Here is a 144179-nt window from a genome sequence, read left to right as displayed (position 1 = left end):
AGTTCAGTTGATAATTTGCCTGACAAGTTTTTCTCAAAGGAGAAATTAGAGTTTTTCTGCCGAGTCATCAAAAGAAGGCTAACTAGACCAACTAACTAACAAGCTAAACTAACTTTTTAGCTAGATAACAAACAATATAACATTCTTTTATTGTTGTTTTTTCACTTTTAAGCTTAATAGCAAATAATGTAACATTTTGTTTACTTTTTACCAAGCAAGCAAAACAAAGCAACTTTTTGTTAAATTTCTGGAAAGCCAGCAAAAAATATAACTTTTTTTTTTTAGCTGGCTAACAAAGTATTTTGGCTACGTAAGTGTCTCCATATTGATGGAACTCTATTTCATTTTGCTTTAAATTACCAATCTCTCAGTGTCATTCTCTCTAAAATGTGCAGGAAATTGCATTGACTTATTGTCATTTCTGAGACACTAACTCTAATCTTCACTATAATTATTACATGTCTAAACCCAACTCTTACAAGTCTGAACCCTACAATTCAATGTTAAACTTTGAAGGAACCACAGTATTGTCTGCACACTGTGATTTATACAAATACTCACACATCCTGCAACTGACAATTCAACATCTGTGGGTCCTTTTGAAGTATCTTCAACAGCAATAATTCTGACTTATTGTGTGCCAAAGAAAATACACTGAGTTATAATTTGCATACAGACATTGTTTAATGCCATAACAATGTACAAATAGCATATATTCATAAGGAATATGCACTCATTATGAATTAAACAAATGAATTCTTCAAATGACAGAGATTCAGTAGTGGTATTCCCTGGACAATCTGTCTCCTTGAGGTAACTTGAACCATGACACCCCAGGGCACAGAGGGCAGCATAAACCATGCGATAGAAAGCAGATGTCCATGCACACACACACATACTAACACAAACACACACACATAAATCACGCACAGATGTTCATGATTACACCACGTCAAGCTCCTCATCTTTTTCTCATACAGATAAAAGCAGCAGATTTTTATGTATGTATGTTGGCAACAATTTTAATTACGGGTCTAATCTAACTTCTGGTGACATCTTGAGAAAATTTATTGTTTGAGCAGTGTTAAATTTGCTGTGTAAGATTAAAAAGGAAATCTTAAAAATAAACTGAAGGGTGTCATGGTTACCAAGTGGTCTGTGATGCACATAACTGCACCGTCTCCAGTTTAACACTGTTCCATGATCCATCTGTTGTACAGCAGTGTCAGTGTGGATGAAAAAACACTGCATTAATTCTAATAACAATTATAATTAATATTTGTCAGAGTTTTGTTTTATATTTCTTCTTCTTCAGTCTTAAAAATGGGTATTAGTCAAATGAACATATATTAGTTATTGGAATTAATGTGTTTCTCAACGTTGACCTTTTCCTTAGTTTATACCAACCTGTACCAAGCTTTGTGTGGTGTTGATTACAGAGGAAATGGCACCCTCCAGTGTTAGTGACAGGAAGTGTCGAGGGACAAATTGAGGCAGCAAATGGTGACTGAAATTATGAGAATAACAAGAAGTGGAAGAGGAAACGGACCAAAGAGTCAAATTAATGCAGGCTCAGCTCCTGTGGAATACTGAATGTTTCAATCTCTGAAATTAACATGTTAACCAATGTGAGCATCTGTATTTCTGTAATGTTGGACAATCACTGTTAGGTAACAATTAATAAACACACTTTAGTCTGGGTATCATAATCTAAAACATTTAGCCACAGAGATAGACATTTCCCTTGGGGATTGGAGATTAAAATGGAGCGAAAAGAGAGTAGATATTGGACTTTCATTCATGAGGTGGACAGAAACACAACTCAAAATGAATGCTGTAGTTGCTCTGCTGAATGTGTAAACTGTCATATCAGCTTAAAAAAGTCACTATCAATTTTATAACTTTCCACTCTGCCAAAGTAGCCCCAAAAGATTACTGCAGATTTAAAGCGCTCAGCTTGACTGATCTGATGATGAGGATCATGTGATCTAATTGAAAGCCCCAGAACAACTAAATGGACCTTAATGTGAGATTGTTTTGTTAACCGCTGTTTCTCAGGCCAAACTCAAACCCACAAACCTGTGGGGTGTACAGTCAGTGTCACTCACCAAAACACAATGTTTATATTTCTGAGGTCTAATGTGTTAAATGCATTTACTTTATCATAACACATTTGCTGATGGGATTTTTTTAAATTTCAAATTCAGCATGATTGAACTCCATGTGTGAGTATCTGGAGACGTGGTTTTCAAGGATCAAGTTTAAGCATGCCCTTCCTGTACAATATCTCATGAGCTGCTTGAGGAAGTGCCAGCTCTCAAACAGGAAACCACCCGAAGGCAACTTCTCCTCAGGGAAATGTAATTGTTGTGAAAAGATGATGACTCATTAACAAGAAATCATATCCAATTGATAACTGAACATTAAACGAGATTTTAACTGGGTATGAAACAGGCTCAATTTAATACTGATGCCTCTACAGTATATCACCTATTTAAGTTAACAAGACCATCAGTGAAAAGATTGGCTATTCCTATACAGTTGCTCACCCCAAAATCAAAAATACATATTTGATTCCTGGCCCGCTGTGTTATTTGACCATCTAGATTTTTTTTTGGTATGAGTTGCTGAGTTTTAGAGGTATCGACTGGATATGTCTGCCTTTTCTCCAATATAATGGGTCTAAATGGCATAAATGGCAGAAACATACATTTGAAAAAAACCAGTGTCTTTCTACAAACTGTGACCCAGTTTACTCAAGATAATCCACTTTTTGTGAGCAGTATCATGTAGGGGCTGCTTTCTTTCTGCAGTAGACTCTACTGGAACTACTTGGGAATCTACTAGAAAGTACGTCCTACATGAAACTGCTCATAATAAGGTCTGTGAATTATCATGAGTGATCAGGTCATGATCTTTAGAAAGAGACACAGGTTTTAAATTTTTATTTTTTAAATTTTGGGGTAAAGTGCCCCTTTAATGCCTGCTACTGGGAAAGACTCTATTCGAAATCAGATAAAACAAGCCTGTGTTTACATTTTACTAAGTTACAGTGTAATAATGGATGGCAATAATGAGTTGACATGTGATAACATGGACACTTTCATGTCTATATTTTTGTTGATTTTTTTGTATTTTCTATTATTTCCTTTAAAGGTAAAACATGCTGTATTTATTATTTACTGTTTGTAAACACACCAGAAAGATAATTGTTCACCGAGTCTCATTCCCAGGTTGTCAAATACTGACACTTTGGGTTGGTAAAGCATCCTGAATGCAGCACAATAATGATAAAATATGGAAATGCAGGCAGAGGGCAGCATTTCTAAAGATACAGACCAAACACTTCTAGTGGGTCACAAGTAATGATTGAAAAAGATTATAGAACCTATATGTCATTTTTTAGGAAAATCCTGCTTTTTATGCCTTTAATTTCCAGGCATTTCTGCACAGATGCTGATTAAAACCGTAATCAGTTGGGATTACCTCTTCTTTTACACACCATCAATAGTTCTGACCAAAAAAAAAGCAAAACTTATCATTCATAGTTATTTGTCTTGTATACTTAATTTGAGGGTGTATCTTTCCTGTGCTATAAATCTGGAAATTGCAATCACTTGAAATAGATATTTACTACAGGTGAAATTTGATCTACTGTATTTCTAGTCATTATGGAGCATTTGGATGATGCAGCACCGCCTAAAGTTTTAATGCAGCATTTAGCTTTTCTTTCTTGTTTCCTTTCCTCCATTTGTCCTCAGTAAAATGGACATTTCTGTCTATATATATACCCATCCATCCAATTTCTATCCTGTGCAGACTTACAGTAGAAGTTTGGAGCCTGTCTAGCATATTGGGTGCTGGTATAGGAAATGTTATGCTTAATAAATTATATAAACACTGTACTGATGTGTAGAGAGTATAATGCCGTTATGTTTCAGTGAAAGGTGTTATTCTGAAGCAGAGGGATCAGAGCCAGCAGAGGATGGAGCGAGGCCTTTTCCATTTCCTTCTTCTGTTTATGACCAAACCAGACGCAGACTGAGTAGAACAGAGTGTGTGTTTAGGATGGAGCTCTAACTCATGTTTCCAGAAACTCTCACTCAACCAGTTAGAAAGACATGACACTGTTTGCCAGGAAATGAGACACAATGTGACAGACTGAAAATTGCATTGTTTTCTTTTTGTTTGTAGCAATGCCAGTGGCATGGCCACATTGAATTACCTCTTTGAACTTTAATATTTTTGATAACCTTTGGACTGACTACAATTAAATTTTGTATAGACATGGTCACTATGAATACTGATGACGTTGGTGGAGTTGACTTTTCAGATTTTTTGGATTTCAGAAGCTGTTATTTTTTGGGGGAGGATTCCTAAGGGATCTCCATGTGATGGGAGTCACTGTTCTTCATGGGGATGGGACAGGACAGGGAAAAAAAGTCAGCAGGAATCATAATAGTAATATTACATTTTTTTTTCCTAAAAAGACACATGTGGATTGATTGAAGTTGGATAGGAGTCTGGGACTGGGAAAGGACAGGTCTTTTTGTTCATACTGTCACAGGACTGGGATGGGATGGGAGTATTTTTGTGGAATTGGGATGGACCAGGAGTGAAAATCCGCTCGCACGTCATCCTCTATTGAATGTATTCCCGTGAAATTTCGTTAGATATCCATTGTTCCTTGACAATGAGTCTGACTGACTTTTGTGATCCCCTGAATTTTCTTTGTGAACCACCGTGAGATTTTAAGTAAAATATATCAGTGGACGCATTGCCATCAAATTTGGTAGAGTCATTCATGTTCCACAAACCGAATTGCTTGCCTACAACTTCTGTGATCTCTTAAAGTGGCAATGTCGGACTTTTATATTTAAATGAATGATTTTTTTTTATTCAAACCCTTGCCAAACAAGTATACCAACAGTATGCCAGTGAGTACGAGTTTTTAAATCTGATGTCTGTGGCAACATTCCTGCACTGGTGCAGTGATGCCTGTCTGGTGTTAAAAGGCATAAATGTTTATTTTCTCCAACACTTTTCTCCAAAACTAAATAACATGACATTCTCATCCACTTCAGCTCTAGAATGTGTTAAGTGCAAATTAGCAAATGTCAGCATAGTAACATGCTGAAACAAGATGCTGTGAAAGATTATATCTGCTTAGCATCAGCATGTTAGCTCTGTCCTTGTGACCATGTTACCATGCTGACATTAGCATCCATCTCCAAGCACTGCTGTGTCCTAGTCTTGTTTTTTGGTGTAAGTGAAAGAATTAATTTCTTTCATGACACAACAGACATGAACCATCACAATTCATCAGCAACATGTAGTTAGTGTCACTGGCACATGTACACTGCACACACAGATATCCCTTTGTACTGCTCTCTGATTACTTACACATTCATCAACTGTATGTAAAAATAACACTAAACTGCTGCAGTACCACACACAGTGTGCTATTTACAGTAAAAAACATGTTTTTTTCAGGGTTTATGGTTAAAGGAAAATGCTTCATCACCCCCAACCTGCCCAAACAGACACTCATTATGTCACAAATTTATGTCACTCCATCGTGGGAATTGTTATTCATTGCGTTTTTCCTAGAGGGCGATCTTTTTATGCTCTGATCAGGAACTACCATCCCTACTTTTCCCTCTTGCTCTCCACCTTGCCTCTTTTCTCACTGCACACCCCTCATATTTGGGGGTGGGTGGGATTCCAGAATCTGGAATCGTTTTTCTCTCTTCTGCTCTACTCAGATGCTTGCGCACACACACACACACACACGCACACACACACACACACACACACACACACACAGATGGACACAGATGCACACACACAGGCACACACAAGGATACACACTTATGCACACAGAATGGTCTGTTTGGCTCCCCAGGTACTTTGTGGCTTCAGTGCCTCCAGGCAGAACACAGACTGTAGACCTAATATCTCTCTCTCTCTCACACACACACACACACACCAACACACACGTATTTTCACACACGTAATCTTGAATGGTGATCAAAATTATCTCATATTCTCTGTGAGCTCTGCAGTATCAGAATCCAAACTGATTAGCCCTCATTTGAATCTTCTTCACTCCCTCTTTGTTAAGTCTTTGTCAGTCCTTTTGTGTATTTTTGTCTGTCTCCATGGCACAAGCAAACATGTTTCCACCAAATGTTGTGGGTTCATCTGTTACCGAGGGCTGAGCTGAGAGAAAGGAGAGGGAAGAAGTGTGTGAGGGAAGATTATGGAGGAGGTTTGGGGTCTGGGATGTGGGCAGCATCTGAAGAAAAGGAATGTAGCAGACAGTGGGTAAACACCGCTGGTAGCCTGAAAACACACATGCAGACACATTAACACACACACACACATGCACACACATACACACACTTCCCTAGAGCTCCCGAGGGTCTCATTGGGAATTTAAGAAAACCTGTCGCCGCTCTGTAGCGCCTGAGCAAACAGGTAAGTGTCAGTCTGTTGTTGATTTCTCGTCTGCTTCCATTTCCTTTCTCTGCAAGGCAGGTAAAACTTGAAATTTGCATTGTGTGTCTGTTTAATTACTGTTAGTTTGATGAGGAATGATTGCACAATGGAACTAATGTTTTGGCAACTTTTAGAGCATGTGCTGTAGGCGAGAAAGACAAAATGCAACATTGCAAACATGCTGATTTAGTCAAACTTCCTGATGATGCAAACCTTTCTTACCCACTGCTGTGTCATTCAGTAACCGAGAGTCTGTGTGTGCGTTTGTACATGATTTGTGGGAATTACCGTAACCATCTACAGCTGTGCATGCAGGGAAAAAAAAAAATGCATTCTTCCTTTTCATAGTCAGAAGTTTGAATGAAAAGAAGCACGTATGAAAATGCTGCTGCTGCATTTCAAAGAGTTCACTGTATGTTACATTCATTTAATTTTTTATTTATGAATACATGAAATAGCAAGTCTGCCATAAAGACAGTGACCTTTTTCACCTCACACTGAAACCATTTTTATCTTGATTTTCAAAGCTTCAGATAGATAACAGTTTTTCACTTTCATATTCAATATTTGTTACAGTTGCAAAGGGTTGCATCAGTTCTTAAAGGTATGCTACTTGGAAGTGTCTCACTTCCATTAAGCTTGGGGACTTGTGAGGCAGATTTAAACAAGATTAAGAGTCTACAAGCATGATAGCAGCTCTGTGAGGTCAGACCAATGGTTCTCAAACTAGAACTGTAGGTGGGGCAAGGATGACCAGGGAAAAAATATAAAGTGAAACTAAGTTGAATGAATACATATCTGTTACATGATTTATGATGTGAAATGAACAATTGCTGATGCTATCATGCTGACCTTCATTTAGCAAAAATGAAACTTGCATCCTTATTTACTTATTTATTAGCTGCTTCCTGTGTTGTTGTTAGTGATTGATTAATAATTGTAGGGTGGGGGGCGGCAGCAGTGCTTTGAACTACATGCTAATGCAAGTGAGGCAATGCTAGCATGTTGATGATCAGCAGGTAATCTTCACCTTATTCATCTGCTTTATAACATGCTAATATTTATCTAATGTAGCAACACCTGCAAGCTTATTCAGACAGTCAACACAAGCTGCACTGCAATAGATATATAGGGGACATGCCTCATCCTCCATAGTAATATACCAAACACACCCTTCTAATCTGGTGTTTTAGCATATTTAAACTGCAAAAAATTCAATATTCTTCCTCTGCCTATCAATGCCACTGCTGCATCAATATCGCTGCCTGTTCTTTCAGTCTCACCACCACCAGTGCACCGACCTCAGGCTCTGATGGTGGGCTTTAAGATTTCTGCTTCTCACTCTTCAATCTTCAACATTTTAAATGTGAGTTGTATGACTTAATTATTAAATGCACTGTATGTAACGTTTGCTGCTAGTGGTCTCTCATTCAAAACACTAACAAAATATATTGTGAAGTAGCTTTTATGATGTGAAAAAAACGGTGGAATCATGGGAGTTGTTGTCTTCATTGTTAAACAGAATGCACAGTAAATGGCAATGAATAACTGCGCTTGTTCACATTTAGGAAATATAAACAATAGCAAAAAATAGCATCAGCATGGCTAGCTAGCTAGTTCACCAACTTCCGTCCTCACTCTTTTGTGTATCATCTATTATTTCCTGTGTTTCCCCTGAGGTTATAGCAGCTAAAGGGGAAAGGGGGATATGATGCCAGAGACAGGCCAAATGCCATGTACCACTACTGACTAAGATTGACTAAGATTATGGTTTTCCCTGGATTTGAACATTTTTGGAGATATTTGGGATAGTCTAAGTACACAAAAGAACAAATATTACATCAGTGTAGTCACTTTTAGACATTTTAATGCGGATGTGTTACTTTGAACATAGCCTGCTTTTAAGCAGGAATTACACCTGAGGAAATGTCATTAGTTTTGCAGGTATTTGCCCAAAAACCAAAGCCATTTGGATGCACACTCAGTGAAATATGCCTGTGCAAATGTTCATGGCAATCCATCCAGTAGTTTTTGAGATACTTAAGTCCGGACCAAAGAGGTTGATCAATCATCTGATGACATTCCATCCCTTAGAGCCATGCCTCTCTAAAAATCAGTGGATGCTGTAGAAGCAGTATGGGTCAAGCTCCAAAAACTACAAGCTGAATGCCTTGGAGGCTTGTTTCTCCTGCCTAAGCCAAAACACCCATTTGATATTACTTAGTCATTTTCACTTACAGAGCCACAGAAGATATTATACAATGTCAAAGGCTTATAATATTGCTCATTATGACTAGTGAACTGACTTTGACGGTTTATTTAACACCTTTGTCTTTGCAGGATTGCATGTTTCACCAGCTGTCTCCATGGCTCTCCTGTGCTGTGTTGTGTCGGTGCTACTGTGTGTCTTTGACTCTGCCTCAGCCACTGTGATAGGGGACATGGACTATGGCGGTGTTCCTCTGTGGATTAATCGCCTGCTTGATGAGCCCAGTGTGCTGAGTCTGCAGGGACGGATAGACTCAGCCTGGTTCAGAGCCAACAACCCCCAGGCCTGCCCCCTACAGTGTGACTGCCCCATCCAGTGGCCCACGGCGCTTTACTGTGACCACAGAGGCCTGGCAGACATCCCTGACAGCCTGCCAGACAGAACTCAATACCTGTTTCTACAGGTAGGAAAAACACTAACATGGACACTGGGCCTGTGTTGTCTTTATGATGATCTGCCACCAGCCCACACAGGGGTTTCATTTCCTGTTCCCATTGTACGCTTACCACAGTAACTGACCTCACCTGCACTAAACTGTATCTGTTTTATTGTAACTGTAAAGTGTGAAATGTGAAAATCAATCAGGCATTTTTTTCTTTTGTTCTCAGGGCAACAACATCTCGTCCCTGTCCTCCTTTTTTCTGGCCAATATTACTGATCTCCGCTGGCTCATTCTGGACCACAACCAGCTGCAGAGCGACAAGCTGGACCAGGCAGCCCTGCAGAACCAGAGCCAGCTGTGCTACTTGTTTGCCAATCACAACCTCCTGAAATCAGTGCCCAGTGCTCTACCAGCTGGACTCAAGCAGCTGCGACTGGCCCACAACCAAATCAGCAGCATCAGCCCCGGAGCTTTCCAGAACCTGCACAACCTGACATTACTACTGCTGCAGGGAAACAGACTGCAAACCATTACGGAGGGAGATCTCAAAGGTAATGTAATGTGTCATTTCCTTTCTTTATATACATGCGGGATCCACAGTGGCATGAAAAGTCATAGAGTACAGCTTTGTGCGTTTTCACATCATGCAAAAACCACTGTGGACAAACAGGATTTCCCTTATCTGGAACAGTGGTACTTTTAGGTATTTTTCCTTTTGTTGTTGGCTGCAAGTGTCCATTTTACACAGGTACCTATTAGGGTGGTTGGAGTCAAGGGGTTGTTTAATTCATCATGTCTTTTAATTAGCAAATATAATGCATCATAATATGTAATGCATCAGAAATCTCACATTCTGTCTATAATTCAATTTGATAATTACAAAATGTGAAACAGCTCTACAAATGAAAGAAAATAAAACAACATTCAAACACTTGTAAAGAATGACTTTTCTTTAAGGCAAAGCTTAACCATGGGTCAGTATGGACGAAAGTCAACACCAATATTTCAGTAAAAATAGTGATGGATAGTTTGCTTTCCAACTTTAAATTGGAAAAAAGACACTGCCTGGCAGCAACCGGCAAACCTTCGGCCTAAACAAACCAGATATTATTCACACTTGAGAAGCTGAATTTTTTTTCTTTCAAATGATTACTTAATTATCAAAATAGATATGGATATTTAATGGTTGACAGCTAATTTAAGTTTAATTGACTAATTGCTGCATGTCTACTGTACATGTGATAAATAAACTAATTTTATCTGTCAATTTGTCAATTTGCCAATTTGTTAATTTTATTTTTTGTATATGTGTATGTGATTTCCCCTCATGTTACAGGTCTGTTCAGTCTGAACCTGCTGGATCTCGGGGGGAATTGGTTTCTGTCCATCCCCCGGCATTTACCACCATCTGTCCAGCAGCTCTATCTGTCCAATAACACTCTCTCTGGTCTGGATGAGGACAGTTTTGTGGGATTTCTAAACCTTAAGTACCTTCGTCTGAGTCACTGTGGTCTGCAGAGCCACAGTGTCCACCCGCAGGCCTTCAACTTCTCCAGCTTGGTGGAACTGGACCTTTCTTATAACAAACTTACAACCGTTCCCACAGTCCCCACCACCCTGCAGTACCTCTACCTGGAGGCCAATAAAATACAAGGTGAGGTACATACATACTCAAGGCAAACATGCACATATACAGACACAAATGCAGTCACCTTTCACACTATGAATGACAAGGTGTCACTGACTTTATGTCTTTGACATGCTAATTGCCCACATGTGCACCAGTCATGCACTTTACAGTTCAACAATGCACTTCTTGTGACAGCAAAGTGCAATCATAGTGAGTTATGTGGCTGCGCACATGACAAAGTCTGACACCCAAACCCTGCTGTGAAGGAGAAGAAGAAATGTGGAAAATGTGAGAAGAACTGTAAATAAACCCGCCCAGCCACAGCCTCCTCGAACGCACAGCCGTCCTTCATCATCACTGAATACGGACACATAAGGGGCTGGCGTTCATCAGCTAGCAGGCGAGGCAAGCCAGAGATGGAAGAAGATGGTGAATAAAGGGAGGGGAGGGATTTAGAGACATGGAAAAATGAAGAAGTGAGAAGAGGGTGGAGAAGTGAAGAGGGGAGAGACTATTGGGTGGTTGGTTGGAGGGAAAGGTAGCAAAGACGAGAGGAGAGTGGTATGAAAACATCTGTGATGGATTCGGGGGAAGGAGTGCCAGATGAGCCAGAAGCACATGCTGTTCCCCTCCTCATGGTCTTCTCCTTCCTCTCTCTCTCTCTCTCTCTCTTGCTGTCTGCTCCCCGTCACTGTGGCGTTTTTATTTACAGATAAGATTCGTGTCACAATGCTGCAGCCAGGAGCCACATTTTGACTCATATGACCATCTGGCAGCAATGACCAGCAGTTTTGGCTCACGTGCTCTGGCAAAGTGAAAGTCCACTCTTGTTTCTCAATCTGTGATGCAGCAGACAGCGGGACTGTGTACCAACGAGACAGACAGACGGCAAAACACTTCCACAGAAACACACACCTCATCGTCTAGCTAGCAGCCTGTCAGCTACCGCGGTTCCTGTCTGCCAAAGTCTACAGTCTGGGCTGACAGAGGCACTACTACTAAGATGAACTGAGAAAGCAAAAGAGGGCATTGTGGTTTCCTCATCCTCCATTTGCACCACAGCACCTGCAAGGGATCAAATGGGAAATACAGACTCTTTGAGAAGAAGAGTGGCATGTACAGTATGACACAAAAGTGAGTACACCCGTCATGTTTCAGCAGCCAATTTGGCACACTTTGGGCACAATTTGGACATGTATAATAATAATAATGTCAATAATGTAATTTTCAGTGGATAGAAAATCTATACGGCTATACAAGCTGTACACTAACTACTCTAAATTATATCCAAGTTTCATTTCTAAAGTATTGTCCCTTGAGAAGATATAATAAAATGGTTGCTGAAACGTGAGGGGTGTACTCACTTTTGTGAAATACTGTACATACTGCATAGAGCAAGATTAATTTAATCAAAGATTAGGTCTAATCAGAATTTAGCAAAACTTGGTTTAAAATGAGTAAATCCGAATTTAAAATTAAACAGAGCTCTGTTGCACAATAAAAATCTCAGTTTCAAAAAAGTTGTGTGGATCATAAATAAAAACCATGCAATGATTTGCAAAACCTTTTTGACATATATTAAACTGAATACAAATACAAATGCAAGATAATTAATGTTCAAACTGATAAACTTCATTATTTTTTGTAAATATATCCTCATTCTCAATTTGATGCCTGCAACATGCTCCACTAAAGTTTTGACAAGGTCATGTTTATCACTGTGTGAAACAATACTTCTTTGTGAACTAAATTGTTGGAGTTATGTTGAAGTTTTAAAATGAAATTCTTGCATCCTATTCTTGCTCAGTATACACCGATCAGGCATAACATTCCACCTGTCTAATATTGTGTTGGTCCCCTTTTGCTGCCAAAACAGTCCTGACCCATCGAGGCATGAACTCCACTAGACCCCTGAAGGTGTGCTGTGGTATCTGGCACCAAGATGTTAGCAGCAGATCCTTTAAGTCCTGTAAGTTGTGAGGTGGGGCCTCCATGGATCAGACTTGTTTGTCCAGCACATCCCACGGATGCTCGATTGGATTGAGATCTGGGGAATTTGGAGGCCAAGTCAACACCTCAAACTCATTGTTGTGCTCCTCAAACCATTCCTGAACCATTTTTGCTGCATCACACTGCCCCCTGGTGCCATGTGTTCCCCAGGTAAGTGATGCACACGCACCCAGCCATCTACCTGATGCAAAAGAAAATGTGATTCATCCAACTAGGCCACCTTCTTCCATTGGTCCAGTTCTGATGCTCAGGTGCCCATTGTTGGTGCTTTCAGTGGTGCACAGGGGTCAGCATGGGCATCCTGACTGGTCTGCGGCTCTGCAGCCCCATACTCAACAAACTGCGATGCACTGTGTATTCTGTATCCTATTTTCAATAGGAGACAGGTCTGGACTGCAGGCAGGACAGTCTAGTACCTAAACTCTTTTACTATGAAGCTACACTATTGTAAGACCTGCAGAATGTGTCTTGGCATTGTCTTGCTGAAACAAGCAGGGACGTACCTGAAAAAGATGTTGTCTGGATGGCAGCATGTTGTTCTAAAACTTATATGTAACTGTCAGCATTAATGATGCCTTCCCATGCCACAGGGACTGACGCACAGCCACACCACCACAGATGCTGTCTTTTGAAGTTAGCTCTGGATGGTCCTTTTCCTCTTTATCCTGCAGGACACAACATCCATGATTTCCAAAAATGTGGACTCATCACCACAACAAACTTCTCCACTTTGCGTCAGTTCGTCTCAGATGAGCTTGAGCCCAGAGAAGTCTGTTTCTTGATCATTGCTTAACTTGACTTGACTTGGCCTACCTTGCATTTGTATATGCACCAGTAACAGTTCCTGAGCCCATGAAATATTCTTTATTCAATTATGTGTTTTTTTTAATGCTGTTTTTAATTCAGTGCTGCCTGAGGGGTCAAAGGTCACAGGCATTCAATCATCATTTTTGGATTTGCTCTTTACGTACGTGCAGTAGGTCTTGTCCTGATTCTCTGAAACTTTTAATGATACTATGGGCCGAAGATAATGAAAATTCAGAATGAGTATATATTGAAAAAAAACAAGTTTATCAGTTTGAATGTTAAATATCTTGTCCTTGTACTGTATTAAACTGAATACAAGTCTAAAAGTATTTACAAATCAATGCATTTCATCAATATGTTTTACACAGTGTTCCAACTTTTTTGAAATTGGGGTTAAAAGTTTTTTTAATGTAAACTGAAATTAAACAGAGTTTAATTAGTATGGAGTTGCATTTGCATACTGTTGGTACATTGCAAATATAAAAGAGGGGGGAAAACAGTATTATAAAAATGTAACAAAATGTTATATAATTTGCTAGCTAGCTGTTTTAACAGATCAACTGGAGTGAAAGAAAGAAAACACTCTATCAGATCGAGTCTGTCCCTTAACTTTCTTTGAAAAAACTTGATTACTTTACTCAATCAGTCTCAAAAAGTTAGATATGTTAAAAGTATATTGTCCTCAAATGTAAGTTTAGAGTTGCTGCTGGATGCTGGATCACAGTTTAAACAGAGTCAAATGAATTAATCTTGGTTTAGAGTAAAAACGAAACTAAGATTTTAAAAGAGAGGTTGAATGTAATCTTTCTAAATTTTAAGTTAGTTTTGAGGTTAAATGCAACATAATATAAAGTTACACCTTGATTTAATCGGGTTTGCAACAATGCCATAATGTAATTGAAGCTCTTCATGTTAATAATTTACATATGATACATGATGTAGAATCAAAGCTCTCTAGACTAGTTTAGTATCTACAATGTTTTGACAAGACAGATGGCTGTCATTATTCATGTTAATAATGTGTTTCTAATAATGAAATATGGTCTGTCTTTGTTTAAAAACTCCTTTCTGTTCTCTGTCTATTCACCACAGAGTTCAACATGACAAGTTTCTGCAGAGAGGTGGGTCCTCTGTCCTACTCCAGGATGAAGGTATTACGACTGGATGGAAACAAGATGTCTTACCAACAACTGCCTCCTGACTGGATCTTCTGTTTGCGAGTGCTTGAAAGAATTTACATCTGAGTCCTTCCTTCTGAGCATGCATCAAAAAATAGATTGCTGTATGTGAGTAGACATTCTCATCTCGTGATACAAAATAAAAAATATGACTCAACCTAAGATCTTTGGTTTGTAAGCCAACATGTCATTTGTGAACTTAAAGAACTCATGCCTTACAGCTAAAATCCCGAGAAAAGACTCTATTTCATTATGTCTTCAATATGTAGATACACTGCCAGGCACCGAAGGGAAAACTTACCCTCAAAAAATGCAAAGGCTTCAACTCGTACAATAAACCAGTGTTATTTTATCATAATGCCAAAAGTCCTGATCAAAACATTTCTCATACCAGCAATGCATTCCCATGAGTTTCTGTCTCTCATTCCATCTTTTTCTGAGTTCGGCCTCAGCAGGGTTTGTACATCTGTGTGTTATTACTGAATAGGAACTGTGACAAACCCCTTTCTTCTCTGACTGTACAGAATAATATGCTCTGGTTAAACTGAGCTGTCTTAGGGCAAGGGAAACATGTATAAATGGCAAAATTCAGTAGCTGTCCCATGAGAGAATCTGACTCAGTTAGCTGGACAGTGTTTAACAGCTACACCATTGATGCAACTATTGAAAACCTTTTTACCATTTATTGCATTTAATTTGGAAAAAAAACTAAGTTCCATAACTGTAAAAGAAGAAGAAAGAAAAAAATCAAATGGACAGTAATCTGTTATGTTACTATGTCAAATTTAACAACATTAATCACAGAACTAAAAATGCTACATGTAGGAATTAAAGCATTCAAAGAATGACCAAAATTATCAATAAACTGTGAAGAAATAACAGTTTTGACATTGTGTCAAAGACGTTGATTGTGCTGCAGAAACCTACAGAAGTTAGCAGCTAGCCCACTTTTTAGTAGCAATACTCTTTAGGTGACGCCTGACTTCCCTCTGGCTCCAGTCCTGCTTTATGTCTCTCCTGTCCCTGCCTACAGTGTCTTTGTCCTCCCTGGTGTCAGAGTGCTGGTTGGAGCAGCTGTAAACCACCTCGGTGCTGTATTCCCTGCCATCAAACATCATCGACTCCTGAAACATCTTTGGGGAGACTTGAAATAGATATTTCCACTGTATTGCCATACAGTAAGTACCAGTGGATTCGGCAAAGTTCAAGGAACAATATGTGTATGTAAAACATTAATGAATGAACAACAAACCAGTGGCTCAATATAGTTAGACGGGATTTGTGTAAATGTTCATATTACAATTACTTTATGTCTGTGCACACATCTGTATACAGTATGTAGCTTGATTATGTACTGTAAATAAGTGGGTATCTAATATGTGTAGTGTAAGAAGAAGTCATTACACACAGCTGAATATGGTCAGATTTAAATACAAATAATTGTTAGGAGTAAATACATTAAAGACCTATGTAGCAGCAGAGTTCATTGAGATTTCACCCTTCACTGTGTTTTGTTACTTTGACATTTGGCCTTTAATGGTTCATTAAAGGACTGGCACCTTGGTTGACTTTCACTTGTGCATAACATTTCTGCACTCAAGGCCTGCGTTTTGTCATGATGTCATCTCACAGTTTATTCTGCTTGAAGAAGCGTCCAAACAGACTGAGGAGAATGGGTGGAGCGCTGGACTCTTTCAGCTTTCAGTGACAAAAAAAAAAGAAAAAAGATTCCTACAAACAGAATCTCATTCACTTTTTATCTGATTCTGTTACCGACAGTGTTCAGTTCTGACGTGTGCGGGAGTTGGAACCTTTAAAGATAAACAAAAAGAAATTGAATGAATGTGATTATGATTTTCATATCTCATAATTATGGTTTCCATATCTCGTCATTTACTCAGCTTTTCATTACACTTGCCTTAGTGTTTAACCTGTTGGAGCAACTGCAACTGAAGATGTGTGTGTTTCTCTACAAAACCTCAGTGAATAATAAAATACCAGCGCAACATACTATTAATAATCAAAATTTCCTCTAAATACCACAAGCCAAGAAGGAAGTACCAGTGAAATAAGTTGCCATCATTGTGGTTCGGTTTACTGAAGTGGAAGACTCTTATAACCATGTGTGGCATTTCTCATAATGACAATCCTTCTTAATGATAATGAGGTAAGAACCTCATAATTGTAATGCCATTTTCCAGTCAATACAAGATAAAGATCATATACTCTGAGACAGTTTCCTCATAATTACGGAATGCAAAGTCAGAATTATAAGACATGCATTTACAGGAAAATGTATGGGAATGTTCAACTTTTCAGTGAACAAAAAAAACAGGTTCTTATTATTTGTTTTGTTGTTTATGGTGCAAAAAATCAAAGTATTAAAAATTATTATTATTATTATTAGTAGTAGTAGTAGTAGTAATATTGTTGTTATCATTATTATTATTGTTATTATTATTATTATTATTATTATTAGTCACTTTCTGGTAACAGAAAGTGAAACTCTCCTTTTAAGTTAGGACTTTTGGTGTGCTGATTGTTTCCTAAAACAGTGGTTCTTCACCTTTTTGGCTTGTGTGCCATTAAAAAAAAGCCTACGTAAGACCACTCATCATAGATTTAATACTTGTCAAATTAGGGATATTTAGTACTCAAACAATTGATTGATTTTAGATTATCCTTAGAGACGTGAAGAAGAAAAATTATCACATATTTCATACTAAATAGTATGATTAATTGATTGTTCAGCACATCAATCTGGAGGTTAGATGAAGGCACTGCATGTCGTAAATAAATGAATCATCTTTAACGAGTAAAAATATAAGTTTCTTAAAACTGACTTTACCTCAAAAATTACTTAATACTTGAGTACAGTCACTCATCTACTTACCAATAATAATTACTAATGGTTTGTATGTCTGCATGTGTGTGTGTTCAGTGTACCATTACCGAAGCCACTGCCATATTTTCCAGGTGACACCATGTCTTTGAATGCTGTGAGTGTGTTTGATGGTCTGATCAGACTTTGTGCTATGTCTGGACCCATATTTACTCACACAGTGTTTCTTTGAGGGACGAGTATTAACCATAAAAGTCTGTGTAAACTTGTTCCAGTGACGACCAGCCGGCAGTCTACTGGGTACGTATGAAGTCATGATGGAAACTTCCCTGGTTCCTTGTTGCTGCTGAGAAGCTGTAAACACAAAACAAGCAGGCCGTCTGTTATGTCACACTATCTAAATTAATGCCTCAACATTGTGGGAAATATGGTTAAAGTTGAAATATGTAACACACTAGCATTCAAAAATGGGTACTACAGTCCAAATCGAAATACTGGAGCGAGTTGTTTCCCCAGTATCCTCCTTCCCAGTTGATCAGATATTTATATGTATGTAAAGCTAAGCGCATCATCTCAAACAAAACCCAAAACTCTGAAAATACACACTCTGTAGTTGGACTACCTGCTTTACTACTTTCCAGACTCTGTTAGCATATTGCTCAGTTTAATTGTTAAACATCTACTCCTTCTAAAAGATTATTAATGATTCCATATAGCTGATAAACAGACACTTAGTCGAACATTTACCAGAACATTGTATTACTTCTAGCTCCATGTAAAGTGATTCAACATGAAATGGACAGTGTGGACAAAACAGAAACAAGCCACACTGGAACTCCAGTAGAATGTAAATTTCAAAGGAAACAGCGCTGGCTGTAACGTTGTTGTCAGAGAAGAAAGTATTTCAACTTAGCAGGATTCCATAATGTCTTATAACATATGATGGTCATTGCATAATGTAGTAAAGTAAATATTATAACATATTTTTCCTTTAAATTCACTTTTTTGCTGAGCATTAGATGACCATAGATACTTTATATGTCCTTTAAATATGAAGCTGGAGCCAGGATATGGTTAGCTTAGCTAGCTTAGGGGAGACTGCTAGTATGGTTCTGTCTTGCAAAAACCTCATCCTCCTAATAAAACCATGACCACTTGTTTTTTCACACGTTTATTAGTGAGCTTTAAAGCAGCTGGTTATGTTAGACAGTTCTGTCAACCTTTGGACAGAGCCAGGCTAACTGCGTCATCCTGTGTCCCATCTTTATGCTAAGCTAAGCTAACTAGCTGTTAGCTGTAGCTTCACAACAAACACTCAGAAGAGCTGCATCAATCTTCTCATCTATGTCTCAGCATGGAAGTGAATAAGTGTTCTTCCTAAAATGTTGAACTATTCTTTTAACCGTGTTTAACTCGTCTGTGACCTCTATAGAAGCCAACGCTGCAGAAGAAGGTTATCCTCAGCTTCTTTGACACCTGTCTTGATACTGTCACCTGCATGCCCTGTGAAATTAGCTGTACTACTGACCACAAACTCTATTTTTCTATAAATTTTTCTTTGTTTTACTGGACTCTCTTAGTCCTATAAATCAGACGTCCTCACACATTTAAACCAGACCACTGCAGCATTCCTCATTTTCAGTGCCATGAAGCACGGTGATCAAATATGGAGTACAGATTTATTTGCAGTAACAATACCGGTATTTTAAAAGAAAACAGATTTCAAATACAGTACAGAATCTGTATTATTGAGTACTTGCGAGTGTCTCCCAACCAAACTGAAAGGAAACAGATCTTCAGATTTGCAGGAATTGCCAGCTGGCAGGAGGATGCACGGTGGAGCCAGATGGCACAGAGAGTACCTGAAACGCTGCCGGGCACGTCATAGTGGTATGAACCACTAACTGAAGGTGCTTTTGTTGGATTAACTGAAAGGCACTGAGGTAGTTATTGTCCTGCAGATAGCTAATGCAATTTTTTCCATCACTATTTCCAGACTCACTGATTTGCTAAGCTAAAAGGATCTAGATGAAGTGGAAAAATGCAAAATGGTCATGGAAAATTAAAAATAAATGAATGTTTCAACTGGTAGACATTAAATTCATGCCAAAAACAGCTCCAGTTTGATTATTATAGTCCTTCTTTACTGGATCTCAAACTCCCCCGATATCAGCTCTTTTTCATGACGTTTGGATTGTAAGAAAGACAATAATTCATTTTTTTTAAGTTTATGAGTTATTTCTAATAAAGAATTAGTCAGGGGGATTGTATTTTCAGCCATTTAAAAACAGAACAAAACTCTGACTGGTGGAATCATTAAAGTCATTCCTGTCCTCTGAACTAAACTCTGTGTTGGAAACCACCAGTCAAAACAATCTGCAATGAAGCTCCCTGTGGTGTCATAACAGCAATATAGAGAGCTGAGGAGCTCAGGACCCTCAACACATCACATCCCTCTGCCCACAGACTCAACATTATTATAACATTAAACTACGCAGATGGGATATGAACACTCTTTTAAGATCTTTTGAATCTCTAATTTTACCCACAGCTGTCAATGGTGTGCATTACAGTAGCATTGGTGATATTTCCAGATGTTTTGTTGTTGTTGTTGTTGTTGCTTCTTGATTTGTTCTGCATTTCTCTCTAAAACTGTAAATACTCAACTTGAAGTGCTGAAAAAATAGTTATGCGGGCAGAGATTCAGAAGTCTGGGAACTAGGTTAGGGGAGACTTGCTGTATGTATATTAACTTTGTCTGCTTTTTAAAGATGATCTAAACAAACTTTCATTTCTAAATGAATAATTTCTAAGGGTCAGGAACAAGACCATGCCACTCTCTCTCACAAACCTAATTGCCTGTGGCTTGCTAATTCAACAACCTGTGCCTCTAATTCAATCATGTGTGCATACCTATAGAAGTGTGTCTAACCCCCTCTCCCATTTGTCTCCCATTTTTTTTCTCTCTCTCTCCCCTCTGCATGGGCAGCACGGCAGCTCAGTGGTCAGCACTGTGGCCCCACAGTAAGAAAGTCCCAGTTCAGTCACACCTGTCCTTGGTTCCTTCCTCCCCATGTCTGCTGAAAAGACACTTAAGATGGCATTTCACCACGTTTTCTCCACTGGAAAGGCACTGTTAACAGCATGTTATGACATTTTATCCATTGGAAGGGCACTTTAGACATCACTTTATCATGTTTAGTCCACTGGGAGGGTAACCTAGAGGGCACTTTATCACTTTTTGTCCATTTTCGAGGGCACTTTTATACTTCCATCTATGTAAGTCCTCTTTTCTTTTATTGTAAGAACCACTGGGGGATGATGAAGCACCAAAGCTCATCAAGACATGCCCTCACCCCAAGTCTCAACCTCCAGGTTCCTCACCACTTAAGCAAAACCACAAATTTAGCCAGCTCCAGTCATCCCCATGCAATCGACCCCCTTCATCTTTCTCCTTGACCTCTATCATCACCACGACCCTCATCCCATCTTGTTGCCAATTCGAATAAATTCCTTTTCTACTGCACATATGGCATGGTCTTTGTTAGTGAGTCTTAATATTAACTCTCACCATTCCCCATTTACAGCTGCACAACACCATTTACAGCTGCAGCAGGCAGCTGTTTTAAGTGACGATGCTCCAATAAAAACATTTGCAGCCTACACTAAATGCCCAGCACCAAACATCAGACATACACAGTTAGCACTTCGCAGGTGAACATAGTGGAGTATTTAGCAGCTAAAGATCCAGATTTTTCTTCTCAGGAGTTAGTGGAGACCAGTTAAGTGCTAAACAAGCGTGATTATGGTTTATATTCATCAGGTGTCAGAAACAAGACTCCAAATACATGCTAACGTTGTCCTAGTACTGCTTGATGTGTAAGCTGGCTGACTGTGGACACTAAAACAAAAACAACAAATTACATTCAGTAAATGTTACTAGATTCTGTATTCTAGTGGTTATCTGTTGAAATATACTACTGTGAAATTAAATAAGCTGGCATTGTTTGTACTATAATTTAGTTATAAAATAAATTCTATTACACAGTCCCTGACACAGTTTTGAAGCTCATAGTGTGGTGGCTGTGGTTGTTGCCATCTTGGCAGTCTGACTCAGTTAACTCTCAGCTAATCCAAAAATGGGCAAAGAGGTGGAACATGAACGGAACCGAGTTTTGAGTGATACTGCATTTCATGCATTTATTTTTACTCCACAGGTGAGTAGTATAGCCATATTTTCAAATGTGTACTGGCTGAACTGCCAACTGCATTATATAAACCACGCTCGGCTTCACCACCACAAACTGTGTTTTGTAGCTGCTGCAGTAGTCTGCCAATCACACATCACTCTAAATCAAAGAACACTTGAGGTGATTGGTTGCAGGTGAAAACCATTTTTCCGCCTAGATCTCAGCAGGAAAGGGATCAAATGCAGGTATTGTTTGACTGGGGAAGTTTCGATACTTCTTGGTACTGGGTTTGTGAGCACTGATACTCAGCCTTAATGTGAGTACACATCTCAACAAAATATATGACATAGGTATAGCATTTTTAGACATTTTAATGTAAATATAATATAATATAATGTAAATGTAATGTATTATAGCTTTAAAAGTAAAATACAAACAAACAAACAAACAAACAGACAAATAAACAAAAAACTCCAAAAAAGAGTAAATGTAATTTGTTGCTTCCACCTCAGCTGGCTGGTCAAGTGCTCCTGCAGTTGCAGGACACTGAAAAAAACAGAAATAGTGTGATGTTTTTGGATTAGTTTAGAGGAGTCAGAGATGCAAGATGTGTCAGTGCCCTCGTTTTTCCATAAATTCAGTTTTCTTAGTGTCCATGTTCAACAAATTTCCCTGAAACAAATCTACTGGAAGGGCTGATGGACAAACTGACTCTACAAGATGAATAATATACATTGAGGTTTGGACCTCCCAGCTGTGTGAAGGGACTGTTTGTTGCTGGGTGGAGGAATCATCTCCAAATCCAACGCAGACTTGTACGGTGCTTGTGGTTTTGGCTGGATGACTGAGGAAGCCGTTAGTTTCATTTACAGGCCTGTTTACAAGCAAGACTAAGACCCCCAACCCTCTCATTAGACACACACACACACACATAAACACACAGACAGACGCTGATTCTGCTGTCTTGTGTTTCCTTTCAGGTCTGAAGAGAGTTACTTTCATTTTACAAAGTCATCAATTTACAGTGCAGTAAAGACTGTCAGAGAGAATCTAGGCTCATGTTTCCTAACACGTTTCCTGAAACACATAATTTTCACAAAATCTAATGTTCTTAAGCTTCAGCCAAGGAAATGACCAACAGACAAATTTTTGAAACAAAAGCATGATTTCTGACATTGGAGAGATACTGAGGATTAATCTGCGTGTAATCCTCATGATTCTAACTCTCCAGAGTTTGTCATGTGATGAAAAAGACTGTTTACAACACCATTTCCTGACGTTTTCCCACAGTCCCTGTAATGTGCACCACTGAATGATTTTCTCAGGACCACGTGTAAGCAGCTGATAACGTAATATAAGTATAGAGCAGAACGAGTAGCTGTGGTTTTCCTACTCTCCTTACCCAGATGACACTTTCATTTACTTGCTGACTAAACATGTAGAGAGGTGGGGGTGCAGTAAGGGTGTAGGTGGTTGTGTCAGAGCGGTTGAAGGTGGGAAATATGGAGTCCAGACTGAACATTGGGGTTAGGTTTTTGTGAACTATGAGTGTTGCGTGTGAGAGGACTGTTCGACTACTTATGGAGCCTGTATCACACATTCCATATTTAACTGAGTACTGACACATGTGTGACACATGCAGCCTCCCCAACACAATATGGACACATGCATACACACACACACACAAACACACACACACGCTTACAGGCTGCTGTACTACCCCACTACCATTTATCATACCACAGAGCATATGGACATGGTAAGCTTGTGCTTCCTTTAATCTATGAGAAAGAACCCATCTGTGTAAACATCTTCTCTCTTTCCTGTCTATAAATTAGTATGCAGAGAAAAACAATAAATTATAGCTATATGGAACTGTCATGGCCACAGCCGTGTCCCTGTATTGTATTTCAACTCAACATGTGTTAATGATACAATAAAAAAGGGTAATACAAATTAATTCACTCTGATTATCGGATCACCCTACAACAATGACAGCCGTACTCAGTCTAGCGTACTATAGCTTTTATGATTCACCTGTGTTGCCTTCACATGATAAGAAATTTGCTCTTGGCTCACCAGAGGTTGGGTGCAGAGACATGCAGATCCAAAGCATAGCGCTATATGTCATGTCTGCCCTGGCGTACATAAACAGCAAGTTGACTTTAGCATTGATTTAGCTAAGGTCGTAAAATTCACAAATCTAGAAGCCCAATCTAACTGCTGACATTTCGTCATGCATTACTTTTCCTGGTGAGATTGTGGTATGTTTTTCAAGTGTTTGAGTTCAGGGAACTCTGAAACACTTTTCCTCTGTCACTCTGTCCGTCCCTTGCTTGTGCTGCTTTTGGCTATGTCGTCACGTACAGCTGTCTTTGTGCTTTGAAAGTTCAGCAGCAACCAAGGTGAAAGACGAAAGACGTTGTTTCGAAGAAAAGATTCTTTCAGGTCCAAGATCTTTGGCTGGTTCTAGATGTGCTTTATTTACTGTGCAGCGGAGACAGACTCACAACACGGTGACATGGTGCTGTCTGCTGGAGTCAGGTTCTTTGCCAGGTTATATACAGGTTTACAGGAAATCACAGGAGGTTTAGAATGCAAATTTCATCAGAAGGTTCGGGAAACAAGCTTCCTGAACCCAAATGTGAGTTAGGCGCTAAACCAGTAGGAGTGTGTCTGAGAAACCCAAAGTGAAAGCCTGTAATTACAACAGCAGTGGGTTCTTGTTTTAAAGAAGGACACAGATTAAAAGGGGAGGGCAGTTGGGGGTAAGTAAGGTGTGATGTCAGGGGACAACTGGGCTCTCCTCACAATACAACAAAGGGTTTATTTATAGAAGTATGCTAATAAATGTAAAAGGCTGACTCTCAGCAGACTCTCAAATTCACTCAACAGAACCATACAAAATAAGAATAAAATAGAAAGAAATAAAATATCTTCTTCCACAATTGTCCTGTAGTTGATGTCTTTGCAAAATAAAAAGCTGCAAGACAGACACCCAGCTGACCTTTTTGCTGTTGGACTAGTAAGTAATATTTGCTGCTTGCTATGTCTTGTGTTGTTGCACGTGCTTGAGGCTTGGTTGTGTTAGCCAAGTTGTCAACTCTGACTCTCTATATTTTGATCATAAGTAATGTAAACAACTACATGTGTGCAGCTTTCTGTACTTATGATATGGTGTCTAAGTCACTTGCACTTTGAAACTGGTGGCACCTAATGTTAGTACTTGGCTTTATACTTCACTACAGAATGAAGCTATTTTCAAGTTCTTATTCACTGAGAATTTAGAAACTGCTGTAATGAATTACAAAACGCTAATTCTTTACAGATATAATACTGAAAATGATGTGGGGAGGAAGCAAAAAGTAAAACAAACTGTGCAAGATGCCTGAACCACATGCAAACCAGTACAGACACGTGTTGGGTGTTTTTATTTAAAGGGATGGAAAACTTAAATATTTCCTTCAGATTAAACAAACCAGCATTTCATCAGATGAGTTGGCTTCATGAAGGTTTCTGACATGACAGTACAAACAACGCCAGCATCTATAAGATGGATTCAGTCAAGCATTCACAGTCATATGATGGCAGCCAGCTGTGGATAAGACCTGATCACTAACTTAGATTAATGCACTTCAAAGAGAAAAAAAGAGAATTAACATTTGAATTCATTTTTAACTGTTTTTTGATTGAGTGTTCGAAGTCTGATTCTTGGAATAAGTGAATCATTCCAAGAATTGTGTAAATGTCAGTGTTGCCTCAGCTGACCAGTTGTAACTGAAGCTCATCAGAGTGTGTGTAAACAGTGTGTGAGCTGAGAGCTTGTGTGTGTGGCCTGCATAATGTTTGATTTAATGCATGATGGATGAGCTTTGATTTGGAAATGTCCAGCATCCAGGTGGCTTCCTCTCAGTGACTTGCTAAACACAGAATGTGTAGTATGATTTCATGCATGACGTAACGCTTCTCAGCTTCCGCAGCTGCCTGTGAGATCTGCAGTTACTGGTGGTGTTTAGAGTTGGTTATAACACTTTCATTTTATTGACGTAATAATCTGCACAAAACAAAATAAGTGTAATAATTATTAGATAAGTGAGATAATTTATATATTTTTTACGATACAACAATATTGATTTGTCAAACAATTTTGCCAGTGTTATCATGACATAAAATACTTTTCATTGACTTCATAGATAAACAGAAAGCCTTCCTGTCTGCTCTGATGTGCACAGTGTCCTGTTCTTAGGCAGGCTCTGAGTGGTGTAGCTGACTGCAAAAGCCTGAGAATTAAACATAAGCTCTGTGAACTTTAACTTTAGTGGATAAAATAAGACATGAACAGAGGCTCAAGATCAGTGTGCCAAGTTTGTTGAAGCTGCTGAATACTGTTTTGATTCATAGGTCGTCTGTGCAAGCAGCTGATCACGACCCATTTTTACGTTTATTATAAGGTTGTGATCCCTAGTGGCCATAGTAATTATGACATAGCAATTATGACAGGTGCAGTATTGAGTGTTAACACCAATATTGCAGTTTAGTCAGTAACACAGCCAGCCAGGTGTAGTGATTCTAGAGGTACTGGGATTTAAACAACCAAACAAATTACATGGTCAATATTGTGACTTAAAATGTCTCAGCCACAGAAAGGTTCAGGCAAATGTGTGGAAGCTGCTAAAACTCACAGAAGGACTTGGTCAACAGGAAAGGACTCAATATTTTGAGAAACTAGGGTTAAGTAGTATAGATCCTTCCTCATAGTGAACTACCTCACTTTGTCATGAAGTCCGCGCACAGCTGAAGAACTGAAATGTTACAAAGGCTCGTAAGCCTACAACTAGATGATGCATGGATGGTGACAGAGGCTCACTATCAGCTCATCAATGACGTACTGTGAAAACAAAGGCAGGTACTGATATTTTTATTTTGGACATTTAAATATCTAAGTCTGCTAACTTATTGTATGAAAATGCCAATCTGTCATGAACATATAAAGAATTAAAATGTCCCTCTTCAACCAATTTATTAACAAAGTCAATTGATGAGAAACAAGCTCGTTATTTTTAAAAGATTATCTCTGGTTGATCAAAATTGACCATTTAGAGCCACAAAACTGCTGCATTCAAATGGAAAACATGTACAAGACTCATGAACTCTGAGCTTTTAGAAACTTTTACCTTTTACAAGGTCATAAATACCACAAGAAGGGGCATTCGTATTAATTCTTCTTTAAACATGGCCATGTTTATAAGCAGCAAATGATCAGGAACAGTTGTAAGATCGGATGTGTTGATACATTCAGTATCTCCAAAGTTGTGGACCTCCAGATTGACGACATGTCTTGAAAACATTCAACAATGCGCAAGAAAGTCCATGTATGGAGGAAGTGTGGTGGATGGATGGGTCAAATAAACACACTTTAAACTCAAAAGACAGGGGTTTGTGAAATCAGAAGTCATAATTGCCTTATTTAAAGTTTTAAGTTACATAATGTTACATATATGAAATGCATCATGTAATATATTATGTGCTGGTCATATAAACAATTTTGGGAATCATCTGTCTATTCTGTCATTTATGGGGACGTGTTTTTTTTTTTTTTTATGATTATTGCAATAATAATGTAATTGGTGAAATCATAAAATGATTTATGGGACCATAAATATGTATTTCTTAGAAACTTGTGATGGGCAAACACAATTTGTGAAAGACTGCTAACATTTGCCAGGGTGGGAGTCCAAAGTTGTGGATTTTGACTTTTCTTTGGAAAGGAGTAACTGGGTGCGGCCTGCAGAACTTACAGTACTGTAGTAGTATGTACACACAGCGTGTAGACGATGCTGTATCATCTTGTTGCAGTGGTTAAACACATCAGAAAGCTGACTGTAAATGTTGGGGGAGAATATTAGTATTCCTCTGGCTCTTTTACCTCTGGGAACATTTCTGGCTGAAGCTCATGCGCATTTAAATCAAACAGTTCAATCATCCAAATCAGTCTGTAGATGACAGAACAGGCCGTTCTTGGAAAGTTCTCAGATTATTATACAAACCAAGTCATTTTGGGCTGGAGCCTGAGCCTGCCCCTCTCTCCATCTGTTTGGAAAACAGCTGCTGCAGTTTTTAATAGCAATGAGAAGTGCTGCTTAAAGATTTCCTGCAGTAAAAGCAGGTCCTCTGCCCCTTAAATATATCTCCTTTTGAATCAACAAGTTGAATTCAGCCCTGAAAAACAGAGCACTGACAATCCAACTATCTCTATCCAGACTCTGTCTGTGTCTGAATGCTGCAGACCAAACAGTTACATTCCACAGAACATGTGACTCTGCTTTCACATGCAAAAACAGGCCACACAGTTTTGTCCTCAAAGGTTAGATACTTACAGCTCTAATAAATACAATATGAAAACACAATGCATTCCTGGGATGGTGGATGCATGTACAGCACAGGCAGTATCATGGTTGGATTTTGAGTTGATGGGCAGAGACTGTGTAAACGTCTGACAGAAGAAAACGAGATGATAAACACTCTTTTAAAAGGTGTCACCGTGGCTTGTTTCATGCTACAACTTGAAAATGAATGTTTTTTTTTCAGGCTACAAAATTATATAGTACAACTGAAAGATTTTTAAGAGGTAAGAAACGAAAAACAGGTGATGCTCATGAAACAAACACGCGAGTCAAAGCTGAAGGTAAGAAACTAAGACTCACTGTCAATGTAGAGAATACTGTGTCTTACTGTTTAAAAACTCAGATACTTTAACTTAATGTAATGATAATATTTATTATGTAAAATAGGTTTCTATGTGGGCTGGGTGATGTGACAGAAAAGGGTAGAAAAATGTTAACCAGTGGTTCCTATTTCTTCTTTGTGTCAGATAAACTTTTTCTCTGTTCATTTATATAAGTCAAATCTCAATAACAATCACTTTACGCATAGCTCTGTATTTTTAGGCTCCTCTGCCTGTGCCCAGTAGTCCCTCCAGTCATTGTTCGACAGCAACTAATTTCTCTCTTCTCTACTGGATTGATTAATACAAAACATATTGCAGGTCAATCCATGCACAGGTTTGTCAGTTATGATCATGATGTTGAAAATTCTGGTAAGTAATTTGTTGAACCATGTCAAAAAAGGCTCTTGTAGTGGATAAAAATCTACAGCTGTATTTAAAAAGGTGGTAACTTAAATTAAAAACAAATGTGCGCCTGCTGCTTGAGAAGAATTTACAACTTCCAAAAAAAAAAAAAAAAAAAGCTCAGCTCCTATCATCTTAGATACCAAAATGAAGACTTTATTTTGCCATAATCTGCCATTCTGCTCTTACCATGTGTCCACCATCTGTTGGTCTGGATAATGGAGTAGATTTCCATTATCATTTCCTAATAATACTAAGTTTCAAGTTTCATTTATGAAAGTTTGACAGGGAAGGACGCATCAGACTGGTAACAATCAACATCTTGAGCAAAAACTCAAAAATTAAGAGCATAAGTAGGTCATTTATAAAACAATTAAAGAGCACAAAGACTAAAGAAGAGTTTTTGTCTTCTACTTTTGGGCACCTGCACCAACAAACCAAGTAAGTGGATGTTGAGGCTGCAGGCAGGAAATCGTGCAGCGGGGAAGCACTGTCTTAAAGTATGTTGGTGAGGGATTGCAGGGTGGCGTCATCAAACCTTTCACTCAGAGATGCAGGAGAAAAGGACAGTGTGCCAGTGATCCTGTAGCATTGCTTTTGTGCCCTCTCCAGCTCCTCAGAGAGACCCTTTGTAAGACTGGGCTGGCATACTCAAGGACTGGACAAATGAAGGTCAGGTAAATTTGTTTTAGAACATCACTTGGGAGACCAGCTCATTTGGAAAACTTGACCGTGCCTTTGAGAGCATATACTTGATGTGGGCATCCCATGACAAATCAGATGATATCAGAGCTCCGAGACACTGATTATCACATCCACAGTTTTAGCTCCACCCATTGCCAGTGAAAACTCCTGTTCCCTATTCAAACACAGAATCCAAGGCCTTCTGATGCTGGGGACACACAGGAGGCAGACACGCAGCAGAGTGCTGTGACATGTCAATTCTGCAGCGAGCAGTAGTGCACTAGCTAATTTCCCTGTGTTGGTCAGCAATCGATTCTTCTCCTCTGCTCTTTTCTAATCACATGTAGAGCTGATCTTTGAAATAAACTCTTAAATTATGAAGTTAAAAGGACCATCACTTTGCTGGCGATGATCTGTGAGGAGAACCTTCTCTTCTGCCTGTCTGTGTCTCTGCTTTTGCCATCTGCTTAGACACAACTGACAATATGTGGAATAAATATGTAATTAAAAAAAAAAAACAACACAACCACCAACACCACTGATACTATTTCTAATACATATTGGAAGAAATCAGGACAGTTGAAACTCCAGGCAAACAGGAGGAAGAGAGGCAGAGAAATGAAGAGTTGGAAAGCATGGGATGTATATTTCATCATTTATCAGAATCAGGTATAATAGATAATCATATATAATAAATAATTTATACAGTTCATAGTAGATTATTAGTTGTTGGGTTTTTTGGTTTTTTTTTTTTTGCCAAATTTGTTTGTGGAGCATGGGAAAAAATAGGAACTACCCAAACTATCCCTGCACAACGTGAGCCGGCCTTGAAGTTCAGGCCATTTGGTTAACATGGGTGCTGAAAATAAGCCAGCAGTACTTTGCAGCACTTCCACTTCCTCTGAGCAACATCACAACTCCCCGAAAACCACCATTGCCCCTATGTTAGGATAAAAAACATGCCTCCTGGATGCCTCTGTGGTAGCTAAAACATGATAAAGTGCCCTCTACAATGGACCAATGTGCAACTAGGGTGTCCTTCCAGTGGAGAAAACATGATGCAGTGCAATATATAGGCTTCCTCACATGCTAGAAAAGGGTTTGGATGCATTTCACCATGATAACATCATGACTCTCTGTGTGTTGGTGCCCTTTTCCTTTTTTATCACCCATGTCCCTCAAGCAGCCACCACTGGGCACACACTGTGTCTGATTGAGCCCCTGATTTGTTGCTCATTTTCCTTGCATTAAATTGCTTGTTAGCCACTTTTGTAGAGCAAGCACTGCAGCCACAGACCAGGCCTGTCACATTTAGCATCAGCACAGTGCCAGACAGTAGCTGGATACCAACAATTTGTGGCAGACCACTTCATTTAGAGAATCACCTTTGCTACTGTTCTAAATTTGTTTCTGATGATATTACATTATGGACATGATACATGAGACAGTATGAGACATTGCTGTTAATGAGCAACTATTTCCAATGATGTCAATCCCGGTAGGCAGCACAAAATAAAAACTTCTAGGCAGAAATGAGGTCACTATGGTTGATCAGGGAAATCATTAAATAGCATTCTTGGATCCTTTCTTAAATGGTAGCAGAGAAGATGAGAAAGAAAAAGCCGCCACCCAAAAACTGACGTATTTGTTGCATATGCCTATTTCTCTCCGTGTCCTAGTTGTTCTTCTTGCTGGGACCAGTCTAGACCAGATGTTTGCTCCAGCAGAGCTCAGTATCCCAAACTTGGTAGCTGAGTGAAAGGGAGACAGGAGGAGAGCAGTTGGGAGAATTCATGAAAAAGAAAAAGTGGGGGAAAGGAGGCACATGTGTGTACATGAAGCTGTTCCCCACATATGTTCGCCTCATTATCCTTCGGCTGCAGCTCACTCTACAGGAATGCAGGGCAGCAAACACATGTCCAACTCCTAACCCCTAGTGACAGATAAACACTCACACACACATACAGAGAAGCTCTACACTTCGTTAAATGACAGTGCCACACAGCCCTACTTCCTGAAAAACGCCTCCATGTCTCAGCCGGATCTCACTGATCAGACTGAGTTTACTGATGGTGAAGCAGATAGGTTTTTATATAGAAGGTGTAGTGCATTTTATGAGTAAAACATGAAACACTCCTTATAGAGCTGTACACACGGCATTGGAGCAAACAGGATCCCGTTGGCCACAGCCTTCTTGGAAGGTGGCAGATGTGATCAGGGGACAAGAGTTCCATGCAACGGTGAACATGTTCTTTGATCCGACTCTCTCCTTATACCATGGCCAGAAATTAAGCCTAGAGCACAAGAGCGACCACCAACCCACAGCCTCAGTTGAGGACGACAGCATGGATGGGGCAAAAGGTGACATCAGACTTTTCTCTGAGGATATACCCCACCAACTAATCTTTCTTCAGCCCGACGAGGTTTCTGAATGTTGAACCATCATTCTCCTGCTCAGTCATATAGTGTTCTTAGCTTCCTTAAAGAAACTGGAAACTATGTTTCCTTAATCAACCTTTTGAGGTATGCCACTTCGTCAGATTCCCATACTGACATCAGATTACTACTTGCTTTTTTTTGGTTGGTCTGCGAGGTAGCTTTCTGGGTGTTTTATTTGCCTGCACATGAGATACAGCCTCCTTGGCTGCAGCCAGATGGAGGCTGCACTAGCTGTGACCATAGGTGTCCACAGTACTCTCAGCAACAATATAATCTTCACGGTCATCACACTTTCGCGTCTTTAATGAGGGCTGAGAAGAGATATCCTTAGCCTATACTGATATAAGTCTCCTGGCATCTTCGAAGGGGTCACATTTTTTGCAGCAAACCCTCTCCCAACCAAGTCTTCCACATCACTGCCATGAAAGTTCGATTGATGTACTGTGGTGAGACTGAATGCCTTCAATGTTCAGAATCACTGTTCAACTTACACCCAGTGCACACCATACTCCACGCTCCCCACATCATCAGGTTCCAGTCAGTGAGAGTTTTTCTCAAATCTGTTGCTCAGACTCCCTCTCTGGAATAGAACTCTCATTTTCCTTTCTCTGTGGTCACCATGTGAGGCACAGAAAGTACCAGTGAAAGCTGATAGGGCAAACATTTGAATCAGATGTTACTGCCATGAGGGCCAGTGATCAGCTCAAGGTTATCTAGAATCACCAAAGAGTAATCAAAGCAGCTGGGGCACCCCGTGCCCAAGCAGCACTCCTTGTGGGTTTTGGGTCTGATAAATGCTCATTGGTATGTTATTGGCACTAGAACTGCCAACCCAAGTAATGTTAGAGAGATCAAAGGAACCAAACTGACTTAATGGGCCGTTTATGTGTACTTAGCCTTGCATTGCTTAATCTTTGAGACAACGATATGCTACTGGCAGGATGACCTTTGTGCAGTCACCTGCCCAACTGTCCGTAGGGGTGTGCAGGCAAAGCAAGGCACTATGGAGCCCCCTGCAGTGAGGGACTTGTAGAGTTTGAGAAACATCATGCAAAACATCATGCATGCTATGTGTCCTGGGGGAAAGTGCAACAGGCTCTGTGGTTGTACAACTGAGGTGGATGGGGCATCTTTATCTCTCTACCAACCAGCTGGCTCAGGAGGAATGAGGCAGAAGAGGCTCCCTCACGCCTCCTCTGTACACACCCTCCCAGCCATAGAGGCAAACCTGCTGGCACTAGGCTGGTTGGCAGGGGCCCTCCAATGGCAGGTTATGGATGCCAAATGATCAAATCTTACTAATGTAGCTGTCAGTTAGAGTAGAAGCACTTAGGCTGCTTGATTTCTCAGATGTGCTATGGACAGTCTGGGAATTTTACTTACAAACACCTGGTACTAGCCCTAACCTGGAGTGTGTCAAAGACGGAAAACGTGACTGGTTTTCAAGAGCAGATAAAAAACTAGGCGGTGGGTTAGCTTACCGATTAGCAGGCTAGCAGGTTAGGTTAGCAGGTCCCTTAGACCAAGCTTTACCAGCACTGGTCCCAGCTCTTGTGAGCTGCAAACTGTGTCTTGTTTCTTCAGTGCAGTTTATGTTGATGTTGGAAGAATCCCAAAATATCCTTTACAGTGATATCATTTCCACAACACACAGGTTAACCACACCTCACTATTATTTCTCACTGAAAACCAGTCCAAAGCATTTGGGGGAAAGGAAATGAAAAAGAAAAAAAAGAACTATAACCCTTCCACCCACCTACCCCCATCACTCCTAACCAATGAGGTCTACAAATGACAGCCATGTAATTTCATATAACATACTTCTGAAGTTGTTAAAAAGCACGCTAGCTTCTGAGAAGCATGTCTGCTAATGTGTTAGCTTGCCGCATAATTACAGTAATTCTGTCTTCTACATTCTTGCTAATGTAGCTGTCAGTCAGTTGCCTGGGTTCAGATCTTTGAATGTGCACACTCCATGAAGTAGCCTGAATGAAACTGAGTGGAAAGTGTGACAATTCAGTTTGTTATCAGGCATGTCAGGTAGAGTACAAGCCCTTGATTTCTCAAATGAGATCCAATAATGACAGTCACGTAATTCCATATAACTCACGGCATACAGGAGTTGTTGAAGTTGTTCCTGTGGAGCTCTAAGCAAAATTATGTTACAGAGCCATGGCTGATGCAGTTGGCAGCAAATAAGCATCTTTATTAGAACAAAAATGTAATTTTGGCAAAGACATCCATGATTATAATGCAGAGCAATAGGGCAAAAACTGAAAAAATGCAATGCTGGGGACAATGACCTCTCAAGGTCATCAGAGATCAGGTAATTGCCTCCACCTCTGAAATAAAACCTTGGGATATGTAGTTTATATGCTGAAACTATTGGTTGGTTTGGTTTAGTCATAAAATGCACAACTGGTTTTTCTATCTGCCCTACTATGATGCTAGAGATTTAAAAAAAAATCCTCCTTGTCATTTGACCGACACAGAAAAGATGCCATGGAGTCAGCGGAGAGATGCTGCTAATGAAAAGCACATGACTGGATATGAGTGCAGTCATCTAAACAATAGTGGGGTGGGAGGGAGACAGAGGGTAGATGCAATTACAGCTGGGCTTTCCCTAACAGAGGTCCAGTGTTCACAGCATTTTCTCAAAGCCTTCTGATATAGAAACACAAGCCTGTGCATACACACAAATATGCAAACATGCGCCCCTCTTCTTTCTTTCTGTCCATTTGAAACAAACATTCTCATGCTGTGCTGCAAGACAACAAAATAATAACAAACTGTGATACAGTTCAGACACATGAAAGAGTCAGCGGTCTTCCAGAAGGAATTAAGATTAAACCTCACTGGCCGTGAGCCGAGCAGAGGGGGAGAAAGAACCACTGTGACCTTCAGAGGGAAAAAAGCCAGGGAACAAACCCAACAGGCAGGCTTGTCCACCAAAGGAGAGAGAGAGACGGAGAGAGGAGGGGAGGGTTTGGGACGGAGAGAAACAGAGGAAGAGAGAGAGAGAGAGGGAGGGGAAGGAAAAGAGTGAGAGAGGCAAAGAAGAGAAAAGACACAAAACTTGCGAGTTGACAAAAGAGGGCAGGTACCAGAGGCAGGTAAGAAACTTTATTTGTTGTTTCCAGGAGGGGCTGTTTTAAATGGGACATTATCAATAAGATACAGGCAGGAGTGTGTTTGTGTGTGATCCAGAGAGAGGCTTAAAGAGCAGTGTGTGTGTGTGAGTATGTGTGTATGGACTGACGGGGAATCCTGGCACAGGCACGGCTGGGCCATGCTGCTGTGTTTCTATAGAAACGCTGTGCCATACAGAGTGGTACTCTGTCCTCCAGCAAGGGAGCTGCTGCAAACTTCAGCTCCACTGCTTTTCTTCATTCCTGTGTGCTCACCTTGGTTTGATTTCAGCTTTTTCCATCAACAGCTACTGCAGTGCAGTTAAAATATGAAGAGTGAAGCTTTAGTCAAGCTCATGAAAATTCTCTGCTGCTTACTCTGGCTGGTGGAGAGACATCTTCATTTTTGCATCTCATCAGGTGGATACTCAAGTACACTAACACAAGATGGTTTTTTTGCATAGATTAAACCTACTACAAGGACTTTTTAATGGGTTATGAAACAGTTTCAGTTTAATACTGATGCCTCTATATGACCTATATGAGCAAACAAAATCATCAGTGAGAAGATTGGCTATGTCTATAAAGTTGTTCTTTCTCCTTGAAATCAGATTAAAGTCAGTCAAAGTTAGAGTGTGTAGTGTGTTAGCCAGTTAAAAAGAAGCAGGATGAGAATTTTATTTATATAATTGTATTTTTTGACATTATATTCTGTGATTATTACAGTGGAAACACCACCGCCTTTGTCCAGAAATACTTTTGTAGTAGCTTTAAACAATTTTGTAATTCCAAATTCTGATGGGTCATATGCCTGAATTAGTGGTAACCAAAGGCCAAAATAAAACTGAGGAGGAATATTCTGAAAATGTGGGGGAAACAATTGAATTGGTCATCCCATGTTTGTTCTAAATCACAGGCTGTAGTGAATCATGCATAGTAAAAGGGTTGAACTTTAAAAAATGCCTCTGTGACGTGTGTGAAGAATGTAATAGGAAAACAATGATCAGGAGAAAGAAGCAGTGGAAACAGGGCAGCAGACTGCTTGAAGTGTTTGAAGTGTTTCTCTATTCTCATTTTACTACAAATTAAAAGCATTTTATTTTAGTGTACTGATAACATTATCATCTGTTTTAGTCAGTTTGCTTCCTAACTCCCTCATTGCACATCCAGATTGATGTACTATAGATGTACTATAGATGTACTATAGATCCCATCTGTGCACAACCACTGCAGGACTGCCCCACCCACATGAGGAAATGTTTTGGCAATCATGTAATACTATTGCAGAGTGTCTGCTAGTGATGAGTCTCTCAGTAATTCTGTAACCATGACATTTTCAGTGCATGCTAGAGCATTAAGTACATCTTGAAGTTAAGGCGGACTTAACTGCACATAACCATGTTATAGATACATAGAGATGAGTCATAACAGTCAGTACATGCAATCTGCATGATTGCACTTATATCATCATATGTGTTATTGGAGATATTTTTGTAATTGTGTTGATTAGTTACAGGTTTTTTTTTTCAGATATTTGGGTCAGATCTCTGCTGTGCATGACGTGGTTCTTATTCATTGTTTTTTTTAGTGGTCTTACAAAACTGTGGTGATTATTTTCAGTTAAAGGAATCACAGTGCCAGTTCTGCCAAACAAAGAGAAAATTGCATCGGAAAGAACTCTTTGTCAAGGATTTTGTGGTAACAGAGAGGTTTGTTTGAAAGCCGCTCGTAAATGAGAATTATCTTTTATGGTTTTTTTAATTGTTCTGATATACATGGACATAAACAACAGTCTGGATGCAAAGATGTTGACTAAGGATATTAGTAACTCCTATGGAGATCTCTCAGGAGAACTTTTACCTTGTAATACCACACAACAAAAATGCACAGATTTCAAAACCATTTTTTTCATTTTCAAAAACAGCTGAAACTCAAAACATCTAAACATCTTTACTCATGGGAAAGTAAATATTTTTTTAATGCTTTAATGTCAAGTTTGAGTTATGGCTAGTCTTAATGTAACTGGACATGTTTGGAATTTTAGATATGGATGATTGGATTGAACTTGAGGTTCTATATACATTTGTTGATCTTGGAAACAGCAGCTGAGAAAACATTTCCACCAGTGATAGAAAGTAACTAAGTATATTTAGTCAAGTACTTTACTCAGACTGTACTTGTATTTGTACTATTTCTATTCTGTTATTTTATACTTCTACTCCACAGCATTTTAGACACCTATACTAACTGTACTAGCTACTTATTATATGCTTCTATGATATGATATATATGACATAATACAGTACAAAAATACTAATCTACCCATTAATATACAAAATATCTCAAACTGACTCTACATGGATGCCTTACAGCATTAAAATGCTATTACTGTACATGTATTCTTCAGTGATAAAATCAGGTATTGTATTATAATATTACACTGTGAGAGCAGCCATTCTTCACAACAACAGCTTTTACATGGATACTTTAAGTACATTTTCCTTTCTCAAGTGACATTTTGAATTCTTGTAATGGAGTACTTTTTGACCATGGTACTTATACTTTTCCTTTAGTTAAGTGCTTCTTCCACCACTGTTTCCCAAAATACGTCCATTTAGTGGCTATTGCAGTGCTTTCAATCATACAACATGAGCTTCATCAGCAGATGGAGTTTGCCAGTGTGCCGCTTCGTGATTTCCATGACAACTGGGAAAACTACATCTGCTATACAGCTCAAAATCAAAAGCTCCAGGACACCTACTAAATGGACCTTGTGTAGTGTCTTTAAAGGGAAGACTAAATTACATGGCACAATAATTGTTGGTTTTATAGTCATCTATAATGTGAACGTTGTCAGTGTATGATGAGTACAACAGAGTCTCTGACACTCTGCAATAAATGGAACTCTCATACTGATCAGATTTGCTGATCGAAGTCACAAATAACAAACCAATGAGTCAGCCTTCTCTGACTTTGAGTCGTCAGTTGTTTGCCAGACCGCAGGTTATGACAGCAGCAGTGCGATGGGAAGGAGAGCTGGTTCTGCTTTTGAACAAGGGGCTGGGAGGCTCTGGGTGGCTGAGAGGAAAAAGGAAGGGCAGTGCCAGGGAACGCTGTCAGAGAAAGGTTCAGATTTGTTTTTCCAAGCAGAACAGATTCTGGCTGTTAGCCCCATTCCTGCCCTGTGATTCATGTGTGATGTTTATCAAATTGGCCAGAGGCTTGTTGAGACTGAGCTGAAGCAAACTAATGGTGCATTTGTATGGTGATTATTTACAGCAGACTTCTGCTGATGAGGTACAATGCACAGTGCAAAAGCACAAACACACACAAACAGACAATCTGAGAAGAAGTAGATAAAGTGTGTTAGTCTCATTCTGAAGGCATGGAGGTCATTACAGTGTATACATACACAAGGCCAAAGCCTTCTTGTAGACATATTTTAAAGCGTCACAAGTGATCATTCTGGAAAGGTAACCCTAACATTAATTTTACAAAACAGAACTTACAATTTTGACTTCCAGGAAAGATCAGTAAACTTCCTCAAATATTCAGCTAACCTTCCAAAAACTTTTTAAAGATTTAACAATAACATTGAGTTTTTATAATCAGAAAAGCATGTTTTACGTAGTTTTATGTAAGATTACAATTTTAGCTTCCAGAATATGTTAAAGGCAAATGTTTAAGTAACCTTCCAGAAACCTTCAACCAACCTTTCCAGAATTTTCAATCAACATTCTCAGAACCAAAACATTTTTGGAACATTTTGCTAGCTGGTTAAGTTAGGTCCAAAAATGTAACGTAACAATAACATTGGTTTTACGTCAGAAAAACCTGCCATTTTAACATCTAGAAAATGTTAAGGGGGAACAGTCGACTGTCCTTCCAAACACAGATGTTCCCAGCACAATTTTGGAAGTGCCACCCTAACAATGACTAACTTTTCCAGAACGTTCTGGAAACGTATCAATATCATTAGTTTTATGTGAGGAAAAGGATTTTAATTTCCAGGGAACATTAAGGAGAAAAATTCAAAGTAACTTTCATGGAACATTCAGCTAACTTTCACAGAATATTCTAAAAGTGTGACGATAATGTTGATTTTTATGTCAAAAAAAAACTTGCCATTCGAGGGAAGGAACCTTACTGGAACATCCAACTACGCTTCTCGTAATGTTCTAGGAAGGTAAACCTGCCATTTAACTTTCCTAGAACCAAGAGCAAACATTACCAGAATATTTTGAGAACCAAATTTTGCTAGCTGGGAAAGTTCTACACATCTTTTCTTTGTTTTCTTTTCTTTCTTTCTTTTTTCTTTTTTCTTTTTTTTATTCTTTTACATATTTTATGTGTCATTTTTTTGTGTCATCAGTTAGGGTACACACCTTACCTCCCCTCACACCAGCTTCAAACCTAACAACATACTCATGGATGTACCTCTGCTTGCAACATTTCTATTTACCACGTGGTTTAAAAAGATACATATTGCCTCCATCAGAGTCTCGTTGGGATTTAGCTCAGTTTCCTTTGAGCCTCTCCCAGGTCAAAGAGCCTTAACCTTCCAGACCTGAACTTTATTCCCATTTCAACTCTCCCTCTGGACCAGAGCTGACAACAGAGCCTTTATCCCATAACCTTGCCTCTGCTCTCCCTCATAAGTACTAATTTCCTGTATCAGTATCCCCCTCCTCCTCCTCCTTCTGTATTTAATCAAATTAAACAAAACACCACCTACTTTTTTTGGTCACTCTCTTTCACTTCAGTTACCAAGCCACAGAGCTCCATCTCCTTTGTTTGAACTGAAAACAACATAAATTAATGTCTATTTTTACTTAATGACAAGAACTAAACACTTCATAGTATTCACAGTGACATGCTTTTGTCATCACTCACAGTTATAGAAACTCTGAAATATGCTGGAAAGCTTATATAAAGGCTCTAGATGAATATACTGCTGCTGCTACATATTTTATTTATTTTCACCTCAACGGGACACTAAAGTCATGAAGAGCAAAATTTCAACTTATATAACAGCAGCATTAGGCAGCAATATTTAATGTTGATATAGAAGTGCAGTAAAAGTTCAGGCAGCCAACTGTTAAATATATTGGTTTACAGTTTTACAGTCTCAGTATTTTCATGGTTAAGATCCAAAAGAAACCTGTTTTATGTTTGCCCATAAATTACTATATTGGCCAGTTCAAGCCTGACAGCTTCTCTCATATCAGAAACAATCAAAAGACAAATACACACTGCCACTAAATTCCTGCCAATCAAGGCAGCAGGGTTTGTACACACTTGAGAGTGTCACAGAGATCTCACACAAAGCAAGAAACACCACAAGGACCACTGTTCATGCATTTCTGTTACTAAACTTTCTGTGTGGGTAGGATGAGTTGAGCATATTGGCTGACCAACAGAGGCAAACATGGACATCTCTCCCTTAAAGGTGCTGGGAGCAACATTTACTTCCTCTAGAGGTGGAGGTAGACAACCAGAATCTTAGACCGACACAAATGACAGTAAAGTTGGGGGGGAAGCGTCATCTAAACACTCATTGCTAGAAAAAACTCAGATCATATTTTAGTGTGCTGTTCAGCTGCAATACAAGAAATATTCCAACCATGCAGCTGCCATTTTGGCTCTGGTTTCCAATGGAGACTACCAAAAATCCAACTGTGCAGTGTTGATCAAAGAAGGATTAAAGTCATATTACTAAAGTGCCTCTTTCTCATCTAAAATGTTTCCAGAGACATATTTTAGTGTGCTGTTTAGCTGAAATACAAGAAATATTGTAACAATGCAGTCGTCATTTTGGGTCTGGTTTCCAAAGGAGACAAATGACTCTGGTTCCCAGTGGAGATAAATATGGATCAATCACTGCATGGTCTATTACTCGTCTAAAATATTTTCAGGGACATATTTTCTGTTTATGTTTACCTGCAATATGAGAAAGTTAGTCACCAGGCTGCCATGTTAAAAATGGATACAGGCAAGACAGAGAACATGCACACATAGCTGTCCTGCTGGATAAACAGAGAAGCTTGGAAAACAACGTACACACAGGGAGTGTGACGTATTACTTTGGTCAGGATGACATTATTCCACTAAATCTTAACATAATAAATAGGTGTTTGCTGATACTTTGGGAAGCTGCATGTTGCGTATTGCTCATTTAACTGTACATAAGGTGGAATCTATGGATCAGCTGCCTCTGTTTATTGCTTTGCCATAGGACCATGAAGGCCGGCGCGGGACTCTTCTCTGCATTGGCTCTGTTCCTCCTGATGGGGGCAGTGTTCACCCAGAGAACTCGGTCAAAACAGCCCACCAGGCGCCCAGGCACCACCAGGAAGCCTTCTGTCCCCCAACCTGCTAGACCACCACAGCCAGAGCCCCAGGAACCTACAGACTTCCCCCCACCCATCCTGGGTCCACCTTCCATATACCCTGACTGCCCCCGAGAGTGCTTCTGCTCCCCGAGCTATCCAAATTCTCTCAACTGTGAGAACCGGAACATCCGTGCGATCCCTCTCATCCCATTTAGAACCCACTACTTGTACCTGCAGAACAACTACATCTCAGAGGTGACGGCAGAGCCGTTCGTCAATGCCACTGAGGTCCGCTGGATAAACTTGGCTAATAACCGCATTCATCGAATAAACAAGCAGGTCAGGAAGCGTCCATGATTGATATCAATAATTTGAAAATACCTTGAAACCATCCAAAAATGATTATTTATTCTTCTTTTATGTTTATCTTGTGCAGGTATTTGAGAAGATCCCAGCACTGCTGTACCTCTATGCACAGGGGAACCAGCTCAGAGAGGTCCCTTCAGGTCTCCCAGCAAGCCTAGAACAGCTCCGCCTTGCTAGGAATCGTATTTCTAAGATCCCTGCTGGTGCCTTCAACAAGATGACAAACCTGACTATGCTTGACCTATACTACAACCAGGTAACCCTCTCTTTAAAGGTACCTTTGTTAACATCTTAATACACTGTGCTGTTTAGTTATGCATAATGTAAACCAGGCTTGGCAGGTATCTACTTTTTCATACCTTCATACCTTCCTAACATTGCACTAGTGTATATGGTATTATGAGAGTATTTGTGCAAAAGCACTCAGTTCAACTGTGGTCGCTTTAAATTGGCTTTACTTCAGTCAGTATCCCCTCAACGTAGACGGAGCTGATCGTCATAGTGATGCTTTTCCCGAATCTGGGAAACAACACACAGGAGGCTTGCTTTGGTCTTGAGAAGCTGCAGGCTTTATTCACTGATAAACTTAAACAACTGGCACCGCTCACATTTTTCTCTGCTCAACGCACATTCACTGTCACTCTCTGCCTCTCTCTCTCCTGCTCTCACTCAACAAAAGTTACACATTCACTACAATACTACTCTGTCCAATCAGTAGTCTGCAGTGTTCGTTGGCTGACCTTGATCATCAGGACTAAAATCAAAATACTCCCAAACATGAACAGGGACAGTTTCCTCTTTTACTTGTCCTGTAATTTTATCCCCCAGTTATCATCTTTCTCAGCTCAGCTGTGTTGCCTTGACCACCAGTAAAAAGACTGAAATCTGGTGGCACATGCTGTGTACTACAATACATCACCTCAGCACAGCATCTTTGTATCAAGGAGAGCCACCTGTATTTTGACGGTGCTGAAAATTGTATCATCAGGATTTCTTACTATCCTGGTAAACCGTAATAACTTGATACAGGCCAAGCCTAGTGACAACCACTTATATGTGCATCTGGAGCAAACATGATTGTCTGCTGACTTCTCTTCCAGCTGAGTGACAGTGGCCTAGGAAGAAACACATTTAAGGGCCTGACAGGTCTTATGCAGCTCAATCTGGCTCGCAACGTCCTGAAAAAGATGCCTGCAGGTGTACCTAGTGGCATCATACAGCTTTTCCTGGACAGAAACAATATAGATGACATCCCAAAGTAAGTGCACGCGTTATCACAGCCGATGACCACATATGTATACACACACTGCATGCTTTTAACACAGGGAGGATATACATTTTTACAGTTGTTCTTCTCATCAATTGTTCTCTTGTTCAGAGACTACTTCAAAGACTTCACTCACCTGGCGTTTGTGAGGCTGAACCGCAACCAGCTGAGTGATAAAGGAGTTCCCAAGGCTGTGTTCAACATATCCACCCTGCTGGACCTGCAACTATCCCACAACCAACTCGCATCTGTTCCTCTGTTCAACGGTCACCTGGAGCACCTGCACCTCAACCACAACAGCATCGAGAGTAAGTTACCTCATCAGCAATCAATACCAGCTCATGGATTGGTGAGAGTTACCCGAGGTCACTGAAAAAGGTTGCAAGTTGCAACAAAGCTGACAGGACAGTGTGAGAGATGCTAATCAAACACAGTATGTAGATGCCTATACAGTCCTGAGAAAAAGTCAGATCAGGTAGATGCAGTGAAGATATCATCTGTGTGGGTGGAGTATGTGGGGGCTTTAAAACAAGGGCCTATGTGAAAGACAAATCAAGCTCTGATTGATATCTGTTCACTAATAAGCAAATAATCTTACATCTGGAGTTGTTTATAATAAGTCAGTTGACTTAACTGTCCCATTAAATTCATTAAACAAGTTTGTTTATGTGACCTTATCTAATGTTAATCTTTAGTCACTTCATTTCAGTAATCAATATTTGTAACATGAATAGGGATGAAAGCTCAGAGAGAATTATCACCCAACTCTGCCACTCTAAAAAGCTTTCTGGCTTCTTTCATCTTGGCAAATGTGTTGTTTGGTTTGGAGTCACTACTCAAAACAATCATCTCAAGTGCAAAAAATTTATTTAAGACCCACTACACCAGTGGGGTGGGGGGGTTTGGGGGTGGAATCATTTTTATCAGTTGCTTTCCATATTGTTCTTCATAAGTGATATTAATTGGGGGGTAGGAGGGGGTGAACTTTTTCCGCTTCTGAGTTTGGATGCCAGAATAAGTTTGGAAACCACTGCACCACACAATAGCTACCCTACACCAAGGACTGATGAAGTCAGTGTCCATGAGATTGAACATCTAGCAATCTAAAGCCCAAGGTATTTCCCCCAAGAATCAGTGACTAAAATACAACTAAAAGTAGAGTGAGTATTACAGTTACATCTCTCAGGTGACTGGTAAAAAATACCCTAAAAAGAATTATAATGTCACTCAGTGCCTGATAATTGTGTAAATAGGCAGGTGTTTCCGGTTAAACTAGCTATTAAAGCTATTAAACTCCTCAAAGATCTTTTGCTCCCCTGTGGCCAAAAATGTAAATGCAGTTTTAACTCTGTGCCCCATCTGAATTTTCTTATTCTATAAACATAGCTTTAACTCTCAGTTGATAGTACTCTGAGCTGCTGTGCTTAACAATTATATTATTGACACACAATTTGTTGAACAAGCAACAACATGGCTTATTCTGTTGAAACATGATGAAATTTACAATAATGATGACCTGATACACTGTTGTATGCTGTTTCCCCAAATTGTTTAGGGAAGACACCTAAAATAAATCTTCTAACATAAAATGAACACATAATGATAAAATTCCATGTATCTCAGATGTAAAGTAAGTGATCTGAAGAATCGTTTGAGAGCTAGCCATGCTATCTTGTAGTACATGGACACTAGCACCAATACTACTTTATATAAATACCTCTGACTGTGAGACTTGCATAGACTGGTTCATGTTTATATTCCTATTTGGTCCAGCAAACTGCTTTTCAGGCAGCTCCGTTATTATTTCTGTGTCAAGACTAAAGCTGAACAAGTCTTTGCTGACAGTCAATAACATGCTTTAAATCACCCTTCAGAAATGAATTCTAATGTGAGCTATTTCATGATAATTATCTTTTATTAATTTCTGTCTTGTTGTCTTGTCTGTGATTTATTTACCCTCATTTGTTTTATTGCTTTTATACTGCTTGACCCCATTTTGCTCAACAGATTCAAGTCTTTCTTTTAATCTCTCTGTTGTTTCAAAGCAAAGTGCTATATACATCGCAGATATTAGAGATTTACACATTAAATTTTCTGCATTAAAATGTCAAAAGATACTAGACCTATGTTATATATTTTGTTTAGTTGTGCGCTTACATTATCCCAAATGTTTCCAACAATGTTCAAACACAGAGAAATCCTGAATTTATTCAAGGTAACAGTGCAGTTCCTACTAGCCGCTAGTCTTCCAGGGAAACACGAGACACTTCAGATTCATCAGTGTGAACAAGGAATGAAGTTGGTGAATGTGACTTAAAACAAGGCAAGATGATTTTATTTCTGGGTTTGGCTCCTGGCTGAGTCAGAGCTGACCCAAGTTAGAGATTAGCTAACTTACTTTAGCAACAAGTAAAGCTATCTATCCATTAGGAAACTCTCAGAGGCTGTGTTCATCCCACTGGGTTCACTGGGTGGCTGCTGAGCCTGGCTCTGTTACCTGCTTATGACAGCTAACCGTTATGGTTAGCTGTCATAAGCAGGTAAGTAAGCTGAAGCTATGTGTCCATCAAGAGACGCTGTAATTAAATAACTGAGAGAGAAGCTGAGCAGCTGGAAGACATCAGAGGGGAAACCAGAACATATATGCTCTACAACATATGATCCAGTTTCCACCAGAATCAGTAAATAAAGTTATAAAGTTGTGTTTTTGTTCTTTGAGGCCTGTGAGAAGGGGTTTCATTGGACGTTTTCCAGACTCTGAAATATCATACCCAGATACTGACATACTGGCATATAGGTGACATATAACACAATACATATGTGATTAAAAACACGCAACATCGGTTTTGACTTTATGAGAACTTTAACAATGAAAAAGAAAAAACATCTCCCATGATCCCACATCATTACACTATGTCTTCTGTTAGTTTTAATGTGAGAGAGACCCCTAGTGGCATAACGTACATATTGTGCCTTTAAATGACGAAATAAAATAATCCCATTCAGTTGTCAGCTTTTTAACTTTTTGCTCGTTTGAAGGAAAACAACATTTGAGCACTGGACGTTCATGACTGTGTGTTTTCCTGACAGGTATCAACGGCACCCAGCTCTGCCCATTCAGCCTGCAGGCCGACTTGAGTGACGACAGCCTGGTGCCCAGGCTAAGGTACGTCACCTGACATCACATCTCGGCACTCAGCAACACAAACAGGCAGGCCAACAATGGCACCCTCTGGCAGGAAGTATATAGGAACAAAAAAATGATGTCATTATGTCAGTGTGATGGCGTTAAGTTAACTACCTGCTCTGTTGCATCAGGTACCTGCGTTTGGATGGAAATCACCTCAACCCCCCAATCCCGCTGGATGTCATCCTGTGCTTCAGACACCTCCGCTCTATTGTGTTGTAGGAGAACCATGCCTAGAGGCCCTCAGGGCACACACAAACACACACTCCCACACACACACACACACACACACACACACACACATACACATACATACAAATCACAAACAACACATGTATACACACAGTACAAACTGTGCTTAGTGAAGCACAAGGTATATCCAAACGTACTTACTGTGGAACTCCAAATAAATGGAAAAACTGTAAAGCTTTAATAGATCGAGCTTTTTCAGTTTAAGTTTCATCGTTGCCAGATTCAAGAACATGAAGAGTGGATATACACACACTTAGGGTTAGGTTTTTTGTTACAGTTTATCAGTCCTTTTGTTGTTTATTAAATTACAATGTAAAAAAATGAGTATAGCCTGGAAATACAGGTACATTGACAGACTTGCTACAGATATATGGAGGGTAGTTATGTTCACTAGCCACCAAAGACAACAAACAGACCTGCAGTGGATGTCAGAAGATCCAGTTCAAAACATAACTACCATGTAGTTGAAACTGTCCCACATGTGCCTGTGATTTTCAAGGTACTCAATGTAAAAATGTCATTTTATTCTTTTCATTCTCTTAGTCTTCTGTATATTATTCTTCTGTATAAAGAAGCTTTGTACAAATAATAAAAAATAAAACATTTTCTTTGGCCATTTGAGCATGCTTCATTTTTAATTTAATTTAAAATACATATTAGATTTTTGAGATTTTTTGTAGATTAGGCACGGATCCTGGGGGGACAGAGGGGATGAGAGGGGATTCAAAGTCCCCTTTGAATTGTCATTCAAAATATATATTTAAGCTGAGTCCACTTTTGAAATAATTCACACATACGTCACTTTCTTTTTGTGGGGTGAAATGTGGGGGGTCAATACCTGTATGTCTGTGACAAAAAAGGGCTGATCACAGATTAGTTAGTGATGTTACTGAGTAAATGTGTGCCAGCTGTGCCCATAGGTCAAAGTGAAACAGAACAGGGTCTTAGTGATGATGTAACTAATGTTTTTACTGTGAAAAATGTTGCCCTACCACAAAAAAAGCTTTTAGAATAGAGTTTGATTTAATACTCTCTCAGTAAAAAGACCCCCAGGAGTAGAGGGTATTTTAACCTTAATAATTTACATGAATTGAACTGACCTACCTTCAAAGAATCAACCTTGTAAACAGCATAAATTAACATAGATAGAAGAGATGAAAACTGATTTGTTTTCTACTTCTCTCAACTCGTTGTAAACAGTAATGTAATAAACACAAACCAGGTGTGTTCATGAGATAACAACACTATTTGTTATAAAAGACATTTCATTTATTTGAAATTATGATCAAAACAAGGTAAGTGTAAGAATAATTTCAGAAATAAATTAACCTTTTGACATTACTGTCTTTCAGAGGCTGCAACAGGCTCATTTTAAATCTAGACTGATGATACTGGTATTATATAAAACTACAAGACCTAAGGAATCAAGCAAGCACATGGTGCAAACTCTATTCTATATGAACAAGAATAGGGATCATGAAACTCCACATCCACAAACTAAAGACCTGGGCCATTCAGAGGATGTATGGCTTTCCTATAGAGGTAAATTAACAATAAGGTGGTTTCTGAGAAATACCCAAAACAGAAGTAATCAACATCCAATTCCTAAAAAAAAAAATATTTCTTACAGAAACATCAAATGCCAAATGTCAATTTTTTTTCATAGCATGAATTTTTCTGTGATGTTTGGTCTTGGTGTGTTAATGTGGCATTTTGGAGGGATTTTTGATCATTTTTATCAATTCTTAAGTGGTCAGAGATGATTAAATTGTACACCAAATCTGTGCAACAAATGGAATCAGTTCAAATATTGCTGCAACAACAAGACACGATCGAGCACGAGAACAGCCACCATATACTTAAATCATAATGTTCTAAACCCTCAAAGTCTAAACTTTCAAAATGTGAATAGGCACCCAAAGAAAACACAATATTTATTACATTGATTATGACTAGAAAAAAGTTGATACAGTGTTGAGCTGCATTTCAAATTAATCCTCAGCTTCCAGCTTTCAGATAATGTGTACCACTTCTGTGTGGGATACTGCTGACCTGCTCTCTCTCTCTAAAGATAAAAGTGAGGAAATGTCAGAAAACTATACAATTCAATAAAAACCTCTCTATGAACTCATTCTTTTTAGATTTTGTTGCAACTGATACTGAACGCTGTCTGTCTGGCTTCATTAGTGATGACCTCTAGTGGTTAGAAACAAGCACTAGGCAGCATTCCAGAGCTGGGAAGCGCCGTCAGCTATTTTTACTGCAGACGCTGACGTGTAGGCCTACACCTCCCAGAGGGAAATGTGGAAATTCTGCACTTCCTTATTTAAAGTTATTGCAAATTGCTATGGATTCCATTATACCTGTTTCCATCGGACTTCCCTGCTCTCAGTTCTTTCCACTGCAAGTAAATTTTCTGCAGTCATCAGAAATTAACCTGGCCAAACAAGCAGGTGAGCAGGTCTGGTAGGTGTTTCCGATCAGGACTTGTCTGACTGGAGTGATGCCGTCACTGCCGGAGAAAGTGCTCCTCAAGGATAACGAGGAGGGTTATGTCTTACACTGTGCTGGAGGAGGTTTAATTTCCAGAGCTGAACAGCGAGAGCTGGTGTTCTCCAGCCCTCCCACTCCCACAAGAGATGCACATTAGACCACAGACCCTGTGTTTGTCTTAAGGAATCCCCCCGAGTGATGTGGTTTTAGGTTTGAGGATAACAAAGCCTTCATAGTCGGTCAATGATACTCATTGTGTGTTTCTTTTTTGTCACATTTTCCTGAAATTATGTTAGTTGAGTTTTTATTGGGTTTTTTTTGTTAAAGGTCCATTTTATTCAGTTTCTATGCAGTTTTACATGTGTACAATTTAAAAAATATGATAAGATTAGACATAGTCAAACTACGTAGAATCATTACAAATTCCAGTCAATCAAAACAGCCAACCCCATTTCTTGTTTTGTTCTTGTTGTCCCAACTTCCATAAAATGCAATTAAAGTTAAAACAGTCTATTCCTCCTTTTGCTGGAGACCCCCCTACAACCTACTCAAGGACCACTGAGAGCAGATACAGTTACGTCTGTGAAAACACAAAGATATTTGCTATCGCTGCAAAATACACACATCAAAACAGTGGGTCCAGGACCAACAAGGATGCTTGAGTAAGGTAAGGTAAACTTTATAGTCTCACAGAGAAATTTGTTCTGGACTCAAAGTTACTGCTTCACACAACATACTACAAACATATAAAGAGAAGAGCATACATACACTTCCATAGACGTGCTGAAAATTCAGTTTTGAGTGTGCGACACTCTCCTTAAAATAATAAAATTAATATTAAAAAGACTATATTCTCAAATCATAAAGCCAGGTAAAATCAAGCCAGTTTAAAAAACGATAAAACCACGTAAAAATCAACAGCTTTCAAATGATAAGGGTAAACAAGCTAGATAATAATCAGGTTGCAATATCCTAGTCCCCCTAGTCCCTAAATGAACGTCATGTAGTTTTACATGTTGCTTTTTGTTATTTTCAAGGAGGATGGGATGAATTAATTTTAGAACCAGTTTAATCTAAATTTTGCCATTCTGAGCCATCAGTTTGAAAAGAGCAGCTGAAATTGAAGTTCACAATGTGTGGTGGGTCATTAGTATCTTCTGTGTCTCTCTGTGTTCAGGTAGTGGGTTGTATTGGGTCCCCAGTTAAAGGAGGAATAGAACAATTTAACTTATATTACATTTTTATGCCTCAGCACCAGCATCAGCCGTGGCCGGAGGCATTATGTTTTCAGGTTGGCCATCTGTACATCCCATTCTCATTCATGTAAATAATATGTCACTGAATGCCTTGATGGAATTTCTCCAAATTTGGGTTCTTCTTAGAAAGCGTTTACCTTGCAAAACATGTTTTTGGCCATAAATCATGATCAGATGCTAATTATGACAAAATTTCAAAATGTCTAATAGGATAAAATGATGCGGTGATGACATTTTACATCCAAAATGTCAGAGACATCATGAAAATGTTTGGGCACCCCTGCTCTAAAATAATAGAGCAACACATTTTAAAAGATCATTAGCCAAATGATGTAATGAGTATTTTTAAATGAGGACACAGAGCTGAATGAATGAATGCTGCAGAGGAATGACGACACTCTGATCTGGTGAATGACTCATGAAATAATTACCCAGCACATCACTGGCAGCAAGAGTTTTTTTTCTTCACGCCGCACATCAGGAGGAAGAAATCTTTGATCGTTCCTTTTACCTTTCTTCTAATCTGGTACTGAGACACTTCCTCTAATTGCAACACACTTCCTTCTCCTGTAAACTAACGTGTGTGCATGTACATGTACATGTACATGTACAGGTGCATGTGTGTGTGTGTGTGTGTGTGTGTAGCTGTGCAATACCTGGTGAAAATCCCCCTCACTCCACTATAAAAGGAGACAGCATGGGGACACAAAGGCACATCATTCCCAGGACTCTTCCTCTGAGTGACACACACACACAGGTGAGTGCAGACACAGGTGGAGCTGGTTGAGGTCAGGGTGGTGGTGGGTAACAACAACTGAGATTTTGAAATATCATGAGAGAATCTATGCAAATATCATGACATTTTAACAATGTTTCATGTGCTCTGAATGCACACAGATGAATTTTTAGTATAATATTAGTTTAATAACAGAAAAGTATAATTATTATTTATTTTGTCATTTATTAAGCAAAATGCCAAACATTTGCTGGTTCTATTTTATCATTTTTGTAAATGATTGTTTACAAATCATTTACAATTTTTGTTAACTGTGGTTGGTTAACAAAATGTTTTTTTTTTAGCTTTTACACCAGATAATCACAGTGATGATGAAGATGCTGCTCGGCCGCTCACTCTGCCTGCTCCTCCTGCTCAGCTGTCTGAGTGAACTCATGGAGAGCCGGACTCTGCAGCTGAACAGCTGCTCTGTCAACGTTCACACACATGAACTGCGCAAATATTACTCCACCATACGACCAAATGCGGTGAGTTTAATACAGACACACTTTCCATACCACTAACTAAAGATAAATTATGGAAATCAACAAATGCAGCTGCCTCGTCCAGTGTAACATGCAGACACAGATGGTGACTTTTTCCCCCCAAAAAATTATTTTATTGACATTTTCTTTATAACATGTAATAACGGAAGAAGTCATTCTTCAAACGTGTAACAATAATGCAAAAGAAAAAAGCAGCCACAAGAAGGAAGGGAAAAACAAAAGGAAGAACAAAAAACCTCATCACCAGAATATCAGCAACAGTTGACAGCAAACACTGTTTATGACACTCTTAATAGAAGCTTATGAGTGATTGTCGTTTGTTGTTTGTGGTCTTTGCATTACAGATCGCAGGAGACAGTGAGGTCGGAGTAAAACTTCTGGACAAATCATTGATTAAGCAAGTTCAGGTGAGTCTTTGCATTACTTTTACTATGTAGTGCTTATAAGGTGACCAGATCACCCCCAAAAAAACCCAAACATGGAACAAAGAGTATATTTGTGTGGGACAATGTGGGACATATTACCAATGCTGAGAGGTACTCATAAATTTCATATTTAAAAAAGAAAAATTTCATATTAATTTCATATTAAAAATGTCATATTATAAAATATTCTGGCCATTGCTTGTAACATGTCTGGGCTTTGTTCTCTGGTAGATTCAGTAGCACACAATAGACAATAGATAAGTAGTTTCCCAGTTCTAACTGCATTTCCCTTTCTTTGTGATAGTTTTTATCATATTCTGCCTAAATCTGCATAGCTTGTGACTTCATGATGACTTGTAATTTTCCCTGCTGGGTGTAAGGTAGCAAAGATGGTAACAGGTTAACCTGCACTTGACCTACGTGTTTGCACAGGGATTAACACTAATACTTATGGCAATAAAACTCGGTGGTCCCAGGGGACCATCTACATGGAACATTTGGTTGCCACAGAATATTTTTGTGTTGCTATGGGCCAACAGGCCATAATGTCAAACCCTGGCGCAGTTAAACTCAGTGTGACATCAATCACAGTCAGACACCTGGTCATCCTACTGTAGATCTTTCTATCCAAAATTTCTGTCTATGATTTTGAATATTTCTCTACCCTAAGTCATACAAGGCCTAAGGCTTTATAAGCAGTGTGTATGAGAGCTGTTGTAATTTGACCTCTATGTATCTCGATCAGGATGGTCAGACATGCTGTTTCATACGTCTTGTGCTGCGTTTCTACGTTGAGAGAGTGTTCAGCAACTACGCCTCCTCTCAGCCACAGGACCAACGCTGCTCCAGCGCTCTGGCCAACTCTTTTGTCAGCATCAGGAAGGACATACATAAATGTGTAAGTTATCTGTTCAATAATAAATGAGTTCTAATTAAAAGCAGCAATGAACTGTATTAAAAATTGCGCTTTCCTCTTTTCAGCACTGTATCTGCGCAGAGGAAACACAGAGAACAGTCGACTCCCTGCATGCTGAGTTTATTAAGGTATGTCAACATGTCTTCATGTACCACGTTCTCACAGTGGACTGCAAAGGGTGCTGAAGTGATGAAATTCATGTTTTCAAATGACATCTTAGTTGTTAGAGTAGTGTTCATTACTACATTTGATCCAAATTCACAAATATTCTATTCTGAATATCTTATTATATTAAACATATCACATCACTATATCAGTAAGGTGTTACTCAGTGTTCCTGATTGTCCTACAATTTATTACACTTAGTTACATATCTATAAGAAATGTAGCACAGTGTACTCCTAAAACTAAATGAGGTTTTGAAAGTAAACAGTAATCTGGAGGTCATTAATGAAAAACATTTTTCCAAATAAATACAAAATGTATTTATTTTTTTGGCCGAGTATCCTGATAGGCAGAGGTGGAAGAAGTATTCAGATCCTTTACTCAAGTAAAAGTACCAGTACAGTAATGTAAGATACTCCATTACAATTAAAAGTGTTGTATTCAAACGCTCCTACTTGAGTGAAAGTACAGAAGTATTGTGTGTATGTTAGCAAAAAGCAATTAAAGTGATAAAAGTGAAAGTACTCATTCTTTCTTAATTATTTAAATTAAAATATCTGAACAGTTAACAGTTTAAATGTCTCTTTAGTGGAAGTGACAATAACTCAGAGATCTGAAACATGACAACAAGATACAGCCCTTCATTGTAAAAGAACATCTGGTTTAATTTTTAACAATGTGTTGAATTACAATAAACTTATCAAATATATGTGATTTTTATCATTTTAAAACAAAACAGTTTTGTTGTAGTAATTTAATCTTTAACTGAAAAGTATCTAAAGTAACTAAAGCTGTCGAATAAACTTTAGTACTGTAAAAACTACAATGTTTGTCTCCCAATTGTAGCTGAGTAGAAGTATAAAGTTGCAGAAAATGGAAATATTCAAGTAAAGTACAAGTATCTTAAAATTTTACCAGTGAGTTTACCATTTCAGTGACCTGATGTCTTCTTTGGACAATAACATTTACCGTTAAACTGTAAAATATCCTGCTTCCATTTACATATCTTATTCACAAGTGTTTGATCAACACATTTGAGGGATCAGTGCAATATTCACTGATATTTACATATCTGAATTTTTTTTTATCCCCTAATGTTCTTGAAATTTTCCACTTTTGGTCAGGCGCCAGAATTTACTTAACTAAATTTTAATGAGAGTTCATTAATCCAGCTAAATGGGTTTGAAAGATTACAGCTGCATCTTCTATTAAATAAACCCCACTTACTCAATAGAAACAGAGCAAACAGAAAATTGTTTATATGCTGTTCAGCTCATCATTAAATCGCCTGTTCTTTTCTTGCTCCATTTCTTCCTCCTTCACTCTGAGCAGCTGGAAATAAACCAGGCGGCACACAAGGCTGTGGCAGAACTGGACACGGTGCTGGAGTGGCTGGAGGATCTGGGCCAGAAAACGCAGTCATGATGTGACAAGTCCCCAAGCGAAGAATGTAATTCTTAACCTGACATTACTTGTAAGCAGAGTGAAGGTCAGGAACGTGTTCATGTCTGTGCCCTTGCACATTTCTTAGTGCATTTCCATTATTTTATTTTTCATTTCTTAATGCATTTCCTCTATTTTGTACTTGAATTGACTCAATGTGTATGTTATGTGACTTTTTGATGCAATATTTATAATTAAAATGACATGAATGTATTTATATTTTTCAAAAACAAAAAGTTGGTAAGGTATTATATGTGTGGTTCTACTGTCAGGTTATTATGCAGCCTAAAGAAACTGTTTAATTTATACATTGTCATTTTAACATTTTTTAATTTGAACATCAATAAAAAAAAACTTAACTTACTAATTTTGTTTCATTTCAACACAAAGACATGATCTCTGCTCTGTATTACCATCTAGTGGTGATCAGTGAAAACACAAATGTGAAAAATGCTTGAAGCCAACACAGGTCAGCATCATCATCATTTACAGCAGTAGCAGAAGGAGCGAGATGGTTGGTTACAACCTCCTAAAAAATCATTAATGGTCTTTTAGAAGAAATAGATTTTAGAACAGTTAAATTAAGCAATATGTTAATAGAGTTCATTAGTCTCACTAGTTTATCTAATATCATCATATCAAAAAAGCAAATACACAGAGAACAGAACAGAAAACAACGCACACTCACTTGATTCTCATTTTCTCTGGATTTTAAACTTAGAATCTTTCTTCCTCCTTTTCAAAGTTAAAATGTCAGCTTGCTTTTTTGTGGTGCTACAGTCTTGAAAAACAGGAAGTCACAGCTGTGTTCCAAATCACATACAAGATTAGTGATACCAGGCCAGTGCTACAGTTCAGTTCTCAAACAGTTTTACTGGGGGTCCAGGTTTAAAAAGTAGAAGTCCAGCATTCAGTGTCCTAAAATACATGTTATCAGCTAAATGTACGCAGTATAAATACTCGTTCTTCAGAAAAATGGCTCCTGTGATTGATATATTATGATATTTCTATATTGTTAATACTGATGCAACAATGTCTAAATTTTACTACTATTGTCTGGGTGACCAAGATGGAGTTAGTTCAGATACAGTTAAATAGTTTAGTTCAATGGTTCCCAACCTAGGGGTCAAGGCCTCTTGAAGCATCACAAGATAAATCAGGAAAGAATGACAAAACAAAAATGTGCTGCACAAATTTATACTATTTTTTCTTCATTTTCTCAACTCTTACTATAGCTGCCAGATAAATGTAGCTGAATAAAAAGTATGATATTTGTCTGTGAAACGTATAAAGTACGGATGCAGTATGAAGTCGCTTAAGATGGAAATACAAGTACTGCAAAATTGTAAGCAGTAGTGTTTCCACCACTGTACACCTACAAAATATAGCATTAAGAAAATGTTTTTGTTGATGATCTCATTTGCTGCTTGTAGGTCATATCATCATTAAACTGAAGTCAGTGTCGAACATGTGAATTATTGTTATTGTATGGCAGTAAGTGGTGCACATTATAAATATAAATAGAGAATAAATGATGGGTTGTAGTTGCTGTCAGGGGTGGATAAAGTCCAGGATGAGTCTACTGGATGAATAAAAAATAGTTAATTCTTTAAATGGTCATACTTTCATGAGCCTCCAGTCGTGTGCACAGCTGTCTAAGCACTTCAGTGATTGGAAGAAGTACTCTGACTGAGCTGCTTCATGAAAAACACAACTATATACACAGTAGCAGAATCAAAATCTTGCTGACACACATAAATAAACCCACAACTGAAATGTCAGCAATTTGGTGTCTAAAAAAGCAGACGTGTCTAAAATTCAACCACAACCATATGAAATCATGAAATCACATCACTAAATGCAGACAGCAGACATGCACTTATGCAAAAGCTCCTCAATGTCATCATCTACATTCATCTTTGACAATAAACATAGACAATCAGCCTTCAGTCATTTGACTCCTCTACGTCCATTAAGTCAGAGCCATCTTCACTCCTGAGGACCCACTCTTTGTATTTGTGGAGGGCTTTCCTGTCAGGTTAAAGAAGCTGCAAGAGGACTTTTCTCACTTCACAGACTATTATGTAAGTAATTTTCCCATATAGCACTTAATCAGTGCCTCCAAAGATGATGGCTGCTGACCTGCAGTGTTCATCAGTGATGGACTTACAAATAACATGCAACTAAATCAACAGTCTTTTCTATTTGATTTGATTTGACTTCTTTAATGTTCATGTGATGCACATAAAATGTTGGGTTTACAAGACACAAAAAATGTCATTGCAGTGTTCAGTTTCCTTTTTATTACAAAATTAAACTTTATTTTACAATTTAGTCTTTATCAGAGTATTTTGCCTTCTTTGTAGCACGAGTAAATAGGGCATGTGAGGGCTGTGGTTAGCTGATCTCATATCATCTCATCTTATTGGGATAACCAGATGCACTGTTTCCTTCCTGTTGTCCTGTGTTTCTATGCTGAGAGAGTATTCAGCAGCTACACCTCCTCTCAGCCACAGGATCAATGCTGCTCCAGCACCTTTCAGCATCAGGAAAGATACACATCGAAGCTGGATTACCACCTGGGCCAAATGGGCAGCTGCCCCAGAGCCAAGAGTACATAAAAATCCCCACAGTGGACTGCAGAGGGTGCTAAGAAGCAAGGGATAATTTACTTCACTAATATATTGATGATCTATTGGTTTTGAGCAGTTGTGAACATTGGGAATTTGTGTCAGAGGAGTTTGCTGAGGAATTTTATTGATATTATTGTTAGTCAGTTAATGACTGTTAAGGTTTAGTGTAAGATAAAAACCTTTTTTGCAAAACAAACAGCATATATAATGTCACAACAAGACATCATCAGTGTTGGGCACTAATACATTACTCAGTAATGTATTACTGTAATATTTCTACTTTACCCAGTGATGAGTAGTGTAAGGGATTACAGTTTCCAGTAGCAGTAATCCAAGTAACTCTGAGTTACCAGGTTCCTTTTTGATCTAGGTTTAACCTATCTTATGACTTGTACATGCAGCAGGTGAGGGCAGGTCATGTCAGCTGAACACTTTCAACAGGTGGAAGTATTGTCATTATTTTGAGTTTGTTTGGTTACCTCAAGAGAGAATATCCGGGGATCTAATTTGAGGGCTTCACTCAGAGAGGTCGATTTTGTTTCCACCACAGCCAACATGTGGGCAGGAAATGTCAAAATCTTTCTGGGCGTTAACAGCTCACTGGATCAGCAGTTCAACTTTGAAGTGCAGCAAAGGCGCCAACAAGGTACAAAAGTAATACATTAATATAACGAATAATGTTTTGATACCAAATAATAAGTAGGGTAATATTATTACTTTTTAAAGGAGTACTAAGTAAAAAGGAACTTATTAAACTTACTGACTAACTTGCCCAACACTGCATGTCATGCGCATACAACTGTCACAAATATTAAAAAATATCTGGTAGACGAACTTTTAAGTCCCCTAGAGAAATTGTAAGCACCAGTTTGTTTTGCAGTTAATCTGAGTAATGACAAGCATGGTGCTAGAAACCAGTCTTCCCCAGTCCAGAGCTGGTATTAAGGACTTTCTCTGATCTATTGTCGTTGTTCACTTTGAACTCAACTCAGGATGTTCAATATCTTGGCAAATTAAATATCAAGGCCTTACTAATAGAGACATATGCTGTTGCTCTCTAGATGTCAGTGTGACTGATTCACCCTTTTCATATAACTCACAGTCATGATTGTTATAACAGCAGCAAAATGAGCATACATGATATCTCCATGATGCAGTGTAGATAATGTAGTAGATTTGATGTTTTTTCTATTTTAAAAAGAGACACAAATTCTGTCTCTGTGACGGCCTCAATGTGAGTTTTGAAAGCAAATCTGCTATCTAATGTATGACATAATGATGTGATGATATAATGCTGAGTTTCCATTGAGAGTACAGATCAGGGTAGTAGTCAGCGCTGTGCTTTTTGCGAAATGCAAACATTTTGTGTTTTTGAAGTTTGCAGGCTTTAAAATGGTAAAAGAGGCCATCAAAAGCAGGCTGTCATTAGAGAAGGCCCAGTTTGCAGTGGAGCCAATGGCATACAAGTCAGTATTATCAGCGTAAAAATGTGCATTGACTGTACATAAAGATGAATGACAAGTCTCCACTTCCTCCCACTGTACAAAAATTAAGCCAAAATATCATGGATATAGTGACATCGTGTGGAGCAGTGATCGGGGTTGGAGGTCCTGTCGAGGTCTCATCCATACAGCTGACCAACTAAACAGCAAGCAGGGCTCCACAATCAGTGATGTGAAACTCCCTTTTTTATAGCATCAAATAACTAAGTAAAAACAAATTTCACACGTCAGTATGATAAGACTTACCTGAAATGACAGAAATCATCTTCAGGAAAAATGTATTTGACCTGTACTTAGATTTTTTTTTAGTTTAGCTCATATCTGATCTGCTAAAATGAAGGGGGTGGGATTTATGACCTATACTACAGCCCACAAACAGGGGGCGATCAAGACATTTTGGCTTCGCTTCTGGGGAGCTGTCATGTTGTCCAACTTGATATATGTCAGTGGTTGCAATGTTCAGTTGGATAATAAATAGTATTTATTATAGTCTAAATAGCAGGGGACCTAATATTGATCCTTGTGGGAACTTAATTTGAAATCCATCAGCACCAACAGTTTGAACTTCACCAGAAAGATGTAAATTTGAACCAAATGTAAGCAGAAGTATCAGTGAAAAACATTTAACAAAATGTTATATAAAAAGCCTCAAAAACATTGGACAGATCTTCAGAGTCCAACACAAGTCATGACATCAGCAGCAGCAGCAGCAAAAACATGACAAATTTGAATGAGGGTTATATCACATGTTTTAATCTTTGCTCACACCCTAAAGGATCTACATGGCTTCACATCAGCAGATCAAGAACCAAATTAATAGAGGTGGGGGAAATACTCGAGAATTCGTAGAAGCATGCTAGAGTTATCAGCAGTTTACAGGCAGATGTCCTCTACCTTCTCGTGCATGTTTTGATTTTGTTCAATTCATTGCATTTGCAAGACTAGCATGAAGTGTATTGTGAATGTGACAGATTATTATGTGACAAAACAAGTAATTAAGGGCAAGTAATTGTTATAACAGCAGCAAAATGGGCAAAAAGATAGGCTAACCTTTTCCAGTCTGGCCAGACAAATTGAAAGTGGGCTCAGCAAAGGCTACCCAGAGTCAGAGATTATTGATGCTGTTATACGTGCCATCACACCAGGCCTGCAGCTAAGGAGTTACCTTGAGGGGAAAGGAGAAATGACACTGCCGTGCCCTTCGTCACTACCAGGAAAGGGGTGCCACAGAGCTATATAAAAAACTCACATCTGAAGTGCAGGGAAGTAAAGAAACCCCACAGAATTTCAAGAAGAAGAAGCATATGAGATCACACGAGAAAATGCTCATAAGGCTGCCAGGAGAAGTAAAAGACATTATGACACTAAGGTGAAAAACTCAGTGTTACAACCTGGTGATCGTGTTTTAGTCAGGAACTTGACACCTCGTGACGGCCCAGGTAAACTGTGAAACTACTGGGAGGATACTGTCCACACAGTTGTGCGCCAAGTGAGTGAAGACATTCCTGTGTATGAACTCAGACCTGAGAAAGGGAAAGGGAGATCCAGGATTTTACATCGTAATCTTCTCCTCCCATATGACCACCTGCCACTAGAAACTTCAGTGGGCTTCAGTAAGCTGCGATATTAAAATTTGATATTCGCCATTTACACCATGTTTTTAGCCTAAATGTCAACTGTAGCCTCTCAGACCTAATCTGCATGCACACGCCTGAAGCAGGTACACAGGCTCTCGCCCAAGCGGCACGACATGAGATATACGAGATCTCGCAATACCTTCACACCTGAGTTTACATGCTACCTGGAAGCGACTCAGACAATAGAGAGAGATCTGCTCAGAAATAGTGACTTGTTACATGCAGAGTTGACTTCACAAACTTTCAACAAAGACGAAAACCACCCTTCAGGCCTGCCAGTACCTTGCAACTGCCTCCGGAGTGCCCCAAGATAACATATCCCAGAAGGCCTCCTTCTTCAGTCGGACAGCTTTCCTGACCACCGGTGTCCACCATGATGTTCGAGGGTTGCCGCCGCTTAAGGCACCTAAGACCCTAAGACCACAGCTCTCAGCTGCAGCCTGAGCAATGGACGTTTTGAACAGCGACCACTCTGGTTCAATGTTCCCAACCTCCACAGGGATGCCAGAGAAGTTCTGCCGGAGGTGGGAGTTGAACATCTCCCTGACAGAGGCCTCCTCCAAATGTTCCCAGCTCACCCACACTACACATTTGGGCTTACCAGGTCTGTCCAGAGCAGGGGTGGGCAATTATTTTTCCTAAGGGGCCACATGAGAAGCCTTGATTATTGCCGGGGGCCGCACAAACTTTTGTCACACTGTACCTCAATTTTATCGCTAAGATTAAATATAGAAAATATACTCTCAGCCAGGGGCTTATGAGTATCCCCACACCCACCTGACACCTCACACCCTGAGAAACTCCCGAGAAGAACAGAGTCCAACCCCTATCCAGGGGAATGGTTCCAGAGCCATGGCTGTGCGTCGAGGTAAGCCCCACCAGATCTAACTGATAGCGCTCCACCTCACATATCAGCTCCTGCTCCTTCCCCACCAGAGAGGTGACGTTCCATGTCCCCAGAGCCAGCCTCTGCCACCCGAGTCAGGTCCACCGGGACCCCCTGCCTTCACTGCCACCCATTTGGCAGCTCACCTGACCCCAGCGGTTCCTCCTGTAGATGGTGGACTCACGGGATGGAGGAGTGTCTTCCACGTAGCTTTCTCAGGCTGTGCCCAGCCAGGCTCTGTGTAGTGCCCAGCCAACAGGTACTAGCTGTCGGGCCCCTCTTCCAGGGCTAGCTCCAGACGGGGGCCTCAGACTTCCTCTGGGCAGGGTCACTCTGCTCTTTCCTCGCTTTTCCATGGAGTCTTTGGACCATTCTTAGTCTGGAAAAATTGCCATGGGAGACCCTACCAAGAGCACTAGGTTCCAGACAATACAGCTCCCAGGTTCATAGGGACACGCAAACCTCTTCACCACAATAAGGTGATGGTCCCCCAGAGAAGTTTCAAATTGATTCATTCATTAATTAAGGCAGTTAACTAATTGACAGTTAGGTTTCATTCATTGTAACAGACTGAAGATTTTGCCCCCTTTTCATTCAGTTAAGAATAGATTCTGAATCAAATTGGACAAAAAGATTCCCACCCTTGAATGTAACATATGCATCATGTTTACTTCTAAACTAGGCTACTTGAGTTTTGTTGAGGATGGCTGAGCAGCTGCAGATGGATACAGTCTGACTGGTACCCAATGGCTTAGAAGCTTAAAATTTTGACGCATCAAAAATTATTTCATCATCGAATCATGGACCTCAACCTCTGAATCAAGTTGAATCATGAAGTACCAAGAGATTCCCACCCCTAGAAACGAACAGAAATAAAAAAAGATATTGAAACTGTGATTCATCATTCAAATTGTATTGAGAAACTGTGTATTTTTTTTACTTTCACTAATTCAGCACTCAGATGTTTAAACACCATGGGAAAATATGAGCTGTCACATTGAACACTGCTTACATAAGTGCGGTTAACACCATCGCCGGCACATATGCGAACGTCCATATGCACGCATGTGCTTACGCACTTGCAGTGAAACACACATACAATAAAAACAGTATGGAAAATGAAATGTCACACTTTTGAAGGTATCGCACTGGTGTGTATCGATTTGCGGGGTTAATCTGGCAATGCGGATAATATCGAGGTCAGTCTGAACACTGTGTACAGAGAGAATTTCGGAGTTTCACCTCCTCCTGAAAAGATGCTTGCTCAGTAGAAGGACGAGGCTACTGCAGTTTCAGGTTACAGCGATATATTCATTTAATGTTGCTTGCTCAGTTCTGTAGAAATGATAAGGTTTCTGAGGAAGTCTTGGGTTATCTCTTCTGGTAGTTATTAAAGTTCACATTTGCATGCTATATTTCAAAATTTGCCCATTTCCATCTCAGTGATATGGAAAGCTTGAGATCTAATCTACCACAGATCTACAGTTTTTTTTAGATCCACCGGGTAACATTACATACCAACCAGAGGACAGCTCACTTCTTCCTTGGTGGGTGAACTGAATGGTCTGGACATCTATATGATGTCATCAAGGAATTAAGCAGAAATCCAGAGGGGTCTCCATAGGTCACTTACAGGAAATGCAAATGAAACTCCAAGAATAGTGTCTTTATTGGTCTGCACAATACTCAGAATGAGCACCACCCACCCTGCCAAAATCAGCTGTCATACAATTTGTCATCCAACCACCCTGTTGCAATGCGACCTCATCAACATTTTGCAAAGTTTCCTATTTTCCACGAAGACTTATGGAGACAACTGTAAAACATCAGCACACACACTCTTTACTAATGTTCATATAATAACCACCTTACATCAACAATAACAGATCTCTGAAGGATTCATTTCTACACATAAAAACACAAACATACACAGCTAACAGGCAACCTGTGTGAAAGTGAAAGAGGAATGTGGTGAATCTATTTGTCAAGACAGATAGATTTCCTCTAAAGCAGCAAGTTCACTATGCACACACACAAAATTCACACAACGTGACGCATAAAGTGGAGGAAATGTAACTGACTACAGTACACTGTGCACCTCACCAAGTCTGCAAAGCACAAAGTTTCACAGTCACGATGATAATACTAAAGCATTAACAGCATCAAGTGTTTATCATTTTAATTCACTGCAATCTGGCGTTCCACTGTGATTCATATTCCAGCAGGTGGCTGAATCAACAAGATGTCAATAGTCAGCTTTCAGGTAATGGGCTGCAGTATCGCTGACTGTAGATTCTGTTCAGTTTTCTGAGGTGAAGGAACAACAACAAAGAGACACCCTCACCACACGTATCACCTGACCACTCTAGAGCAGGCGTTGTTCTGCTGACTGTTGTTCAGCGATTGACAAAGTGATAAGTGAAAGATAAGATCTGATAGCTGCTGATTCAGCTTTGGCCCCGTTTTGAGAAGGCAGTGTGAACAGGACATGGAGAGGGACACTGGTTCCTGGTAGACTTGATGGGGGGAAACAGTTTGATCAGTATAAGCACAGAGAGAGAGAGAGAGATCACTGACTTCTTACCTCTGGTTTGACTGCACAATGAATATTAACTTCCTGATATGAAGCCTCCATTGGAACGACACATTTTCTAACTCACAGCATTATGACCTAAAAATGCAATCAAAATAATTTCAGTTAATAATGTGATACTAGGTATGGATGACAACACACTCAGATAGAAAAAAATGCACAACCACTTGACTCTCATACTGTGAATCTGTGTGAAAATTAAAATATATTATTTTTGAGCTGTTTTAAGCTGTTTAAACTAAATTATATGACTTTATTGTGAGTACACAAATCGATGCTTATGTTTGTATGGACATTTCTTAAACTATAAAAATTGATATTTCATGAGTTGAAAATGACCACCTGTTACTTTAAATCATCTTGAACCTTGTCAGGCCAATGCTGCAGGGATAACATATTTTTGTAGGCCAATCCTGAAGTTAGCATCGCTCTGATTAACTCCACATAAAGGCAGTGGGATTTTCCATTGGATTTTCTGGCTAACTAAAGTTTATGATACTTATTTTCAGCAATCTTCACTAACACCACTTTTATGATTTAGGAGGCATAAATTTAATCAACAGTGGCAAAAAGCTAACATTAAGCTATAAACAAACTGTACCACGGTCACATGACTTCAACGTCACCCCCACTGAGTGACTAGTGTTCGGTGTGGTGACTTTCAATGTTTCTGTTGTCTCATTTAGCCACTTTTTAGCAACCTCCTGTTTTTAAGATACATACAAGCAAGTGGGGTATTTACTGATCTATTTTATGTCGTAGAACAAAACATGAAAATCTCTTCAGATTGTATCAACCACAGATCTTATTTCTGACAAATAACAAAAAAAACCCCACTGACTTCAACACAACAGCATTGTCGCTACAGAAGCTCCACCAGACTGTATGACCCCTTGATGAACAGCAGGGCTATGGCTATGTACTGACACTCCCTCACAGACACACACACACACATACATCGGAGAAACTCTCAGCCTCACAGAGCCGCTAGCCTATGCAACAACAGCAACTTTATCAAAAAGTGTCTGTGTTTCAAGCGTTTCTCCACTGACACGGAGCATCTGACACCAGCTGCCTATTTGTGGTTAGCTCTGACTAGTAGCTGTTACTGCCACACTAAAAACAATAACAAAAGACATAGTTTGATGACGTGAAGTGGCAAGGGATCATGGTAGTTGTTATCTTCACTTTCAAACAAATGCCATAGCTAATGAAAATCTATCAGACATGACTAAGGTAGAAATTATGTTCATGGGCGAGGTGACAGTTTCATTCACGCAATGTTTAGTCACGTTCGCCAACCTCCTTCCTCAATCTCTGACGCTCGTGATGGCTGGTAGGAAAGGCACCTTTACCTTGAATTTCTCTGTTTGTTGGAAAGATCGGAACAATAATAATAATAATGCAAGTACAAAACTCAACACAACATATGACATATATCAGGTATTTTTAGACATTTTTATGCCATAATGTTGCATATTATAGTTTTCAGTGGGGCCACGAGGCCACGCCCCCTACAGTGCCCACTTATTGGCAATTTTTAAAATTCTGCAGTGGGTGGAATTAGACTCAGACCTGTAGGTGAAGTTAAATGCAGGGGTGGAAGTAAATAATTACAAATACTCAAATTACTGTAATTAAGTAGTTTTTTGGGTACTTGTACTTTTATGAGTCGATTTTCAAGTCTGTACTTTTACTTGTACTTAAGTATTCATTATGCCATGTAATCTACTTAGTTACTTTTAAAATCATAGTGGAGTACTGAGTACAATTTGAATTAATATCCAGACCTTTTATCTGCATTTTTGTAGCCAATAAAGTGATTTGATAGCAAAAAAAGCCAATGAAAACCAGGATATATGGACTAAAAACAAAACAAAACAAAAAAGTAGATCTTTCATTTACTTTTCATTAAGAATTTAACCAGTTAAAAATGTATTCATGGATATTTAATCAATCGTTGTGGCAGTAACTGCACTTCATCTAACTTTGTTTTGTCTGCTGGAGCCATTTGCCGAATAAGGAAATAAAAACTTGAAATGAGAGGAAAAAAAAGACAAAAAAACAGCCAATCAAAATGAGGGGAGAAAAACACTTGTTTTGTATCAAATCAATTACTAATGATTAATTGATTGTTGGTGTTTTAACTATTGGTAAAGCAAAATACAGAAAATTTAGAGCCCTAGTCTGGAGAGGTGATGGTGACATCATCGGTTTAAAGTAACTAATACTCTGAGTAGTTTTTTTGACAAATACTTTGTACTTTTACTTAAGTATTTTTCTAACACTAGTACTTTTACTTGTAATTGAGTAATATTTTAGCAATGAAATAGTACTTGTACTTGAGTACAGATTTTCAGTACTCTTTCCACCACTGGTTAAATGTGTGTTAACATGTCATGCGGTTTGCTTTTTATGTCATGTGTCACCAATGTTTTATGACTTGTTGCAAATAAATGTGTCATATCTCCGTAAGCAGGATTACTAATACTACACCCATTTACTAAGCTGCTGATGCATCATCATGAACAACATGACAGTTGTATCACTCTGGTTTCTCTGGTCACTTCTGGAATTAGTTGGGTGCGACAGAGAAAGAGACTGACAATTAAATTTAGTTACTTCAGAAAAATACCATATGACATAACAGGAGACTCTAAGTCTCTATCACATGCACATAAACAAAACCACAACTGATCTCCTAGCACACTGCAACCACACAAAGTCAAGAAATCACACAGCTTAATGCAGACAGCAGACATGCATCCGAACACACACCGTTAGTGACACACTCAGAGGGGTTTCCCATAAATCGGTTACTGCTGACTCAACTTAATTTCATATATAAATTTTCAAATGTATACATAAAATACATGCAGCTATTTAAACGTATGTGTTGCTTGAAAGACTCCATATATCTACACAATTTACTTCAATCTGTAACAAGTTGGCTGCTGTAATGTGAACGTACAAGTTCAGTGACCTATTTTTCTGCATAATTTTGCAGTTTATTCAGAGTTACTTGGATTTCGCAATTTACTGAATTCTCTCAGAACTAATTGGACAACTTCTTGTTTTTTTCTCTGAATTTCAAACAGTCACCAACCCATTTTGCCTTTAGTACATGAGTCATTTTGTAGCATGTCACAGCTGCTGCAGCCTTCTATGTTGTATTTATAGTTATAACAAGGTTTTATCGCTGCCTTTTTGGCCCTTGAACATGAGATTTTAATCTTAAAGAATCACTGTGTAAGATTTACGGGGATCTCTTGGGAGAATGTGAATACTTAATCTCCTGAAAATAAGAGTAGTCATGTTTTCATGTTCTACAGAGAGCACAGGCTGTCTTCAGTGGAGTCCACCATGTTGAACCGCCATGTTTCTACAGTAGGACAAAGGGGACAACCCACCAACTGGCTATGGAGAGGGCCTTTCGCCAATTTTACCTGGTTAAATAAGGGGGAAATAAAAATGACTAATTTCACCAGTTATAAACAAATTTCTGTTTATTTTATTTGCATCACTTACATTTTACCTATTGTTGAAATAAATTTAAAAAAAATGTATATATGCAGAACTATGTCGAAACAATTTCTGATGGAAAGTTTGTTCGGCATCCGTTATGTTCATGCAAAAATGTCACAGTGTCAAAGTTGACAAAAGACTCTCTCACATGCATCTTGACACAAAACTTTGAATACTGGTTTAAGAAATAAAGTGAAATACATTACATTGCTATATGCATTTCCTTTTGCAACACAAATGTTCCATGTTACAATAAAATCAAATCATGACACAGAAAACAAAGTGAAAAGGTATATATATATATTTTTTTTTTTTGGTATCACCGCAGTTGAGGTGACATGAAAACACTGTAGACCACTGATTGGCCAGAGTGACGTAGCGTAAGTGAGAGTGACAGTGAATGACACCTGAGTGGAGGAAAAACTGAGTAGTGATGTTGTCAAACTGACAATAAATGTACAGTGTTGGTTACAGTTTGTCGGTGAAAAAAGGCTGCGGCTTCTAAAGACCAAAGTAAAGCTCCCGTGTTTTGTTTCCCAACTGCTGGAATAGTGTCACCATGACAACTGGAAAACAAAGCAGAGATACCAAAAGTGAGCAGAGGTGAGAGAAGCCGTCAACTGTCCGTCCAGCTGGCGGGCTCACAGTAAACTGCTTAAGTGCACATGGCTGTCTGTCACGGCTATCATCAGCAACACTAATCCCGACTGACTGCCAATTCCTGATTGAACAGTTGATTGCTTTTCATTTTGGCAACAATGTGTTTACGATTCAAAAAAGAAAAATTGCCCCTGCATCAGTAATTGCATCACTTTGTATTTTCTTAAGACAGCTCTATGCTGCCCTCTGCTGGACAGCACTGAAATCTATTACTCCTCTTCACTGTATTTTCTGTGTTGTGACTCGACTTTAATGTGACTTAGAAAATTGCCTCAATGGAAAACTTTCTTTCCATCCATTCTGTAATCAACGAGAACAACGATTAGCAATTATCCATTTAACATATATTTTACAAAGTAAATGCATGCATGCATCTTCAAGAACAAACTCAAAACTTTGTATATAAAGAGTCTGTATTAGTGCACTTTTATTCCAGATTTGTCTGTATTGCTTTTATTTTTATGCTATTCAGTTTGTGAACAGCACATTGTGTTATCTTCAACTATGACACAAGCTTCATCCGGTACATGAACTCTGACTTGACCTTAGACAAATCTTGCAGTCTATTTACACATTGTGCACAGATAACCACTGGGAATCATTTCCTCTAAAACAGCTTTCAAAATACCAGTGTTGCCCAACATAAATGGGCTGAGACATAGAAGTAAACCAGCCCAACAGAAAGAAATTGGTTTGAGATATGTGGACAAAACAGAAAAAGTACTGAAGGGAAAACACCCCTTATACTGCTACAACTCAAGCATAATGATTAAAGAATCACTTCTCTGTGGTTTCTATATGTATGTATATGCAAACCTTGTCAAAGAGAAAGAATACCATGACTCTGATCGCTTATTTACAGCAAAAAGCAAAAGACGAGTAAGATGTCACCTATCTTCACTCTTATTACGCATATCTGACATACAGAAGGAACCCACAGCGTCATCAGACTCAACCACAGCTAAATTTAATTTCCATCTGAGTGGCACTATTTCCTTTGTTATTGTGAAGGCATGGAATAATATAATAGATTCACTGCAATTTTAGATACTCATTTCTGCACCTAAACAGCTATTTTAAGTTCCACTTCTGTGCTAGTTTAGTAAATACAGGCAATCCCAGATAGCAAAATTTGGATTTCAAACTGTTCTGGAAAAGCTGTTTTTTGTTCTGGGACAGTGTTCTTTAACAGTCCTGCACAGCATTCCTGAAAACAGCTGACTTAAAACTAACATTATTGTGACATTCTCAGTTCCAGGAGGGTTACTTGAACATTTCCCCTTAATGTTCCCCAGATTTAAGTTTTTAACTCAATTTAAGTTTTCCTTACATAAAACTAATATTATATTAACGTTTCCAGAGCGTTTTGGGAATGTTACATCTAACAAGAACAGTTGCACAACCTTCCTAAAATGCTGTGGGAGGATTATTTTAAAGGCTTCCGGACAATGTCAGGAGAACATCAGAAAAATGACTGTCCAAAAGCATTACTTCATGTGGATATCTGGAAACCTTTGATTTGATTCTGGGAATGTTCTTAAACATTCCTGTATAATGTTCCCATGATGTTAAAACAGCAGTTCTTTTTTTCTGACATAAAGCTACCATTACTGTTACATCCCCAGAACGTTCTGTAAAAGTTAGTTGAACATTTCTCCTTAATGTTCCTAAATGTTATGATAGCAAAATTTTAGACTTAAAAACCAACATTATTGTAACATTCCCAGAATGTTCTGGAAAGGTTAATTGAATCTTCCAGGCTTAAACCTTTCCCCTTAATGTTGCCTACATGTTAAAATGGCTAGTTTGCCTTATGTAAAACTAATATTATGGTAACATTTCTAAAAATGTGGGAATATTTCACTGAACAAGAACATCTGCGCACCACTCTTAGAATGGTATGAAAGGGTCACCTTCCAGTAGAGAACCTCAGGGGAACATGAGAAAAATGACCCAAAAAAAAAAACGTTTATGTGGTGGTTAAAACCTCTTGGGACTGTTATGTTGAATAAAAACATTTGTGCAACATTGAAACATTGTGGGAGGGTTATCAAACAGAAACCTGGAGGGAACTTTGGAATGAATGGAACATAATGGGAATAATAATAATAACAATAATAATAATAATAATAATAATAAGAAGAAGAAGAAGAAGAAGAAGAAGAGGAAGAAGAATAAATTTTATTTATATAGCTCTTTTTAAAACATGATTTGCAAAGTCCTTCACAAGCATAAACACAAAAATGTAGTGTATGTGTGTATAATATGTGCAGTCATACTAATAATACTGAAACTACCATGTCCTTACCAACAGTGATGAGAATAATGAGAAGAAATAAAATGCTAATAATAATGATGACGACGACGATGATGATATTATTATTATTATTATTATTATTAATAATATTAGTATTAATAATATTATTACAGTAATATTATAATAATTATTATTAATTAGTTTATTTTGAGATTTAGGCTATCTATAAAAATACAAATGATGACCACACAGAAAATTATGTCATATCAAAATTCCATGAATGAATGCTCTGTCAGATTTTTCCTCGAGAGGTCTATCAGTTTTGTCTCATGGGAGGTGCCCTGTACACTGAAAAAAAAAATTCCGTATGTTTAACCCTTCCAGTCAAGACTCCTCCTCTCCTCTGTCCCAATTTGGGTATAAATTAAGGTAAGACATTAGCTTAAATACATGCATTTTTCTCCTCTGAACTATCTTCAACGAGGTCCTACCAACAAGATTTCTCTAGTCAGGAGTCAGAGATCCTGTGCGTCCATTAAGCCAGCAACATCCTCTTCATCTTCTTCATCTCCTCTGCCTCCAATAAGAAGACTTCAGCAGCTTGTCTCCAGCAGCATCATGACTCCTCGGTCTCTCCTCCTGTGCGTCCTGGTCGCCTCGTCTGTCTTTTGCAGTGTGTGGTGCAATCCCATGTGCAACAACGACTGCTGTCGCTTCGTGGAGGGCTTCCCTAGCAGGCTCCAGAGGCTCAGAGAGGACTACTCACGGATCCGAGACTACTATGTGAGTAAAAAGCTCAGCAGCCACTTTGGTGCAGCATCACTTGGGACAGATCATCGTGCAGCTCTGTCCTGCCGGTCTCCAGGTGATGCTGCATTTCTGTCTCACCCCTGTCGGTCTGTGTGTGTTGACACCGCCTCACAGCACGCTGAGCACAAGCTTTTTCTGTTTACAGGAAGCAAACGACGACGTGGACGCAGCGCTTCTAGACCAGACCATCGAAAATTCTATTAAAGTAAGTTTCACTGTTACCTCTGCTCGAAAGTGCATTCATCGTGGCTAAAAAAGCGCTGCCTCTCTAATTTAAAATGGAAAAAAAAAAAAAAAAAAAACACAGACCACACACCAATAAAGAGTTAAAGGCATAATGTAACCAGGCGGATGCTCTCCTCCTCCTTCAGACGCCGTTTGGCTGCCATGCGATCAACAGCATCCTAGGCTTTTATCTGGGCACCGTTCTGCCCACAGCACTGGCCGAAGTGACGGAGGACATCAGGGACCTCAAGCCTCACATGGAGTCCATCCAGCAGATCTTCGACCAGCTGAAAACGGATGTCACCAAATGTGTGAGTATCTGAAACACGTGTTACTCCCACACGAGAACAAACATGTAAATAAGCAGCAGAAGGCTCCAGGAAGAGCTATAGAGCATTCAGTGCACAGTGTGCAGCATTATTTGTTACAGTAGCGCTGGTGACAAGATGATTTTGTTTTCCTTGTGCAAAACATGTTGAGTGGGTTGCACCAGCAAAAATGAATTGAATCTAACCTTAGTACTAATCAGAGTTTAGCAAAACTAAGTTTAAAATGGATAAATCCAAATTTAAGCAGAGCTCTGTTGCACAATTCAAAACTAATCTTGGTCATGTAAATCTAAATTTAAATTATGTAAACATCAATTATATTGATTCTTTAACATTGCAGTTCATTGTTTGCCAGTCTGATAAAAAAAAAAAAAAGAAAAATACTGTCATATTGTTTTGCGATCAAGCTATAAAGTTGTTTTTTGGGAATTATTTTGTGATCTATCTGAAAAAAGCAGGTACTTTAAAAACCAAACCACCACAAGTGAGTCAGGTTAATGCAGGATCACAGTTTAAAGTGGAGTTTTAAAGTTTTGAATGAAACAGAATACATTTAAATCTAGGTTTAGAGTAATGTGGACTGTTAGAGCACAGTCCCAACTAGCAAAGTCTGGTTCCCAAAATGCCCCTGCATAATGTTCCATGAATGTTAAAACTGCTGATGTAAAGTCATGTTATAATTCTTGGGAGGTTAGCTGACTGTTGAGGAAAGGTTACTTGATCACTCCCCTTTAATGTTCCCTGGATGTTAAAACAAAATGTTTTTCTACTGTAAAGCTAATGTAAAGGTTACAGTCCTAAAAATTCTGTACACTGTAGGATGATTACCCAAAAGTCTGCCAACAGTGAGCCTCAGGGGAACATCATGAGAGAATCGCCAAATAGAAACCTGAAACAAATATTCTGGGAATGTTATGAGAATGTGATGTGTTAGCTGGGTTGTTGCTCTTAAACACTTAGAAGTTTGTGTACCACCCCAGTACTCCCTTTCAGGAGTACATGTGATTTGTTGACGCAGTTGGAACTCTAGCTCATGTCACTAAACAAACTATGGAAACTGTCCTCTGGTTTGGACTACATCCAAAAACTGTTAAATATTCCCCACACAGGGAAATAGCTAACCACGGCAGACAGGGAAGAGTTCCCTGATGTCTCATAGGACAGATCATAATATTGCATTAGTAAGTTCCTTAACTGCAACAGTGCACATAACTGCATCATCCAGTTCTTGAGAAGCGGAAGAATAGGACGGACATGCTGCTGCTGACAAAGTGCCTTTGCTCTGAGTCTGCCTCTGATTTGCTTCATCACTTTTTTGATGGATTGGCAGACCTAAATCCTAACTTAAGCTTTATAACCAACAACCATAATGACTTAATTCAATATGGTCAGAGAGGGCATCGTCTGGGTAGATGAATGTATTGCATGATAATCTCATAAAATTTAGTAACATTTGTAGTAACTCTGTCTTCCTATGTTTCCTCTTACAGAGAAATTATTTCTCCTGCAAGAAACAGTTTGACATTACAACGCTAAACTCTACTTATACTCAGGTGAGTGTCCAGATTTCATCTTCAGTTGTGAAAATATGTTAAACAAAATATGCATGCTTGTATTTTGACAGATCATCTGACTAAACTGAGCCATGTGTTTGTCTACAGATGCAGAGTAAAGGTCTATATAAGGCCATGGGTGAGATGAATGTGCTGTTTAACTACATTGAAACCTATCTGGCTTCTAAACGACACCATGTGGCCTCTGCTTGAAGACCTCCTGATCCTAATCAAAATGTGACCGTCATCTCAGGAAAAAGAAAAATGTCACTGAACCTTGCACTCTGTTGTATTTAATCCGTTACTTTCAGTGTTACCAGTGTTGCCAGATGTTGATCTTACATTGTGAACTTTCTGAACTGATGTCTTTGTTGAGACTTCTGTTTACATTTTTGTCCTGAGGACAAGATTTTAGACCATATTGTGTCCTACTCATGTGAACTTATAACTCAAAGTGGCTGTGATATTTATTTTTTATCATTAATAATATGTATTTATTATAAATGAGAGACTTATATTGTTACAGATGAATAAATGACTAAGTGATAACTGATGACTCTTGATTTTATTTCTTAAGATAACACAGCAGGTATCATGTGCCATTACTGAGTGAGCATTGCATACATCACATCCTGCTGAAGTTATCTGCAGTCTATATGTGGGGAACCGCCAGAGTGTAAACTCAACAGGCTGATGCACTAACCTCAAACGTGACCCATATACGGCACTTACCAGCAGAGGCCCCGCTGTATCTTAACTTTCCGTAACTGTAACTAGCCAGCCTCACCCTCATGGCATATGCACACTTGCACAACCTCTCACACACGTGCAAGCAGAAGCAATCACACTTGCAGACACACAGAGCTGTGCGGCATTAAAAAATGTTGAAACAGTTTTTTTTTTGTGTGCTGGTTTGTCACTTATTCACAGACAGAGTCAAAGGGGATGACTGTGTGTATTTTTCAGGGTTTATTTCGACAGCTGTACCACAATAGGCTGCTGGAAGATAAGTGGAGATCTTTTAATAAAGTACTACCAGTGAAAGTATTGCACTCAAAGACTGACTTAAGTAAAAAAGAATGTAAATTTTATCTGCCAAATTTACTTCAAATATCAAAAGTGAAAGTACTTATTCAGCAATAATATGGTCCCTGTCAGTGTTGTACAAAGTATATATTTTAGATGAGTATTACTGCTGCATGTTTAAGGGTTTCTAATTTTAATACTGTTGGGTAGTTTAATTTGCAGAAGCGCATCATAAGATCATCATATGTTTGTGGCGTTGCTGTCCTGTGATGATCACACGTCTCTAAACAATCAACTTTTAGTGTTTTTCAGTTTCAGCTTTGTGACAACGCCTTCTCCAGCTAATCCAAGAGGAATTTTGAAAAAAATCTTTAGCTTAAAGGAATTATGCATGATTTTTGCATAGATTCACCAGAGCGACACATCAGAAGTCTATGACCTGACCCTCTGCCTATACATTATTATTTTCCCATTATTTTGCTGCGCCTGGGATGCTTTACCAACACAAAACACTGATATTTGACGTCCTGGTAGATGTGACTAAAACAGTAACTTTCTTTCAGGTGTGTCTACAAGCAGAAACTGAAAAATCCTACTTATTCTACCTCTAGGAGGTGGGATATTTTCATAATCCGTAAAGGAACACTTAATCCTTCAGTTCATCAGAAAAAAATCACATTCAAAATCATCAGATTTGAACACACGTGCAGAGAGGACGAATAACTAAAACTGCAAGACAAATGTAGCTGACTAAAAACTGTATCTGTCTCTGAGATGTGAAGTATAAAGCTTATAAAATAGAACTTTTCAGGAGTACTCACTAAAACTGAGTGTGTACTAAAGCACAGTACTTGAGTAAACATCTGTGTAAATGTAAAATCCAATACCGTATCTTCGCAACAAGACAATTTTAACAGAAAAGGCACCAAAACATGCTCTGCAACATGCCAAAACATTTCAATGTACGTATGTGCATCTCTTATCTCTCACAGCGAAGTGTCTGTACGGTTCCTGACTTCACTCGGATTCCTGACTTGACTCAGGCCTCTGCACTGAAACTACTCTGATGACATTTTATCAGTCATTCGCTGAGTCGCCGTGGGATGATCTGAATAGTATCATTACAGCAATGACAGTGCCTTATGCAAAATTATCATTCATAACATTTGTCTGATGGAGTGTCTGTTGTATTTTGACCAATGCTAACAATAGTTTTCCTTAAGAATAAATAATGTTTTATCAGTGCCGTGTTTACTCTAAAATGTCTTCAAACAGTCTTCATTAAATGTTGATTCAGTTTCCTTCAGGCCATTGTTTACATTTTCAATTGTCTGTCTGTTAACAGGTTGGTTAAGATCACATCTGGCTGTCATGTAATGACTGGGTGTTTCTGTCAGAGAGCAAGGGTTTCATTGTGAGATGAGATGAAAATGACACCATCGTTTTAATCAGCATTATCGATGACTAATACATTATTCAGAATCTGCACTTACTCGCTACTTATGGGCTCCTCCGCACTGCAGTGCTTCTTCCAAGCGTGTAGCAGAACCTACAGTAGCTACGAAACTTGCAAAAACGTGAAAAGTCTTGTCTTGCCAACTACAATTACAGCAAGCATGGGAATAAATGACAAATGGATCTGTGTCAATTTCTCCTTTTCCCTCTGATGCTACTACTAATAATATTAATAACTTTATTTATATAGTGCCTTTAAAAACAGAGTTTACAACGTATTTTGAGCAAGACACCCAGGAGGCCATGTGACAGCACAAAGCCAAAACAATGGGGCTAAATACAAGCAAGACAAAAATATAGTACACACTGAGGAATTTATTGCTTCAATCGATTACTTTTCCCATCAACAATGATTGGACATCCACATAAAACTGGCAAACTTTCCCTTTAACGTTCCCTTTATTTTGAGCCGCCTCCCCTCAGTCATTTTCATGCTGCCCCTTAGTGTCATGTGTGCATTTAAATTTGTGAAAAGTGTGAACATGAAAAAAAGTTTGCACCGTTTTGATTTGCATTGAAGGTGCAGAGACCTTTCGAATCATTAAGACTGAAGAATTTTGCTGCATATGATACCAGTCAATCAAGTACAAGATAAGATAAGTTCCAAAGTAGAGCTGCTATAGATATCCAAATATGATGACGCTGGTTTGGTTTCTATTATGAGTCAATTAGTGGTTCATATACACTGCCTGGCCAAAAAAAAAAAAAAGTCACAACCTGGATTTAACTAAGCAAATAGGTAAGAGCCTTCGGTTGGATAATTTCTGCAGAGATTATGCAAAGTGCAAATACTCAAACTTCAATGAATGGTGCTCTTTCCTATTCAATAACTCACCATTGTAGAAATGTTTGATCATTTTTTATCAAAATCTATTAAATCAATGGTTCACTTCTGCTTTCATTATCTTAGCAACATTTCAAGAACCAGACCATTTCTGTCTAATTCATTTATTGTTTAAAATCCCAAATGTCCCTTAGCATCGATTTTTCAGCACCTCTTCAAATGGTGCATGTTTTGTACATTATTAGGTTTACTCATGTAGACCCCATGAAAAATCGTTAGTAGCTAATGAGGATCCAAATAAATTAATACATAAAATAACGTGTCAATTAGACTACTAGAAATCCCTGTCCTGTCTCCAGCTCATCCAAAACTCTGCTGCCAGGATTTTGACTCAGAAGAAGAAATATGGTCATGTTTCACTGATCCTGACTTCCTTGCACTGGCAGCCTGTTGATTTTAGAACTGATTTCATATTATTGATTACCTACAATACCCTAAGAGGCTTAGCTCCAAGGTATTTAGCATATCTTCTTGTGCCAAATGTCCCTTCCTGCTCCCTAAGATCGTTCAATGTGTCTTTCCTGGTTGATGCTGGGGCTCAGATTTATACACAAAGGTGATCTAACATTTGCAGTTTGGGCCTCTAGATCTTCTAGAGGTTTTTGTACGGTGTCTTCAATCCATTGACAATGCTACAGCAAATGGAAAAAACTTCTGAATACATTTCTTTACTTTTATTAATGCAATATTACATATAATAATTTAATTGAAAGAAATCTGCATCTTGCCTCCAATTTGCTGCTACTTTGAAAATCATGATTCTAGACTTTAGAATGACCTGCCTGAGGAGACGCTTCGAACCGTTTCATCTTTTAAATCACTTTAAAAAGACCTTTTCAGTGATTTTACATTTTATGACATATTAGTTTTTGTTTATTGTCGTGTTTCATGATTCGTTTAGTTTTTGTGGCTTTTAGTCTTTTTATTCTGAATGTTTTCTTATTGTAAAAAAAAAAAGTGACTGTTTTGAAAGGTGCTATATAAAAAGTTAATATAATCTGTTAATATTTCACGTTTCATATTCTGTCGCCTTGATGTTCTTATTTTAAATATCTTGTGTGTTCTTGTGTCATGTGCTCTGCACTTCATAGTATCATCTTCTGTGTTCGTTTGTGCTCTGCTGCTATACATGTGGTATCATTGTAACTGTTTTAATGTATTTCGTGTATTTTATGTGTTTTTGTAGCTGTCATCACTGTTTTATTGTATTTAATGTGTTTTGTCACTGTCATCACACCTGCCCAGGGACTACAGTTGAAAATTAGTCATAATGGCTGAACTGGCACATTTACGAAACAGTTAATTAATGTGGACTGTCACTGTAACCTTAAACTTTGTAAATAAATAAATTCTAACTACTGTTTGGCATCAATTTAAGTTGGACATCATAGTGTGTATATTGACAAGTTTTATCTGAATATCAAATTACCTCAAAACAGTGGCAGGAAATGAAGGCAACTCTGTATAACTTACTTGAAGCCTAGATGTCATTCGCTCCATCAGAGGTAGTCAGTGTCAAACACTTTCACTGTACACATGAGTATACATGTACCTACACTGGACTTTTTCCCCACAACTACTGTTCTTAGAAAATAATATAGAAAGTGTTCTTACAGAAGAAGCACATTTTTCAAAATAATCAGCAGAGGCATAGAGGAAACAAACAAAAAAAATCAAAGCAACCACAGTAACCACATGCACCACGTGCTGTACTTGACAGTAAGAACAATGTCATTTCCAGCACATGTGAAAGATCTGCAAATGTTGCCATACATATAAAACTGACAGCAAGAGGGTTTCCATTCGATCACAGCTGAAAGCCTTGCCAGGGTTCACTCTGAGTTGTCTGCGTCTTGCTGAGGCAGCGTGGCATCTCACTATTGCTACCCTGTCTGGGGCAGGTGAGCCAGTTCCATCATGTCTGAGAGGATGTGTGTTTGAGTGTGAGAATCAGGATGGCATGCCACTTAAAAGAACTCTGAGCTGTGTCACCACCTCAGCTGAGAAATCTCCATCCTTCACATTTCCCCTCACCTTTCAAAGGGGTGAACACAGTGATGACATGAAGGCATGTTTTCGCTGACATGTTTCAGTTTCCAACCGAGAGAAATGAATTCATAACTTGTTGTTATATTTGTGATGAAATTCAACATCTTCTACTGTGATGACAAAATTCTTCTGTGATGCTAAAGTGTTGAAAAATGACAGTGACTACGTAAAGAAACTATGAGACCACATTCTGTTTCCTACCTCTCAGACAAAAATATACTCAAGGGTTCAGGGGCCCCTCTCCTTCTGTGAATAGCACATTGGTTGGGTGTCTGAGGTTTGTTCTAGGCAGGGTAAGGGGACAGCCTGGGCTACTACGAGGAGGAACTCCCCTTAAGCCCCATTTAGCCCCTTTCTCACTTACCTGACAGACGAGAGAGATGACTGGAGGTTTCGTCACACTCAAAGCTGGAAGCTGCGGGCTCCTCGCACCTGAAAGAAATAACTTTGTGCATGAGCGGGAAACTGGTCTAAACACCCCAGTGTTGGCAAATGTCTGTGTTGACTCAATGCCACCACACTGTTTTGCTACGCAAATGCGTATATTCCAGGAGTCACTCATGCTAGCAAGTAAGCTCGTCACGAGTTGAGTCTGTGCACTCCGTGTCAAAAGCCACAAATCCCAAGTCGGCCCAATGACCTGAGTCATAGATGGAGATGTGGTTGAGAAGAAAAATTCTCCAAATGTGAAGGCAGAGGTCAAATATGGAGAAAAAATTTAAAATTTAAGTTCCTCCTTTAGGATTTAATTAACTATATATAAAATAAAACATGAAAATCTAATGAAATCAACTAATCTGTTCCTATTAACTTAACAACAAATAACAAGTATACACTTAAACTTAATTTCTAGTATTTATTTTCAAAACTTATAAACATGAGTTTTTCTCACTTAGTCTTCTGACTTGAAAGGATGAGTTCAATGAATGTACCATAAACTCATTAAAATAAGTTTGTAAAAAAAAAAAAAGATCAGCATATAGGAGACTTCCCAGCATGCATTGTTTGAGGGTTAACACTGTCCTGAGATCTTTCTTGTTTCTTGTTTTCACAATAGCGAAAACACTGTGGATTATAATAAAGGTTAGTATCAAATTCAGTTTAAACCCCCTACATTTAAAAATGTAATGAACACATTGGAAGCAGTTTCACTTATTGTCATTGGGCCAATGCTGGGGAAAAAAAACTAGCTCCGACAGGAGCAGCTCCAGCTGGAAGTTTTTTTGCGTGAAATGAAGAACTGACTCGTCAAACTGAGAAAATGTAAAGGGAAATTCACATAATGTTTTAATGTTCATCAGTGTGACTAAAGACTTGTTGGGTCGACTTGGATTATTAAGCTTATTGAACATGTTTTCTTGGTTACAACTGAATTATTAAATTCATTTAACTTTGTTTTGAATAATTACAAAATTCCAATAACCTGTCAAATTCATTCAAGTTAAACATTTTAAGGCTGCCCAGACACTAAGATTTTTTGTAGTATAAATAACCAGACCAACAAGTTGGCTATCATAAGTATGCCTCTACCTTCAAATTTTAATAGAAAGTATTCTTTTTCCTGGCAACATGAATCCAAAAACTGCCAGAGATCTTTGATATACAGATCATTTAAAAATCAATTAGTTTCTTTATTTGGATATAGAAGCAAAGTTTCAACTGAAGAGATATTAACTTTTAAATATCAGTTCGACTAATTCTACATTTACTTACTGTCATTACACACAGGGAATTCAAACTGTAAGTCCTGTATTACCTTGGATTTAACTATTCAAAAAATATATGAGTCAATGAGACAGCTCTGCCAAATGCAGCTCATCCATCAGATTTTTTACGTGCTACACAGTACCATGTGTTATCCAGGGCCTGTAATAGAGGGTATGCACTGACGTCACTTTCCCACCAGAACACGGCCCCTCTGTCAGACTGAGTGTCAAAACATCCTGCAACATGGCTGCCTTCAGTAGGGGGAAACTACAAAATCAGGAGTAAAAGACTTGAGCACTTGTACTCAACAATGAACATTACTGTTTACCAAAGACACGGTAGTTCATAGACCGTGACATTTGGACAGCAATCAGGTTTCCTGACATTTATATGTACATCATGATGATGCTGAGGAAATACACTAAGCAAAGAAGGTACATAATACATACATACATAAACGTGGACACTTGGTTGTAATGTTACTTCAAGGCAACATCAAGGTTCTATGTGGACACATCTGTACTGATATTCTTTTTATCATTACGTTATTGAAGAGACATGTTTACATGCAGCAGCGTTCATGTCTGGAGTAAAGATGTGCCATGTGCTGCATTGATATAAAAAAAGACTCAGTTACTCTGAATATAAATGAAAAATGCTAAATATTTGGTTGATGAATAACATCAGTCGATACAGTATAAACCTGATTTCACCCAAAAATCATAAGCTTTTGGCAGTCCGTAAAAAGATCTCTCCAATTTCTAGTGTTGAATCTATTTGTATAGTCGATCACACAACAGCTCTTTTCCATTTTAGATGTGTTTTTTGTGTGTTCAGGGCTCTCTTCTTTGCCACTGAGTGGCTGTAACCACAGTGATGTGTGCATACTGTGATGTCAGGGGCATATATTTTATTCTTTCCTTTTGAAATAGAATTTAGTGAAGAACGTTGTGTGCCTTTTGTCTGTTTTATCAAACGTGTCAAAGTTTTCAGAAAATGAGATAAGAGAGGAGGTTTTTCTTCGTTTTACGTGTTTTTTAATCCAAAGCTGAAGCAGACAAAAGTATGGCAGGTGGAGCTGGACAGACTCAATGACAGGAATAAAACAACATACATCTGTGTTTCCACTACAAAAAAGTGTTGAGAGGGATGAAAAGAAAAAAAGAAAAAAAAAAACAGGAACTTTGTCACAAACATTCAATGAACATTTTTACAGTGAGGACATTTGTAGGTGCTATGTGACGGGTAATGTGGATGTGACTTTACAAAGTGAAGTGGACCAAAATGACAAAATTAACAATCATTTCTCATGACCCCACATGAGCTGGGAAATATCCTGTTGCATTAACAGAACGTTAAAGAGAAACCAACCATCACACCCAGACTGAATGTGATGACAGCTTGCTGGTGGTATGTCAGATTCTGCTCCAGGACCAGGAGCAGCTCATAAGTACTTTCTGCTTCCTATCAGTCCTCCAGGAAGCATGGAGGAGAAGTGTTGGAGAACACTGGCATTATGGCAGATATTAGTACCACTGAGCCTCCTGACAATGAAGGAAGGAAGTTTGCACCACATCAATAATACAATTTTTTCCTCTGGCTTGTAGTGGTATTTATCCAGATTGATTATCTAGATTGTTTTAGTTGCCAAGTTTTGAAAATAAAGGGCTTACCGACGTCTGCCTTCTCTCCAATATAATGGAACTAGACATGACATGACAACTAGATATAAATGCCAAAAAAAAGGGGAAAGAATAAGAAAACATTTGAAAAACTCAACAGCAATAACCCAGTAGAATCTGCTGGAACTATTTTCTTTCCACTAGAAATAAAGTAGTTCCTACATGAAACTGTTCACATCAAGGTCTGTAGGTTATCTTGAGTAAGTAGGATATTATTTCTGGAAAGAGACCCTGGTGTTTTCCAATTTTATTTTATTTTGGTGTTGTGAGCACCATGGTGTCTCATACTAAAACAATGTAGATGATAAATAGCATTACCGGCCAGGGAAAAAATATATTTGATTTGATTTTGGGGAGAACTCTTCCTTTAAGCTGGTGCAACCAACAGTAACACTAAGTGATCTCTTCAGAGAGACCGCCGGAACTCGACCGGTCTGTCTGAACCATGCATTCCCTTGAGGGTGCTACTGCTTCCATAAAAACATGCTCAAACCTTCCCTCTTGTTGCTCGACATCTCTCTGAACACATCTGCAAACACAAATCAACACAAAGGTCCTAGCGGTACTTCAAGATGACAAACACATCTGCATAGCATTAACCTGAAATATAATCTGGCAATGTTATAAATTCTGAAGCATAACATTGGTAAAAGCCTGAACCGAATGGTAGGTAGGAGTTAAAAGTCATCTGCTGCTTTAGCAACACTCAGTAAGGCCTATGCTAATATATGTTCATAAAATCCATGAAAAAATACAGTATCCGTTGGCTCCAAACTCTCCAATGAGCTACATGCAGGAGAAAGGTGGAGCCATTTTTCTGTTCTTTATACATGGCACCCTTGTCTGCCCTAAAACTACGTGTCTGAACAACAAGCGTAGGATTAAGGTAGGAAGAGAGGGGCCAAGAGTGAGGTGCTCTGTCAGAATGGCACATGGCCCTTGTGTGAGTGCATAGGCCTCTGTTCAACATTCACAAAGACAAACTGAACCTGACACACACTCCTAGTTCAAGTCCCAGAAATGAGCGACTATTTCCGGCCAATTCCAACAGTCAGGGACAGAGTCCTTACATTCCACTTGTCAGTTCAAAATACATCTGCTTACCTTGCTTGTACGTAAAAAGAAACCCTCCCTTGCTTTTATTTTTGGGATTTAGCCATTTCATTTAACATTCACAGGTTTGGGGCTAGAGCTAGAACAGGGCTTTGAGGGGTAAAAATAACTACGGCTAATGCTAAGGCTTCATGTCCTATCCCAACATTCAAGCCCCTCTGAGTACACAACCTGATATTTGGGAAGGAGAGGAGGGAGACTTCACCCCTTTTCCTCGCCTCTCCTTTTCTTTAATTCATAATCTCTTCAGTGGTGTAAAAACACAGATAAACACTCCCTCTGCCAGAGCAGAGTGGTGCATTTGTTAAAATGGTAGAGTAATAAAAACAAAACACTCCTACAAAACATTAGAATTTGCCATGAAAAATAAAACACTGAGAAAATCCATGCAATGCGACTCACATGTCGACAAATTATTGCTTCCTTTTTACAACCTGTGTCTGTATGTGCATGCATACGTGCATCTTTCAGTGAGCAGCGGACTGTGGGTCTGCCATGGTGCTACTGGCTTTCTTTCTCCGTTTCGTTAGCAGTGGATTGGTCGAATCCGCAATGGTCTTGATCTTTATTTGCTCATAGTCAACCCTCATGGTTGCCAAGGCACTGGTCATTTCCTCCTGAAAAATGACAATAAGAAGTTCATTAGGCTGCTTGCTGCACCTAGTTTTGCAACTCTGCTACCAATTAGAACCAACATGTTACCTGCAATTATCTTCAGGTCAGGTCAAATGTGGACCCCTGAATATAACTCTCAGAACTTAACCCATGGTTGAGCACACAGGCTACAAAAGCTGCTCACTTGTGTTCTTGAAAAAGTATCTGTCAGTTTTTGGAGTACCTGTGCTCCTGGAGCTGTTGACGTGTTTCCTCAGTGGTGACGTGTCTAGCTACGGCTACCAGAAGCTAACATTTTTTGGCATGTTTTACAAGCAGCAAAGCCACTTAAAAAGTTATCCTCACAGTGTCTGATCACACCAGATTTCTCCCAAACTTGGCCTTCGATGATGTATTGTTAGTATTCTACACTATTTTTGCCTTTGCATCATCCATTTTGATGTAAGAGCTAGACTACATTACTGTTGGCTGAGTGACGTCCCATTATTTGGCCAGATGTGGGGTCAAAGACTGTTGTTCACTTTCACAATTTAAAAAATAGTGCTAGCAGCTGATAAAGCTTGATATTGTTAGCTGATTTAATGTTAAAAACATACTTTCAATTCTGATTTCTACAGGAAAAAAATATTGCTCTTAACCACTGCCTTTTTACACCTTGCAAATTTTTTTTGCGGTCACCTGGCCCAGTGCAGGACTCTGAAGCAATATCTCTGATATTTTGGGGGGGAAAATGTTGATGAAGTAACAAAATTAAGTAAATAATCAGCATGGAGTATACAGTGCAACTTATGAAGCTAAGAATAAGTATTTTTCTTGATATCATTGGCTGGCTTCTTTATCATTTCATTGTCAAAAAGTGAGAGTATGATTAAGTGGCAGGTGGAAACTCCTAACAAACATATGCAGATAAATTCACTGATCCAAAGAGAACCAGACATCTAACCTTGACATCCTGCCATGCGTCCTTCTCTTCCTGTAACACCCGGCTGGTGTGAAGTGGGGTCTGGGGAACCTCCATCGACTGCTTTAGGAAGACACACAAACACATTCAAATCTTACTTCACTGGTGGGATTGTTAGCTAAAGGAACCAAGTTAAAAAGATGGTGAGAATGTGAGCCGGAAAATGCGTGATTAGAGTTTGAGCTTACATTGATCCATGGATGATTCATGAACTCTGTGATGGTCATCCTTTGCGTTGGCTCAGTCTTGAGGAGGGTCCTAATCAGTTGTTTAGCTGCAAACATAATTATTATTTACATTATTGAAGAGGAAAAAAGCTTTGCTACTACAGCTACTATTTAGAAATCTTAAGTTACATCTGAAGAGTCAAGTACATGGAACACTGCAATTTAAAAGTAAAGACCAAAAAACACTGGTTTGCCCCGCATGAAGGTGCAAACTAGATTACTGTTCTATGCTTTTATGTTAGATTTGGATTAAGGCTGAGCAATTAAAAAATTTTTTATTAAAATAGTAACACTGTCAATAGCAATTTTTAAATTGCAGGAGGCACAATATTTGTTTATGGTGAAATTTGGATGAAAATATTATTTTAAGTTAATTATTGTTGAGTGGCAGAAATAACCTGGGCTACAAATGATTGATTGATTGAATGATTGATAATGATTTTCAATAAAAATGAAAATAATAATGTAAATGATAATGAATTATTAATTCCTCCTCACAAGTATGAATGTAACAATATATCAAATATTGCAATTTGCAAAAAAAAAAGGGTTAAGTCTCAATACCATACCAGACTTTGACGCTATGTATTGTGATATTTCTTTATGGTTTTTGTTTTGTAATTATACATTCATATTCCAAACTTCCATTGCTATGTTAACTTTTATAAATGCTTAGTCCATGGCTGTCTGTTTTTATTTAAATTTATTTTATTAAAGATGGAGAGCAGAAGCACTCTAAGTTAAAAGCAAAAATTGATTTTAGGTTATTATTTAGCAAAGGAAACTTTCTAAAAACTTTTTAAAAAATACTGTGGAAAAAATAACAAAATATATAATGCACATTTTAATAGTGATACTATCATGCATTAATTTTTTTCTATTGTGATATCCAAATTCTTTTTTAGCCCCGTACAGGATTGACTTGTCATATTGTGTATCTATACATGAGGTAAACAATATACACCAGTGAAGACATAGTACCCTTTTTCTGGTTTTAAAGCGTGGGAGATGTGAGGGCTCAGACTAAAGCAAAATGTTCTGGTGGAGGAAACTAGATAGTTAATCATTTTATCAACTGATATACTGCAATGTAGAGTTGTGTGGTTGATGATATAATCTAAAACTGAGCTGTGAAATCCTTTTGCGATATGGCACATCAACAGTAAGGACGGTGCTGTTTTTTTTTGAGAAGTGTGTTACAGTAAGTACAGCCCATCCTGTTCTTTTGTTGTTCCACACATGTACACATAAACCACTTTGTTAGAAGGAAAAGTGGTGTGGTATTGGTGAAATAATCAGCAGCTTTTAGCTTCTCTTTTCTTTTTAAACTTTCGTATTCAGGAAATACGACATGACTTTCAATTGTAGTGAATGCAGTGAAAATGAGGAGGAGCACCATCAGTTTCAATTTCTTGATCAGAAAGTTAAGACCAAAAAGCTTGTCACATTCAGGTGAGACGTTTTATAGTGTGTGCCTGCAGGAGCTTTTGAAACAACAATAATGTCATGAAAGGTTATTTCTGACTTACATGTAACTTTTTGTAATGCAAGACCAATATACAAAAGGTGTTCCCCTACTTGTCAAGCTAACAACTGACACCTGAATTTTCACATTTTTTTTTAGACATAACGTTTAAGGAAAAAGTACAATGCTGTAAATTCAACTGTTGACTCTTTTTTGTTTATATTTGTTTACATTGTTCCTTTGTTTAATTCTTTATTGTTTTAATGTTGATGCTTTTCTCTATTTTGCTATACACTGCTGTTGTAACACTGCAAACATCCACATTGTGAGACTAATAATGGTTTATCTTATCTTATTTCATTATAAACAAAATAATTCTTGACATAATTTGGTCTTCAATCACTTTTACAGTCCAACCAGATGACCCAGTTTACACTACAAACTGACCTTCCTCTGATACGTCAGACCACTCAGGGTTGGGAAACTCATATTGGCCCATCCTGATCCGTTTTTTCATCCCAGGAGAGATGGCTAGACCATGGTTAGAATAAAAAGGAGGGTACCCACACAACCTGTGTAAGGTTTAAAAAGTTGATATTAGTTATAGGACACAATAAATAATCTTGATGTGTGTTCACTGGTTCAGAGATATTGCAAAAAAACAGAAAAAACTTACAGGATATACATAATGACACCCAACGACCACATGTCACATGACTTGTCATATTTCTCTGGGCCCAGAACCTCTGGAGCTTCAGACAGAGAAGGAATAAATGGGAAAGCAGGGGATAGAAGAGACAGCACAGAAAAACATGTTATGTTTAATATTAAGCACCAAGTGCCAAAAAAAACTAGCATGATAAGAGAACATAAACAAAGACATCCTTACCAACATAGTAGGGCGTGTAGCAGGGAGTAGCTAAAGAGTTGTGTGAGGTGGTCTCCTTGGCAAAGCCAAAGTCTGTGAGTTTGAGCAGGGCACTGGGTCTCTTCGAGGAATACAATAAATTCTCGGGCTGCAGAAAGTATTCAGGAAGTCAGCCAGGGGAACAGAAGATGATGATGTTAGTTAACATTATGGAAGTCAACCTAAAGATCCTCTGGCAAAGCGCTTTTATTTCTAAAGAAAGAACAACCAGTGTGATCAAAGAAATACGAGACAGACCTTGACGTCTCTGTGTGCAATGTTGATCGCATGCAGGAACTGTATGGCCTCCCCTATGCTCTTCATGATGTCAGATGCCTCTGGAGTAAAGAAACAAAAAGCTATTTTAGCAGAGATTCCAAATTAATTGAGTGATGCATTAATAAGCAAATGTTCTGGCTGGATATCTCAACACTGTGCAAGAAGCAGCAAATGTAAAAATAAAAGTGATCTTTATATATTTATCAGGTGTCAGTATGTGCTACTTGTCTACTGCACATGTGTATGTGTATGGATGCAGTGGCACATCTGAACGAGTGTGCATGTGTCATGTAATGAAACAAAGCGGTATTGTAAGAAATTCAACATAAATTTAATACCTCTCTCTGTGAAGGCCTGGTCTCCTCTGTCCTGGATTTGACTAAAAAGCTCACCACCATCCATGCTGGAAAAAAGAAGGAAAATTATAATCTGGATTTTGTAAATAGATCCCAGTTTAACAGAAAGAGTTGGTAGAAAAAGGTCCTTGGAACGAAAACTTCCCATAATTTCATACATGTGCTGGCATTGGGAAGATGCATGCATGTATAAAACATCCCCATTGTCAGGGACAGACAAAAAGGTGGCAGAAACAAATCTCTTTATTGGCCTCAAAATAAAGACATAACTTCTTTCTGCAGTAAAAATGTAATTTTAGTTTCAGCTTTTTTTTAACCAATTGCTGAATGCACATAAAAATTGAGAGAATCATTAATTATAATCCCAAGATACTTGTACTGCTTTACAGTATCTCAGAGCCCACTTCTTGATTGATTTACTATGTGCCAAACCATTTACTGGTGTCCTTCCATTGAAATACAATATGAATCATACTGGTGACTAAGACAAATGGTTGCAGCCTTTATGTTTTACAAAGTTAGTGCATTCATTAATGACCTAATTCATTTGAAAGTATCTTACAGTCTCCTGGCTGTGTTAAAATAACAAATTGAGGGGGAAGCATAGTGCTCCATTGTGTTCTTGTTAAGGTTATTGTTTCCATTAGTGTATAGCAGCCCCTCTGCTGCAAGGGTAGCTCCTGGGAAAGACATCTCTGTTCAAGATGCAGAAACAGAATGTGCACTTATTTTCTTAACCACTTAGTTGTTTTAAGTTGTTTAATAGTGCAGTTTGTTTTGGTCAGCCAGAGTCATTTGTTACTATTGATTGCTGCTCCGTTTTAGGGTATATAAAGAATTCACAAAATACTTCACATTCATCTTGCAAAGGTTATCATTTGTTATCATTTAGACATTAAATCAAAACTCACTTGCTACAACTGCCTTTTGTGAAAATGATATACTAGATAACGAACATTCACACACTGTAGACACACTGCCACACTGTGCTTTCTGCTGACTTCTGCCTTTTTCATTGCATTGACATCACTTTATTAACTAACATTTAGATAATCAATGTTGACATTTATGAATTGATGCAGAATCATATTGCAATGCCGATATTTTTTCTCATCCTTAATTGACATTCCACTGAATAATGTGTGGACTAAATGTGGTACCATCATGTGTGGCTGTGGACACACTTATGGTCATGCTGCATTGACAGGATAGAAGAGACAGAGGGGACGCTGTGACCTCAGCAGCATTATTTTCTGTGTGTGTGAAGTGGTGACCTAAATTTACTAAATTTTAATCTACATTGTAACAGGGTTGCGCAATATGTTAAAATTTTCCAACTGATCATTTAATAATATCACCCCAAAAATTGCAGATGGATTCAGCCCACCATATATTTATCCAATCGCCCAACCCTACACTGTACACACTAACAACTATGTGTACGATCAGGTCATGTCAGCAATGTGCTGGGTATTTAAAACTACACAGGACAGAATCACAACAAATTCAATTGCTTTTACTGGCAATTATATATGAAAAGCACAGATAGAACGCTGATACAGTTGAGTGCACACCTCTAGTGAGAGTATGACTGGTATAGCAACCTGTTACACAGTAGTTCAGCATTTCATGGTTTCAGGCAAGAACTTGTATTTTGATGACAAATGATGATAGCTCTTAATACTCAGTTTTTCCGGCAGCACAGAAAATTATGTGTGTGATTCAACTTTCAGGACTTGTCACTATATGCTGGTTTTGTGTGTGCATACATTCGTGCATGCAGACAGACATCAGCAGTACTGAATGTCATGCGTCTTTGAAATGAAAGATCAAGGGAGGCACAATTCTGAAAATGTTTAAAGCAATAGTTCACCCAAAAATGAAATTTCACTCAATATCTACTCGCCCCTGTGCTGATGTGAGGATGGATGAAGACCTCCAGTTCACAAAACACTCCCGGAGCTTCAGTGGAAAACAGCGTTGCAGCCAAATCCAGTACAATTGAAGTGAACGGTGACCAGTTTTAAAATGTAAAAAAAGAACACAAAAAAACACAAACTGTCTCCATACTGCTCGTGTGGTGTCCGTAAGCCGCAACATTAAAATTTGACTCAAAAAGACGCCATTTACACCATGTTTTTAGCCTAAATGTCAACTGTAGCCTCTCAGGCCTGATCCACATGCACACACCTGAAGCAGGTACACAAGCTTTTGCCCAAGCAGCGCGGCTGCTGCAAAGAAATTATGTCGAGGTCAAAGTCCTCGGACATTTTCTTCTTTGTTGAAAGTTTCCGAAGTCAACTCTGCATGTAACAAGTCACTATTTCTGTTGTCTGAGTCGCTTCCAGGTAGCATGTAAACACAGATGTGAAGGTATCGCGAGCTCTCATATATCTCATGTCACACCCCCTGAGCGAGAGCCTGTGTACCCGCTTCAGGCGTGTGCACGCAGATCCAGTCTAAGACGCTACTGTTGACATTTAGGCTTGGATTACACCACCAAGTAGTATGGAGACATTTTGTGTTTTTTTGTGTTCTTTTTTCTTACATTTTAAAACTGGTCACCGTTCATTTCAATTGTACTGGATTTGGCTGCAATGCTGTTTTCCGCTGAAGCTCTAGGAGTGTTTTGTGAACTGGAGATCTTCACCCATCCTCACATCAGCACAGGGGTGAGTAGATATTGAGAGAAATTTCATTTTTGGGTGAACTACCGCATTAAGAGGTGTACAGACACTTTAACCTAATTTCCTACTGATTGTGCCCATTACTCAGTGAAAAACAGAACAATTTTGACTCAAAATGTGTATTTTAATTCCATTTTAGTTAGTCTTATTTATTGTTCCATTAAGAAAATTCCTTTAAGAAAGTCATTTTAGAGAAAATATAAAATTGTCGTCATCATCCTCTCCTCCAGTGTTCAAATTACATTGTGGCTTTAGTGGGTGCCCTATTTTTTAAACATGTATGATAAAATGAATGAATGAAACGTTACAACCACACACCTTTATGTAATACAGAAGACACTATCGCTATTACATTCATTGTAGGATTAATGCTCTTTATTGCATGATCCACTAATAGACTTTGCATTTGCAAACATAGATATTAATAAAGTTACAGAAACATCCACAGAGAAGAGCTACAGAAAAGGTTAAAAGTAAAATACAAAGCTAACGTATGTTAACCCGAGTTCAACTCAGTATGAGAAAAACCTTACTCAATGCACTTGATGATAAGTTTCATTTAATCTTTTTGCTCAGTATGACTATGACTTTCACGTCAAATCATCAATGCCAATTGTGTGTGTGTGTGTGTGTGTGTGTGTGAGAGAGGGAGAGAGAGACTAAATGTTCATGACAGCAAGCATGTGTTAACAGGAGAGCTGGAGACGCAGTTTAAGAGCTGCGGGACAGCCCTGCCAAACCACAGCACACTTCCAGCTTCTCAAAATCAGTCATTCACACGTTCATATTTTGCACACCAAGAAACGGACAGTCGCTCGAGCCATTGTATTCTGATATCAAAATAACTGCAATGTGAGAAACTGCCAGCATTGAGGCAATCCCTCAATTGTGGAAACATTTTTCACACTGGTCTGAAAGTTTGTTTTATGTGGTCAAAGGTAGAGAGGAACTCAAGGCCTCTTGACCCCACCCTCAGTCTGTTTCTGTAAAAGCTTTGAGGTGATGTGTGAATTCTCAGCAGGTACTTCATGAATTTGATGAGAACGGGTGTATTGATAGCACACATTTGACACCATCAAAACAGAAACGCCAACACCCCTTTCTATTTTCTTTCTCATCTAAAGTACAGTATGGAGGCACCTCCTTGATGGTAGGATGGATAAGACGCACTCACTAGAGATATATCCTGATACACATCAGGTGTTTTTATTTTGAAACCAATTGCTCATTTAACCAGTTTTGTGAAAATGTACTATTTATTTATGTTTATGTTTGATCAAATGCAACTTACAGTACATAGTCTACACCTGGTCACTTGTGTGGATTCTTCTGTCATTACCATAGCTACAGTACCCTTCACATGTATTGTTAACTGTGATTTTAAAAAATAGGGATGTACAACCTGTCCTTCATTTTTAGTCCAGGTTACAAAGTTGTCATTAGTTAGATATACATTGTGGTCCTGTATCTGGAATTAAAAGGACACAAACATAATGTTAACAGCAAAGTGTTGTGATGACTAATATTGTGTCTAGTCTGTTATCTTATTTATTTATTTTCAATTTCAAATTTGACTGATTTTTATTTGTTAGACATTTGCCCCATTTCCATTGCTTGGTACAACTTGGTTCAACTCAACTTGCTTGGAACTGTTCTTTTTTGATTCAACTAACAAAAGTTAGTACTAATAGTACTTAGTAGTTTTTTCAGTATCAAGTGGACCAATATGGACCAATGGCTGGTCAGGGAGAATCATCACTTGTGAAACACACAGAAACCAGAGTTGTCTTGCTGTCTGTACTCTGATGTAGGATTTCCAAACCTCTGTTTATTTGTTCTTACTGCATTCAGCCTTTTCTGAAATAAAGTTCTTTCCCACCTGTGATAAACAGCCACATACTGACAATCAAGAACAGCAACTCTTTGATAATCTCCACTGTTCCTGTGCTTGTGTCACATTGAAAAAGAAGCAGCAGTTTCATGTGGCATCGCACGGACAATTTCGGATGGCCATCATTAGGATTTTATCAATACTGATACTTAATGATACTCTTATCAGTACTACTTTCCATAACTTAATGCAAACTAGAATTACTGCCTTGCAGTTGTATGCCTGCACCAACCGTCTAAATAGCTTTATACATCCGTCTCCAAAAGCTCATAAAACATAAACAGTGAAGACTACAGGAATTTAATAAAAGCTATTAGTTATCATTAGCAATTATTTGTTATTATTAAAAAGTGTATTTTTTGGCAAAATGGAAGTTATCACAATATATATATATTGATTCAAGTGAATAATTCCCAGTAATAAACATGCCTCTCTTACAGGCTATTTTTTCAGAGAAGCACAGAGGACTGATAGAGATCTCAATGTTATGATTCCCTCCAGGTGTTGCTGAGATACTACTAGGGCTGGGCGGTATGACAAAATTTTCATATCATGGTTTTTTTAAAAATCATATAGGTTTCACGGTATTTCACTGTATTTTTTGTGTGTGTGTGTGTGTGTTTGTGCATTTTGTTTTTGAGTGTTCTTACCCACATTTTCTTCTAATGAGAAAATAATTACTGCAGTTGATTGGCTTTAAATCTCACGCTGGTCGGCACCAGAAATACTAGTCATTTAAAATATTTATCAATATTTCATTCAATGAAATATGACCTTCTTCAGTCTGAAAAGGTGAAGCGTTTATTGAATTGTTGTCATGTTTTGTACATTAATGTGTAAGGTTTGTATTGCACAGCGCAAAGTAGCACGCATTTCAGCTGCATTTAAAGTACGATTTGGTGATTGTAGACTGTGACTAACTGCTTCAAATGGCTTTTAATACACACAGTATTTTTTCTGATAGTGTTTAACATTATAAATGAATAAATTCTGCTAAATTTTAACTGCTTTCTGAGTGTTTTCTTAGTGTTAGACTAGACGACTAGTCTAAATTAAATTTAGCGTTTAATCGACAGGGGAACTAGTTGCCAGGAACATCCTTACTGCACACGCTCAAGCAAGCACGCCTGTGGTGTTGGTGTGCAGCAGTGAAATGGGTCCCCGCTGAAACACTTTCCCGCTGCGCACATTCCAGACATTGTTTGGGCTATTCACCGGTGTGGCAGGATATGAAAAATTAATATCGTAATGAAAATAAAGACCAGTTTTCGGTACGAACCGGTATACTGCACAGGCCTAGATACTACGTTTAGAAAAATGGGACAGTTGAAGTCACAGTGACCTTAAACTGCGACCTTTGACCTCAGATGGATGGACGGACAGACAGACAGACGCACAGACGTGAAGAGCAAAGAAGTGAAAAGATTCAAGTAAGTGGGGTAACTGGTGTTAAAGTCTGTGGTCATCTCCTGAGGACACGGAGGAGCTGTTTATAAGTTCAGGGCTAAACCCCTTGGGTTTTAAGGAGTTGGAACATTTATTCACTGACAAACAACTTGAACCGTAGACACACTGCAGTGCTATGTTCACAACTGAGTACAACTTAAAAGAGCAGCTTGATGCTAAAATGGGAAAAGCAGGTCAGTCCTCCTGAAGTGAGCATGGCTTGAAGTTGTCGCTAACTTTGGAGCAAATCCCCTTCAGCAGCATGCAAAAAACAGGAACTTGGCTTTGGTCTTGAGCAGTGGTAGTATTTATTCACTGACAAACAGTCTAAACTGAACACACTTCACTGCTAACAACAGCAGTACCTTTGTGCCTACAACACTGGCTCTGGTGCAGTCATATCCCTCTATCCCTTCCTCATCCCTGTAATCCAGCCTTCAAGTGCAGGGTCCTTTTCAGAGACATGGTGAAATAAGTCCTTGATGATAAATCATGGCTGCAGTATTGCAGTAATTCAATTATTGTCACACCCATTCCAATCAGGAACAGATACCAATTTAGTATCAGCTCTCAATCCAATCCCTAAAGATGGTCAGCCAAGAACCACGCCCACATTGAGGCAGTACTATCTGCCGGGGGAAATGAAAACAAAAAAAGTACCTGGTACCAAAAGTGAGTCGGTCAGAGGGCAGATCAGCAGCTGCCCTCTCATCCTCACTGAATTTCCTAAATTACCAAGGTGACTTGCCATAATGTCATGGTGACCCTTTACACAAGATGGGAGAATACTTTAACAGGTAACACAATGTAGGTCATCAGACTGACTCAGTTTCTGCTGTGTCAAAAGGAAAGGAGACTGAAAAGCTAGATCTCAAAGTTGCTATGTTTCCTAGTGTGACATTCTAGGAAATGTTTTAGTTTCACCAGAACCACTCTTCTTTTTTTGTCTTTTAATGCTGAGTTCGTTTTCTCAAGGAAATTACTCATCAGCTGCATTTTTGCATGTGTGTTTGTCGGCACACAGGTCCACTATCTCGCGACAATGGTAACCACAGACTTAATGAATGCACGTGTGACAAGATTGATGGGGTTTGGTGGTTTAAAGTGCTGGAAGGTGGAAGTGCAGAGGCGAGAAAAAGATACTAAGCTGATTTAGAAGAAATGGGTCATTTTCTATTCAGGGTCGTGCACATGAGATTTACAATAATTAACCTGGCTAAAATCTGCTTAGAACAAAGGCAACAAAGAAGGCAAAATACTCATCACCTCAACATTGTTCAGGGTAATTAAGGCCTGCCTCCCCAGGTCTGGGACGTGCAGACCACTTACCAGAATATTTGCTTGAATGTAGTTTGAATGAGTTGTAGCAAAACAAGCCAAAACCATGGTAAATTAATCCAATTTAACATCAGTCAGTCATAATATGTGCAGTTCTATGCAAGTCATTGTCCTTTTTTGGAACAAAATGGTTTATCTAAATTGTTCATACTACATAATGCAGATTGAAAGTGGAAGTAAACAAGCCACAATTACATCTAACTTTTAAAATAGCACAGTAACACTGTGATGTATCCAAAGGACAGAGGCAGATTTAGGGGAGTGGCTACTGAGGCTCAAGCCCCAAATGTTTTCTCAAAAGCCCCCTATCTATAACGTTTTGAAAATGACATTCTACAAGTAATTTTTCTCAGTCTCTCTCTGACTGTATTGCTACATTAAGTTCTTCAAACATTTCAGTTGAGGTACAAAAACATTTTGGTGTGTGCTGAAGCAAAAGAAAAAAGTTATTTTGCTGTGCAAGGAAGCTAAAAAACTTTGGTTGCAGTCTCTGGGCTAAGCCACAGACCCTGCCAAAGGATTTTACTTTTTCACTGGTTTTGTCTTGCTTTTTTTATGGAGTCCTTGACCTATAATATGGCAAGTTAAATGTCATTTAACAAAATTTGGTCCACTTCATAAAGATAATTTGTCACCAAAGCCCCACTGGATAGGATGTGCTGCTAAAACTTCAACTAAATAGGGAAGCAAAAAGCACAAGCCTCTGCACTGATTAGGCCTGTAATGATAACCGCGTGTCGAGGTCATGTGAGGCCTACTGCTGGGTTGAGATCATTACTGTCATCCCGGAATTTTTTTTTTTTGCATGGTCAATCTCATGTTATTCCATTGCACAATGTATTTTATCAGAGCTGTCACACACCTGCAGTCAGGAACACAACCTTTAATTGGTTGATAGCTGTTCAACGCAAAACTAGAACTGCTAAAGTTTATTTACCAACTTAATGCATTACAGTAGCACAATAATCAGGACTGTGCTGTGCTCTGCACTCTCTGTGTACAAATTAGCCAATATCTGTGACTGATCAAAAATATTCTTACATCTACATCTCTAGTCATACTGAAACTGACCTTTGATCCTTTCTATATAAAATGTCATTTTATCCTCTTAAATATTTGTGTGAAAATTTGTTATTTTTATGAAAGACCAACCAGGGACAGGCCACTAAGGACCAGTGTGCCTGCAATGTGCGGCTAATATCTTGCTTGATGGTTAGGTGCAGTGTGCATGTTTTCTTTGTTTTCTTGTTCAAATTCCACCATTCGTGTGTGTGTGTGTGTGTGTGTGTGTGTGTGTGTGTGTGTGTGTGTGTCTGTTTGTCTGTGTGCACACTCACCACTCCATGACAATGAGTAGACACTTCCTGCCTTGATAGAGATTCTCATAGACATCGATGATGCGCACTATGTGGGGACAAGGCGACGCCCTCCAGTGGAGCTCCACTTCTCTGCGGGCTTTGGCACAATCCTGCAGCATCTGAACAGAAGGACACAGACAAGGAGAGAGAGGCTGATTAATATCAATTATAAACATAAACTTTTCATTTACTAAAACATACTAGAAATTGACATTACTGTTTAATTGTTCATTTCCTTCACATTGCTATTAATGAGCAATGTGAAAGAACTAGACCCTAGGTAATCTCATGATGGTTCTGAACAGGTGTGACCTAAAATGATGCATTATGTCAGTTACATGAAACCAATTACAGACCAACTGGATGACATGACTAAATTCATTTCCACACCAAAAATAAAATACAGAAGTGCAGTGCTGCCATCAGCTGGCACAGTGTTGAAATGATGTAGAGTTTTACAATACAGTCTTGTGTGAACATAGCACCCTCTTTGTGTCACTAGGTCAACACACCACTTAACAGAAGCACCTGCCATTTCAATGATTTGTGTCATAACACATTTATTTAACTATTCCCTGCTGCTACATGATTAATTCCTCAAAGCAGAATGTTACTCCTACATGCCACCCTACACCTGTAAGCCAAACTAAAGGGTCAATTGCAGAGAAACATTTCTCAAAACACTTAGAAATTCAGCATGCTGCTCAAGGACACTTGAAAACCCTGACCTTATGGTACCTGGCATGACTCAGGCCTTATGGCCAGCTGTAATTAAATTCAGTGTTGTACTGCTCACAGTGCTAAATCTAAACAAGCAATTTTATGTAGCAATATTGTTTTTGCCCCCCTGGATCCCAATGTTATGTTCACTGACATGGTGGGGAGCAAGCAAATTTTGAAAGGCTTGGCCACCTGAGGACATTAAATTACACAGTTGTTTGTGTTTGATTTGATTTCAGGGTACAGACAAAGTAAGAAGTATGATACTTGAATATATATTTTATTTTAAATTTCTTGCCACAACCCCCACCATTTGCTGTCTTTTAAGGGTTTTTTTGGGACGAAGTGCCTCTTGCTGCACCTTTGTTAGAATGTTGCTTAAAAAAAACATAATGCCATAATCTGTCCATCCTGTGCACAAAGCAGCCATTATTGTGCAAGGGGCAAATAATGAAAATGTTTTAACAGGATCTGTGGTGCCCCCACCATATCAATATAAGGAGTTACAAACCATTACAACAAGTCCTCATTTATACAAGTATGACCACCTATACAACTTTTTTTGAAAATGTATATAAATAAAAGCAATCAGTGACTTACTAAGTTTTTTTTTTTTTTTAATTGGCTACTCCTGTTAAGCAAGCAGAGAAACTTATTCTGAACAGGCCCATGTATTATGACCTTGCCAGTTCTAAATAATACAGCAAATGTTATGGAAACTGTCCCAGGAAACTCGCTGACTGTCTGACTGACTGAGAAGCAAAGAGAGTCGCTCAATCAAATAAAGGCCTGAACTTCTGAACTATAAGTTCCAGCAGTAAATGTAAGACAATCATCTTAAAGACCACCAAACAGAATATAGTATTGATTAAACCTTAAAAAGAAAATTGTATTGAGAATTTATTTGAATTATTTAACAAAAATTCCAATGCAAATAATGCATGTGAATTTTTGGTGCCATTTACATCACAAGCAGAAAGCAGGAGCCAAACTTTACAGTTTTCATTTTCTAAACAAGATATCAAAAGCACAAAAAATCCAGACCTTGGATACTAGGTATAATGAACCCAACTCAGCGGATTTTTCCAACTTTTCAATTGTACAGCTGCTAAGAGTTGAAAGAGAAGCAGTGGTTGTTTAATATTAAATAAGTCCTAGTGTTTGTTTACAGATTTAATTATACTGTTACACTCACACACAATACCACCAGTAAAAGCCCTAAAATACCCTTGTCAGTCAATGGAAAGAATTCAGCCTTCAGTCACTTTCACAATGAGCCATCGTCTGTCCGTCTTGTGTTGTATTACATTCCAATCCAACCCAGCCCACGGTCACAACACAACAGTGGGCTTCGTTCCAGCAGGCAATCAGAGCTGGGAGAGCCAGAGTACCCAGACTGCTGTCTGGCCTGGCAAACAAGACCGTCAGTATGTTTACATGCAAATAAGAAGCTAAGTTACTCATAACAACCAGGTTACACATGAAATCAGGCAACATGTTTACATACACACCACAACAACCACAGCACTTTATGCATATATGAAAATAGCCAATTAGAAATTTACATATACATGGCAGAGAAATCAGCTTTCTCATGGAGTAATCTTACTTGGGATATCAGGTTTTCCTAAAACCCTACCATAATCCAGAAACTGTGTTTTTCACAACATGATATTTAAGGAATCAGGTAACCCCAGGAAGCAGACTGTAACCTGGTTGTATATGTAAATGTGACTCTTTGGGTCTGATTCCTCCGCCTGGCTCTCGTCATTGCAACAAAAAAGAGAAATGGCGACAAAAGTTTAAGGCATTACAATAACACATAACACAGGGCAGACTCTACAGTACAGTGCCTCTCAATTAATTACTGATTTCAGGTGTACATGACATGTATGGGGGAAGCTGTGATTCCAAAACTCACAAAATGCTGCTCAATACTAGTCTTATTTACTGTAGTTGCAAATACACCATGCTGAAACTCATTTCCAAAGTTGATTTCAATTCTGAGAATTGTATCATAGATCAAATCAGTTATTTGTTTCATACCAACCTATTGAAAAACATTTTGGCTGTATTTTTCAATTTAACAAATCATCCTTTGTTCTTTTGACCTTAGCTGTGCTGCCCTATACCCTAGCAAGCAAACCACAGGACATGTAGAGAGATTTATATTCCTTATTACTGAGATTGGAAAAAAAAATTATGTCCAAAACAACTTGATTGCCTGGCAGTGTCATAACACATGTATCAAGGCGGCTCAAGTCATAGTCATGTGCATAAAAGAATCTAATCTGACAAAGAGCACCCTGCCCAGTGAAACCATGACACACTTCCAATCTGCACAGTGCCTGAACTCAATCCCACTAGATCTGAAATCAAAAAGTCAAATTATTCTATAAAACCCTCTAGTTCTGTTCTTATTTGTATGGTCATGCACATGCTTCAATAAAAAAACACTACAATAAGGCTATTCTGTTTCTGCAGGTGTTTAAATCAAACTGAAACATAAATTAAAACTACTACAAGGAGCCCTTAACTGGTTATGAAAGAGTTTCAATTTAATACTGATACCTCTATATGAACTAGAAAAGTTAACAAAACCATCTGTGAGAAGACTGGCTAATTCTGTATAGTTATACTTAATACCTGCCGCTAGGTCAGTCTGTGCTTGGAAAATGTAAACACAGGCTTGTTTAATTTGATTTCAAGCAGAGTTACAGTGTTGTGTAAATTAACCAGTTAGACTATAGTCCCAAAAATAAAAAATATATAAACAATAATCTCCCCCTGCTTCTTTTTGTGTTAAAATCTATACAAATTCTTGATTAAAAAAAAACAAAACAAAACAAAAAAACAATGTTTATCCATTAGTCAAAGCAATGTATTATCATCACTGCTTTGTTCAAAACAATCAGGCCACATAGGGATACATTGCTTTTCAAGCCATGGCATCATTTGTGAGGACAAACAATTTTAACCTGTCCATCACAATACTCTAACACTTCAGAAACAATACTGGCTAGGGCTATAGTCCCATTGATCACTATGATTTTAATAGTTTTACCTTATCTATAATGCCATGAATCAAGAACAACAGCAAAAGAAAGCAAGAAGAGGAACATGTTTTTGATTATCATATTTTACATCTTTAAGCAGTAAAATGACGAACTGCACATTATTATAGCTTCTGACATTTCAGCAGACCATTTATGCCCTCATTGAAGCCAGCAGGATCAACAGTAAAAGTATAAACAATGTTTTAGACTATTTAAATGTCTATCATGAACTAAGTTCAGTTTCACTACATTAATATTAGATGGTAGGGGGTTTAACTGTTGTTCTGACCCAGTTCCAAAGTTTCATAACAATTATTCCTTTTCAAGGCAAGTGAATCAGATCTCAGAGTGCTTCCAGTTTCTTTAGATGAAGCAAAGAGCATATTTAAGTTTGGCATTGATTTTTTTTTTAGCTTTCCAGCCTCAAATTAGAGCACAAGGTCTCTCTCACAGCAGCGTGAAGCTCTGGCATGTCAAGTTCAGCCAAATTTGTTTTTACACGTTTTGTTTTTACAAGGGCTACTAAAGGGTCTGTTCACTTTTCCAGTGTGTTTCTCTGGGAGAGAAGAGATTTTTGAATACTTTGTCATTTTGACTACATTTGGTTTAAAGAGTTCACTGCAGGTGACTGTGATCGCAAAGCTGATTTTCTTGCTGTGCTACAGTATGTTAAACAGTACAGTAAAGTAGGCCAAAATTGTCCTTTTGATAACATCCATATTTGTTTTCCAGGTTTAGTATTCTGGCTACTTGTGAAAATCATATCAATACTGTGTTTGCCATATGAATGTAATCCCTACAAACAAATATCTGGGTATGAATGCAGCACCTGTAGGCAAGGGACAAAATTTTGTATCACAAGCATTTTGGTTTCTTTTGTAGTTCAGGTAATATTGACCAGTAGCAGTCTGTCTGGAGAACAAAAGAGATGGGACACAGTGCCTGAAATGCAATCTTGGAAATCATGAGATATCTATGACAACGATTTGGCTTTTAATTTATCTGCATTCATATGCAGATATGTGTTCATAGAGCTCTGCACTATAATTCCATTTCTGCATTGGACAGTAAACAATGACAGGTGCACAGAAGAGGAAGTCTTGACCTGGATGCCTCTTAACTGAACGTCTGCTTGCCAAAACAAAAGCCCCAAAATACTGGCAATTTGCTCCAGAGGCTAAATTATCACCAGATAACAGCCAGTGGGTTCCAAGATTGGTCTGATGTGTCCTGGTCTTTTTTATAAAAATGTTAGTGATGGAAGCAATGAATAACTGAAACATATAAAAATGTAACTTCTTATTTGGATCAATTTGAAGTTAACAACCTAATTTACATCACAAGGCTTAACCACAAAGGATTATCTTATTTAACTGTAGGGTAAAAAAAAAGACAGGAAATTGACAGAAAAGGTAAGAAAGTAATCACAAAAGATGAGACAGGTGGACAGACAGGAAAGACAAGATATCACAGACAAGTAATAACAAGCAGATTTGTCCTTCTAATCTGAGTGATAGCGTACTGTTTTACTTAATAGTTGGGTAATAAATAAGGCTTATTTTAATGTACTGGCATGTTACCAAATCAATAAATTGACATTAGAAGCAAGGGTTGGAGGGGTGAGTGACCAACAATAATAATAATGATAAAAAGTGACTTTCTTCGTTACCAGGAAGAGCTGGAATGGCATTGGCATGTATAACTCTCTGCTTTATCTGAACAGTGAACACACAGAACAGTTCAACTACCCTTTGGGACAGAACAAACAAGGGTGGGTCGTACTCTCTGCGTCACAAGTAGAAAAAAAAAGAAAGAAGAAAAAAAAACATACTGAACTAATGAACCTACTACATACATGAACACACACATACAAAACGGCTTTGACTGCAAAAACTGACAACAAAGTTTGAAATGTGTTTCTCTTTAACTAATAAAAATTGCTCAGAATATGCTAACCCTTCATTTTTGCTCTTACATAATAATAATACATTATAAACAGTATAATAATAAATAAAAAAAAGTTAGTACATAAACTCTGGCACATAAACTCCCATAACACTATGGGAGTTTATGTGCCAGAGATAATAACAAACTATACAATTTAAAAATACTCTACTTGGACAAACAAACAGAAAAAGAAATTAAAATTAGTAGTAAATTTAAGTTATTATAGATTCAATAGATTTTTAGAATCAATTCTCATCTTTAAGTTAACATTAATAGATTATGGCAACTTGATTGATGATTCTGTTCTCACACATTTTTACAGAATACTCAGAAAAAAAAAAACTAAGATGGGAACTTATAAAAGTAGCCCATTTTGCCCTTCATAGTTTTGAAAGCAACAGGCTATTTTACTGGGAGCAAAGAGACATTACCAGTTGTATTTGACACATCCAACATCTGTAGTGCTGTCTCTCATACCATCAAATTTGCCATTGATAGAGCATTTTATTAGATCCACCACTGTACACATTTTCTTTTTTTATTATTATTTTTTGAGGGCTTTTCATGCCTCTAATGATAGGACAGGTGAAGATATGACAGGAAATGAGGAGAGAGAGTGGGGGAATGACACACAGCAAAGTGCCGTAGGCAGGAGTCAAACCCACAGCCACACAGCCTCCGTCCATGGGGCGCACGCTCTACCAACTCAGCTATCCAGGTGGCCCAAGCGTACATAGTTTCACATTTCTTTCAGGCACTAGGATAAAATTGACTCAGCATACAGTTAGGAATGTGTGCAATTAGTAGACTATACGATTAAATGTCACCACCCTCTCTAGTCAGCACAAAAAATACTAGTTGGTTAAACTATTTATCAATATTTTATTAATGTACAATGCCAGTTAACTGTTGTCTCCAAGATGTTGCAGCTGCCTGCCACGAGTTGGTGTAGCAGCCCCACGTGATGGTAACCACCTTCGCGCAGTCCGAATGCCCTGATAACACAGATGTTGCTATCATCAAAGTGGGACAGACAGCTTGCAAAAGCTGCACAGTTGCACTGTGTCAAAATAAATAAGAATAAACCACTCGACTGGGGTAATGCATAACCACGATCAGCACAGGCACAGGCATTAACCTGAAAGCAGAGCAGGCTGCCGCTACCACTGCAAATGAGAGTGACACTGTGTGACAGGCTAGCAGCTAACGTCAGCTCTAGGTAAGCAATGTTATTTACCCCCAGACAGTGATCCTTTTTGGTCTGAAAATGTGAAGCATTTAGTGACTTGTCGTGTTGTGAAGGATAATGTGCAATGTTCATGTTGCACCGCGCAAAGTTCCACACATTTTAGTAGCATTTACAATATAATTTGGCTACCGTAGAATGCGATTAATGGCTTCAAATGGCTCTTAATACACGTGGTATTTTTTCCAACAGTATTTAATATTATCAATTAATACACTGTGCTGAATTTTACATGCTGTGCTAATTTTTACAGCTCTCTGAGTGTTTTCTTACTGTTACACTAATCGACTAGTGTAAATTAAAATTTGTGTTTAACTGACAGGGACATTAGTCACCAAGAGCATCCCTAGTATACAGCACTGTCTTTTTATGAGATCATCTACTTAGAACAATAACACAGGCCCAAATGTGATCCAGCTCACCTTGTTTTCGAATCAAAACATTGTGGCTATACAAAACTCTGATGCATTCAAAATTGCCCAACATCCTGTTTTAGTTGCAAAATTTTTTCTCTCTTCAAAGTTCTGTTATCTCCTCTACCTCACAGCTTACTACCACAGGCTTAGCATTTACTCAGTACTAGTAACCCAAAGATACCTGCCTGACTGCATCTGGAATCCCAACAAAGTCAGCAGTATCACATCATGTCCATGTGGTGGGTACATAGCCAAATAAACTCTCTAAAACATCTGTGTGTTCGTCTCTGTGTGTGTGTGTGTGTGTGTGTGTGTGTGTGTGTGTGTGTGTGTGTGTGTGTGTGTGTGTGTGTGTGTGTGTGTGTGAGTGTGTGTGTGAGAGAGAGAGAGAGAGAGAGAGAGAGAGAGAGAGAGAGAGAGAATTGGCAACTCAAGAGGGAAAAATATTGGTCTAATGTCTTGTTGATTTACTTCTTTGACTGGTGAGTTTAAATAAATCCAGCCATAAATAAATGCACTTACAAGAAGTACTGTCTGATTCAAACAGGCTTCAAATCAATCAATGTATGACAACACTATTGCTTCCTAATCACTGCTAGCCAACAGCCTTGTGCTTTTTGCACCAACTGCACTGCTATCTAAATGGACATCACTGACTAATAAGCAGGGATGGGTTTCGAGAACTTGTACTAACTGTTTCCTAACTGGAGGCTAAGGAAAATGCAGTATAAATAAAATCCATACAATACCCATCACTAATAATAAATAATCACAAATAATGTCCAAATTTGGGATTTTCTCAGTCGTGTTTGGGACAGTTTATGTTTCCTTGTAACCGTCTGATGTCCAACTGTCAAAGAAGAACGAAAGATGGATATATGTGCATGCATGAACTGAAAACCAGAACCATGTGCTGAAACTAATATTAGCACATCTAAATATAGCAGACTTCCCTCCACAAACAAAGACTTAACACTGTTGTCTTAACACATGCACAATTGTACATACACACAAAGACACACCCCCGTCACCTCTCTGCTGGTGCTTGCGTGACTGTGTGGCCCCCCATCTGCTGTGGGCCCTCTGAGGCTAAACAGTGAAGCTTGTGGAGCAGGAGGGAGATAAGGGGGGCAGATGGGCACACAATACACTTCCTCAAGCAAACACAAAAGCTCCAGAGCCTAGGGCAGGACAGTGGGGGGTGGGGTGGGATGGTGTTAAGCTGACAGAGCAGTCATCTTCCACCTGCTGCTCATGAGACAAGGAAAAGTCCAGGTTTGATCAAATAAAACCAGAAAAAAAAACAATCACACTGACGGTGATAGGGCAGTGAAATTCTTTAGAGGAGGGAGATTATAGTGGGGTGACAGATCAAACTAGGCTCAATCAGAAAAGCTTACTGACCTGACAAAAAGGGTTTAACAACAACCTACCAAAAGAGGTGTGGGTGTGGGTGGGTGTGTGTGTGTGTGTGTGTGTGTCTCAATGCAAACTGATCTGATTAAAGACATCTGCTAGGCCTTAAAAGACCATCACATATCCATGTGTGCATGTGTATATTTGTATTGGTCTCACTGTTTTTCTGCGTATGTAATGCACATAAACAACTGTACCGTAAGTTCCATTACTGTCATTACAATGACATAAAATTACATTCTACAAAGCCTCTCTATTCTTCGAATATATCACCAGTGAGAATAAAGCTCTGTCTAGGGCTCCATGATGTGGGTGGAAAAAAATCAAATTGTGATTGACAGATATTGTGATATGATTCAGGATTAGTGAGAATGATAAATTTTGCATCATAATTTTCATTTTCACTGAAAACTTAAAATCATAATGTGACTTTTGGTGGATTCTGTAGCAAACAAATATGTTTTCTTAAATCTAGAGAACAAAACTGGTAGGCTAGGACATCTATGCACAACTACAGTAGGCTACTTCATAAGAGTGTTATTTTGTCACACTTTTCCTCTGTCAAAAAATGCAGCTTCTTCTTCAATCTGCATATCGCACTTGGCCAAACTGCAATTTGCTGACAGACAGATAGCAAGTATCTTTAGCCAGCAGGAGTCCTAGTACACAACACACATTCATAAAAAATGAGTGGCTGACAAGGGGAAGGAAGTAAGAGAGTATGACATTTATTTAACACTGACAAACAGCTTTCTCAGTTCCTGACACAAGCTAGAAGATCTGCATGGAGACAAAGAACATGATGGAGTGGAGGCTTTTATGAGAAACAGCAGGGTTGTGAGAGACAAAGACAGATGGAGATAATGACAGACCAGTGTTGCTAAAAAAGTCAACTAGACACTAAATGCATTTGGCATATTTTTGAAAGCCTCTATCTCCTCTATCTGTCCCTTTGAGCTGGCTTTACTAACTTCTCACTTCTGACACTTCTTATGATTCATGGTGTGAATACCCCACTGTGAGACCTGATGAAACAGATGATGCTTGCGGTTTCAGTGTATACAGACAAACTATTACAAGTTGCTTTCAAATGACAAGGTGTTCATACATGGTGAATTGTGCATTTTCAAACAGACTAAATCAAACTAGGGATGTACCACCAGAGACCGGAACAAACCGATTTTCAGTTTGACCAGTCCTGACCAGTGACCGGCTGATCAGCATCACACATACGATTCTATGTTGGTCAAATTCACACACGCTCTGCACTATGGTCACGCCACACACGCAGCAACACAGACTGGCGCTGCACACAGCCACACGCACTCAGGACACATGCTGGCATGAAATTAGCATTAGTAACATATTCCAAGAACAGAATAAAGAGAAGACACATAGTCTACAAGGCCGAGCAGCTGATGGTGTTGCCGAACATCAGTAAACTTTCTAGTTCTTCCTGGGTAACCTGGAACAACTTTGGAGAAAGTGTAAAAATTATTTAATAGCCAGTGTTTTATTATGAAATTTAAAAGGAAGGTTGCAAAAATGTTTGTGAATGCTGTCAATTATAGTTCTCAGACAGACTGAAAATTGGAATTGGCCAAGACAATTGTAATTGGTGCATCTCTAAATAAAACTAGAGAAGTGCAATACAGACCAAATGCCAAGCAACCAGAAAAGATGTCAGGAAGCTACTAGTCAAAATTAAGATAAAATCTAGCACAGAAACACCTATTAACACAACAAGGTGTCATTTTCATACTTCTGTTTTTATTAAGATATTTATGTTAATTTGTGCTGATAGGCACTAATATACAGATTATGTTATCTTTTCACAGGACAGCTTTCCTCAGTGTCCATTCTTTGAGCTAAGCTAACCAGATTTTGACTCAGTTAATCATTTACCAGAGATAGGAGAGTAATAATAATTCCATGTAACTCTCAGCAAGAAAGCAAGTTAATGTCAAACTATAACTTCAGTGTAAACATGTGCCCCAATGTCTTGTCACCATGTTAGAAGCTAACACCGCCACTGTTCAAACAATGAACTAAATCAATCAGGTGATCAACACATAATTAATCCATAGCAATTTTAAAGGAGCAATATGTAGCAACTGTGCATCCAAAAATGAGTAATGCAAGCTAATGGAAAGCTGGAGCCACAGATGGCATATTAAATAGGTTGAAATCCAATTTAATATATGATCTACAGTTGAAGCAAGTTGTGTCCCTCTGCCACCTCCTCCACAGACTCGAGGAAGTCCAAACAGGCTGCAGGAACACTGTAGAATCACAAGAAGAGCACACTGTAATTTGACTATAACAAGTGGCGACAAGTCCTGCACTGTAAGCTGATCAGCTGTTTATAACTGTCTGTTGTCTGTCACTGTAAAACTAAGCCCGATACGCTGAAAACAAAAGCTCACTGCTCTGAAAATACATAGTCAAACAGGAGCGGCAGTTCAGTGACCACCAGATTTCTCCTTTAAAAATCAAACTGTGTATAAAGTTAATTATTTATAAAGCAAAAATATCAAACTTTTGCTAGTTACAGAAAAATGAACCTTTGCTTGCTTTTCTATGAAGAGCATGAACTACCAAATTTGGCTTCAAATAAGTGTATTCATGCAGTGTCTTGGCTAATACTCACTCAAGAGCAACGGAGTATGTATGATGTCGCATGAATGAACCTAGAAGAGTTGAAAACATTCACTTCCCTTTACCGTTAACACCATTCAGCAGTATTCAGCCACAGGCTTCCTTATTTGGAACTGATCACGAGACACATGCAGCATGAATACAATAGGTATAAAAATATAAAAACACAGTTATGTCTCTTTAGAGCCCATTAAGGAAGTATACACAACCATTTACAAGTTAAGTGTGACAGAGTATAACAGAATGCTGCATCAGCTTGGAAATTACGCTGAACAGATACAGTTGGCTAGCTAGTTCCTGGTCCATCTATCGCAACCACAATACCACATCCTTCCAAATTCACTACACCCAACAAAGATGGATGCAACAGAGACAGGCAAAATCAATGTGGGGGTGGGTGGCAAAGAGCATCCAGTCATAAACCATATAAATTGCAATTCAGTAAATCATATGATGTCAAAGGAGCTTACAGCACCAAGATAAGCATTTACCAAAGGAGCTTTAATTTCAGCTAATCTGTTTGTTTGTGACAAATATCACACAAATATTTTCACACTAATCTAGAGAAAGAAATAAGATTTTATGGCATTAAGAGATCTGTCAAAGTTTGCCAAAACAATGCAAAAAAAAACGAACAAACAAAAAAAAAATGCAGGCTTTAATACAGATTCACCCAACGACAAAGGGAAATAAATATAGGACAACACATGAATGAACAGAAATATTTGTCTCAGCCCCCTCAGTCTGCATGGCTCAAACTACATCCAAATAACAAATACAGAATCCACACCCTGAAGATAAGGTACACTTTCCTCTATAAATACACACAGCTGTGTAACACCTAGCAAAACAGTTAACTCTCTTGTACAGGCCATTCATATATGGCAATCGCAGTGAGAGTCTTAAAGGGCTAGTACTGATGAAAACATTTTTCTTTATCAAAAACCAGCAGCTTCTGTGTTTTGGATATTGTACTCGGTCATATTGCAATTTATTTATTTTTTTTTACTAATTTGAGAAATTGTGAAGTCCTACTTAAACGTGCCTCAAACAATTAATCTATTGTCAAAATAGCTACTGATTAGGCTAACTGTCTATCAACTAACTGACTAAATGTTTGAACCTTAAAATGTTCGTCTTTGTCTTGGTATTTTTCTTAACTTTTTTTGCTGTTATTTGTTAATATGTTATTTTGAATTAAATGGCTGGGAGATGTAAAGGTTTCAACTAACTAAATTAACTAATTACAAATACTGAAGTTACTGTATTTAATTAGTTTTTTGGGTAGGTGTACTTTTATGAGTAGATTTTCAAGTCTGTGCTTTTACTCATACTTAAGTATTCACTACACCGTGAGTTACTTTCAAAATCACAGTTGATTACGGAGTACAAGTTGAATTAATATCCAAACCTTTCATCTACATTTTTGTAGCCAATCAGGTGATCTGATCACGAACAGGCTGATAAAAACCAGGCCATATGGACGAAAACCTAAACACTGCAGCAGCAGCAGCAGGTTGGAGAAGGATGTTAATCATTAATCAATTAACTGGCAGAATTTAACCAATTAAAACTGTATCCATTAATGTTTAATCAGTAGTCTAGAAATGCCAGTAACTGGATCTCTTTAGACATTGTTGTCTCTGGCGGAGCGATTTGTTGAATAAGAAAACTTGAACCAAAAATGAGGGGAAAAAATGAAAATGACAAAAAAAGTTTTTAAAAAAATATTTGTATCATTCATTCATCCACCTGTGTTTGTAATTGAGTAATATATACTAATAACGAAAATAATTTAAGGGTATTACATAACAACATACTGAGTGAAAAACTTTTCTCACCATGGACATCTCTTGGGAGAGTCCAATTACAAGTATAGCTGAGATGACTAGTGACACCACAAGTCACCAAGACCACACTGCTGAGGCAAAAATTCACTTTCCACAACAGAGTAAAGTGACTAATAGTTCATGGATTTTATGGTGAAAGCAGGGGGATTTTGCTCTTGCTCAAGCAAGTAATCAGTCGCATATTGGAATAATGAGTAGGTACTCTTCCAGCACTGAACAAAGGATATCTTAGAGATGTCACTCTCATAAAGTACAGTTAGCAGGGGTAGAGAAATAGCTCAAAGCCAGAGAACCTCTTCCTTCCCCTCTGACTCCCTCCTTTTCCTTCCTCCGGTTATTGAAGCTTGGGCCGGGCTCTCCCTCTGTACAGTAGTCCAAGACAAAATTTCAAACCCCAATAATTAGAACAATATTCTCCAATGGAACTGGCCGATGGTTCCAGTTCCTCTTTTCTCAGCCAACCCTTGACAGGTGTGTTTACTTCACCATAGTGACTTCCACATGTTTCCAAATTTCAGGAAGCGCAACTTCAACGACTCACAAAATGTGACCAAAATATTTAGTCATTCTGTCTGATTACATCACCTTAACAACGCACATTTCACCAAGTTCCTTTCCATGAAGCAGAACCCTGCTAAGGAGTCAGTGGTGAGCCCTCACATTACTCTCAAAAAAAAAGACCATAATTTGTTGTAAAACATCTTCTTGGCCATTTCTTCAAAATGTGTTTCCTTGTAAAAAAAAAAAAAAAAAAACATCACTGCAACCCAGAGGCTGCGCTAGAATTTTTCATTGTCTGTCATTTTGACTGACAGGCTCATAAAAATCCTGTCATAATCTATTTTTACCCGTCACTTTAATTTTTAAAATGATAATAATTACATATTCAATAGCATTTACTTTTCAGTCATTTTTAATTAATATTCAGTCCGAACAAGCTGAACAGAGAATCCACACCGTACCTCTTTTATCAACACCACTACTGGGCTTTTTGAAGAAACTTCAGCTGCTGACACTCAGCTGCCGTGACACTAGGTGCGTTTGAGATGATCCAGGCCTGCGCAGAATTGATCAGCGGTGATCGCCGCATAGTGCATGCCGGTTAGATTTGTGTCCGACTTGATCCCGACTTGCTCTGACGTCATGCACATGTGGGCAACGATAACCTCACGAGATCGAGGCGGCCACAGTTTGTAGAGCCAGATGCCGCAGCTGCCCTCCACCGACTGCAAACGCCTGGCTGTCACCTGATTGACAAGCTGACAGGCTCTGATTGGCTCTTAATTTTGACAACAAACACCACGTGTTGTATAAAATACAAATTTTCTGTGTAATTGTAATATTTAATGCTCGACATATCCGTCTTCTGTTCTGCAATGAAGTTTTAATCTGTCAGCAAGCAGACATTTTGTGTCTGATAATAATAAAGGTTATATATATGATTTATCAAAAGAACATTTTAGTGCTTTACAAGGCAGATAAAAGAACAGATGCATCAAAAGGAGGATCTCTTCTATTTTAACTTCAAGCAGCGATCAAGAACGCACTTATTTCTTCAGCTATGATCATGATCTGCAGACTACAGGTAACCTACAGGTGATCTAACAGGATGTTTGTGTCTCTTCCTTTACTCTCTTGTAAGTCTACTGAACACTGTCCGACTTGACTGCAGCTTTTTGTCTCCACCTCCTGCTGCGGCCGCCTGATCTCGTCTACTCTCCAGGCGAGGCGCAGTTCATCTCGAACGAACCTAATAGCTAATTAATATGCTCATTCGCCATCAAGTGGTCAGGGGTGTGAATTGCAACCTGTCAAAATGACAGATGACCTTCAGATTTTTCTGTCACCGTTTTAAAAAAACGGTCAATGACGGAAAATATTCGGTTAACGAGACCCCTGCTGCAACCTCTTCTGTTGAATGCCTTTACTAGTTATTGCCAGCTTTTTGCTGTAACCCGATAGCTTCCATATCATGTTTAAAAAACCTCTCAAACTGAGTTAAAGAAATTTGGTTAAAAATGTCCAAAATTAATTATGTTCAAAGTTAATCTAAGACTGAAATATACAGTATGAGTCAAATTAAAAGTAAATGAGGCTTAACAGTGGACTGTGGACCTCCAAAGAATTAAAGTTGGAGGTACAAATGCATAAAAGAAATGTCATAAAATTGTCATTTAGCCATTCCTAATGGGTACAGGTTTTTTGTCACTATTTCTACATAACGTGCACAATCTGTTTTGAATGTCTAAATTCAAGCCAGCCACTCAACAGATTACCACTGTTAGCAATTATTAGCACAATTTATTTTATCAGCATTTGGCTGTTGGCTGATTCTAAATTTGTGCCCTGGTGGGCTGAACAAAAACTTCCCTGAGTCCAAAAATTCACACACCTAAATGCCCCAATGTATTCTCCAACTTCCTGCCTTGGGCCATGTTCAGTCCAACAATTGTTTCATTCCAAATTGCAGCCTCCTCATTTATTGCAATGAGACCACTGTTTTGGCACGGGGAGGGGTCCTGACGCCGAGGCCTGTCTTGCAAAAAAGTTGACCACACACTGCTCAACATAATGCAACATTATGTGGCCACACAGTGTGTTGTGTTCAAGTGCAAATTCAGGGTAGAATATCTTGTGACATAAACTTCGTAAGTCTAGTGTTTACCAAACAAACATCTGGAGAAAAATTAGAGCCCCCGAAAGATCCAAAATGATATTCCTAAATTGTGAAATCGTGCAATGTTTTGGCCCTCAAACTAATAGACGTATTATTCAACCTGAACTTTTTGAAAGAACTACATTTTCTCACCTGTATGCTGTAGCAACTAGGGATGTGCGTGATTAGTCGACTATACAATTAAATGCTGCCAACAGAAATACTAGCCGGTTAAACTATTTATCAATATTTTATTCATGCACAATGCCAGTTTGCCTCTAAGATGTTATGCGGCTGCCCGCCACTTGTCAGGACTGCGGCCCCATCAAACAAAAGCCGTCTTGCCCAGCACGTATGCCCCGACGTCCCATGTAACCCTGGATTTTTTTTTTTAATCAGCAAAAGTCAGACAGATAACAGCTTGTAAAACCAGTGTGGTTTGGCAGTGTTTTGATATAGAAAATGAAAATAGGATTGAATGTAGACTGTGACAGAATAAAGTGGTATACAATCCAACTGGAGCAATGTATGCCCACATTCTGCACAGACACGAACATTAACCTGCAAGCAGAGCAGCTGCTGCTGCTAGCACTGCTAACATTAACCATGCTATGTAGCAGGCTGGCAGCTAATGTCAGCTCTGTTTGTCAAGACAATGCAATCCTTTTTGGTCTGACAAGGTGAAGCAGTTAGTAAGTTGTTATGGTTTGTAGGTTAATGTGCAATGTTCATATTGATCAGTGCAAAGTGACACACATTTCAACAGTATTTCAAATACAATTTGGCAATTGTAGACTGTGATTAACGGCTTCAAATGGCTCTTAATACAAACAGTATTTTTGTTTTTTGTTCAACATTATCAATGAAGAAATTGTACTCAATTTTAACTGCTTTCTGAGTGTTTTCTAACTGTTTAGCTACTCTACGTTAAAATTTGTGTTTAATCGACAGGGAAATTAGTCACCAGGAACATCCCTAGCAGCAACAGGGCCACACAGATACATCCTTTTGTTTTTTTGTTTTTTTTTAACACTGTCCTATTTTTGGTCAGAATGTGTCCTTAACCTGATTGCTCCCATTAACCTGGTTTCTTGTGAGTATATAAATCTGTAAGACAATAGCTGCAGATGTCACACACCCTTTGAGAGTGTGTGTGTGGCAGGACAATTTAAAGGCAGAACAGTCAACACAGATGGGAACATACAGCTTTGTCTCAGACAACAGCCACAATGTCAAAAAGTATTGATTCCCTGCAACGGGTAATAATAAGTACAACACATTACAAAGTAGAGCAATATCAATGTTTAGTACTATTACGACTTTAGAGTTTTTCCATTTTTCTGCCACAGTCTCTCTCCCACACACAGACACTCAAGAGTTACAAATTATTCTGCTGCACTGATAGCACAAAACTTGGTTCAAGAAAAAGGTGAAAGTTTTACAAGGTGATGTCACCTTGGGCCAAGCCAGCAGACTCCAGGTCCTGCTGTATACTGCAGACCTAATGAATTCAATAGATGAGATAGGGCTGACTCAGCTGACGTCACTGAAGTGAACAACAAAGACATTAGTTCATTCAGTGAAGGCGTCAATCTATTTGGCATCATTCTGTCTTACAACATCACAAGAACATATGAGTGAAGCAACTGTATTTCATGCCATGCCATGTCAAGTGAAACAAGTTTTAAGAGCCATAGGGGTAACAGAAGGGGGTTAAAAGAAGTGTATAGGTGCATTTTACAATCTTATTATAAAGTGGAATTTAAATTAAGTGTGCATATATAAATGCATGTGCAGTTATCTGACATATATAGAATATTTCCTGCTCTAACTTCAGAGAGAGCTCACAGAAGCCGTCTGTCCAGAAGCCAAAACTCACTGAAGTATTTACCCCACATTCTTATCTGCTGTTGTGTTGCTAACCATGAGGAGTAGAGTTTTGAGCATAAACTCTGCTCCTCCTGTAGCTCTGCTGCATCATGGCATTTCATGTTGCTTTCTTCTCAAGATGGAATTTGTGTTGTTTTTAATTAATTCATGTCTCATTTATCCACACATGTGGTTACCTTTTTTCATTCAATTTTTGTTTTGTTTTTTTGTGAGACTAAGGCAGTAGTAGGAATAACTGGCAACAAAAGGTGGATTCTCTCTCTACAGAAAAGTAAAAGTAGACCCAGTGAGATCATTGTTTTGGAAATCTATCTTCGTCAGATTTTATTGCAGTTTTATAGCTTTAGTGTCAATGTTTCCACCTCAGCTGAGCTATGTCAATTCTTAATAATAGTTAAGCTCACTGTCATCGTCAATATTTAATTCTGGCTTATACTCATAAATGAGTTCATACATTTTACATAAAAGGACTGGTATGGTCCTGAAATTCAAGGATGGTGGGATGCCACAAGGGCATGAATATAAACAGTTTCAGCGGTCTAAGTTCAGCTCCAAACCATACTGGCATCAAAAGTGAAACCAAAATAACTTCCTCTTCTTACAAGTATCACCAAATCCCTGAACTCAATGTGTCCTCATGATCTAGATCAAAAGTTACCAAGCAACACCCTAGTTGTCAGCACAAATAATCAGATGCACTTCACTAATAGCTTTGTACACACAACTTTGCCCTAGTTTTGTCGGTGAAACCACAAATGATTTACATCATGAATATATTTCTATTTTTGTAGAATCACTCATTTTATTGAAAAACTGAGCTTTACTTTGAAACCACACCTCCATATTTCTCATTTGTTACTGCAAACCATAAAAAAGGCCAAATACAGCCTGTTTGACAACTGCTTGTCATGTTCTCCAGGTTTTCCACAGTTTATAAATGTATTATATTATAGATATCACTTTCTCTTGATGACCCACCGAGTGTACTATTTCTCAAAATTTTTCTCTCTCCGTCTCTCTTTTTAGTCAGTCAGTAAAATGATGTTTAAACTTGAGAATCCTTTAATTACAGTCCTTACACTAACACTGGTTTACCATAGCCAGCTAATGTCTAAACATCACCTAGATTAAGAGGAGGGTCACAACAAGCATTTATCCATTCAAACAGGCCCCTGATATGATTTGATCATGTTACCTTGATAGTCTGAATGGGAAATTAGTCATATCACTTTGAAATACATTCATCATGTACAGTCACCAAGTAGTAAGAACCACCAACTATTATGTAACTGTACTTACTCATGGTGATGTCTCACTGTAAATATAATTAAGAAACAGGTGGATGATTGGTAAAATGTTTTGAATAACAATGTAGACCACATCTTCATGTCTTTAACAAAATTATTTGTGAAGTGCAAACATTTTTCTGGTGGGACGGTAAGATTATTACTGGTTCCATTGTGGCCTCAAATAGTCTGGATGTTTGAGGTGGGTTGAATAGGAGGAGCAATCTTAGGGCTTTGGCTGTCTGCAAACCATTTAAAGAGCCATATTTTGATGTTTGTTTGCCTGACAAAGACCTAACTTACTAACTTAAACGTCAAAAAGTTGTGATATTAAAATTGTTGAGAGCTTACAATTAGGGATGCACCTGTACCACTTTTTTTCAGACAGTACAAGTGCAAGTACTTACATTTGGGTACTTGCCAATACCGAGTACCAATACGAGTACTTAATAACGTACAGGTCTTACAATAACTTAAAAAACATGTTTTATTTTCAACAGATGTTCCTCAATTTTAAAATGTAACAAATTGTTACTGCTTCTTGCTGCCAATGTAATCATAATTACTGTCCACATGACATTTATGGATTATTTGTAGTAAGCTACCTTACTAATGTTGTGTTCCCTTAGTGTAGTTTACTGTGAACATATTTCAGTATAATAATTACACAACATTATTATGGACTTGCAGAATTAAGCTTGCTGTTACAAATCCTGTTACATATAATTATTTCATTATCATTTACAGAACTTTAGTATTTGAATTACACATTTATATTTGTAGTATTTAAGTTACTTCTCATTGTCCCACTTGTCTAGCCAATTTGTTTCTACCTGCCATTGTTTCAGGAAGACAGGTATGAGTGTGGTGCCATGTGCAACAGTTTTATTTACCCTGCTGTGAACCTCAAAGAGTGAAGTTAGATGTACTGTTCTGTCAGGCCATTTTAGTGAAGATCAACTGGAGAACAAAGAAGAGTATACAAAGGGAAGTTGTAGCAGCTTATTACCAAGAAAAGAAGGTTATAATCTGGTTGGAAGCGGTGTTTCTTACTCATCTTCAGATTGATTAGTCGAGGCATTCAACTAGTTTATGCCCACCAGAACTTATTGGACAGCAGTTGGCCGTGGTCTGCAGGTGCACTCTGTAAAATTCCATGCAAGTCCATGTAAAACTGAAATAAATGCACAGACAGTTGCCAAAGTCGCTGCAGTCATTAGTGGATGATGTTGAGGACAACAAGTCTTCTCGCTGATAATGACAGTGTGACCAAAAAAAAGGGGGTAAGCATCAGCAAACTCCTTGAACTCTACATTGTGTTAGATCTTTAGATGTTTGCTTGTGTCAAGCAGCTATTTTTTGTGACATGGTATCAGGTGTGGGATATGGGAGTAGTTCTATGAGCACAAGTATGAGTACATGAGGACAGTATCAGACTGATAGCAAATGCTGGTATTGGTGCATTCCTCCTTACAATATTCAGTAAGCAGACTACCTCTCTGGTAGTTGGGGGACAGCACTATAAACAATAAAGTCTATGACCAACTTACTGAGTGAGTGGTCAAGTCACAGTTGGAGTTTCCCCATTGGACACTGCTCTTTCCAAATGAATACAAACAAACCATCCTGTGTTACATCCTCGAGCGTTATTGCTCGATACAAGAGGTGTGACAACATCGCTGTGTAGAGCATAAACATATAGATGAGACAGTCTGCCTCCTTTGCAGATCATGGATGCTGACAATCTCTGCATCTGCTTTATATTAAAAACTGCTTTGGACATGTACCCAACTGGAGCTGAAGTGGAATGACAATAGCAGAAGTATGACCATTTGATAGAGTGTGTAACATAACTTTCTAGGTTTAATACTCACTATAAATAAAAACACATGGTTCACCACCAATACATTTCATGACATTAAACAGGTTTGCATAAAAGCATGTATGTATGTTTAAGTTTAATACACACATTCAATTGCACAAAGGCTGCGACCCAATCGTTAAACTGAATTTCAGTTTGAACCACAACACAGCATGTTCCAAGGCTGCGATTCACTTGGGGAAGACTTTGTGTGATACTTATTTTTACATACTTTACTCTGTGATCCCTTCTATAATGATACATAAATAAATGAATTAAACTACAGTAATAAAGGGTTTCACTGAGTCGTGTTTCAGTCACCTGTATGTGAATAGCTGTTTGTCCTTCATCAATCATTGACTGATACAGAAAATGATCTCTAGGGATAGTTCCTGATACTACAGAGTCAGGAAATTACAGGATACAGGAGAGTACCTAACTTTAAATGCAGAGCACAAAGAGAGGACTGAATACCATTTATCTTATCACACTATATGGTGAAAGTGGATTATATGCAAAACAATCACAGTGCTTATTGCTCGAGCAGATTGAGAAACAGTGTTAACATTGCATAGCCTGTCCAGCAACGTGCTCTGGACGTCACTGTTCACAACACTCCGTGTCACATGTCATGACAGGCCAGAAAAATCACAACTAAGATGACGGCATAACTGTTCTAAATTAATTTATGATTCACATATAAAATTCTATAATATGTCTTAACCTGACATATGATAGATCCCTTTATTCTATGAGGCGTTTAAATCCCAAATCATAATAACTGATGAGTAAACATCCAGTTGAGTTGGTAGAGTAATTGTGGCCAGTGAGGATAAAAAACTAAAGAGGTGGGCAAACCATCACTATCACAACCCTTACAAGGCAATGACGCAAAACCAAAGGGCCTTTATCTTTAGCTAAAAGTTACTTTCTCCTTTAATCTATTACCTAGAAAATGTCAGAAAATAGTGGAAAATGCCAATCATATTTTCCAAGAGCTGCAGGTGACGATGTCCTTAAATTGACTGTTATGTGCACCAATGATCCAAAGTGTAAAAACTCTTCATCTTACAATCAAAAAGAATAAGAAAACTACCAATTATTAAAGTTAAAAACTGTGACTTTTTTTTGGCATTTTGCTCAAAAAATTAGTTAACAGTTCTGATAATCCATTAATCAATTTCATGTAAAAACAGCAGAGGAAGCGGTTTTCAGCCCCTAAAATGAAATAAAGCCCTGAAATATCAAGATTCCCTGCTTTTACCTGTTTTATACATCATATTAAGCTGACTAGTTTTGGTCTTGAACTGACAACACAAGACATTTAAAGACATCAACTTGTAGAGTCAGGTATTACTGGCCCGATGTTGGGCTATCACAGCTATATCAATATTGGTGTACATGTTGTCAAGAATTTTTTTTGACAGAAAATAATGAAGATTTTTTATTTTACAGGCAACATTTTAAATATATTTCATAATTTTTCTCAAATATGTTTATACATTTTTATTCTCCATTTAATTATTGTCACAAGTGGTTTACACCCATATTTGAGGAAACACTGCAATATCGGCCAATATAATAAATATCAGAATGTATGGTTATGAGCCCAAAATCCAGTATCTGTCAGGCTCCATTACCTTGGGATGAATATTTTTCACTATTTACTGACATTTTATAGACCAACTGCTTAAACTAGAATATGAACCTTAAAGGGCAGGTAGCCTGAATTGAGATAGTCTGGACAAACCAGTGAAGTGGTAACGGCTCCAGAAACATACAGCTTGACAGCAGAATTACTCTACTTAAAAGCATGGGGGTTTGATTTCACCCAGACATCCTGGTTATGCCTCAGGTTTTACACTGTCATATTCTCGCTTTTTTTCCAGTTTGTTTACAAGTCTATAACCTACCTTCAGCGCAAATTTATCTCCAGTTATCTTCTGGAAGATTTCGAGCACCTTGCCATTGATGCCCAGCCCCAGAACCTGGTTGGTCACCTTGTAGTCATCTGTTATGGCGTTCTTCTTGATCTGTACATTGGGTCTGCTGTGAAAGGAGGGGAACTGCCCCACGGGGTTCTGCTGCTGTCCCGCCGTGTTGGGAAACAGTGGCTGGTTCTGTGCGTTGGAAAACATGCTCTTGGTGTGGGCTGAGAGACGAACAACAGCCGCCTCTCAAAAAATACTTTTTCTGCTTTTTTCTCCTTCTAACACTGGCGGAGTTTTCTTCCTGGGTTAGCCGGCCTGTGACGAATTGTGTAGCAGCCAGGCCCAAGGACGAAATAACGGCGGCAGTAGTTCAGACGTTACGGGTTAACAAAGTGTATTGGTTAGCCGTTAGAATGCTAAATTAGCTAGCCGTTAGCATACTAGCTTGATCCTATTCTTGACCCGTGATTCTCGGCTAACAACTCAGCTATCGGTTAGCTTATCCATCTTCGGTGGTGTCCGCCGTCCACCGGTTCCTCAAAGAACACTTCAGGAACTTTTCTAAAACATCCCATGAATCGGCTACAGGGCTGGGTTTATAAATCAGTCACGTAAAACCTCGAGAGGTAGACTTGAGAGAAACGATAAAACGCTGAACGAAAGACAGACAACAGAGGAAGGAAAAGTCTGATAGCAGTAGCACGCCAAACAGTTCACTTTCCGACGGACAGTCAGTCAGACACCAGCAGGAGCAGGTTTTACTGCTGACGTCATGGTCGTTTTTTTTCTGCGCTTAAAGGAGAAGTGCGCCAGAGGAAGACACTGCCTTTATGTAACTGACTGATAGAAACTGAGGACATGCAAGGAGAGAGGTACAAAAAAATCGAAAAATGTTATGGCGTCATTACTTTAATGGGGCCAAAATCAACATTTTTTTCATATTTTGGTATTCATAGTCCTTCAAACCGTAAGTTGACCTTAGGTATTACCGATGAAAGGCTTTTAGAAAGAGAAAGAAAAACTGAATTTCATTTCAGATTAAAGGGATGGTTCACTCCAAAGTCCAAACTACATATTTTCCCTCTTACCTGTAGTGCTATTTATACATCTACGTCAGTGTTTCTTAAACTTTTTACACCCTTACAAAAGTACATTCTGGGGGCAAAATGGCTTTGGAAGCTGGTCAAAAGTCAACAGTTGTAATCAACATATATTTTGCATGGTTTTGTAAATCTTTGTTGGCTCAATCATAAAATGCCATCCTCAGTGTTAAGTCTGTGTGTTTGTCTTTCATATCATTTCAATATATTATGCAATTGTTTGCTACCAGTAGGTGAGTGTTGGTACAGGCATGAATAAAATCACCCCACTAATTTGCGATTCAAATAACTGTTGAGCTCAAAGAAGCAGAAACACTTTATCGATTGTGGACATGTCATATAAATTTTGCTTAACTTACCTGCCTTCAGTGTTTTTTGAGCCGGTTTATCTTCCGCTTATTTAACATATCATGAGCATGGTTGTAACATTAGTGTCAATGAACTGATTAACTCAAAGAAAATAGTCTTTACAGCAAAGGTTACTTTATGGCCTGCCATATTTGACAGAAATTTCACAGCTACTGTAAACATACTGTACAAAACATGAGACACAAGTGACAACTAGCTAGGTCTGGGAGAGTGGGGAAATGGCTGGCAGAGATTACATTAGAAATTAACCCGCACTGCGCTGAGTACATCAATAAATTAGTTCTCACTATCAGTGAGAAATGACCAGAATATCTATGTATGGGAACATACTGAGACGGGGATCTGGAGAGAAACAGTGAGAGAGGAGCTCAAACAAACTATTTACATGTTTAGAAGTTATAGGAACAGCCCCATCTCCTACATTGTCCTTCTTGATCGTGTCTAAAGGAGAACCTTTGCAACACTTTGCAACAATTTGCAACACTTGCAAGATCATTTTTCAGGCCAGAATTATCACTCCCGTAAGATTTTTTGCGGGTCTGGGATTCCTTTCTAGACATGACCGTCCTCCTTCCTGCCAGCAGCCGGAGGGAGGGAGAGGAAGAGCGAGACTCCCGTGCTGTTTGCTGAATAAGTCACTAAATTTGTCGCTGCTTACATGCTAGAAGTTAAGTCACTAAAGGGGTCCGAAAAGTCACTAAATCTGTTGGCCACATTGGTTGTGCTATGTGGACAAGCACTGCTTTCTGCCTTCTAGTTGTGCACGCATTTCCATGATGACATGGCACTCAAACCTGTCTACTGAGCTCTTCAAGTACCACCTTATTGCTTGGTGCTCAGTTTACTGTTGTCCATTTCATTTTCAACAGAGCATGCCTAATATATTCTCCTCCTGATCTGACCTTCTCTCTGTAATAGTTCCAGTTTGGTGTTCTTGAAGAATTCATTTTTAGTGTCTTCATTTTACCTCTGCTTACTAACTTACCCTGACAGTTTAGCTCATAACTACCGGTAATCAGGCTGGTATTGAAACAAAAATATAGGAAAGACAAAAATTATTTTAAATGGCATTTCAGTGATCTTATATATGTATTTTCATTCAAGTTTCTTTTAGTATTTTTATAGTATTGTATGCTTTTAATTTCTTTAATTTAATTTTTAAAAAATATTTCTGACATTCCTCTGCATATCACTAGAGGGAGCTTGTGTACCTCCAGTTGTATACGAACCATGGTTTGAGTTCTGCCTTCTCTTAAATATAATGTAACTAGGTGGCACTCAGCTTGTGGTGCTCAAAACACAAAAAATCATGACACAGTTACTCAATATAATCTGCAGAGCATTTTTTGAGCAGCTTCAAATAGGGGCGATTTCATTCTTTCTCTCTACCAAACTCACCAAACATGCAGAAAGAAGTATACATCTACACAGAAACACTATTGGGCAAAGGTCAACAATTGCCTTGGACAAGTTCCCAAACTTTTCCATACCAAGGCCACACAAATAGCATTAACTTATGGCCAGAGTTCCCCTTTTGCAAGATGCAGACAGTTTTTTGGCCTCTAGAAGGTGCTTTTGTTTCTAGTGATGCAGAAATCCAGACAGTTTTAAAGTTAACACTCATTTGAGAAGGTCTTGAAGCATGTAGACAGCACATATATAGGGCATTCAAATTGCACCGTGCATCAGTAAACCCATATTTCTATGCTGCATCATACATTTGAGTTTTACTTGGCCAAAAGTCATGTGACTGTTTTTGCTCCAGAGCTTTTTTTTCAGCAGGGCTGTTGGGCTGCTCATCAGGTCTTTTCCTTTTCAGAAACAGGTCTACTTCTGTGTGTTAGCTTTACATTTCTGGAGCAGAGCATCTTCATGGTAGGCAGCAGGTGACAGTCCATTTCAACACTGATAGCTTATGACGTGATGATTGATGTTTTGACTGACAGACAATTAGAAAGGTGGACATAGTAAATAAGATTTTGATATGTAACATATTATTCGAAATGTTATTTTCAAATAATTCACATAATGATAATTCTTTTTTTATTATTGTTTTTTAGCACTTTGCTTAGGCACCCCATGGAGGTCCCCAAGTTATGGTTCAGAATTTTTTTCTTATGTTTTGCTAATTATACCTTTCTAAAGATCCATACACCAAAAAGGCATCATTATGCTTAATTCATGAATGTCTCTGGGCCCCCCCTACAATTCCATGACCTTACTGTGGATCTGCGGAAATGGTTCAGGAAAACAGTGGCTGACTTGTGTAAACAAACTGCTCGACATGTTTTACAGACTGTTGACCTGTTCACAGCACCACTGTCTGACAGGTGAGGCAAAACTATCCGCTGGAGTACAACCAGTCCTCCGTATTCCACCCTAAATAAATTATTTTTATGACTCATATTTATTCAAGGATTGGAAAGGGGAGACGACAAGGGATGTGGACAGCTCCTTTAATGGCATCCTCCTTGGCCGAGCGGTAACCTCTCATCAGTGATGCATGCTTCCTTCTCTTTAATGATACAGTTGGCAGATGTAGATCAATAGAAAGAAACAGGTGTTACAAGAAACTTCTCACGGCAAGGTCTGTGGATTAGCTTGAGTAACCAGATCATGATTTCTGGAAAGAGACATTACTTTTTTTTTGTTTTTAAAGTGTATTTTTTGTTGCTTCAAGCACCACAAGCTGAGTACCATCTAGTCATATTATTCGAGAGAGAGAAGGTGGACAGCTTGACAGCCAATATCTTTAAAACTCAGCAGCTAACTTCAACACAATTTAGATGGATACAGTACTACAGGTAAAAGGAAAAGTATGTATTTTTGACATTGCGATGAACTGTCCCTTTAACCCTTTGCTGGTCTGAAGAAACCCACTTGCCATGTTTTGATAGTAAAAGGTAAAGACCCATAATCTCTGACCAGAAGTTACATCAAGGTTAGAGAGGTAATTGTGTTTCAGCCTGCTTCCCCTGATCAAAATTGCATTCAACCATTTATGGATAATTTTTAGTGCATTTCTTCTTCAGTTTTTAGTTTTCCTTCAGTTTTATTGTTTTTGCTGCTGTCAGTGCAGAAGGTAAGATTGTTATTGTTCAAACAAAATCCAAATATCTGCCCCAAAACATGGTAAAATGACTTGTTTGCCATTCAGTACAACCCCTCAGGGCCATAGCTGGGATTTTAGAATTGGGTCATGAGTCCATGTGCTCCTCCCACCGTTCAACTCAAACACCAAAAACAAGTTTCTTTATCTCTTAATTTCCTCAATTATTTGTATTTCATTTCTTAATTTTAACTGTTTGTATTTTCTGCAAATTTTATCCCCCAACGTGAAGGTCTGTGGCAATACGAAAAGCCCTTGCTGTACAATTCTAAACAAAATACTGTTTTAGTGGTGAAACGCTGAATCCCTTGTATAGTTAGACTATTTGTTGGCCTATATGTAGTTTGGCATCAACCTATACAACACCCATCATCTGTACAATTTTAAACGCAGAATGTAAACTACACCTAGGTTGTTAAAACTACACAAATTAGCAGAAAAATAACACACTGACTTAAAAAAAAAACTACATCATTGTCATATAGCCTTAGTATAGGTCTAGCCTAAATTTACCATCAATCTGTAGTGAAATTAGCACAAAAAAGATTTTTAAAAAATTGACTAATCAGTAACTAAATAGTCAATAGCATTGTTATGTGACTGCAGTGCCTTGGGGTCATATAACAATACACTATTGATTCATTTTTGTTTTTCGGCTAATTGATATGCACAAATGATTCATTTTGTCCTGATGATAGTGATGCACGCTTGATCAGCTGGATTTTCAAGACAGTGGAAAAGCAAACAATTACATTTGGCTATAAATCAGTATGACTCAAACATATTTTCTTTAGCTGTCCACTTCACAGGTTTAACAAGAAGCAACATTCAGCTTAATTCATGCTTCTGTCACATTGTCTCTTAGAGTCAAGATGCACACCAAATTAATCAAGCGAGTTATCAAGCATAAACATGAATCAATACACACAGACTCCAAGAACAGAACAGCACCTTACTCTTTAAATGTTTATCTTTAAAGAAGGAGTTAGTTTATATAATGTAATTTTCTCCATAAAATCATCCTGGGTTGCAGCAATCACGGTAATGTCAGCCTGTTTTATAGTGTCCATTTTACATTTTGTACATTATAAATTGGCATAGTTATGACGCCCCAATAATACCATATATATAAGGTGATGCTTCCTGCCCTATATGTCAGGTAGTGTTCATTCATGAAAATTGCATCAAAGAGGAAATAGAAAAAACTCTGAGTTTAGAGTTTGGCATTCTGCTTTCAGAGATCCATAAAGGAAAATCTGTCATTTTAACAGCATTAGCAGTGGAATTAAAAGACTTGTTAAAGCAAAGAAACGGGAAAAGCGAATGCTGGTAATGTAATGTTGCCTGAGTGTCTGACTGTTACTGAAATAAAGAGGAAATGAAAATGACTTAAAAGAAAAAAACTCACCACAGCCAGAACAAGGGGCGACCGAGAAGTGCAGCAGGAGGAGAGAAGTTTTCACAGGACAGAGTGAGGATGTTGCATGAAGATGAACAGCAACTTCATAAACCTGTATGTGTGTATATATATCCAATAAACCTGACAGCAGGTAATAATACATCATTGAATGAATGATCATATGCCTTATAAGTAAACTTGCAATTACATCATTGAGATGCAGTCAAACGGGATAATGTGGTCATAATAATGAAGTGTAATTTATTTGTCAAACTCAAAATGTCTTCAAACTAATGAAATATACAGTCATATTTGAAAAATAAATTGACAGACTAATTGCACATGACTCTACGACAGGTCGGGACCACTCGGAAGTTGTGTTCGTATCTGGGAGAAAATTCAAAATACAAGTAAATAGTGAATGCGACATGTTCTCCTAAATCACTGGTACACACCACTTCAGAGTAAATCTGTTCATGCCAGTGGTTTTTGAATGAGGCTCTTTGGCTGTGGTTCATCTGGAACTTAAATGCATCCCTTCTTGTAGCCACTAGATGGCACACCAGTCTTTTGAATGGAACCAAATCTTTGTGGTGAATCATATTGGAGCTCGGCTCAGTATTTACCATTAATGTGTTTTTGAACCTGCATGAATCAGAAGAACAGGGTTTGACACACAGGGAAATACAGTGACAAAAACTGTGCTTAAACGTAGGGTGCTGTATTATCACTGAGCATCTGATACAGAACTAAAACTGAGTTGTCCACCTGGAGCACAATCCAAACACCTCTGTCTCAATCAAACTGGTGATGTTGATATGAAAATACTCTTAGCCCTGAGCAACATGTGTTGATCAAACTTCAGTGCCTTGATGGCATCATTGTTGAAATGCCTCAGTATGTAGGTCACTAACTCAGTCGAGTGAGTCAAAAAAAAGTCTGAAAAAAGTGAAAAAAAAAGTCTGAAAAAATGTAAAATCCTTATTTCATGCATATCCTCTGATTTGGTTTTGTTGCATTCAGCTAACCTCTGCTTATTTGCATACAGATGTCTTTAATCACACTGGATTTATCAAAGGGCCACAGATCAGCTACATCATACACCAGTGAAAATGACCCCATTAAGAGAACAAGGAAATGTTTACAGCATTCATAGAACAAACAGAATCTCTGAAAGCAGAATGTCAAACTCCAAACTCATAGTTGTTTCATGGCATTGTCACAAGCCATCCTGCACTCCCACATACACACTAGTCCTCTGAATGCGATGTATAAATAGGAAGGAAGGGCCAAGACCGACTCCTCAAATGCACTTCCACCTATAGGAACACACTTAACTCTGTCTCCAGTACTTCTTCTTGACTGTTACATCTTGTTTAATTTAAATTAGACAAGAAGTATATTGCTGTAAAATAAGTTTGCTGTTACGTTGTTTTGCTTTGTTTTTTTATTTAAAATAGTGCCAGTGTGATTGTAAGTCCACACTGATGTCAAACTGCCAATGAATTACATAAATGTATAGAATTGAAATGTAATCTTTTTTTTAAAAAGGTTATGATTTAGTATTGCATTTCTACAATGGTTGGAGAGTCACAAGAGTCATGTTTTAAAAGAATTGTCTGCAACAAAGGCAGAGATATTCTTACTTTTGGTCCAAAGTTGGCCAAGCTCCAACAACTCTGGATCATAAAGTTCCTACAATGCAACTTGTCTGTAAGCCCAGGCTGAAATAACTGTGACACCATTAGGGTTATTATATCAGACTAGCCTATAGAAAGCTCATCCAGATCAGCAGAAGACATTATGCAACTGTCTTCACCAGATGAATTGTACCCCCCCTTGACAAGTAAACTGATCTTTATGTGTAAAATAATTGGAATGATCTTTTTATAACTTTTTGCCTGACTGCTGAGAGGACTGTCAAAAATTGTTTCACATGTAGATTAAAAAAACTGCTCTTCATAGACAACTTGGTGAATTTGCCTCTACATACTTTGCCAGAGAGAATTAAAAACTCCTGACATGCTATATGTTGCTTGGCAGCTTGAAAACCTGTCTGAACAAATATCTTTAATTTTGTCCACAATAAGGCAGAGCTTCTTCTATGCTAATAATATTCTGATGTACACATAACATGACATGATCTGATCATTCTAAGTTTGAAATATGCTGTTCCATTCTTCAGCAAAGCTTATAGATAATAAATATCTTGATTTACAGATAAAATAATTTACCATAAGGATATTATGTAAGATTCCTAAATAACCTATAGTCGTAAAGTTTTGCTGATAGAGCGTGGAGGAGTGACACGGCCCTTAAGCCTCTGGGATACATTTCACTGTTATTATCCTCAGTTATGTAAGAGAAGTACATCACATGTCCTCATGGATCCCATCTATACATAAAGAACACCTTTTTAAAAACACCTATATGCATGAGAACACATACGCACACACACAGAGACTTTGTGTGAGAGATGGGTCTGAAATTGGAAACTGTTGGCCTGAGCTTTGACAGCTTTGTGCTGATGAATTAACACAAGCTACAGAGTTACAGTTACTTTGCATAGCTCCAGGTTCACTTATAGCTGACACTCTGCACCCAGGACAACCTGTTCATTACAGTATTCTCCTGGGGAGAAGTGTCATGGCCTCAAACCATTATTCTCTTTATTATCAGACAGACAGGAATGCTCACATTACACTGTACATGGAGGATTTCTGTTGGGTAATGGGCCACTGTCCCAAAGTTTGTCCTGGTGTACAAGGATCAGGCATGCGTGGCCTGTGTTCAGAGCTGTAGAATCTGGCATGCTGACATTTTCCCTTTCTCCACTCCTTCCCAGAATGCTCCCTCGACACTCTCTCTAGTTTCACGGCACTTCTTTTAACTTCCTGACAGGAAGGAAATCTCAGGGGCAAGAGGTGCATCTCCCCCCCTCTACCTCTCCCTCCCCACCCTCTGTTCTTCATTAGTGTGCGAAAGTTGGAGCAAGTTTGGATCAGTTATTTCAGGCTGGCCAGAACCCGTCTTTGTCAGAATAATCCTTCATCGTCGCCCGGGGCTGAAACCCTAGCCGGCTCTTGATATAGACCCATGGTCAGCACTGGCTCTGATATAGGATTCTAGCACCTGAACGCTCGCAAGCCTCCCGCCCAACATGGGACCTGTTGAACCTGCTCACCCCTCTGATGCATGCAGACACACACACACACACACACACACACACACACACACACACACACACACCCTGATGATACCTTGTATGATCTCTTCAATTGTTTCTCTTTATCTCTTCTTTTCTCCCTCATTTACCCATCCTAAGTCCCAAACCTTGGAGTCAACTTTCTCCTTTCCTGTTATGCTTAGATATGCTGTGTGCTTGGCTCAAATATGTTGAAAAGAAAACCATATTTGGAGGATGGTTAAAAGATGTTGCTGGGGGACCTGTAATCACAACATAGTTACATCTTAAGTTAGCTACACTAAGATAATCAGCCAGCTAGTTACATAGAGCATGAGCTAGCTAGTTACATCAGATACCTGTTTGCAAATTGCTAGCTAACTAAGTAGCTAAGCTACATAAATTGTTAGATAGCTAGTTACATCTGCTAGCTAATGTGAGCAAAACGATAGCTAACTAGCCAATACATCAAACATTGGGTAGCTAGTTACATCTGCTAGCTGATGTTAGTAAAACACTGGTTAATCTAGATAGCTGTGTAAATTCAGTATGTAGCTACTTAGTTGGTGTCTACCATTGTCTACCTTCCTCCAGGGACTAAGAACCTTTGGAGAAATTCTTTGTGTTTCATTGCAGAGACCAAGGTCTAAATTAAGTCCCGGGGACAATATTTTACCCTGCAAAAACTCCCTGCTCAGAGGGTAGGACTTTCCAAAAGCACACGAGCGCTGGAGGGGGGGTTTACGCCACTGAACATTTCTGATTGGTCAAGCACTCACAGCATTTTATTTGAGTCACCATTTTTTTTTTATAAACCAGTTTGGTTTTTGTTCATTGTGCTACGACACATCAACATAGAGTTACAGAAGAAAACATGCCACAGATGGACCAACGATGAAGTCCAAACCTTGATCCACTGCTGTATGGCGTCATGATTGTTATATAGTTGCGCACAAAAATTGCATATAAAAAGATTTGTCGTTTTTTCATATGTCAGTGAACTAATTTGCTAAATCTTCTGTCTACATACAGTGGTGGAAATGCAGACAGTAATGTACTGAAGGAACCCTTTAGTTTCTTAAAAAGTAGTTCCAGGTATTTTGGATGGAAACACAGTTTATATGTCACTTTTACAGGGTTCTCTTTTCAACATATACAAACCTAGCACATAGCATATCCAAGTACAGGAAACAGGAAAGGATGAAGGTGACCAATGCTCTGCTGGGTACTAAGGTAGCTCAACTGTTATTGGAGCACAGAGCAAAAAGGGGCAGGACTTAGGAAGGGTTATTGCTACGTAGAGCACCAAGAACACACATTTACATATGATCTCATTTTATCCTGTTTTATCTGCATCCTTCCACCACTGCAATACATTTGTTTACACATGGCCTGTCTTAACTTAGCCTTTAAAGAGCCTCTGCAGAAACTAGAAACTTTGTCTATCAGTCAGTCAGTCTGTCTGTCTGTCAGCCTGTTTACTCGTTGGTCTATTTGTGTCGTGATTCGCTTCTAGCCTCATTCACCTCAGTGAAGCATGATAAAACTCCCTGAGGATAAGAGAGGTGGTTTCCTGGTTCTGGTTGCGCTGGAGACAGATGAACAGTTCCTACACTACAGACTACAGCTCTGAAAGGCATCAACTGACTAAGCTCCTCTCTTCTCTTTTCTTACACTCTCCCTCTCTTTCTCATTTTCACACACATACACAAGGTCATAAAATTCCCACTGATGAGTCACGGATGTTTTTAGCTCCAAGGCAATCCAGTCTTGTGATGGAGCGGTAGAGAGCATGCAAAGTCACTTCCAATCTCAGCTCGACAACACGGGCCACTGCAGGTGGAGGTGTACCACGGTCTGCAGAAGAGGATTGTGGTTTGTGTGTGTGTATGCGTGGGTGTATATCATTTATTAATACACCTCATATATATTTAAGTATAACTTCAACAGTAGTTCATTCATATTATTCTCATGGAACACTTTTGCCTGCAAGTCCATTCCACTTAAAAGCATTGAGAACCAAGAGCAAACATAAATTTCTATTTTTCTCTCTCTCACACATACTTACATAGATACCTACATAACATGAAAAGGCACACACCGTGTACAGGTTGCCTTTAACACAAGAGCTGCACAATGCCATAGAAATCTGCACATACATCCACACAAAGAAAACCGTGTACAGCTCATCGCTCATGGCCTCTTCTATAGCCCTGCAGGGAGCATGTGACCGCCACTGGAATCCCCCTTTCATCCATGAACAGAGCCTGAACAACATGGGTCCCTGCAGAGGCACGAGGGCCCTCGGTGGTCGTGCGTGCAGGCCTTTTCAATCTGCTATGGAGGGAAAGTTTTGGATGACAAAAAGAAATAATAAAAACATAATGGAAAATGTGAAATTCATGCAAAAAACAAAAAACAAAACAAATAATACTTTGAAAATAAAAGTAAAATTGGGTAAAGAGACTCAAAACACAAAGAATGACCTGCTGTAAGTTCACTCTTTTCTTTCGGGGTTAGTGGGACAACTTGTTAGCTGATGTGTGAGCAGTTGCTCTCACGTTTTAGTCACATGGACATTCCTGTCCCCCCTCTTGCCCCCCGATAAACAAGAGACCGTTTGATGATAGGGGGACGATTATTTAGCCTACTTCTGCTGCCAGCTCGTCTTCTGCCCTGCTCAGCTATAAAGAATGCCCTAATTTTATTTCCAACCCACTAACAAACAACTATACACCCACTGCACACACTCACACACACTTCTCTTTTTCGCTTACATGCTTGTATCTCGTCCCTGTCTCTAGTTTCTGTCTCACATTTGCACACATGTACAGGTCTGATTCTGCTGACCCAGTGACATCGGGCAGCGGGACGCTCCAGTTCTCCTGCACAGAGACAGTCTCTGTGGTTTTGGGTGCTTTGGCACAACACTGACTTCCTCACAGACACAACAAACGTCATGCTGTTTTTTGTCTCTGTGATTCACTCCAGGACACTGACCGAGTCTTGTTGAGAAGATACAAACTCACACTCACTCATCACACAAGCACTTGAATGTGTCCATTTTGGCATTCAGACAGATGCATTGGCTTTAGGGCCTCAATGATGGCCTAGAATATGATTGGGCTTGTATGCTGCCTTTCATGGATGTGTATAATGTGAATAGTTAGACTGTGTGTGTATGTAAAATGAGTGCACATACAGTATTTGGAACTCTGATTGTCCTTGACAGATTGATATAAAGATCACACTGGAGGTTTATGTTCATGTATTCAGCTCAATTTGATCTCTTGTGTCAATAATCAATAATGTCTCAATGTTGACACACCTCTTTTCTGCTGCTCAAGTCCATGCAGAATGCTTCACTCAACCTGTCTGTTCTCTTCTCGGTCCCATCCTTAATTTTTGATCAGTTTTAATGTCATCTTCTTGCTTAGATGTGAAGACCAATACCATTATCATGCCTGTCACTCAACAATGATAAGACAAGACTAGAGCTTCTCTTAAAGGGCCAGTTCACCCCCAAATCATAAATATGTACTTTTCTATTTTGCTGTGGCCTGTTGTGCTATATATCCATCTAGTTCGTTTTGGTCTGAGGTATCAAGTTTTGAAGATCTGAATTGTCTGCTTCCTCCCAAACATAACGGACCTCGATGGCATTCAGCTTGTGGTGCTTGTGCTTGTAACAGCAGAAGATGTAAACATTACTGGTCTCCTCCTTGGCTGAGCTGCTGAGCATCTGAGCTTAGCACCAGCTAGCTAGCACAGTGATACAGTATGTATGATTTCTGGGGATTTATGGTTCCATTTATATCTACAGACACTGCAGTTCCTCTTCTATGGGGGCCACCATGTTCAGATGCCATGTTTCCACAGTAGCCCAGAAAGGACAAACCAATCACTGGCTCTTGATACAGCCTGTGAAGTTTCGTGGCCACTGCAGGTTCTCCCATATGCTTAAAAGGGGAGAGTGAGTCGAGGTGTTTGCAGTCCCCAAGATCACTACTAGACGCCTCCAAATCCTAGACACTGGTCCTTTAAAGGGAGAACCAAGGAGTACCCTAGCCTAGAAAAAATATTTAGACTGACATATATGACAACACATGCTGTACAATAAACTGTCAGTATAATTAATAATATTAAAAACATCATAATGCAATATTTAAATATAATAATACATTCTTCCTATGTCCTCCATGCTCCAGCTATCCATATCCTTTTGGCTCTGTCTGTTTGTCTCTCTCACTGTGGAGGCCCTTGTAATCCAATAATCCATCTTAATCCAAACTGAGATTACATGAGGTGAAAGAGCCACTTTGTGCATGAGATTATCCTTCAATTTAAATCATTCCCATACTTTATGTTTACATACAGAGAATGTGTGCAAACCAGCATGTTTTGTACATGTTCGTGTGCATATGTATTAATATATCTGCATGAGTGTGTGCGTGCATAGTGAGTTCTTCTTTAATGAGCAGCTGTTCCTGCAGCCTCCCCTTAGTTCTTCATCCCTTCCCCTCTGTTCTGTGCATTAGCAGAGGTCACTGCAGTGCTCTTTAATCCTGCCAGTCTGATCCCCATCACGTTTCACCTCCTACATTCAGCCTACTGCCCCACTGCCCCTGCATGTCTGCCCCACAGACTCCTCAGCTTACTGGCCCTGCAGTGACACCTGTAACACAGCCCTACCTGACATACCTGTAACATTGCCCCTAATCTGCATACTCGCTTTGCTTGTACAGCACTAGTCTCCCATCATTAAAGAGAGACGGCTCAGATAAGATAGGGCTCTATAAGACAACTCAGTTTAATCATCATCCGCTCTTGTCTCGTCTGTCATCACAAAGCTGAGAGAAATCCGCTGTGAATTACTATTGGAAAGACAGTCATGTGTTCCTAGAGTCCCGTGCAGTTGCAATGCTCCACTCTGCACTATATTTAAACTGCCCAGCTGGCACTACCACCCTGTCATCCCCCCCTACTGCCACAGATGCACACACCCACATAGATGTGGGTGTGTGCATGTGCGGGGTTGGTATGACGGTCCTCTGCCTCTACTATGCCCTTCTACGGTTGTATGACCCACAGACCAGCATGCCCCACTGGTGTGGATTTCCATTCCTGGAGCTCACTCCTCAAACATATATTCCCCTCAGCCAATATCATGTCCCATCACGTCTTATACTCGCAGTCCTACGCCTGACGTGCATATACAGTCTGTCCACGTGGATTTGCTTAGCCATAAGATGTGACCCCATGCCATTTTCACATAAGCAACATTAATAGACGTCATTATGGACGCTCAGTCTATACTGCCTGTACAGTATACAGCACGGCCTGTCTCACGTTTTCAGTGTGCATTTCACCAACTGACAGGATTAGTAACATTAAGCCTTGAACTCTTGAACCCAGGACTTAATGCCTTCAGAGAACACAGAGGGTGGACCGCCACTGTTCAATCCAGCAGGACTCACACTGTTTTGTTTTATATCTGTGTGTGTTTGTGTCCAAGCCAAATCTTGACTCTGACCTTGACTGTATGCAGTATTCAAACCACCATGAGCAAAGTTTTATCCTTCTAATGTGTACACAATACTCTATGTATCTGTGGGACAATGGTAGGTGTCAAAGCAAAAGTCTGACATTTTGGAAAATACTCTCTTTCACTTTCTGGCAGAGAGCTATAGGACGTGTACCGAACTGCTTACTGGATGGTTGGATATCTTCATCTGACCACAACAAATTATATTTGGTAATACCAAGACCAGCAGCAATAGAACACATAGATACAATGATACAAATGATTAGAGTAGGAATAAATGATAAAACAGGAAGAATAAATAAACAAGATAAATGTAATGAAATAACATCTGTTAATTCATATACATAGTAACTTGGATGTGGCAGCTAACTGACATTCACCCCTACATCACATCATGGTCGGCCAGCTCTGCAGAAGTGAGAAAGAACGCTGCGTTTGAACTTCTCTCTGAAGTCATTTGGTACACAACTATTTGTGGCACTTTTTCTATGTACAACAAAGTACAATACTGAGACTCAGAATGTCTCAGAATGCCCACTCGTATCCCCATTGTTCTGGGGCTTTTTTTTTTTTTTTTGCCTTTATTATTGGACAGGAACAGCTGAATAGAGACAGGGAGCAAAGGGTCCGGGCTGGAATGCACACACTCCACCAGGTGTGAAACCAGGGGGCCCCATCCCCATTTTTAAATAAAATTGTGTCTCATCCAGCTTCCTTCAAATATGGCAGCTCAGAATAAGTATATACACTTGATTTCCAATGTGGTTGGACAACATGTAAAAACTAGCTCTGAAAAAGCATAATAATTGAGCCAAACCAGCTGTTTACCTTTATTTCCAGTCTTTATGCTAAACTAAGCTAACAAGCTGCCAGCTGTAGCCCTACAATGAATGGACAGATATGAGTGTGGCACCAATCTTTTCATCTAACCCTCCACCAGAAAGAGAGTAAGGGAATTCTTAAAAATGCTGTACTATTCCTTTAAATATTAGGCCTGAAAGTAAAAACAGACCAAAAAAGCCACGGTGCCCCACAAAATGCATCCATTATTCTTTTAGCACTTCCTAAATGTTCCTCCCAGCAACATCCTCATAGTTCAGTGATTTACAAAGTGCTCCATGTCTTAATATAGCACAGCGTTTCTGTGTTCATCCACCAGTGAAACATAAACATTAACACGGTGCAGAATGACTGAATTATTGATGCCAAGCTGATGGGATGTGTTGAAACGTTTCCTCAGCCTCCCTCGGAGTGTGTGTGGGTGTGTGTGTGTGTGTGCCAGACAGAAAGCCAGACAGGCAGAAAAAGGAAAAGGAGAATCCACCGTGCAAAGTGCGATCATCATTTTGGCTGCCAAAGGAAACCTTCCTCTAACTCGTCTCCTCTCCTCTTCTCTCCTCTCGTCTGGTCTCGTCTCCTCTCCTCGACAGGTCAGCGTGTTTCCTGTCAGAAGCAGACGGAAACTGGCACTCCAACCTCTGCCATGGAAAAAGCACTTAGGACAACAATTCACCCAGCAGCTGCTACCGAGGAGAGAGGCATGGATGAGAGAAAGAGGACATCGGAGAGAATGAGGCCAGCAGGGCTGCCCCCCTCCACACACAAACATATAAACATATATATAGATATCTACTGTGTACTGTACTGGTGCCACCCTGTCCCACAAACATTGCCATATAATGTACTGTTTAAAACCTTCAGGGAGCATTTCAATAGAGCTTTTGTCCCTTGTGACAAAGTAATGCAGTGTGTCGTCTTCAAACTAGATTAGCTATAATCAGCGTTGAATTGACTTACCAAGTGCCCACTGCTGGTGAAGTGCTGGCTGTTATGAGAGCATTCAAAGTACAGATGGCCTGACTGGAGGACACTAAATTGTTGTTCTTGCTGACTGACAGTAGCACAAAATGGCGATTTCACAGAATTCTTTGTTCTCGCTGAATAACTCAGGCTTATATTGAATTTTATACTTGGAAAGCAGTTTCAGTAAAAGTACAAACAAGACGAAGCATGTGACAGAAACTGATGACTGTGTGTGTTTACTCTGTGCATGCCCTGATGCAAACACAGTCAGCACATGAGCTTGTGGTGTGTACATACTGTACACACAGACATAGAGGGGCAGATTAGAACTAGACATTTGCATGTTCATTTTGTTTTTTTGTTTTACAAATGCAATTCTTCTGATTTGCAAATGCCAAAAACCTGGTAAATTATTGTGAAGCCACCTCAGTGTCAGTATTGACCTGGACCCATATTACAGAAATGTCATATACTTAAATCTTAAGTTAAGATAGCACACTGGTATCAGTAGAGACCCCATATCTTAATATATTTTTGTTGTTTAGCATAATTTATTTCAGCTCCTCAACATATTTTAGCACTATTTACTATTTTGAAATGAATAATGTTGCAGCTTACAGACACTTGGGTTACACCACATGAGCAGTAAGGAGATGTTTTGTGGGGTTTTTTGTGTTCCTTTTCTACATTTTAAAACTGGTCACCATTCACTTCAATTTGGATTTGGCTGCGACACTGTATTCCGCTGAAGATCTTCACCCATCCTCACATCAGCACAGGGGTGAGTAGATATTGAGTGAAATTTCATTTTTGGGTGAACTATCGCTTTAAGGAGCATAGTGGAGGGTAAACCCAAGTAAACTTAGTTAACCACCTCTTAGAAATGAGAGTTTACTCATTTATTATAACTCAACTGTATCAATCAGTGATGGAAAACAAGTATTGTATTACTGTATTTACAGCTACACAGATGATTTAGTCATATTTTCCAGTATGATGATTAATTTAAGAATTCATCTACAGTCAGATAAAAGTCATTTGAAAATCAAGGAAGTCTAATGTTAGTCACAGCTGAAGTCGTGCAGCAGTAAAAGGAGCCAAAATCCAAGTGCATCTTCATAAACTGATCATCACATAAACATAAAAAGTAATCTCTCTTTAAAATGACAGTGAGGCAGGGTCTCCCATGAATTTCATCTTGGGGTTAAGGCAAAGATTAGGTTGTTAACCAACTTTTTATGGTACAGTTTGGCTAGTTTATCCAGGAAGTGACAAGACAACTCAATGCAAGCTAACAAGAACGCAAATCAGACACACAACACTCTGTGTAATGTAGGACGTGAGACTCCACCAAAGCAATGCCAAGTTTTTAGGGAGTCCCATCCATACACTACATTTGAAAACAATACGTTAGAATAAAGACAGAAACTTTCAACTTGACACTGGTGCACAGTCAAATGTAATCTCATACAGCCTGTTAAAAAAAAACTGAAGAAAACACAAACAACGAGAAAGACAAAAGTCAGTCTGTCAATCTACACTGGACAGAAAATTGCAGCTAAAGGAAAATGCAAACTGCAGGTGAAACAGAAAAAAGGTACATGTGCTCTCATGCATTGTGGTAAAGAGCAACGTGAAACCAATATTAGGCCTGAAGGCCTGTGAAGAAATGCACATGATTAAAAGAATAAATGGAGTTGAAGCAGCAAAGAAGGATGACAGCTCAGATGATTTACTCTCTGAATATAAAGATGTCTTTCAGGGCCTGGGCTGCTTAGAAGAAGAACACACCATAAGGCACAACGAGACTGCCGTACCAAAAGTACATCCCCCAAGAAAAGTACCTGTGATGCTTCGGGAAAAACTAAAAGAGGAGCTCTGCCGGATGGAAAAACTTGAAGTTGTAAAGAAAATTGATGAACCTACTGAATGGACTAATCCCATTGTTGTTGTAGGTAGCGGACTGGAAGTCTCAGTGTCTGTCTTGATCCACAAAATCTAAATTCTGTGATTAAAAGAGAACACTATCAGCTGACAACTATGGATGAAATCACATCCAAACTAGCAAACTCTAAATACTTCTCAGTCCTTGATGCTGGTTCTGGTTTGTGGCAAATCAAACTTGATGACAAAAGTTCTCACCTATGCACATTTAACACCCCATCTGGACACTATAGGTTTTTAAGGCTTCCATTTGGGATAAACTCTGCATCAGAGGTTTTCCATAGGACGATGAAGCAAGTTTTTGAAGGACTGGATGGTGTGGAAATGTATATCGATGATATCCTTGTGAAGGGTGACACTAAAGAACAACATGATAAGAGACTGAAACAAGTTTTGGAATGAGCCAAAGCTAAGAACCTGAAACTAAATCGAGAAAAATGCAACATAGGACTGGAGGAAATAAAATATCTGGGACGCATTCTGTCTAAAGATGGACTGAAACCAGACCGAAGCAAGGTGGAGGCAGTAAAGAAACATGCCAACCCCAGAGTGTAAGAAAGACATGGAAAGATTCCTGGGAATGGTAACACATCTAGGCAAATTTATTCCCAAACGCTCTGACCACACAGCACTGCTAAGAGAGCTCACACAGGATGATGTGGTGTGGCAGTGGGAGAAAGAGCATGAAGAAGCTTACACAAAACTGAAAACCATGCTCACAGAAGCACCTGTATTGAGATACTGTGACCTCAACCTACCTGTGAAACTGTTAGTTGATGTATCAAAGAGTGGCCTGGGAGCTGTGCTTCTGCAGGACGAAAAACAAAAAAAACAACAAAGATGACAGGCACAAAAATTAAAGTTAAGTGTTATTTGTTTAATACATGACCTTTGTTTTCCCTGAAAACAAGAGGGTGTGATATGTAAGAGTAAATTTAACGTTATTATTAAAAAAAACTGTTGATTTGAAAGGCATTTGTCTGAAAATGGCCCTGATCACCATGTGTAAGGTTTTTTTTTGTAAGAAGGGGATGTCATGATAAGGTAACACACCACAAGATTATGATATTACTCAGCCTGATGTACAAGGTTAACGGTCATTGGTTGTGTTGAGGCTTCAGTAAAAAGTTAAGTTGATACACACCTCATGTCTCTCGTCCTTTGTGCAACACCAGCAAGAACACAACAATAGATAACACTATCATTTGCTGCTGTTTGTGGACACTACCACTGGCTACAGATTGCAAAAACTGTTGTTAGCCACTATTAGTTTGTGAGTTGGCTACCACTACAGGTGGAAATGTAAAAGTTATACAAAAATTAGGAGACTTTATTTCAGATTTTGTGAAGTTAGGAAACATCTCCTTTTTTAAGGATGTTGACTTATGGTGCCTTCAAATGGGGTCGTGATTACCAGCTTAAGAGAAGAGTCCATATGAATGTTCAGTTTGCCATGTACAAGACTTCCCATGTCTTAATTACATGTTTACGAGTTTCATTTGAAGGCAGCATTAGCAACTGTTTTTTTTTCCTAAAATGAGGTCCTTACCCTAATTACCATGGTTACCAAACAGTTAAAATAGGATCTGCAAGTTTGGAAGTTTCTGTAATATGGCCCCTGAGCCCCAAGAAGGAGAGATAAACTAAAGGCAGCTTAGCAACAAGGGCCAAGGTTCATACCAGCAGATGACTGTCTCCCAAACTCCAAAAATTCCCTGCTAAAGGTTGTCCTGTTTTCTCCCTGAAACATGAAACCAACCATAAATATCCCATTCACCCAGCAACAGAAAGATTGTGACAACAACATCATCCAGACTGTAGATGCCTTGTCAGACAATAGGAGCTGAAAACAATTTTGTAATGATGAAACAGAATCTTTAACACATTTATTTTACCATTCAATACATTTAATTACTTTTCGTACTCGAATGAAAGATAATATATCATGTAAAATTAATCCGAATGTTAAATTTAAGTGTAAAAAATGTCATTACATCAACTTCATTGTAATCTTGAGTGATTGATTATGCATGGTAAATGTCATTTCATCTCCCTCAAATTTATTGGATTTGTGTGTAAATTTAAAGTATATATCAAGACTACAACTTATAGACACAAAAAAAGCATAATTGTCCAACTGTACAGTCGGACTCTTTATTGGAAAATTGCTTTTTGTTTGTTTCTGTCTTGCTTTCTTAGTTTCTTTATTTTAATTTTGCATCAGCAAAGTTTATGTTCCCCATAATGTCTTTTAATTAATAACATTTATTTATTTGCTTGTTTATTTAAAATGTACTGTTTTTTTCTAGATATCATTATGTTTAGTACAATGTTTTAATGTATGAATGTTTGTTAATACAGTTTATTTAAAAAAAAACATACAACAGTAGTCCACAGTTTCACCACAGACACATCTAGCAGAGTGGAGCTCATCAGAACAAACCTTGTCAACATGGGAGTGGATGTATGTGTGTGTTAGGAAGACACTGGGACAATGACATGTGGACAGAAGGGTAGAGAGGTGGTGAGACAGTATTATGCACTGATCTATGTTTTATGAAGTTCTCTTAGGACAGTGGCTGTCCACATTTGGATGATGTTAGTACATATAAGGACAAACACTGTCTCCGCCTCTGTTTCATCACAGAGATGCAGAAATACAATGCAGACAGCACAAGATAAATTTATATACTAATTCAATTACTTTTATACAGTTTTGTCTTTTTTTATGTTTACTCTTTTAAAGTCCTATTTATGTGTCTGTTTTTTATGTTGCCTTGTGTTTGTTTAACATCTTAATGCCTTTTTATGTCTTACGTAAGGCACTTTGAGTTTCCATGTTGCCATGTGAGTGTTTGTTTCTTTATGGCTCAGAAAGTACTAAAAATGTGCAAATGGCTGGATTTTTGTACTGTATGTTAAGATGATAATATATGAGTAAAAATGCCATCATAGTAATATTTTATCACAAGATTAAAACTATGAACTACACTCAGTAAAAGCATTAACACAACACTTTTGTTTTCGCTCCCATTTTCCATGAGTTGAAGTAAAAGATGTAAGACTTTTTCTGTGCGCACAAAATGTTTATTTCACTCAGATTGTTCACAGATTTATTAAAATTCATGCTAGTGAGCACTTGAACTTTGTTAAGATAATCCATCTTCCTGACAGGCGTGGCATATAAAGATGGTGATCAAACAGCAGGATTATTGCACAGGTGTGCCTTGGACTGCTCACAATACAAGGCCACTCTAAAATGTGCAGTTTTATCTTGGAAAAAAAGACATCTATCAGGCACTGGCCTGATTATTTACAGGGTTGGGAGAGTTACTTTAAAAATGTATGTGGTTAAAAAAAAATCAGTAACCTAATCCTATTAAATAATATTATATAATATACTTTATAGCAATAATAAAGTAATGTAATTTGATTTATTTGCATTATTTTTGGATTACATCAATATAAAATATGGTAAAATTGTTTAGCCTATTATGTTCTTACTTAGGATTATTAGTTTCTCTGCATTGCCCTTCCTTTATTGTGTGCAATTTCTTGATCGATATATTTAAAGACAACACACAGGCTGTGCTAATGAATTGAAAATGAAAGGTAAACTATGATTTCATGTGACACCAGAACACTGTTCAGACTTGTGAAGTGCTGTAACATCTGGATATGGTGCATCGTATGACTTTGTTTTCCTGGGAAAAAAAAACATTTGGTATTTGAAAGAGCTATAGTTCCATGCCCAGTAAATGTCTTTTTCCAAGATAAAACTACAAGGTACACCTGTGTTTAATCAGCATCTTTATATGCCACATCTGGCAGCTGCATGGATTATCTTGGCAAAGGAGCAGCACTCACTAACACAGATTTGAATAAATTTGTGAGCAAAGTCTCAGGGAAACAAAGCTCTCATGAGCGTGGAAAAAGTCTAGATTTTCTACTTCAACTCATGAAAAAGGGGAGCAAAAACAAAAGTGTTGTGTTTACATTTTTGTTGAGTGTACATTTTGTCTTAATGGCTTTTTTTATGTCTTATGTAAAGCACTCTGAGTTGACATGTTGTTGAAAGGTGCTGTACAAATAACTGCTTTGTTATATGCTGCAGTTAATAGAGGAAAAACAGGGAACAGACAGTATGAAGATATAGAAAGAGAGAGTAAACAGGTGCAAATGCAGTTGACTGTTTCTTTATGGTTCAGAAAGTAACAAAAAAAAAAGGTCCAAATTGCTGGATTACTTTCGCACTACAGTATGGTAAGACATATAATGTCTTATGTCATATAAAGTGCTAAAATGCAAGTATAGTCATGGGTTATTATGTAACAATATTTGATCGCAAGAATAAATCTGTGAACTACATGTTGTATAATAAATATATTCATCCGCCTCTTCATTTCAAGCAATCGAAGAAAAAGAGGAGACTGTGTGGAAAATAACCTCCGCAGAGCTTTTGAGTAGGTGGGTTTGCAGATATTGCGAAATGATTGCTTTGATGTGCCCTTGGAGCTTCTTCCCAGAGTGTTGCTATGCAGACCTGCTACCTTGAGGCTATAAGAGAACTGGAAAGACACAAACACACGCAAACTTACACACTCATAAACACACTCATACACACATATAGAGAAACAGACAGACAGTCAGATTCATCTCAGTAGACGGGAGATGAGTCATTCTCTATTCCAGTCCCAACTGTGACCCAGTCGGGTCATGTAAACAAGACAAGGAAACTGAAAACCTAAATATGGGGGCTGTATATGCAGGCAGCAAATACGGCGAGTGTAGGAAGAGACGGGTGCTAAAGTCTCAGCCAGTGAGATAAAGTTGAAGGTCTCAACAAAAAAGGTCATGCTTCATTTTACTGTACACAAACAAGATGCAACAAGTACTTTATATCAAATTAGATAAAAACTAGAAATATGTTCTTTATTACACAGTATTAGACCCTTTATTACACCTCTATTAGACTTTCTTAGACTGTAATGTGTTGGGACACATCACAACAGAACTGTACTGTAAACTGCAGTGAAATCACATATGTCTTACTTCCCTGTTTAAAAACAATTAGTAAACTTGATCTACCATGTAAAAATGCCAAAATTATAGAGGTATAAGGAATACTTTGTCTATAGGTGACTGCACAGACTTGTTGTAAGTCATATAGCACACACACGTGCACGGCTCTTCTGCCCTGCAGTCTGTGTGGAATGTAGATTGGTGGGTTGGGTGGGCAAATGTTCCTGGAGTTCAACCCCACCTCTCCCAACGATCTGCATCTGTTCAGCCTGTGTAGACATGTGCTCAGCTGTGTGTTTGTGTGTGTGTGACTAGTGTGCGCTCAGCTGTGAGTGTGTCATTGTGTGCACATGAGTAAGGAATAGTAGGCCGCAGTCTGCTTTTGTGCAAGTGGGGACATGTGGAGCTTCTCTTTTTCTGTGTGTATGTATATGTCTGTGTGCGTGCGTGTGTGTGTGTGTGTGTGTGTGTGTGTTTTGGTGCAACGGGGGGACTAATGTAGCATTCTCCTGCTGCTTCCATTGCCTGGTTCGTACCTCAGCTGTCCCAGTGGACCGAAGCCAGACGACACTCATAGCTCTGGTGTGTGTCTGCACTCTGTGACCCAGGACTGTGTGTGTTTATAGTTGTGCGTGCGTGTGACTGTTTTGTCCATTCCAACATCAAGGAAAAAAAAAAAAGGCTTGTGTAAATGAGGAGTGAAGTAGAGAGGACCCTGTGTCGGAGCGCTGTGGAGTGGTGTGACTCACTGTTCTGGTTGAATCTTCAGTCCAGACAGCACGAGCTCCTGTGGTGCATCACGACCGAGCTCACAGTGACATCAAACAAACCACATAAAGAATGTTTTTTAACATGCAAATATGCGCACAAACAAAACATTATATAAGCGCTGCCATCCCTGAGGGGGAAAGAAAGGTCTTCCAAGACACATCAATCACTCTGTCACATCCCTAAATACAGGTTGAGTAAGTCTGCTGTCACAAAATGTACAGGACAAACCAAGAAAAGTACAGAGTTAGCATATATTTGACTGACACTTTAAAGGCCTTTGCGGTACAAGAAAAATACACTTCAACATATATGATGCAAAGTAGAGAAAAAATCATGCAGATTTATGTTTTTA

General features: G+C 38.7%; 5 protein-coding genes across 8 annotated transcripts; 4 read left to right on the top strand and 1 right to left on the bottom strand.

The window, feature by feature from the left end:
• The first annotated feature begins 6052 nt into the window (after window positions 1-6052).
• Window positions 6053-16359, top strand: LOC146331466 (lumican). 3 transcript variants are annotated; one of them, XM_084731412.1, is made up of 6 exons: window positions 6053-6323; window positions 8842-9173; window positions 9379-9703; window positions 10489-10806; window positions 14692-14885; window positions 15811-16359. In XM_084731412.1, exons 1-5 carry the CDS (start codon window positions 6263-6265, stop codon window positions 14841-14843), a joined length of 1188 nt encoding a protein of 395 aa, XP_084587538.1. In that variant the 5' UTR covers window positions 6053-6262; the 3' UTR covers window positions 14844-14885; window positions 15811-16359. The 3 variants fall into 3 exon arrangements, with proteins under 3 accessions (XP_084587538.1, XP_084587521.1, XP_084587530.1); XM_084731395.1 differs by having other exon boundaries at window positions 6057-6480; XM_084731404.1 differs by lacking the exon at window positions 6053-6323 and adding an exon at window positions 7749-7867.
• Window positions 16360-35036: 18677 nt separating this feature from the next.
• Window positions 35037-46638, top strand: prelp (proline/arginine-rich end leucine-rich repeat protein). The gene is made up of 7 exons (XM_084731383.1): window positions 35037-35174; window positions 41425-41860; window positions 41958-42143; window positions 42988-43145; window positions 43266-43462; window positions 46245-46320; window positions 46473-46638. Exons 2-7 carry the CDS (start codon window positions 41429-41431, stop codon window positions 46561-46563), a joined length of 1140 nt encoding a protein of 379 aa, XP_084587509.1. The 5' UTR covers window positions 35037-35174; window positions 41425-41428; the 3' UTR covers window positions 46564-46638.
• Window positions 46639-51446: 4808 nt separating this feature from the next.
• On the top strand, window positions 51447-54895 carry il19l (interleukin 19 like). Its single transcript, XM_084744529.1, has 5 exons — window positions 51447-51605; window positions 51968-52030; window positions 52794-52946; window positions 53030-53092; window positions 54462-54895. Exons 1-5 carry the CDS (start codon window positions 51447-51449, stop codon window positions 54552-54554), a joined length of 531 nt encoding a protein of 176 aa, XP_084600655.1. The 3' UTR covers window positions 54555-54895.
• A 15751-nt stretch (window positions 54896-70646) lies between these two features.
• il10 (interleukin 10) lies at window positions 70647-73848 on the top strand. Its single transcript, XM_084744517.1, has 5 exons — window positions 70647-71048; window positions 71221-71280; window positions 71447-71611; window positions 73120-73182; window positions 73291-73848. Exons 1-5 carry the CDS (start codon window positions 70716-70718, stop codon window positions 73393-73395), a joined length of 726 nt encoding a protein of 241 aa, XP_084600643.1. The 5' UTR covers window positions 70647-70715; the 3' UTR covers window positions 73396-73848.
• A 7489-nt stretch (window positions 73849-81337) lies between these two features.
• Window positions 81338-120345, bottom strand: mapkapk2a (MAPK activated protein kinase 2a). 2 transcript variants are annotated; one of them, XM_084731367.1, is made up of 10 exons: window positions 119564-120345; window positions 96628-96767; window positions 87911-87975; window positions 87552-87631; window positions 87276-87402; window positions 87063-87138; window positions 86834-86958; window positions 84883-84968; window positions 84677-84754; window positions 81338-83735 (listed from the first exon to the last, which is right to left on the bottom strand). In XM_084731367.1, the coding sequence occupies exons 1-10, from the start codon at window positions 119786-119788 to the stop codon at window positions 83586-83588; spliced, it is 1152 nt and encodes a 383-aa protein (XP_084587493.1). In that variant the 5' UTR covers window positions 119789-120345; the 3' UTR covers window positions 81338-83585. The 2 variants fall into 2 exon arrangements, with proteins under 2 accessions (XP_084587493.1, XP_084587484.1); XM_084731358.1 differs by having other exon boundaries at window positions 84677-84757; window positions 119564-120344.
• Between the last annotated feature and the right edge of the window lie 23834 nt (window positions 120346-144179).

The sequence above is a fragment of the Lutjanus erythropterus genome, chromosome 2 (assembly GCF_056507025.1).
Source record: "Lutjanus erythropterus isolate fLutEry1 chromosome 2, fLutEry1.hap2, whole genome shotgun sequence".
NCBI classification, from domain to species: domain Eukaryota; kingdom Metazoa; phylum Chordata; class Actinopteri; order Lutjaniformes; family Lutjanidae; genus Lutjanus; species Lutjanus erythropterus.
The sequence above is the reverse complement of the archived record's forward strand: the minus strand, read 5'-3'. Positions and strand labels throughout refer to the sequence as shown.

Coding starts and splice junctions, on each gene's coding strand:
- prelp (XM_084731383.1), top strand. CDS start 41,429: ATGAAGGCCGGCGCGGGACTCTTCTCTGCATTGGCTCTGTTCCTCCTG. Junction 42,144..42,987: donor TTGACCTATACTACAACCAG/GTAACCCTCTCT, acceptor CTTCTCTTCCAG/CTGAGTGACAGTGGCCTAGG. Junction 46,321..46,472: donor AGCCTGGTGCCCAGGCTAAG/GTACGTCACCTG, acceptor CTGTTGCATCAG/GTACCTGCGTTTGGATGGAA.
- LOC146331466 (XM_084731412.1), top strand. CDS start 6,263: ATGGAGGAGGTTTGGGGTCTGGGATGTGGGCAGCATCTGAAGAAAAGG. Junction 9,174..9,378: donor CTCAATACCTGTTTCTACAG/GTAGGAAAAACA, acceptor TTTTGTTCTCAG/GGCAACAACATCTCGTCCCT. Junction 10,807..14,691: donor GGAGGCCAATAAAATACAAG/GTGAGGTACATA, acceptor TATTCACCACAG/AGTTCAACATGACAAGTTTC.
- mapkapk2a (XM_084731358.1), bottom strand. CDS start 119,788: ATGTTTTCCAACGCACAGAACCAGCCACTGTTTCCCAACACGGCGGGA. Junction 86,959..87,062: donor GGTGTCATTATGTATATCCT/GTAAGTTTTTTC, acceptor AACCTTACACAG/GTTGTGTGGGTACCCTCCTT. Junction 84,758..84,882: donor TGAATCATCCATGGATCAAT/GTAAGCTCAAAC, acceptor GTCTTCCTAAAG/CAGTCGATGGAGGTTCCCCA.
- il19l (XM_084744529.1), top strand. CDS start 51,447: ATGATGAAGATGCTGCTCGGCCGCTCACTCTGCCTGCTCCTCCTGCTC. Junction 52,031..52,793: donor CATTGATTAAGCAAGTTCAG/GTGAGTCTTTGC, acceptor TATCTCGATCAG/GATGGTCAGACATGCTGTTT. Junction 53,093..54,461: donor TGCATGCTGAGTTTATTAAG/GTATGTCAACAT, acceptor CACTCTGAGCAG/CTGGAAATAAACCAGGCGGC.
- il10 (XM_084744517.1), top strand. CDS start 70,716: ATGCATTTTTCTCCTCTGAACTATCTTCAACGAGGTCCTACCAACAAG. Junction 71,049..71,220: donor CACGGATCCGAGACTACTAT/GTGAGTAAAAAG, acceptor TTCTGTTTACAG/GAAGCAAACGACGACGTGGA. Junction 71,612..73,119: donor AAACGGATGTCACCAAATGT/GTGAGTATCTGA, acceptor TTCCTCTTACAG/AGAAATTATTTCTCCTGCAA.